A 144,179-nucleotide genomic window follows, 5' to 3' on the forward strand; every position below is an offset into this window, starting at 1 on the left:
ACAATAAACGTGGTTCAGGCTAGGGTCATGGTCAAAGCAGTCAGGCTGTATAGGCATAGGCAGTATGCAATAGGCGGATGGTCCAAGTTATGCTAATGTTCATACAATCTCCAATCCTACTCTCGTCAAGCACCTGACCCGTCATCTTTCTCTTCTTATCTAAGAATGCAGGCTACGGTCAACAAAACCAGTCCTGAAGGGTAACAGAGGGCTTCAAATGGGGTTGCAATGGTTTCTGGTTATTGTATCCTGAAACCCTATCAGGAACTCAGCCCTCGAAGCCTGGATTTGGCACAACCGTGGTACTTGAGAGAGTTCTCTGGCGGGCAGCGCAGACAGCAGTGCAGCGCTTATCCAGGCTTTGCCCAAAAAGAGGATTTTACCCCTTCCGGCCAGGTGACATAGGAAGGGAGGGGCCAGATAGAGGCGGGCCCAGCCACAGCGTTCAGCCCCGCACCAATCACCCATTGCAAGGGAATTCCCTGAATTCCAGCCAGCTGAGTGACCCGCAAGGCAGGACTGCTGTTCCGGTCTTGCGGGGCAAAGGGGACCCGTTGATGCAAATTCCTCCTCTATGGCCCCCATCCAGTTAGGACCCAAACCAGACATTACATCGAGGGTGCTTGCTGCGACCAGACCCTCCTTTCATATGACAGAAATGATTCCTGCTCCTCCACTGCCTCAGTTCGGGAGCCCAGATGAATCTCTCCCTCTCCTGAACATGTGCTTGTCTCTGCCAGGATTTCCTTTGATCGCCCTGACACCTCTCCCATTCCTGAGGCCTTTCCCAATGCTTTCACCTCCCACACTGACTCAGTTTGATGGTTCTCTGTGACCCTGGCCCAGAATTGACACACACAAAGAGCATTAGGTTCTTCCCTCCTCATTGACCATGTGGGGAACGTCTTTTTCCAGCAAGGACAAATGCAGTTTCTTCTCTAACCCTGCACCTCCCATAAGCAGAGGCGTTGCTGGGGGGGGGGGGGTAAGAGGCTGTAGCCCCTGGTATTTTGGTTGTAGCCCCGGATAGAATCTCAGGAGCTAAAACCAAAAGGCTGGCTAGCCCTCAGTCCCGACAGTTCTGGCATTAGCACAGCCCGGGTCTTTTCCAGACCTAGCAACATTCCTTCCCATAAGGCTTCTTCCTCTTCCCCTCCCCAAGTGGCTGCTGGGGCACCACTGAATTAGACACAAATGCTGAGAATTGCGTGTATCAAGTGAACCAAACCATTTTCCCCCAATGAGGTTGCTAGACTAGTCCAATCTATGAAAACCTTTTCACAATAGGTTCATCCCTGTTCCTCTAAAACCCTCAAGGACCACATTGACACCCTTGCTCCAGCCCTTGCTGACTTTTGCACCCACTCTTTTGCCTCTGGATCCTTCCCCTTCCCTCTGAAGCACTCCCTTGTGCATCCTCTTCTCAAGAAGCCCAAAGCTGATCCTTCCTGTCTGGCTAACTATCGCCCAATTTCCATTACTCCCTTTCTGGACAAACTCCTGGATAAACTAGCCATCTCTCAGTTTAACCTTCATTCTGACACTGTTGGCTGTCTCCATGACCACCAATCTGGCTTCAGAGCTGCCAGAAGCACGGAAACTGCTCTCCTGAACATCCGTGAGGATCTGCTCTCCAACCTTGACGCTAACATTTCCTCTGTCCTCATCCTACTCGATCTCTCATCTGCCTTTGCCACGGTCAACCATACCATCCTGCTCAACCGTCTCCATGATAATCTCGGTATCACTGATCAGGCTCTGGCCTGGCTGACTCTCTTTCCTCTCTGACCGACCCTCCCAGGTCAAACTTGGGTACTTCCAATCATCTATCTCCCTCTCTACGTGTGGTGTTCCCCAGGGATCTAACCTCTCACCCTGGCTTTTCAACCTATACTTGGCAACTCTCGCCCACTGCATTGCTATTTTCTGTTCAAATGTCCAGTGCTACACTGATGACACTGGTTACCCTCAGCCACCTCCTCTCCTTCTCTCATCTCTGATTGCCTTACTGCCATTCAAGATTGGTGTTCCGTCAACGATCTCTGTCTGAACGCCAGCAAGACTGAAATCCTCCTCATCGGGACACCTTCTCCATCCTTTACCTTCACTCTCTGGCTGGCCTCCCTTGCCCCTCCTCCTACCCCCACCGGCAAGGGTAAGAACCTTGGGGTCATCTTTGATTCTGCACTTTCCTTCTCTGCCCACATCTCTGAGGTCTCTAAAAAGTCAAACTTCCTACTGCACCTTCTCAGAGGTACTCTACCTTTCTTCTCTTTCCCCCAGAATCTCACTGTCTCCCAAGCTCTGGTTCTCTCAATGTCAGATTATTGTAACAGCCTCTTTCTAAATCTACCTGCCTCTGCTCTACGCCCTTTGCAACTAATCCAGAACAGGACTGCAAGACTTGTCCTTGGCCTCAAGTCCTGGGATTGCATCTTTCCAGCTCTGAAATCTCTCCATTAGCTCCCAGCGGAGACAAGGATTACATTTAAAACCCTCTGCATTGTCCACAAGGCTTTCTGGGGCCAGGGTCAAAAATGTCTTCAGCTATCCCTCCGTAAATACCTCCCCTCTCGAGCTCTTCACTCCTCCTCCTCTAACTCCCTCAGGGTCAGTCGTTTTTCAAAGAAACGAGCTGGGGGTAGATCTCTGTCTTCGGCTGGGTCCTCCCTCTGGAACAGCGTCCCTGCCACTTTAAAACTTGAGGGAAACCATCTCAGGTTCCGGAAGCACATCAAGACCTTCCTCTTTGCTTCTGCCTTCACCCCCTCTCCCCTGCTGATCTGCTCTCTTGGCACCTCGCATCGGGACACCCTCTGTCTCTGGTCCCAGGTTCCGGCTCACTCTGCCACCCTACCGCATTGCCAATGGGCCACCCCTTGCACTGGGGTTTGTATCTGTGTAAAGACTGGTAGGGGGTGTCTGTACTTCCGCTCTCTATATGGTAGAGGAGAGGCACAGAGGACCCCAGCCAAGATTCTCTATTATTGGTAACGTAGTCGAGCAATCAAGGCCTAGCTTCTTAGGAGGTGATGCAGGCTGGTTCTTAAGTACAGTGTAGTCCCCGAACCCCTACAAAGGAATGTCCACACACTGTATTACTGAAAACACAGTCTTTATATAATTAATATTCAAAGGTATGTACACGATCACAATAACGCACTTTGTACTCGGAAGTCAATAATGATAAATATATACAATTCTAAAGTGGTACCACTAATGTTATCCAATCTCATTAAAGTGCATCAACTGTACGGTTAAAATGTCACACAGATTAATAACGAGGAAACCAGCAATAGAGATAGGCAGGAACGTAAGATGGTTGAACAATAGGCAGAACACTGACCCCTACTCCTAGGCACAGTTCTGTTGTGGAGATCCCCCCACCTGGGCAACCTGTAAATAAAGATGTATCGCACAAGCCCAGTCCATATGTTCAATAGTCTCACTTCTTCCTATTAAGGTTTTACCCCCCCAATGTACCTGGTGGAGTAGAGTTCTCCGACGATACGTCGACCGATCCTTCTTGAGTGCCTCCCTTTCAGGCAGGAGCCACGGATCGTCGAGAGGTGTCGGGGAACTTGGCGTTCGGTGTCGGGGAATCGACGGGCCTTCTTGAGTGCCCTCCCTTTAAGGCGGGAGTCACGGGTCGTCGAACGTCCGACGGTGAACAGGTTGAACTACGGCCGTGAAGTGGCAGCTTCGTTCCTAGCGGTGCTCGTCGACGACAGAGCGTTGGCGTCCTGCAAGGAAGAGGCGTGCGGGGCACCTCGGTGATGATAGTTCTGGACCGCAAAGAGATGATGAAGAACTGTGGCCCAGCAAGGGCATCGAGTCGTCGGCGTCTCTGTGGTCTTTAGGTGGCAGGAAACCCACCGGTGGATGTTCCTCAGCGCGTCGACGGTTGGGCCTTCTCCAGCGGGAGACAAGCGGATGACGATGCAGACGAGACTCTCCGATGATCAATGGAAGTTCTTAGGCAAACGGGAGCACAGCGGCTGCGGTCGGCGATGGCGGTCGTCGACAGTGGCGGACAACTGTCCGAGTGCTTTTCCTTGGGGTTCCGCAGCAGTCCCCGTACCGGGTCAGCAGCCTGTAGAAGGTCTGTCTACCAGGGAGCGTTGGCAAAGATCAGCTGTGCACTATGGTCCCTCATAGCTCGGAAGAGGGCGCCTTACCAGGTCCTCTCTGGGTCAGTCCTTGGAAACACAGCAGCCTTCAGATTGCAAGGCAGAAGAAACAGCACTCTTTCTCGTCCAGCGGGATTTCAAGGTCAAGCGTCAGTTACTCCGGTTACTCGTCGTAGTGGACTTCAGCTTCTGAACACGATTCCTAGCAATGAGAGGTCCCCAGATATACTGTGGATCTCCCATTCATTCTGCTGTGTCACACTCAAGCATCCAATCATAACTACGGGCATTCATGCAGGCAGGCAGCTAATCAGGCACATGAGGTATTCAGGCCATTCACTTCTCTCCAGAAACTCACAACAGGTTATGTGTATTGGGACAAGTACCGAGCCATTCAACACTCCAGGCTGCATTCATGCCGGTTTCGGGCAGGGTTGTCTCAGTCATTGTGTCAACCACCAGATACTAGACACCCACAACACAGAATGCATATTCGTCACACACTCTATTCACCCAGGTCCCACCCACGGGAGGTACCCACAACATACATCACCGGGAAGGCTCCAGCTAGTCTGGCCGGGCCTTCACAACAACACCATATATGGCATTTCCAACCAACAGCCAGTCAGGGGGAAGGGACAGAGTCAGGGCTTCCCAGGATTTTGGGAAAACAAGGTAATGGGTAATACAAAGCAAGAGGCCACCGGGGCCATCTTGTTTTCCATCAGGAATCAACTGATCCCAATGGCAGGGCCGGGATATCCCAAAATGGAGGATACTCCGCGCATCTGTCAAATTCAGCATGGAGCTGCCACCAGCCCATACGCTGCTCTGCAGGCCACCCACAGGTGCCCAAAAACATACACTAGGGGCACAGGGTTGTACCCCCACCCATGGGTGCCATAAGGGTATCCCACGGGTCCGTTCACCAAACCAAAAGAAAGAGAGCTGCACCGCCAGGAGTCCCACATGAACTCCTGCACGGAAAACACGGCAGAACATACGATAAAAAGCAGTAAAGGACAAGGATACGGAGGCCCTGTCCCTCCGATGCATTTCCAGCATCACAATCTGTACCCATACAGCCCCCCCTTTTTTTCCTTCCTGCACTTATCAGACCCACCTGATCTGCTGCCTCACCTAACACTTGCCACTTGGCTGCACTACCACTTTGTGCTGATTTTATTATGTATTTATTTTTATTATTATTTATACTGTTTCTCCTTTGCTCTGCACTTTCCACTTTCTCCCTCCCCTCCATGCACTTTTCCCCTCCCCCTCTCCCATGCACTTGAACGTTCTCAATGTCACTGGGCCTAGTAAAATCGTTGTTTCGTTCTCCCCTGTTCCCCCACCTTGCCTTGTCGCGCTCTGACACACCTGTGTATGAGCATGATATAAATAAAATATCATATCATATCTGGAGAAACCTAAGAACCAGCAGCACAATCCGAAGCATATAAACAAGTGGATACATATGTAAACAAAAAAATAATCATACAGCTGCAACCTTCAGCTTAAACCTACAACTACAACCTGCTATCTACAATCACAATCTACAACTACAACCTACATCTACAAAATACAACTACAACAATACAATGAAATATAATAAAACATTACACGGAAGACAGGGAAAGCGTATTTATTTGTGTGTTTTGGGGGAATAAACAGATATGGGAAAACATTATTCTTAACTATTTTATAAAGGGCAAGGGCACCAAAGGAACAAATATGGGTCCACCGGCTCCAAGTAAAGGCAGCCTGCTGTAATCAAAGTCTCTGTTCCAGTTCGTATGACATATGTCCGGTTTGATTAGGATGCCTGTTTGGCTGGGGACTACTTAGCTGCTATCTGGCAGATAATGTGATTGTTCTTGTAGGTTTTCCTGAGCATTTTGCGATTGCTGGGATGCTTGCAAGACTTATCCTTGGCCTCGACCCCAGGGGGCGCATCTCTCCAGCCCTAAAATCTCTTCACTTGCTCCCTGTGACTGCCAGGATCAAATGCAAGACCATCTGCACCATCCACGAGGCTTTCTGGGGCCTGGGACACCGCTACATCCAACTTCCTCTCCCTAAATACCTCCCTGATAGAGTGCTTTGGTCCTCTAGCTCCAACTCTCTGCTGATCAGATGAGTCTTACTGGGGCCAGGCCCTCCTCACCAGACTACCCCAGCACACCAATTGCAGCATTTGCCCCTGGGCACTCTTCCCAGACTAGCCCCATCCTGGTCCATCCCTTCCCTGCATTAGCTGTCCTCCACCCCTGATTTCCCCTTGAACTTGCCTTCCTGGGGCTACCCCCCATGCGTGCCCCACCCCTCCGCCCCTCCTGCCTTTTCTTCCTGCTGCCCCCTCTCCCTTACCCCAACCCTTCCGTCTTGTCCTTAGCCCCTCCCCCTACACTTATTGTCGCTTGCACAGTCCGAATGTCACAAGGCCTAGTAGGACCTTTTTTACTGTAGTTTTCATTGTCCCACTGACCCCTGCCTTCTTTTGTCTTTTGGCACCTGGAAACACTTGTCTATAGGTGCCATATAAATGCCCAATAAATAAATTATTGGTCTGCTCTGAACACTCACCAACGCAGGATTTCTCTTGTCTTGTTGGTCCGTCTTGTGGAACATGTTTACTCTGCTGGTTGATTGAAGGGATTGCTTTAAATCACAGCAGCTCCCCACTGTCTCCCTATGGTAGGTTGGTTGTTCGTTCTTCCACCACTAGGCATTCTGATTGTTGAAGTCCTATGGGACAGAAAAGAGACTGGCCAGCATTGTGGAGTACGAGTATGAGGGAAGAAAATGTGGTACTTAATTCATGCAAACAGGCACAAGTAAAGGGAATAAGAACTGGGGCCCTCCCCAACTCCCTGAACCTGCCTCTGGGGTAGGATTGGCTATGGTGAAAACCCTGATAGGCCTCCCACCCCATGTTGAGAGGGGTCCTAATCCCCTCTTTGCAGGGTCAGATCCACGATCCTGTAAAAAGCGGGGGAACTTCCTTTAGGAGATTCATAGCCTCTGATTGACTGCACATATTCAGATACATTTGATAAATCACCTGATTGGGCCCTATTTGGCTGGACAAACCTGACAAATAAACCCATTAATTGTCACGGGATCCACCACTTCCGATTGTATGAAGAATCGCTGCGTGAGACCCGGATGCCCGCCACAAGTTTCAAATACCCATCTTGTTCTCACAAAAGGGGTGGATCTTTTCCAAAAGATGTGTCCACCAATTGGGGGCAGATTTAGAGAGGTTCACCAAGCCTGATAACTTATGAGGCACAAGAAGGCCAACATATGTCTCAGGTTGCTTATGTTTCCAGGCAGAGAGGACCTTGGCCAGCAATTTAGGTGGCAGGATCCAGACCGATTTGCATTTGGCTAGTATACATTTTAATGATGCAAACATGCCAAAAACAGTGGTATAGAAGGTGTCCAGAGGAATGCCAGTGGTTGTTATCAATTCAAAACTTTCCATCAATCAATATTTTGTTTTAATCACTATGTAGATAAGCCCACAACACCTGTTTATATGTGATGATCAGACCCCACTCATTCCAGTCTGTAGTTTGTCTCTACAGTGTGTGACATCATGCAATCATTATGCACATAATTATCCACTTGCAGTCTCATCTCTGGTTACTCTCCCCACTCTCCAATACTTTCCAGATCTTCCTACCAAAACAGTCTCAATCTCTCTTGCTCCCTTTTGACATCAGCAGGTTTTCCTTAACCTCCCATGATCCTTTAGAATTAAGTGCAAAACACACACATTGGGCCTCATTCTCCAGTCACTGGGAGCGTAATAAAATGTTTAAAAAAAAATGTTTACCCCAAATGCTCTGGGGATTTTTATGATTTCTGCAGTTGGAGTGAAGTTAGGGATGGAACAGCCTAACCTCATTCGCCTTGCTTATCCGCTCCTCCTTCCAAAAAACCTTCTTTTTATGCCTGCATGACATTTTTCACTGGAAAGCATGAGGGAGTGGCGCACAGGCAAGGAGCAGACACCCAGACCACAGCAGGTGAAACCAGTCGGAGGCGAGGAACCCCCTAGCAAGGGCACCAACCCGCATTCTCTAGCAGACCGTGAGGGCCCGGGGGTTGAGGAAGTTGTCCCAGACTGGGTGGACATTAGCACTGGGCCAGTCAACTGGTGCGGAGAAGCGAACAGAAAAACAGCTCTTGTGGCCCAGTGTTACTCAGAACATTACCACCCAAAACATGTGTCCGGAGGACCACCACAAACGAGGGAAGAAAAGGGGAACACTGACAAGAGTGGGAGAGAAGATAGGGAAGAGTCGAGATTAAAGGAAGAGCACAGAGGGGGCTGACAAAGGGACCTTGAGGTCGAGAGGAGAGAAAGTGTTCGTGGAGCACGCCAGAACTCCAGGGTCCGTACTCACACCCCATCTGTATGTAGAGGACACTCAATACTCCTAGAGGAAGGCTTTGGAAGTAGACTCCCCCCAGTGGGGGTCAGAAGCCACCGGATAGTGGTAAGGAATTCCCCGCCCTTTGGGCGAGGCAGTAGGATATCCCAGGCCGTTTCTGGGAGGTGTGGGCCCCTGCTTCATAGCTCTCAACCATTTGTGATGCAAAGGCGGATGAAATCAGCCGATTTTGTTTTTGGCGGGTGAGACGCCCATTGGAATGTATGGGCGTGCAGGGGGTTTGGCGGGTGAGTCAGCCCTTTACAAGGCGGGTGACACCCGCCAAAAGCGTATCAGTTGAGAGCTATGCCTGCTTTCAGGGCGAAAGCCTGCCTTCCAGACCACAGACAGAAGGTACGCCTCCCGACCTGAAGACACTGGGTAGCGGGAGCCAAGAAGAGGGCGCCAATGGCCAGCACTTGCTGATCACAGAGTGGTGCGCCCCACAGAAGACTTGTAGAGACAGCGGGAAGAGGCGCATGTCAGCTAGGCCGAAGTGGGCTGCCTACAAGTAAACATTGAGTGGTCCGGGAGACCGAGACGCAGCACAGCTCAGCATGGCCACAGCACCAGAAGAATCTGGCACTCTAATGGAGGAAATACAAAATATGAAAGCAACATTGGGAGCAGAGTAGATAGGATCACTCAACATAAAGACAAGATGGACGAGAGGCTTGAGGAAGTTGGGCACAATCATTCCTTTCTAGACACCCTAGAGACGCATATGGACCTGCGGATTGCCAAAATGAAAAGACGTGAGGATGAGGTTAGAATGAAGATGGACCACTTGGAAAACCGGGAGAGGCGTAACAACCTCAGACTCTTTGGTATTCCGGATTGTGAGGGGGAAACGGAATTCGATCTGAGGAGAGCGTTAGATGAGGTAACAAAACTGGTCTTTGAGAACAACACCATTTATGAATCAAAGCTCGACAGAATTCATTGTGCAGGTGGGGCGGCAGGGGGCCCGAGGTCGGTACTCGCTAAGGTCCATAACTACGCCGAAAAGGTGAAAATACTGAAAAAAGCAAGATTGAAAGGCCGGTCACATATGGCACATCTAGAGTGATGATTTTTCGGGACCTGTCCTCACTGAACTTAACTAAGCAGAGAATGTGCTCCCCCTTGACCAAATGGCTAAACAAAAAAGGAGTACGGTATCGGTGGGGGTCCCCGTTCTCCATCTGCTTCAAAGTGGACGGCCGAAAATACAGATTGATGACGGAGGCGGCCATTCAGAAAATCACTGGGTAATTACTCTGAGAAGCCGGCACCTCAGAAAATCAGGGGGACATGGTGGCAGGCGACAGGCAGTGGCAGATTAAGGGCCCAAGGAGAAGACGAATACCGGGATCCAGGATATACATGAAGATGAACAAGTTGCCTATAGCAGACGCCTGAACCAGGCTGGACAGCATTCATGACTAGGACACAGGACCAGGGTTTCCCAGGGCAGGATTTAATTGGGTGGTGTATGATTAAAAAAGGGGGAAAAGGGGTTGTGTATTGGAGATATGTGGGGGGGCTTGAGGTTCAAGGTTTGAAGTGCACGGGACCAGAGGGCCCTGGTTCCAACTGGTGGTGTGATCTTTCTCTGGTAATGTTAACTGGGGGTATATGGGCACCTGGGAGGGTAAATGAGAGGGGAAGGGGGTTATCTATGTGTGGGGTAGGGTAGGGGTCTTCTCAGAGTGCTGTTTACTGATTGATGTGGGTGGATTTATGGGCAGAGGCCGCTCGGAGCACATATGGGTCAAAGGAGAGGGATGATGGGAGGATGGCCAAAGGGTGACAGTCTCCTGACGGTGGGGAGGCTGAATGTAAAAGGGATGAACTTTCCCACAAAGAGGTCACTGGTGGCCAGGTAGAGCCGTAGAGCCGGTTTCGATGTGCTGTTCCTAAAGGAGACTTAGTACTCCGTAGGGGAAGAACGGAGGGTTCAGGGCAGGGCGCTGGGGTAGGAATACTGGGGGATGGGGCCTCTCAGACAGAAGGGCAAGGGACACTGCTGAGGGTAGAGAAGAAAGGGTTCTGGAAGCAAGAAAAAAAAAGTGAAGAATTGCGACTCCTTGAGGAAGGCCAAATAATTAGGAAATTGCAGTTTCTGAAGCAGAAGTTCTATGAAAAGGGAGACAAGGCGGATGCATTGCTAGCTGTAAGACTTAGGGGACAGCGAGCCGACAGGCGGGTTGCAGCCATAGCAGGAGTGGGGAAAACGGAGGATCAAGGGGGGGAAGGAATCCGAGAGGCTACAAAGACCTTTATAAATTGGGCGCTGACTCAGATATCGTAAGAACAACACAGTACTTAGCGGGAATTCTGATGCCCAGGCTCTCCCTCGAGGATGTCGAGGCACTGGAATCCCCAATCATGGCAGATGAAATAAAGAGGGCGGTGGCAAGGATTCCCAGGGGGAAGGCACTGGGAGAAGATGGCTTCTCACTGGGCTTTTATAAGTCCTTTCTTACCCACCTCATCCCTTTCATGAAAGAATTGTTCAATGATATTCTGCAGACGGGGGAAGCCACGGACACTTTCTCACGAGCAATGATCATGGTAATACCTAAGGAGGGCAGGGACCCCCAAAGATATGGGTCCTACCGCCCCATCTCCCTTTTGAATATTGATGTCAAAATGTATACGCAGGTTCTAGCGGCAAGGCTGGAGGCACACATGCCCCAGTTGATTCGCCCGGACCAAGTGGACTTTATAAGGGTTGCTAGGAGGCGGATACATCGTGGAAGACCTTGCATCTGATCCATGAAGGACAGGGTATGTGGGGCGACCCTGTTCTTTTATCGGTGGACGTGGAAAATGCCTTTGACAGGGTGGAGTGGGGCTTCCTCAAGGAGGTGTTGGGCAAAGTGGGTGGGTCAAAGATTTAGTCGAGGCATCAGGGTAGTCTATGTGTCCCCCCAGGCTTGCGTGGCGGTCAATGGTGGCTTTTCCCAGTGATTTTCTTTGAGTAGGGGTACGAGGCAGTGTGCACCCTCTCTCCGATCTTGTTTGTGTTCTCTCTAGAACCGCTACCACAGAAAATTAGGGATAACCCAGGAGTCGAGGGACTCACGGTGGGGGGAGTGGAATACAAGGTTGTATTATACACAGATGACATGCTACTGCACATGAGGAACCCCTGGTAATAGGTCTGATTGAAGAATACAGAGATCTCTCAGGGTTTAAGATCAACAGATTGAAATCGATCCTGCTCCCACTGTACAGGAACAGGGACAGAGGTATACAAAGGTTCACTCCCCTGCGACTAGTGGTTAGTGGGCATATTGAGATACTTGGGAATTAACCTCACGATGGACTTGGAAGACCTATTTTAGGCACACTACCCCATTCTGCTCTCAGGGTTACAGAGAGATCTTGAAAGATGGGAGAAACTATATTGGACTTAAGATGGCTCGGACACCTAAACGCCCTTAAGATGGTGTGCTTACTGGGGTTACTTTATGCGTTCCAAATGCTCCCTGTTGGGGTCTCTGAAGCATTTTTCCAGAAAGTTAAGCCCTCTGTGGTGAAAATCTTGTGGCAGGGGAAGAAGCCCAGAATATCCTGTGAGGTCCTTACCTTACCAAAAGACAGGGGGGGTGGGACTGCCCAGCATGGAATTATATTGCAAAGCTTCACAACTAAGAGTCCTTAACCCACACCTCAGGATGCAGAGATAGTAATAATGGGTGGGTCTAGACAATTTACACCTGTCCCCTGCCATGGTGGGGGAAAGGCTTTGGGTGCCTAAAAGCAGGCTCCCCTGCAGAATCCACGACCACCCTATCCTGGGCACAATACGGGAATTGTGGAGACAGGGCACGGGAATGCAAAAGGTGACGACCTGGCCTTCCCCGTTAAACCATTTGTAGGCGCCAGAAATACGGAAAAGCAATACCAAATCCACAGAGATTTGAGGCTTGGTTTGAGGCATATCTTTAAAGAGGGGGTGAATTATGGAGGAATGGTACCTTTGTCACTATAGGTGATCTGGGGAGGTGCTAGGTGTGGGTACAATTTCGGTCTTCTCCTATCTTCAGTTGAAAGGGATGCTCACGTGTGGGAAATAGAGAGATAAGATACAGAGTGACGTTACTCCTTTTGAACCGCTTTTAGATAAGAGATCGGAAATGGAAGGCAAAAAACGCCCGGATCCCAGGTGAGAGGGACTAGGTCAATGTGGCACTGAATATATGTACCATGGAAAGGATCACTGTGGCACTTCATGGGAGGGCAGCATCTCATGAGAACTTGTGGGGTGATTTAATGATGAAATATTTGAATAAAAGATGTAAAGTGGTGTTCAATTCAAGGACAAAGAAATGGGGGTGTATGTTGTGAGCATAGGATGTAATGAGGAAGTGCTACCCCTCAGGGGACACACCCATATATCGGACTAAGGCCTGAGGACTATGGAAGGCACAGTAGGCGGCCATGGACATGAGTGTAATTCATCATTTTATTTCCACCTCACGTTAGACAACCAAAGGTTTTGTTGGTTAATGTTCTATAGGAGTTAGAGAAGACTCTGTTAACATGGGGGAGGGGAACGGAAAGGGAAGGGGGAAAGGGGAAAAGGGGTTTGTCTTATTGAAATGTTTACAAATGTATGTTGTTATTATTTTGGTAAAACCTGAAAAATTAAAAAAATAGAAAATATTGGCCTCAGAGGAAAGCTGGGACTGGTCCTGGTGATTTCCGCAGACTATGCCCTAGACTTTTGGCCACTCACTTAGTGACTTAGAGTCAAAAGAGGTACACTGTGATTTTCGTCTTACCTCTATTTCGATACTCTCATTTAGCTTGCCAGGTCATACACAATTATTTTCAAATTGTCTACTATCCGCTTTATTTAGAAACCATTCTCTTCTGTTGTTATAGGAAACTTGGCTTAAGGAGCAACCAACCATTGATGGATTTGAGGTGGTGCACCAACCTGCTTGTCAGGGAAGCATAGGTCGCCCTTATGGGGGCCTATCAACTATGATTAAAATGCCCCCTTATATTAGAGTGATCTCTCGGTATGATCTGAGATTTTGAGTTTTGGCAACCCACATAAGATTTATTGGTTCTTTGCATATGGACGTGTTGGTGTTTAATATATATTGGCATGCGGGTATGGCGACATTAGCCTCAGTCATATACTCTATCTTACTTGGTGGAGCACAATGGTACAATGTCGCTGCGTTGGGTCATGTACCTGTATTTCACTGGGAATGAGAGTCTAATGTCTACCGCAAAAAAGATCAGAATGTGCTAAATGGCAAGTTATGGGAGCAGTGTTTCACTGGCATGGGTCTTCTTCCACTAAATGGTACTGTAAAGAGGGATGTACCGGCAGCCGCAACATGTTCAAACGGGAAGAGTACATCTATCACTGATTATATCTTTGTGGATAAGTGGTTGCTGGACAACTGTCCTCCTTTTGAAGTCACTAAAACGACATGCAGTGATCATTGCATCTTAACTGCTGCCTTTGACCTGTTGACAATTGGAATGTTGGTAGGAGGTCGCTCGGCCACTCTTAATACCCAGGGCAATCGTCTTAAATGGTCAACAAATATGCTTGCTAGAGTGAATCAATCACTTCTAAGTTTGATTGGGGTAAGAACTACACAGGAATTGCAATCAGATCTCATGGCAGACAATTTTGGATGTTTTATTTCCAGTGTCATTGATCCAATAATTCCCAGGAAGGGACAAGCAGCGTCTAGGCCATCATCCCACGTACATGCACACAATAGGGAGGTAGTCCTTAGACGAAGATAACGGAGAGCTGGAAGAGGGTGTATCAATAAAGACCCCTCTATCTCTTCCCCGTAAAAAACTACTCAAATTAAGAAATTTGACCAAGCCTATAAGAACTCGTTGCAAGGGTCCAAAATGTAAAGGCTCCAGTTAGATGGTGAACAAATGTTAGATGCATTGGTGGATAAATATTCCAGATCCTTTTGGTCATTGATTAACACTTCTGGTAAGGTTCAGCAGGGTAGAATGGTCAGTGCAGTCGCAGAGAAGTACTGGATTGACCAATTTGAGGCATTATATTCCCCACACCCTTTAAGAAACGTTGACTTGAGAAGAGAGGTGTCAAATGGCATTGTTTTTTGGTCTTTTCACATGAGAGACTTGTAAAATTAATTGGTGCCATTAGTAACTTGAGGGTGCCAGGTCCAAATGGATTAACAAATCAACTGTCTTGGGAGGATAGCTCAGGGGCAACATGCTTGCCTTGGAAGCAAGACGACACAGAGCAACACAGGTTCGATCCCCAGGTCCCCACTTAGAATCCTCTGGGTATTAAGCACGTTATAAATAACCTATCATATCATAACTTTTCAAGGCAAACCCGACGGTTTTGGCAGACATCCTGTCTATTCTATTTGGATATGTTATTAAGAGGGAAAAATATCCTCCCTCTTGGGAAAGGGTACACATTATTCCCATTTACAAAAATGGGGATAGGTCTCATCCAATGTACTACCATCCAATTGCCATTCTGGACGCAGATTCCAAAATGTTTCATGCTTGCTATTGGCACATTGGGAGTCTTGGGCCACTACCCACAACTTAATATCAAAATGACAGACTGGCTTTAGAAATCGGATGGGTACCAAATTGAATGGTCTATTGTTGAAATGCATCCAGGGGCAGGCTTGGGCAAAGAGGCGGAGGGGAATCAGGTCTTCTTTGCCTCAATTGATTTAGCGGCAGTATTCGATGCAGTTGACCGCTCACTGTTGTGGGCAAAACCTAAGAAATGCGATATTCCCGCGGGGCTGCTTAGTCTACTAGTAGCACTTCACACTAATTCAAGGATTCAAGTAAAAATAAACCAGGGGGGTCATCTGTGACGCCCAGTTAAAATGCACACAGGGTGTATCTTGGCCCCCTTTATTTACACTCTATATATGGAGGATTTAGAACCTTATTTACAATCCATGGAGTTGGCAAATCCCAAAGTTGCAAATATAAGGTTGTTTGGAAGGGATATGCTGATGATTTCATTGTGTTTGATGATACTCCCATTGGCATCCAAAGTCTTGTGAATGGTTTTTTGGTCTTTGTAAAGGAAAACTCTTTAACCATCAATGCAGCAAAGGCAAAGGTCATGCATTTGACAAACAGTAGGAAACAGACTGCCTTTAATTGGCATGTGGGGTCAAATCCGGTGCATAGGATTGATTCTCTTGTTTATCTAGGCTTCAAGATTTTCTCTAAACCTCTATCCGCTCTAGTGAGATCATGGCTACTTTCGAAAACAACAAAGCTACTAAATCAGCTATATGAGGTGAATTCAAAATTTGGGAAATGTTCCTTATTGCCATGCAAATGCTTCTATGAAGGCAAACTGGTTCCAAAAGTACTGTATGGGATAGAGATCTATGATCCGACTTTACTGGACAATCTCCCAAATCTTGAAGCCTTGATGTGGAGAAGAATCCTTTGCCTCCCCCCTCAAAGCCGTAGGCAATTATTCGGTATGAATTGGGTGCAACCTCCCTCAAGGCGTGAGCTTTTTGGAAATATTTATCTCTTTATGGGTAAATGGCGACACATCTGCCCAATTCATTGCGGTGTGATTTTGCAAATGCAAATGCATGCAAAGAGGGCAGTATCCATGTGGTGGCTGAAATCAAGAGAATCGCACATTTACTTTTGAGGGAATTGGGATGTACTGAGTGTGATTTGGTGGGCATCCCTGATAAAGTAAATAAAGATCTATATGCTTTAGATTGGGCACATACAGAGGATGAATTCCATGCTTATCCATCCTTAGGTCACTTAAAATATGACTATAAAAAAATGGGAATTTTGGCTCCTTATTTATCAATATATGCCAGCAGATCCACGTGTTCCATTTTTATGAGATTGCATCTGAATTTATTGTGTACAAAGAAAATTCTTTTGAGATATGGTCAGGTTGAGCTGGAAGCTGTCAACTGTAGTTTTCGGTAGCCAAATCAAAGAAACCTGTATGCATTTACTGTTGGAGTGTGTAGTTCTTGAAACAAAAAGATTTAGAGCACTTTTTAAGTTTAAGAAGATTCCGTTTTTATCAAGAAATCCATTTTGGAACTATTGTTTGTCAGATTCAACCACATCAATTGTGAACGCAGTGTGTATTTTCTTTGAATCACTTCTTCAATGTAATGAATCGTAGTAATATTTGTTGATTTATATGTGGTAGTAAGGAAGGAGATTATTTTATGTTTATTTTTCATCTGTTAGCTTAGAAATTATAGGATATAGCTGAATTCAAGTTTTCTTTTTTTTCTTTTTCCTGTTTGTTTTTATTTGAAAAGAAATGTTGTGGATGAAACCGTTTTAATATGGATTTGTTAAAGGTCATATTAAGTTTTAACTAATAAAAAAATGTATTTGTATGTGAAGAATTCTGATAAACTGTTTGGCACTAGATAATGTATGTTTCTTGTGCTGCTCCTCCGAGCAACACTCGACCATTTCCCTGAGCCGCCCTTACCTGGAACAGCAACAGCAGTTTAGAATTGTTGCCAAAGATTGAACTATGCTACAAAGAATCCCACACACGTCACAGCAGTTGCTACACACCCAATATAAAAAGGTTAACCATTTCAGAAAAGAATGTGTACTCAACACACCTTTGTTTAAGATCCTATTGCTTCATGGACCCGAGCGTCCGTGCAGTTCATGAAAAGTCTTTGGCAACACCCTTAATCCAAATGACAACACATTCGATGAACTTCAATGAAACTCTCTATGGGTTCTGGTAAATTGCAATGCAATGCATGGTCCTTAACAGCCTTTGCCTTATAAAGCAGCCTGGCGTGCAAGTGTTGTTTGCCTTTCTTGGAATTCATTACAACACTACATGTACTCCATTAATATACTAAATGACTACTAATAGTCATGTTTTGTTCTTCACCTGTTTCATGGAAACCTGCAATTTCATGGCCGATAAGGACTTCTCTACTGATTGTGCTGGTCCGCTCTGAAATTGACCTTGAAATCTCTACTAGGGGTCAAATTATAAAAACAAGCTTTGGCAAAGCCAACAGTTGTGGCTGTGTGTAACGATGGGATAGGCATTTTCCAGGCTTCACCATAATAGTACCACCTGGTCATACGATGGTAACAGCTGAAAAATGGTGCGAGTACCTGGGCATATGATATCAGTGCCTGGCTAATTTCTATACACAAGCTGAAACGGTTGGCTTTGGCAAGGCTTGCTTTTAATGCTTATACATGAAGGGTAACAGGGGTTGTGGTGGCAGTAGATTTAATTGAGGGAGAATTGGTCAAATTCTTTCTGTCACATTTTACTTTACATGTATGTGGCGGGTGTTGAGTTAGGGAAGTACTAAATGAAGGGGAGATGGAGGGTTGCGGGGGACTCTCCCCTGCATAGATTTGCAGTAAAGTGTCCTGAAAGGAAAAAGAATCGGCTCATTCTCCCTCGATTAAATAAATTAGATGAAATCGCATACCCTCGATTAAATAAATTAGATGAAATCACATAGAACCCCAATGTAGTGGCTGAAGGCACACTTGGTTAAGACATGTTTATTGCACCAGCACATCACTCACAACTAGAATCAAGCCATTCATTCAGAGAAGACTGCTTGGAAATAAATCTTGCAGGCACTTACATGACTAAGGTTCCTGTTACTTCATGGTAAAGCTAGCTCAACTAGAGCCTAGGAGGAAGTGCTATGTGGGAGAGTAGAAGTTGATAGTGAGCAGTAATGGCAAAAGGGACTAGCATGGCCATTGGCAATCAATGGGCGGGTAAATAACTAAACTACACCCACAGGTTGGGTGTCCCTCCTGATATTCCATCTCCCTCCTCTCCTTACTCCAATACAATAGTTTCGCCGTCTATATCCAGAACGAATCAGGCCACTGTTTAATGTGACGGTTCACACAGTTTCTGATTAAGACTGATGCCTTTGCTACAATTACATTAACAGATAATGGATCTTGTTACGAGTTTGGCAGTAAATCCACTGATTTACCGGCAAAATCATTTACTGTTACCACCACTTGGTCCCGTTGCATTACCATGGGATTACACGTAGTGGTACTGCGGTGTAAAACGCCATTTTTAGAGTCCATAAGACTCCATGGGGTTTTTTGGTAGATTTACAGTGAGCGGTAATACCACATGGTAAATCCAGCCATTTTTGTAAAGTGGAGAATTCACCTTCAACTTTTTGCTGGAGGCGAATCCCCCACTTTACCTCCAAAGTCGGAATTCGGTTGTGAGGTAAAAGTGGCAGTCATTCCGTCACAGTCAAAATAGTGGCAGTAACAGAATTACTGCTATTTCTTTAACGCACTGCCGCCAAACTGGTAGTGCAGACGGTTGACTTTATTGACATATAAAATGTCTCTTGCTAGCTCCCATGACCTATCATTCGGCTCATTCCTACTTCCAACTACCAGAGTAGCTGTAAAACAAACAGGGGTCATGTAGGTGCCCCCTTTTCCCACCTGCCCCGTAGAAAAGGAGAAAAGGTGGGGGTCACGGGGTTGTCTCCCGTGAAACACAGACACAGGCTTGATCCCCCACAGCCTAAACAAAAATGATAGGCAATGCCTTCCACATCATGCAAGGAAAAGGATGGGGGCACCTTGGGACCGCAATATAGGAAGGGTGAGGGACGCAAAGGGCACCAAGCCTAAACCAGCTAAATCATGGAAAAAGGAGAGAACGCTGGCAGCGACAGGACCCTGAACCCGACCAAGACCTTTTCAAAGGCATTGAATCGAATTCTAGATGACAAGACAGTCATGGCTTTCCATCAAAGGTGGGCATATTCCATCTGGCATCCTCTGTGCACCATACGGCAAGTAACTTTTCTTACCTCAATTGGTTCGAACTGGAGTCGTATTTGTGGTCACTTTTAACTCCTGGTACCTCGGCCTGAGGTTCAGCACATTTATGCATGCATGTTGCATTAGGAGCTAATGTTTAGGTTTACCAACTGCAACATGGTGGGAGTACCTGGGTACATTATATAGTAGTACCTGGAAAATGCCTAATAGTTACGTACAAGCCAAAACGGTTGGCTTTCCCAATGCTGGTTTTTAACAGGACTTCAGTGAAGGACATATATAGTGCTTATAAATCGCGTGGTTCAGACCTGGTTAAGACCTTTTTATTTCACCAGTTGTGAGTTTACAGCTCCAATTACAACCAACACATAACTAACTGCTAAAGAAAATGTTACGGTGCTATTGAACTCTGTCAAAGCAATTGTTATTTTACTGCAATACAGCACACAGAGCCTAATTACGAAGTCAGTGGTGAACCCGCCGGTGCGACGCCCTGTAACACTGGATCCGCTGTCTGGCTTCCCAGAACCACCAGGACATTACAAGTCCCGGCAGAGCGGGAAATCAGGCAGCAGATCTTTTAAGTCCCCATGAAAATGGGGACTCGCAAACAGTGGCACCATCGCTGACGGTGCCAGTGCTTCCATGGCAACTCTGCGTGCCGGGGTCGATGCCGGGGACTCATAGTGTGGCGGTCCAAAATCAAGCGTGACGGTAAGCTTACCGGCACCCTTGTTTCTGGACCGCCAAACTTGCTATGAGGCCTAGAGTCTTGCATGTAATGCTTAGATGAGGATCTACCAAATTCTCAGTCAACTCAGAATTAGTCAAAAAAGACTGGCATCGCATGGAGGGCTGCACTGCCTATAACTTTTTGCTGCCTTAGTTAATATGTCGTTGCTTCGCTATGAATTTAAGCGGGGGCTGGTGATGCCATTACTGACAGATAAAGCCCACTGCGCCAGCCATTATTGCCTTTACCCATTGGTTCAATGGCTTTTCTACTCAGGTTTCGGTATTGCACAAGGAAAGCAACGCCCCTCCAAAAAAGCAATAAAAAATGTCTGGCAGAGTAAAAAAGAAAAGCATATTCACAAAAGGAAAAGAAACTTGTTTTGTTTCTATGGTGGCACCCAGCAAAAAGGAGGATATGTGGCATGGAGTGGGACAGGAAGAAAGATGATGATGCTTTAGATAAGTCACAGAGTCCCAGGAAAGGTAAAGGTAAAGCAGGCATTCTCATGCTACTAGACTTAGGCGCAGCCTTTGACTTGGTGGATCACCAGCTCCTTCACTAGGCACTGGCTAAAATTTCAGGTTGTTCTCCCAAGGCGCCGGCTTGGTTGTTTTCCTTCCTGAAAGATCGGAGTGCCAGAGTACATTGGGGTGATAATTTCTCTAAGACCGCTCTCATTTGTTATGGAGTCCCGCAGGGAGCAAGCCTGTCACCTCTTTTGTTTAATTTATACTTGAGAAGCCTCTGCGAACTTCTGGAAGACATCGGTGTATTTTTCACGAATTACGCCGATGACACGCAGCTCATTTTAAAATTTAGGGGCAACTATATCTCACTGACAGTGCGAAAATTTCAGAGGTATACCAGGTCATAGACCAGGGATCGGCAACCTTTGGCTCCCCAGATGCTTTGGACTACAACTCCCATCATCCCTAACCACCGTAATCAATAGCCAGATAACATGGGATTTGTAGTCTGAAACATCTGGAAGTCTAGAGGTTGCAGACCCCTGTTATTGGATGCAACATCACTGGATGTGTTTAAACAATACTAAAACCAAATTGTTGATTTTTGGAACGCGACAGGCCAGATACAAGTTGGGGTTGCAATATAAGACCTTTACCATCAAAGACCCCATCATCCAGGTGATGCCGCATGTTAAAACTCTCGGGATGATGGTGGAAGCTTCGGTGGGCTCTGAGGTACAGGAAAATACCTGTACCTCAGAGTATTTACCTGCAGAAAAATAATGCCTATTACTTGCGTCTCTTGAGAGCGATAAGGCCCTTTATTAATGAAGTTAATGCTGCGACAATTGCTAGAGCTATCATTTTGTCGCGGCTTGACTATGGCAATGCTCTACTGCTAGGAGCTATGAAGAGGGAAATTCAAAATGCAAAGTCATACAAAACGACGCAGTTCGCATAGTTAAGAATATAAAAAACAGAGAACATGTGTCAACAGGGAGAAGAGCACTCCATTGGTTAAGAGTGGAGGATAGAGTTAACTTTAAGGCCATGACAATAATCCATAGATGTTTATATGGAGAGGCCCAAGCTATTTCAAAAAACATTTCTCCTTTTACACACCCGGAAGATGCCTAAGATCAGCCGACAGGGGCACATTGAATATACCCGGTGCAAAGTATGCAATCAAGCAAGGTAAATCCTTCCCGGTGAAAGCAGTAGACTACTGGAACAAGATGCCAATGGTATTACGGCTAGAAGCGAACTACCAGAGTTTCAGGAAACTGCTTAAAACCTTGCTGTTCCGATGAGTAATGCAGTCCCTTCTTTACAGCATCCAATCTAACTCAAAGATGATAGTAATGTGTTTTGATTTTCTTGGTTTCCCGCGCCCTGATGCTTGCGGGCTATTGGCGCGTAATAAGCAGGTACATAACATAACATAACAAAAGAGAGCAGGACAAATAGGAGGCCGCCAAGGTGGAGCAAGTGAGAAGCAAAGTCAGCCAGCCTGGTCAAGCCAGTATACTGAACTCACTGATTAGATGATGTACATATTGATGGTGGAAACAGGAACACCTATATCGTATAGTGCAATTGTGCATTGCTTTTGGTTTCTGTAATCCAGTAAATCAGGGTATTAGTAAGTACCGCATCAAGTCCTTTCATGTTGTTGGAACCTTACAGTGTGTGTCGTGCTGTGCATGCAGCGCCGGACTGGGCCATAAAATTGTCTCAGGCACCAATGAAAAAGTGGCCCACGGTTGCAAATGGCTATTCATTCCTTTTGTGATACTGTTTAAATAGTACCCAATGGGGAGTTTTTTGATAAAATGCATTTTAAACATTTTAAAGAATATTTATTTTGCAACACTGGTCAAAACTATTAGCCGCATGGTGCATTAACTCATCAAAAGGGCCCACACCAGCATTTTGCGGTTTTGGTTCGGCCATGAGCCTATTGCCCTATAGTACAATCCGAGCCTGTTTACAAGTATCCGCCATAACCGACCGCTGCTTACAGAGCGCTGCTGCAGGTACACCAGAAGACTTCAAGCCTTTATCTCCCATTGTGCGGGTCTCTAGAACTCCAGCACCCTCCCTGCCAGTGAAACCCGACAGCAGCCCTAGGTAACCCTGACTACAGGGCCCCAGGCAGCAGACATGCGAAGGCACCACTGTCAAGTCCTACCCATGGCCGCTGTGAGTTATACAAAACAACTCAGCGCCACGGTTTAAAATAAGTGAGTGCAAAGCAAGCTTGCTACATGGTCGTCCGAAAAAAGTGCTGTTTTTGTTTGTAGGCATCCTGGCCAGTGCCGCAAATATAACAGGCGGAGGTAGGTAACCTGTGCCTTATGGCTGCCAGAAAAGGGGGAGGGCAGGGGCAGCCTTAGCACTAGCTTACACACACAGTTGCTCCCTTTCTCTCCCCCCTCCGTTGCATGTGCCGCCCGAGGGCAGACACACTGTCGCCAGCAGAAGCAACAAGAATGAAGGGCAAGGTGTTAAACAACAACTTGCCCTTCCTGCCAAAGGGGTTTTGAAGCACCAGTGACAGGAGAGGCAAGAAGTAAGCAGGCAGCAACAGTGTTAGGCACCACAGGGTGTGATTGCCGTCAGCTGGCCGGGGGACTAGCAACACAGCCCCCCACACAGGAACAACAAAGACCCCGGGGCTGCCCCTGGGTCCAATAGAAGGAGCTGCCTTGGCAGCAGAAAACCAGAATCAGTTTGGGTCTCTGCACGGAGACCTAAGCAAAAGAGTACTTTGCGTACGCAGAGTCTCTCTTCTTTTTCCCAGAACCCTCCCACCCTAGAAAAAGGGCGAGAAGAAAGAGCAAGAAGACAGGTCACCCTACGGTGACCTCACTGTCGTGGGACAAGAAAGGCGGCACGGGCCAGAGGGTGCAACCTCAGAACCCGGTGCCCAAAAGTACAGCATATTATGGTTACTGTAATTATGATTATGTTTTGTTATGACCATAATTGTGCAATAAAAACCCACAGCCTTTTATTACCAGCACTCACCCAATGTTCTCTTGTACTACCTGGGGGGAAAGGGTATTGGGTCCTTACACTCAGGTTATGTTTACAGTCTGTCTGCACATGGGTTCAATGGTTATGACCATTGCTCGCTGTCCCAGACAGCAAGCATGGGCTGTTGACAAACAAAAGCACTGGTCGCTTGCGGCGTATACGTTTTATTTCCGGTTACCTTCAAAACATGCAGTAGCGAAAAGAAAGTAACTGGAAATAAAATGTATCTGCCATAACCAACGGCTGCTGTTGTTTGTCTGCAACCCATGCTCACCGTCCTCATAGATATGGAGCACTAGGCCAGCCAGGATACGTTATATATATTTACAACAACCAAAAAAATACATACGATTAAAAAAAAACTTCAGAGAAACAAACAGCATTACCTCTCCCTTCCAAACAAACTAAACAAAAATGCCTACCTTGTGCAAACACAGACACCCCAGACAATAAAAACATACTAGCATCACTAATACAAAATACATGGTCATTTTGGAACAAAACAGATATATACTGCTTTTTAATGTAAACGATCATTTTTGGAACAAAAGAAATTAATATTTATTACAAAACGTACGCAATACTGTATATTTTTTAAAGCACAAAACTAAAAAACTACGTTTTTATCTATTAACATATAGTGGCTGGTATTTTGTAAGTAAAAATGGCTGCCAAATTCTGCACACATACAAATACAAGCAAGAGTGCAACTGGGTGTGGTTTCTGATGGGAAGGGTGGGAAAAAAAATAGATTTCATTTACTGATGGGTGTTCATGTGTGGACACATAGCCAAGCAACACCTACAGACTATGGGGGTCATTACGAGTTTGGAGGCAGCCATGGCGCTATTAGTAAAACCAGCCGGCCGGTGCCGTTAACCCCCTACAGCCGTACTCGTAATGACCCCCTATGTTTCCATCCTCATATGTCATCTCCATTCAAAAGCTTAACAGACCCTTGTTGACTTTTTAATCTCTTAGTTTTATAACAATTATTTGGCTTAAAGGTAGCGCTTTTAGCACCACCTAATATCCAAAATAAAAATTCACAGGGAGATCACAGCTGAGTAAATGAAGAAGGGTCCGTGGTCCCTACGCCATTTCCATGGTGGCCATGAGCAGGGCAAAGGAAGAGGTAACTTTGGTGACAGCGTGAAAGTGATAGACTGGGGAAGGGGAGGGGTTTGAGCAGTGGGTGTCAAGGTGGGTAGATGAGATGGGGAAGAAGAGGGTACAAAAGCGGGTGAAAAAGGAGTGAGCAAGAAAACGTTGGCATCAGCTTCATCATGCTCACCTAGGAGCTGGAGTTTTATGTCTGTACCAAGTAGTAAGGCCTGCATTCAAAGACGCCTGATTGGCTTGGGCATCACATGGTGTCAAGGGACAGATGCTAGTGTGCTGAATAAAATATCTTGCCTTCTAAATAACAGTACTGGTCTATCACGTGCACGCTGCATGTGACATATCAACGGGCCTGCAGAAACACATAACTATAAATATGAACACCAGCCAGACACACAGAAATGTGACCAGGAAACGTTATCTTTCCTGGGGTTAAGTTTTATCTACTTGAATGGGGAAGTCACTGATTGTAGAGATGTTATCTACGAACAGGTGTGTTCAAATTTGCATTCTTAAAGCAACCGCACACCGGACGGAACACTGCAACTGGGTTAACCTGTCGGACTAGCTTTATGTTCTAAGTATAGCAATCACCTGTCTGTGAAAACACTTCTGTCTGGTGTCTAAGGGAACAAGGAAACACAAACACATTTCACCTCGGGGTCTCTATGGTATCCCTGTAAGCAGAGACATCGATTCATCCAAGTGCCGTGGCTCGAAGTGACATCAAGCATCCGATGGCATCACAGGAAGTGACCTACTTACAAGGAGAGGAAACCGGGTATACAACTGTCTAATCAGAGTTAGCAGTGTATACTTTGTCTGTATCCGGGGGGATAATACTCAATGTATAGGAAGACAAAGCTACATGGCAGGTACCAGAGGTATTTAACACTCAAAATAATCTGAGAGACTTGTCTCTGGACTCTAAACAGAGATCATAATCTATGACACATTTATCCAAACTGTGTTGGGCACTATACTATTTGTTTTACAAGTACCCTCTGTGTCTGTTTTTTCTGTAACACCATTTGAAACTGGCTATCCAAGCCTGCTATGTATTCCTCATTGTTTTTTTATACATTCGAAGCTATATTTTTGTACTGTGGACCAATTTATTTAATTGGATGTTTTAAACTTTACGATTTATCGTTATTCAAATTTGATACTTACCCTTTTTTTACCCTGACTGGTCCCTCCCTCTCAGATTATTTTGAGTGTTAAATACCTCTGGTACCTGCCATGTAGCTTTGTCTTCCTATACATTGATCACAGGAAGTGACACCATGTGGCATTTGACCCTGACTATATCACAGAATGTGCTGTCACATTACTTTGCCACTGAGGACGCCACAAGCAATTATATTTTGGATTTTAAATAGTATACCCATGCGATTGCTAAAGTATAGAATAGCTACTAAAGGATACTATTCTAACTACCATACATATTTACACATGGGTTCTGCCCTCATATGTAAGTACAGCTGTGTATGGCCTGTTACTTCCAGTTTATGGCATTTATAGCATCACATGCCACTTAGGCATACCTTTTATGCATGGTGATAGGCACCATAAGTAACGTGCAGCCTCACACGTAAAGTACCGCCGCTGCTGTCATTTGCCATTTGTAGCCTCAAATGTCTCAGTCATTTTTTTTATTTATTTATTAATTTATTAGTTGCATTTATCAAATCAATGATTTTGGCAAATGTTCTTTAATGGCATATTCCGTTCCTTCTTCCTTTCTTCTTTTCTTTCTTATTTTGAGACCTGTTGCTTTCTTTTCTTTAGTTGGTTCCTTGGGCCTTACAATTTCCTGTCTCACAAATCATGGGCATGGTAAGCTTTTGTCTGCGGCATGTTTAGAGCATTCATCCAAGGCTGCCCTTAAAATGTTTGCGGTTGCTAGAGACCATGATGTTTTAGAACCACTCAAAAGATGACTCCACCATACCTCTTCTTCAAACAGAACACTTGGTTTGAATAGGGGTCCAAGGAAGGCCCTTCTCCATTTGAAAGTCGATGGGCAGCTCAACAGGAGATGTTTCACTGATTCTTTTTCTGATTCGTCTTTGCATAGGCGGCAGTGGTTTGTTATCGATAGGCCCCCAATAGCCCGAATTTCATTTGTTGGCAGCAAGTTTAATCTTGCCCTTGGGAAGATCAGGCGACGAGCTTTGTCCGGGAACCTTCTCACGATTTTGATGGTAGAATGCAGTTTTGTAGCTTGAGAAGGTAAGTGGGACAATAGTTTGTTTTTCTCGGCTAAAGCTTGCGTTTCAATCCAATCTGCCTGGGCCATTTTGCGTCTAATTTGTGTTGGGTTTTGGATCAGGACCTCCTCTGAGCATGCGAAGTTCATCAAACAAGCTTTTTGTATCGTGACCCATGTTGTTAAAGCCTTACAGTTTCCGGACCCCATTTCCTTTTTTATCAAGTTGTACGGGGGGGGGATTCAGAAATTAATACTTTCCTGTAGAGAGCCATTTCTCCGGCGTCTTTTACTGCTTTCAAAGAGAGTAGGCCCAGTTCTCTTCGGATGGCCGAAATAGATGTCGAGTTAGGGAATTTGAGAATCTTCCACAAACAATAACCCTCCAGTTTTTGCCATATAGTTGATGGAATCGTGGGCATTGCTTCACCTCCATATACCAGACTCGGGACAACTTTTATTAGTAGAATTTTAAAACTGGAAGCAGCGAGAAAAGGCTGTATTTTCTGTCTAATACGAGGGCCTGCGTTGTTAGTTTTAGCGTCTTTTCCCACAGATGGTTTTGCATCGTTGTTTCACATTTAGTGCTGTCCACCATCACGCCCAGGTATTTAAAGTTTTTGACGACCTCAATGGTGGAATTTTCAATATGCCAGCTTGGGTTCTTCCTCTTCCTTTTCGAAGTTTTTTCCATGATCAAGATTTTCGTTTTCTCCTTGTTTATCTCCAGGTTGTTCTTTCTTATATTTAAGGCCAAGTTGTCCAGTTGTCTTTGGAGGCCAATTGCCGTTTGGTCGAGAAGGATAATGTCATCCGGGTAGAGTAGGCGTCCCAGTGTTGTTTGACCAATTTTAGGGGGAAAAGTTCTTATTTGGATGGCGCTCTCTTTAAAATCACCTAGGAATGCGATAAACAGAGCTGGGGCGAGAGGGCAGCCCTGCTTTACTCCTCTATAGGTTGGTATATCCTTAGAAAGTAGACCTTTTTGGTTCAGCTTGACTCTCATTGTAGTCCCGGTGTGTAGGGCTTTTATTGGCTCGAGTAGGGCTTTTGGACATTTCCAATGGGCCAGTTTCGACCTTAGCCTCTCCCTGTCGATTTGGTCGAACGCCTGGGTGAGGTCTATGAATGCCAGGAAGACCTTTCCTGCACCTTCCACGATTTTGTTTTTTATGATACTGAGGATCATAATATTTACTGTGGTACCGGAGCTCTTCACGAAGCCCGCTTGGAAAGGGTCGTTACACTGGGCGGTTTTTGCCCATGTTTGAAAGTTCTTTTGAAGGAATGATCCATAGATCTTTCCAATCGTGTCTAAGAGTGCAATGGGGCGGTAGTTGCCAGGCACCGCCCTGTCACCTTTTTTGTAAATTGGGGCTACCACTGAGGAGGTCCACTACTTTGGAATAGATCATGAGAGACCACAGTTTTTTGAAGACTTGACTGATAAAGGAAGCCCATTCCGCCGGATGGTTTTTCAGATGGATGTTAGTGATTCCATCGGGGCCTGGAGCTCTGGAGGATTTCAGTCTCTTTATGGCTGACTCAATGGGCCTCATTATAACTCAGGCGGTCCGGAAATAACGGTGGCGGTAAACCCGCCGCCACCGTTGTTTCCGGACTGCCTGATCCCGACTCCTGCAGGCGGGAGGTGATGTTCCCGCCAGGTCCGACCTGGCGGGTTTAACACCGCCCGCCTGCAGGCGGACGAGGAAACACCGGCAGCATTACGAGATGCTGCCGGTGTTTCCATGATCCCCATTCCCATTGAGTCCCACAGGACTCAATGCGAATGGGGATTAACACCATTCCGCCTCCGTGATTCCCAGAAAACCGGGGTTGTAATGCCCCGGTAATTCTGGGAATCACGGAGGCGGAATGGTAATACGAGTCCGGCGGTAACCAGGCGGTTTTACTGCTGCGGTTACCGCCGGACTCGTAATGAGGCCCAATGTCTTTTATGTCTGAGAAGTCTTCCCAGTTGATGTAATCGGGAGTCTCATCAAAGACTGGGCCCTTCGCGGAGGGAGGCTGGAAAATGGCAGAAAAATGGGTTTTCCAGGTGTCCTCACTGACACAATTTAATGCGATTGGGGTTTGAGCTTTACCAGTGTTTTTTTAGCAGTTGCCAGAATGCTCCAGGGCTTTTGTCTGCCAATTTTCTAAGCATTTCTTCGGCATCTTGCTGGTAGAGAGAGCACTGATGGAATCTCAACCACGATTTGTATCTCTTTTGCTCGTCCAGGTAGGTTTTCTTGGCACTGCTAGAATTTATGCTTCCCGCCTGCCTCTTTAGTTTGCTCAGGTTTCGCCGCTTCTGTACCAACTCCTTGTCGTATTCATGGAGAGGTCGAGGTGTATCCCTTCTAGTTTTCCGTGAGTTTGAGTAATATGGAAGTAAAAGTGGTTGGTAGTCCATGCAGGATGCGAGACCATCATCCTGCCTGGTGAGCTGCGTGGCATAGTTTTTTGAAAGTTCTCTTATCCTTTCCGCCGTTAGTCTGAGGTGATTTCCTTGCAATGTGGTCTCTGTTTCTTCAGGCATGTGAAGAGACGGGCGGCACTTAGTGGGCCACACGATTTTCAGGATATTGTGGTCGCTGGCCACTGTCCGTATAACCTCAAAGGATGTGATCCGGGTAAGCATTTCTTCAGATGTAAAAATGTAGTCGATTGTCCCGTTTTGTGAGCCTCTTTCCCATGTTGGAATATGGTTAGTTGGAGGGAGAGACTCCTCGATATTGTGTAGATTTCTGGAGTTCATGAGTGATTGCCATAGCTGCCCGTGGGATTCTGCCTGGAGTTTCAGGCGAGTTGGGTTGAAAGTTGGCACTCGTGTCAGACATTTGGCATTCAGGTCTCCACTTATTAATATTAGTTTATCATCTTGAGTTGCAATGATTCCGTCGATCTCTGATTCAATGGTATTTAGGAATTTCTAGTCTGAGGTGGTCTGTGGATTCCAGTACGTTGTTATTATCGCTAGGCAGGACGTCTCCATGATTTGGGGACAAACCAACGGTCTCTCCCACTTCACTAGGACTGCTAGGTGGAACTGGACGGATGCAAGGTGTTTCTGAATGGACAGACCGGACCCCAAACGAACTGCCACTAGTAGACCGGCCGATGGTCGGCTCAGTCAACCTTTGGTTGCCGAGGAGACCACTACAGAGAATCCGTCAAGTGCTGGAGTTTCGAGGAGCCACGTTTCTTGAAGTGTGATAATGTCAAAATCTCCCAGATTAACTTCCCCTGGTTTTGTTAAGTGAATGTGGCCTCTGGTGTTCCAGGACATCATTTTGAGGTCAGCAAGAGGTTGTGGCTTCCTACTGTGAATGTCGTTTAAAGCTGAGAGTACTGGACTTTTCCTTAAAGGAATGTTAGCGGGTGTTAATTGCTATTTGTCCAATAGAGTCGATGGGGCTTTTGGCAACCATGCCAAGAGTTGTTTGATTGTGGCGAATGATGACAGAGTCTTCCGGGGGAGTGAAGATTTCGAGTCTTCAAACCCTACGTATTCTTTGGCTGTCAGAGTTTCGGGTTCTCTTTTCTGCTTCTCCATATGGTACTGAGCTGAAATCTTTACTTTCTCTTTGCCGTCCTGGAGAGATTTGTGGGACTTTCTTTTAGCATGTTTAGTCTCTGATTGGATGTCTGAAGAACCAAGCGTTCGGTGGTTCATTGGTTTTTGGACTTGGGTTGATTTCCAATTATGGGTCTCTATTTTTGACCTGTGCTGGGTTTTCTGGGCCACAGAGCGGCTGATCTCGTTTCTGGTTGTTTGTTCCTTTGTTGGGCTTGTCATCTCTGTGATGTAGTAGCCTCGTTTGAGGAGGTCCCCATTGCCTTCTTTAGTCTCCCTACCTAAGGCGTTCATTCTGACGTGAAGGAAAGTCTTCACCTTGCATTATTCCCCTCGATGTTTGCTGCTTGAGGGCCCAGCTTTGCTCTTCTTTCTGTCGCAGAGTGAGAACCACCTCCTGCAAGCTCGAGAGGCCCGCCCCCATAGGGAAGCAGAGCCTCACTCTCGTTCACATGGATCAAAGCCTCCACAGTCCGTTGTCCCGATGACGTGCCCAGAACAGGAGAACCTCGCCCACTCTTTCCAGCCTCCGGAGCAGTCGACACGAGTCCTTCCGCGACCCGACCTCCGCTGGGGGAGCCAGCCTGACCAAACATCCCTGAGGACCGCGGCTCAATTTCGGAAGCCTGAATCGCAAGAATGGAGGTGGAGTCTTCTGGGTTCACAGTGGGATGTTGAAATTCTTTTTGCGGCGTAGAGGCGTCAGTGTCCCTCCGACAGGCTTGCAAATCCCTCGCAGGCCGCCCTCCGGCACGCTGCACTGGGTGCTTGTCGGCAGAGGGATGCAACGGCTCTTTCCTGCCGAAGCACGGCTGGTCCGTTGCTGAGATGGAAATCCCAGAGTTTTGATCTACTGTAGGAGCTTTCGTTAAGAGCCTGTATTTTCCAAGTTGAGATGGGCTCTGCCTCGAGTCGAGTGGAAGCTCCATTTGTATGTCCACTTGCATGTCAGATGCAGGGGCAATTGGAGGCGTGTGAAAGACCTGCTGTGAAGCCAGATCTTTACACAGCCCCGGCCCTGATGTCGGGGAGAGAACCGTGGTCTTGAGGTGGGGCATGTCGAAGGGACACGCTGTAGCTCTGGTCTAGGATGGCCTTGTCTGGAGCTTCGCAACCAGAGCTTCTCATCTTCATCACCGCCCTGAGGTGACAAAGGGTTCTTCTGAGCTTCCGGCCTCCATTGAGCGGGGGTCTGCCAGTCCTGGCCACGGACTGCCACAGACTGCAGTAACTCAGCAGCTAACTCTGCGGCCGCTCCGTGGATACTGGGGGTTTTTATGGTACCTCCCACTGGAAAGACTGGAACAGTAGAGAGACTCAGGTCTCAGCGTTGTAGAAGCGAGTAGATGCCACAGACTGCAGTAACTCAGCAGCTAACTCCGCCTCTCAGTAATGACATTCCAGGGCCTCAGATGTGATACATAATCACTGCGCTCATGTTTTCTTGTACACGGTTTCAACATTCCTAGGATCATAATGACATTGTGGCACTTGTGGGGGGATTCAACCCTATGCTGAGCGAAAGACATGCTCATGTTCTGAAACATTTTGCATGAAAAAACAAGCTCTGGGACTACTACAGTGGCAAGTTGGCACAGAGTAAAGATTTTCTAACATACCATAAAGAAAAAAAAAACAGAACCTTATGCCAAAATGAACATTGAAAATATTTCCGGGAGTCGAGAAAATGGCTGAATAGCATTTCTGACACACAACTACTCCCAGGTGTTGTTACTAAAAGGGTTTCCAGGTGTGCAAGCTCTCCCATCAACACTTCTGTTACTGAGTCCATTTTGAAGCTTCTGTTTAATGCCAATTCTCTTCACTTTGTCTAGCTGGCTGAGGGGCCATTCTGTGCTGATTTTTGGGTGCACTAATGAGGCCATTGTTGGCATTCTGCCTGAAATATTTGCTCCCTCCTCCTGCGACCAACAAAGTGGCCTTACTGTGTCATAAGGCACTGCACAAGCAACAAAACTTGTCATATCCTTATGGACAAGGCCGCAACCTGATGTTCTCCAGATGTTTTGGACTATGCCTCCCATGATTCCTCACTATTGGCTATGGCTGGCACTGACATGACTGACGTGCATCCATGCTTTCACAAAACACTATTTGCATGTTTGATCCCTACATCTCAGTGTATATATCATTTATTTCACAAATTCCATCCTCTTATCTTCCACTTCGTTTTCTTTCCCCAAGCAGACTATGATCTGGAATCCCCTGGCGGGGGTACAATACACCACTCCACGAATAAGCATAGGTCCTCTGCAACTACTACATTGGTGATTTGGTGCAGTGTAATATGATATTAACATGAAATAACATAACACATGTATGGTGTATTCTCACATGTGCAGGGACTGCCATCAAGTTCCAAGTACAGCCTCAGATGTCCCAGTAATGCTGTCCACTGCCAGTGAATACCTCACATGCAAAGTGGCTGCCATCAAATGCCAAGCTCAGCCTCAGACATGCCAGTAATGCATGTAATGTTTAGCCCCCATGTACATGTGCAGCATGAATCTGCACACACACCATCTAATGCCATTTTTTGCTGATCAGCCCAATGGCTGCCATCTTCCCACTAGTCGTGATCGTTTTCGTTTATCTACTTTCTGTGACACATTTGGACAAATTTGTTCCTTCTCCTAAGAGGGGAGCCACCCTCTTTGTGGCTAGGAAGGTGAGCCCGCTACGCAAGACCTCCCTCCCTAGAGGTCTGAGCAAGTGGAACCCCACTGGGAGTGACTCCCCCCTTGGGGACAAGGACACCCCTTCCAGGATGGAACTCCCAATCAAAAGCACCCTTTCAGTGTATATGGATGTCAGAAAGACTGTTGTATTCACTTTTACAAATATCAATCACAAAGATCCTTCTTTGACCAAACTGGCTTAAGGAATACTAACATTGTGCCAAATGGCAGAAATAGCCACCAGCATAATAAAAAGTGAACAGAGCGTAACATGCATCCGGCCCCTCTAATCCATAGAGGAAAGGGATAAAAACAATATAATACAAGGCTGGAATAGCCGACAAAGTACTACAAATTAAGAGAATGAGACAGGAATAGAACTCTTCACTGAATAAGAGTTCAAAAAGATACAGATACTGTATATCAAAGCTAAAGTAACAACCAAGAGTGTCAGGAAAGCACAGACAAAGGTCCTCTGTTGAGAACAAGTAAAGGTAAGCTGGGTACTCTAGAACACAGACAACATAATGCATAAAATCACAGGGAGCAGTCTTATTCGACTGTGCAAGAACCCTTAGTTAAAGTTTATACTGAGAGATACGAATATTTTCCAAAGAGCTACCAGACTTTTGGAATGTCCCAACGCTGCAAAAGTGGGAAAGAAAGAATCTGCAAGTCGTCCTGAGCGGATTCGAACATTTAAAGAAAAGAAACTGTTTCCTTATCAGAGGAAGAGGGAGACCCATACACAAGATATTTGTTGATTTTCTAAAAAGTGGTTACATAACCGGGAAGACAATCTACAAGTACTTTAAAACTGAGAAAAGGTTAACTTCAATGGGGCCAGGCAGAAGTCCATAACAGGGCTATTGTACAAGTCTCCCTTTTCTTTTGAATTAGGTATTTGTCTAAAGTGGTAGGGTCAGTTAGTTACTTAGGATTCGACAGAAGACTTTTTATTTGGTCTTGACAAGCACCCTTAGTTTTCATTAGGTTAGGTAGCAAACTTCCCTCATAACGATAGGATTAGCTAGGCGTTGTGCTTTTTATTAAATAGAACTCTTCAATCATGTCCTCGTCTAGTCTGAGTCCTTCTTCTGGTTTACAACACCCCCTACTGCTGCCACCCACACTCCTGTTCCCAAACGTACAGTACAGCCTCAAATGTGCAGATGCACTCCTGATGTGAAATATTACCTGGCAACAGATCTCTCCCAGAAGCACTGTGGATTGATGCTTATTCCACCCTGTCCTAAGTGAATCTCCCCCGTGTATCTGTGTACGTTGCTAACTAATCCTCTCCATGCACAATGGATGGATAAGTATGGAGCAGGACATTATCTTCACATTCTCTTGAGTGTCAGTACTATGAATTTGCTGAGTTGAGCTGTTTTTATTGCGCCCTGTTAGGCAGAATTATATGCAGTACTCTTTGGGAACACCACACACAATTAAGACTACAAGTGACAGTACAAATTCACCTTTGGTACAAGCCTGTACTACACAGTAAAGTGGTAGCGATGGCTGAGCATCCAGACTTATCTCGAGAGTAAGTGAGCAGTATCAATAGTTACACAAAGGACAGCAATTACTATTATTCAAACAAACACTGTCTCAAGGTTTCTGAGTAAAAGAATATACATTTATTTACACATCAGTTGTAAAACATTTTACTAAAGTAAAGCAGTTGAAAAATCACACTCTTAATACACCACACCACACCCAATAGATTCTGGACAAGTTAGGCTCAAAATGAAGTGTGACCAAAAGGACACTCCAGCAATTTAAAAGGGAGGGAAAGACAAAGTTAGGCAAGAATTGAACAACACCAACAAGTAAGTAAGCAGGGCAATCTAGAAAAAGGAACTACAGTGAGGAAATCAAATTCAAGGGGGCCTGGCCCAAAGTCAATGGACCGAAGTCTTTGCTCAAGATCACACAGTTCAGGGTAGTTCGCGGTTAAGTCTTTGCCAAGAGTTCAAGACGAAGTTGGTTGGCAGAAAAGTTAGTTTAAAGAATGGAGAAGGACAAGCTCTCGGATTGGCAAAAGGCTTCACACACTTCACCGTGGCTAAACGGAATGGACAACCGGATTTGAACAATACCTTTAATGGAGAAGAAGGCTGTAGCTGAGGAGGACGTTCCTGGCAGGTCCTGCAGGCTCACGGTTCCTGAAGCGACTGTCGGACTGACACGAAGTAGGAAGACTGGAGGGTCCTGCACTGCCCAAGAAACCAGCAGCAACAAATAAAAGGTGAGCTCCTTAAAACGCAAGCAGGGTCTGTTCCTCCTGGCTATCTAGTTCACTGCAGATCTGTACAGCAAACTTGACCAGAGAATGGATACCTGGCGAACAGTTTTGTAAACTGGTTGTTCCCACCAGCTCAAGGGGAGAAGATTCCTTGAAGATCTTCCCTGTCGTTGGAGTATGAAGATTTGGACCTGCAGCAGGGCTTCACTGGGCGGTTCAGTATTTGTAGGGGTCCTCTTCTGTCAGCTCCTCTTCGGTTCTTTCGTTCCAGTGGCGACTCTCCCTTTCCAGCCCCAGAGACCTGCTTTTTATGCAGTTTTCCCCCATTCACACAGCCTGGCTGTCAATCACAGAGCAGGGTGACTGTCCCACCAGACAGTCACCACAACCAATCAGATCAGAGTGCAACACGGGTCTCCAAGCAGACCCTGTGCAGGGAGTCCTAAACCCCTCCCTCACATCCTGTCCCCCCAGACATACAGGTGCCTTAGGAGGGCTTCTGTGTAGAAGCCCACGAAAGGATGGTGAACAAAGGAATCAAACCTGGTTTGGTGAGCAGAGAAAAACACGAGAAAGACTTTTACAAAAAGAAATGGCGAATAAACCCAGCCAGAACCGTATAAACACGTATATGGTCTAGTGGGTTTAAGTTCCAGGCTACCAAGATAGCCTAAAACAATACCAGGCCTATTTAAGATAAACGTGGTAGGAAAAATAGGGTAGTTACCACTGCCACCAGCCAAGTCTTAATTAAAAGGGAGCGAAACAATGCTCCAAGAGAAATAGACAAAATAGATAACTATTAACCCTTTCCAGAACTCTATTTAAGTTTGCACTGGGTCTGTGAGTTTTTTAAAAGAGACTAATAAAGTCAATGGCAACTTTACATGTTCTGGGATACAGTAGTCAGCCCCAGAAAATGGAGTCGGAGTTGGGAAGCCAAAAAGACAACCATGTGTCACTGCACTGAAGGTGCTGTGTAACACACAATAAAAAGATGATGCTTATGGAGTAGATGAGGCTCCACACTCTATGAACACAAGAAAATGTTAAACATACACAGCAAAATACATGTAAGAGTGGGGAAAAAGGCTCACACTCTTACCAGTTTAAAAAAATAAATCCTAAAAATCCAGCAAAGCTGCTGAGGGACTCAGTGGGTAAGGGAAATTATTCATTCTGGAGAATTCTCCCTAACACTCGTCCAATTTTAAACAAAGGATGTTCAAAAGTGTAGGTCATCAAGCATCTGAACTGTTTTCTTTATCTTCTCTTCTAGGAATTCAGGAACAGATCAAGAAACCAATCTGCAGTTAAGTGGTGGGTCCAGAGTAATGTTAGGACTTATACAATGTTCATCTTTCTTGATTACCTAACTTCTAAACTGTTTTCTTTCTCTCCTTTTTCTAGGAATGTGATTAAACGCCAAAAGCCAAGTCACAGGTAAGTGGATGGTCTGAGTTATGCTAATGTTCTTTCAATCGCCATTCCTACTCTGGGCAAACACCTAACCTGCTATCATTCTCTTCTCATCTAAGAATACAGGCAACTGTCAACAAAACCAGTCCTGATGGGTAATAGAGGACTTTAAATAGGGTTGGTTTTCTCAGAATCCCTCAAGAATGCAATGGTTTCTGTTTAGAAACTGTTTAGAAACAGAAAATCCATCAGGATCCCAGCCCTCAAGGTCTGGAATTGGACAACCCTGGTACAGGACAGCATTCACCCACGAAATGCTGCAGACAGCAGTGCAGTGACTTATCCTGGCTTCGCCAAGGAAGAAGATCTTACTCCTTCTAGCCAGGTGACATACGGGGAGTTAGATGGAGGCAGGTCCAGCCACAGCATTCGCATTGAGCCTTGCACCAAGCACAAGCAGGAACCGGGGCAGAGGAAACTCTTTGATGAAAATTCTTCCTTTATGGCCCACACCCAGTCAGGACCAAAACCAAACATTACATCCAGGGTGTTTTCTGCCGACCAGGCCCACCTACCACATGTCAGAAATTCTACCTGCTCCTCCACTGCCCAGAGGAATCTCTCCCTCCCATGCACCTGTGCTTGTGTCTGCCAGGACTTCCTTTGATTTCCCTCCCATTTCTCCCATTCCTGAGGCCTCCCACTATGCTTCTCCCTCCCTTACTATCTCGGTTCAGTGTTGCTCTGTGACCCTGGCCCAGAATTTACACCCACAAAGAGAATTAGGTTCTTCAATCTTCATTGGCCATGGGGAGATCCTCCTTCTCCGGCAAGCCTTCTTCCTCTTCCCCTTCCCAAGTGGCAGCTGGGGCACCACTGAAATAGGTACAAAAGCTGAGAACTGAGTGTATCATGTGAACCCAACAATGCAGAGAAACCTGAGAACCAGCAGCACAACACCAGCAGATAAACAAGTGGACAAATATGGAAACAAACAAACAAAATAATCATACAGCTGCAACCTACAACTAAAACCTACAACTACAACAATACAATTCAATTAAACATTACACGGAAAGTAGAGAGTGTATTTATATGTGTATGTTTCTGGGGGAACAAACATATGGGGAAATGTTTTTAACTATTTTATACGAAAAAAGCACCAAAGAGAAACTAACTCAAGACACTAACACACAAGGAACAAACATGGGCCCACGGACTCTGGGTAAAGACAGCCCACTGTTATGAAAGACACTGTTCCAGGTCTTGTGAGATATGTCCGGAGTGATTAGGATGCCTGTTTGGCTGGCGACTGCTCAGCAGCCATGTTGCAGGTAATGCGATTGTCCTTGTGGGTTTTGCTGAGCTTTTTGAGATTGCTCAGATGATTAGCAGTCTGATCCGTACAGTCGCCAATGCTGGATTCCTGTTGTCTATGTTGGTCCGTTTCGCTGAACATGTTTGATCTGCTGGCTGATTGAAGGGGCTGCTCTAAGCACAGAAGCTCCCCATTCTCTCTCTAGTCAGGTTGCTTGCTTTTTCTTCCACCGCTAGGCATTCTGGATGTTGAAGTCCTATGGGACAGAAATGAGACTGGCCAGCATTGTGGAGTACGGGCATGAGGCAACAAAATGTGGTACTTAATTCATACTAACAGGCACAAATAGAAGGAACAAGAACTGGGGTCCTCCCACCTCGAACAACCTGCCTCTGGGGTAGGACTGGCTGTTGGTGAAAACCCTGATAGACCTCCCACCCCATGTTGAGAGGGGTCCCAATCCATTCTTGACTGGGTCAGATCCACAACCCTGTCAAAAGGGGGGACGCTCTTTAGGAGATTTGTAGGGGGCTTGCTGTATCTGTGTGTGGATGGGTGTTCGATAGAATGTAGAGTGTATGTCTGGGTTCCGGGTTGGAAGAAGGTGAGCACGAGAGACACAGTTGGCGAGGCCGAGGAGGATGGCTGTCACGCTAACGGGCTTGTAAGGAACTTACTTGAAATTAAGATCCTTGAAACACGATCCAGAAGTCTAATGCCCCATACTTCACTCTGGCGACGAGGTCAAGCACCCGTAAGCAGAATCCCACTCACTGACTATATGATTCTTGGGTCACACATGGTAGATGAGTTTCAGTCTGCAACCTCATGCCGCTAAGAGCGCTCTGCGCTGATATTACCGGGCACAATTCTTTCAAGCACCATCACCACCATTGAGGCAGTCTTTGACTCCATTCACAGTCCTATGGCCAGTTATGTACAAGGAAGCGCACAAGCGATTTCCGTTTGCAACCGCATCAATCGAAGTCCCTGTCCTCAAAGGAAAGGACCTTGAAGTGTCAAATTGAGTGCCACCATCTTGATGGCCACAGCAACCAACATAAACAAATCGATGACTGAAGCATCGCTTCTTGTCTTATCAGTAGACACCGTAACCTGCCTAATATTGAAAAAATAAAAAAGAAAGGATGGAGTTAGTAAATGAACAATTAAAGGCGAGTGAAGAGACACTTTGCCATATGACTGTGAATTAAATTCAATGAAAAAAATAATGTTAAGCCCCACTCTAACCTCAGTCCCTTTAACATGTTTGATATTAAAGCGTCTTTTCTCCTCCAAATCTCTGCAAAATTGCCATTAGAATTGCAGGAGGTGATCAAGGAAGAGTGACCACAATGTTGCAAAACATTGCTCCTTCCCTCATTATTCTTCCTAATTCAGGAGCCCCTCCAACCACATGGAAAGGGTGCTAAAAGAGTTTTGAGCAATATGCTGCAGCAGTATGTGGAACGGATTTCAATGCTGAAAGAAATACATCTTTATTGATGCATTGCTTAGGAACTGCAGCTCAGGAAAAATCTGATGACCTACCCCACTTACAAACAGAAGAAGCTGATGGACTTAATCAGTTTGAGAAGTGCATACTAAAATTAGACAAATACTATGAAACTTAAATAAGCATAATACTTGAATGGCTAGATTTAGGAAGAGATCATAGAAGGAGGAGACATTGGAAACCTACATCACAGCACTTAGTGGATAAGCCAGAACATGCAACTCTGGCCAGTAAGCTGACGAGAGATTAAGAGAACATTTCATGTTAGAGTGTTGTTACAGTAAGATAAGAGAAAAATTGTGGGAGAAAAGTGATCCCTTCTGGATGATGTACTCAAAGTGGCCAACGAAGTGGAGCACAGCTCCAAGTGTGGAAAGGCCCTGGAAAAAAAGCTAAAGTAATAGATTTGCCCAACGATTTGCCGTCAACACCAGCAGGCCTCTGGTAAAACAAAAGACCATCTCGAACATACCTAAACAATCAAAGGGACCCTCCCAAAGACGTTGTTACAGGTGTGATGCGATTGGACACCAAATGAGTAGCACCTCATGCCCTGCCAGGGAGGACAAATGCATAAGATACAAACGGAAGACTCACCTGACTAAATGCTGCCGATCTCATTCCATCAGCATGATTGAAGAGTGGTGTGACCAAGCTGAGGAGGCCATATTGATGGCTGTGGAGGCAGTTGAAGAAGATCTGGATGCCCCTAAAGATATGGTCTGCAATGATACTTGTACGCATGATGATAGACTCTGTAGCCAAATATACCCTTATGCCAATGAACATCTGGAAGAAACAATTCCCAAATTGCACTTTGAGAGATGTTGACATAAAGGCACAAGCCTATGAAGGTGTGAACATTAAGGTGCTAGGGTGGTTCAGGACACAGTTCCAATTCAAGGGGAGGACGGCATCAGGGAAAGTGTATGTCACTGAAAAAGGGAACATTCCGTTGCTGAGCTGGTTACAACAAAAAAGATTGAGCATCAAATTGGAGCCTAATGAAGAAGAGTGTGTCCTACTCTGTGATGTTGAAGCCCTAACACCACGACTCTTCAGTGAGAAGATTGGATGCCTGGGCAATTTCGTGCACAAAATAAGTTTGATGCAAGGTGCAACACCTGTGGTCCACAAAGTAAGGTCCACACGGATCACTCTATGTAAACAAGTAAAAAGGGACCTAAAAAAGATGGAACAAGAAGGAATAATAGAGAGGGTAGAATCATCAGAGTGAGTGTCGCCCTTAGTAGTGGTGGCTAAACCCAATGGAAAATTAAGATTATGTATTGATTTGTGATCCCTCAACAGAGGTGTGATAGAAGACCGTCATCCCCTTCCTAACATAACTGAGATGCTCTCGCTATTGGGAGGAGCACGCATATTTTCGTCCTTAGATCTCACATCTGCGTATCATCAGATAAAGCTACATGATGATTCAAGACAATTGACAGCTTTCATCACTCCAGAAGGTCTCTTTCAATTCGCTAGGATACCTTTTGGTCGGGTCTCAGCAGCGTCTGTTTTCCAAAGTGTGATGCATCAAATATTCCAGGATGACGAGGGTGTCATATGCTTCCAAGATGATGTGCCCGTGTTTGGTCCAGAGCAGTCGATACATGCCAACAGACTAAGTAAGGTAATGACATAACTAGTTGAAAGACGTCTCACGCTAAGTCAAGAGAAGTGTAAATGAGGAGAAAATGGAATACTTGGGACACACAATTTCAGCTGAAAGGGTGAACGTCTAATAATTGGTGGACAATATGAAAATTATAGAAGAGCCAACATGTAAGGATCATGGATTTTACGCAAAATGTATACAAAACTTTGTGGACAAAACTATTCATATGAGATCCCTGATAAAAAAATGCACTTTAGAATTTGAAGGTATAAAGTCAGCCCTACAGAAAACATCTATGCTAAAAACAAAACTTCAAATTGGGAAGAAAGACAATCATTTCTACTGATGTGAGTAATACAGGACTGGGAGCAGTTTTCACACAACTGGATGACAAAGAAGAAAGTGTGGTTGCATTCCATAATGCCTGCTAAAAGGGGTGGAACTATTCAACGATCGAAAAAAGTTTTTAGTAATAAAGTTGGCAGTTGAAAAATTCAGAACATTTCTTTGAGGCTCATCATTCACAATCAGGACAGATTACAAACCTTCGAGAGATACAGTGAAGAAGAAAGGTTTGGATGGTGTTTCCTCAATAATAAGGAGATGGGTTATTGCCCTTCAAGAATATAGTTTCAATGTTCAGTATCTTCGACGGCAAAAGAAACATTCCTGCAGACTGTTTTTCGAGGCTCACAGCCTTTGAAGAGGAAAAGGAAGAATAACTTGATTGTGTGCTTCTTATAGTACAATTGACAATAGTCAATGATGAGTGGTATGAAAGTATGGAGAGTGACGAATGTTTGAAGAAAGTGAGGGCTAAAATTGTGGATAAACGGATGATTACTAAGAAGTTGGTGATGGGGTCGAGCTTGGAAGGAATTTGGATGGTGAGAAAGGAATTACATATGAGTGTGGAGTTTGTGATGAGAGGGGACCGGATTATTCCCCCGAATGGTGTGAGGAAGAGAATTGTAGAGATTGCCCATGAGGGGCATCAAGGTATCCCAAAAAGAGAGTTAGAGCTGAATATTGGTGGCCCGGGTGTGATCAGGCAGTAGAGTGTGTGGTGCAGAATTGTGTGCCATGCTCTTTGAGTGAAAAGAATTTGGTAACGGGAGAGAATCCCATGACATTGATGGCAGTAACTAAGATGCCCTGAAAGAATGTTGGTATGGACATCACAAGGCCGATATGGAGTGAGGGGATACAGAAGTACTGTGCTCATAGATTTACTGTAAAAGAGGGTGGAAGTAAAAATTACGAGAGTTACTGTGCCCAAGGAAGTGATTGACTTTATGGAGCAAGTGTTCAAGTTTTCAATAGGGATATCCCAGTGTGATAGTCACAGATAATGGAGTACAATTCAAATCAAAGGAGATGTCTGAGTATCTGACAGAGAGTGGGATTGACCATAGATTTACCATAGATTTACTTCAATTTATATCCCACATAGAAATGGTGTTGCCGAAAGTTTTAATAAGATCATCAAAGATTGCATTAGGTGGGCATGGGTGAATGGTGAAGATTGGGAGCATGTTGTGAGGAGTAGGATTGAAGCACATCGTTTTTCACATAGTGTTGCCTTTTGAAATGTGCGGAGGGAGACGGGTGAATTGTAAATTATGTCCTCTCTGGATGAAAAGAGCAAGAGGGGCATGGGACACTGTATTGCAAGCAAGAAGGTGTATTGACAAGAGGGAAGTGGTGAATAAATTAACTATGACAGAATGAAGAGAGGGAGAGTTGTGTGGGGACTGGAGATATGGTGAGAATAAAATTTCCTGTGCCTTTAAGAGACGGCCCTTTGAAGTGGTCTAAGCCCTGTCAAGTGATAAAAGTCTTTCACAATGCAGTCATGACGGAAAATGGAAAGACGTGGAACATGGGAAGAGAATTGCGAGTGGAAGGGCAATGGTGTGCTGAGGTGGTGAATGAAGAGAGGATGAGAACAAGTCAAGAGGGAAGACAATGGAGTCCTGAGGTGGAGAGTGAGCAGAGGACAAGAGGTGTGGTTGGTGAGAATAGGAAATCCATAAGGAAAGGGAGAATTCCAGGGAGATTTGTAGATTATGTTATGGGATGATCACCCATTAGAAATGCGTTGTGCTGTAGTCTGTGCTCTGAGTGTGTGTGTGAAGGTGTGTAGTGGGCTTGCTGTATGTGTGTGTGGATGGGTGTTCCATAGAATGTAGAGTGTATGCCTCGGTTCCAGAATAAAGGAAGTGAGCGTGAGAGTGAGGGTTGGGGAGGCCGAGGAGGATGCTGCAACGCTAGTAGGCTTGTAAGGAAATTACTTGAAATAAAGTTGCTTTAAACATGATCCAGAAGCCTGATACCCCATACTTCAAGATTCATGGCACACATTCAGATACATTTGACAAATCACCTGATTGGGCCCTATTTGGTTGGACAAACCTGACAAATAACCCCATTATTTGTCACGACATCCGCCACGTCTGATTGTATGAAGAATCCCTGTGTGAGACTTGAATGCCCGCTGCAGGTTTTATGGATTTGTCTGCACGCAAATACCCATTGTGTTCTGCAATAGGGCTGGATCTTTTCCAAAAGATTTGTCCACCACCGGGGCCACATTTTGAGAAGTTCATCCAGGCTTAATAACTTGTGAGGCACAACACAGCCAACATATTTCTGAGGTTGCTTGTGTTTCCAGGCAGAGAGGAGGACGTTTTTTTTATTTTATTTTTTCATTTATAGAGCATGCTAAACCTGTAGGCATCAAAGTGCTATTACAAGAGTTAAATCAGCATAAGAAGACCAGTAGAGTAGTTCATTAGAATATAACAGTTTCATCAAGACAAGAATTATGCAAGGGTCGACTCCTGGTCAAACAACAAAGTCTTGAGATGCTTGCGGAAGACCCAGTATGATTGTTCCCATCTTAAGGTCAGTGGTAGGGCGTTCCGGTTCTTAGTGGCTTTGACTGGGAAGCTCAACCCCCGATTTTTTTGAGCGCATTGTTCTGTATCACCTCAGCTTGCTGATGTTTTGAGAGGATGTTCCTGCAAATAATGTGTTACAGTAGTCCATTCTGCATCCAATGAGCCCTCGGCCAATGGTGAGGCAACTGTATGTGGAAAGAAAAGGTCTGAAAGCATTAATTAGCTTGGTAGAATATCGCACCAATGATGAAATGACATTAATTTGTGTCGTTAGAGACAAGGTGGAATCTAGATAGACACCTAGGGCCTCATTACGAGTTTGGAGGCAGCCATGGAGCTATTAGCTCCATGGCTGCCTCCAAACCGGGCTCCTTTTCTCGTTTCCTGCAATGGGGACTTACCGGGTCATTCCGACATAGGAGGACCCAGTAAGTCCTCCTTACAGGAACCATTCCCCATTCCCTGTTGAGTCCCCATAGGGCTCAATGGGAATGGGGATGGAGGTAACAACGGGCACATTATAAGTGTCCCGTTGTTACCTCCCTCTTCCTCTCGCGGGACCCGGAAAGGACGCATGGTTTTACCAGGCGTCCGATCCGGGTCCCACGATGGGAAGCTTGTAATCAGCCCTGACGGAATGAAGGGGCCCGGTCCCGTACTGGCCCGCTTCATTCCATCAGCGCAAGCCTCGTAATGAAGCCCCTAGAGTCTTGACCTCCCCTGAGACTGAAATGGTAAAGCTGTGAATGACAAAGGATTTGTTAGGTCCATCAAGTTTACTTAATATGGTTTGCAAGCCGATCAGAATAATTTCTGTCTCATCGTCATTGAGGCATAGCAGATGGGAGGCCATCCATGCCTGAATGGTTTGGTAGACCATGTTCAGTGTGTTCAAGTCTGTGGTGTAGTTACCCCTGATAGGTAGGAGTAGTTGTGTGTCCTCTGCGTAGTTTGTGTAAGATACGCCCCTGGCACTAGGAGGCTGAAGAGGGGTTTACTAACGATATTGTAAAAGGTAAGTGACACTCATGACCCTTGAGGGACACCACAGGTAACAGGGGCTGGGGAGGCAGTTGTGTTGACTGACAAACCTCTCATGGATCTTTTGGATAGGAAGGAGGAAATCCAAGCAGTAGCTTCAGTAGAGAAATGCCCAGCAGAGGATTTGGTGGTTCACGAGATCAAAGGCGTCAGACAAGTCCAGGAGGAGGAGGACAATCTTGCCAGTATCTTTAAATTAATCCATTTATTTTGTAAGTGTATAAGTGAAGTTTCAGTACCATAGCCAGGTCGAAATCTGGATTGGCCCAGGCCCAAGAAGTTGTTACATTTGAGGTGTGCCTGAATCTGAAGGTATACTGCATAGTCCAGGATTTTAAGGAGGATTGGGACAGTGGTGATTGCGCGGTAATTGGCAGGGATAGCTGGGTCTAGAGTAGTTTAATTTAGTAAATGGTAGAAGCCAGGCATCTTTTAAGTTAGTTGGTAACGAACCAGAGGCGAACGTAGTATTGGTGAGGGTGGAGATGAAGGGAGTAAGTACTTCAACACTGTCCTTAATGACTGTGGGTGGGCAGACATCCCGTTGACATGTAGAAGGAATAGAGTGCCCTAAAGAGTCGCAACTCAGGGTGTTTTTCTTCAGCAGTATCTTGTTTTGAAACGGAGTAATTTTGTCTAGCAAAGTGCTTTGAATGTTGGTGTACTAGGTGCTATATTTGGAGCAGATAGTTACGGGGGTGCAGGCGATTCTAACTCACGTAGAATTGCAAGGAGCTACCTGGTGCTTCAGTTAGCATTTGCAATTCTGGTATTGTAGATGGAGCTTTTAGATAGTAGTATTGGTTTTTTTTCTGAGGAAGCAAAGACGGCTTTGTTTGAGTTAGAGGGGAGATTCCTCCGGGTGGTTTTTGCCGCTCGTTTATTCGCACACAGTGCTTTCAGTTCGGGGTGAACCAGGAGTTGAAATGTGCAATAGGTTTGGATTTACGTTGCATTAAAGGGGCTACTTTGTCTATTGCCATAGTAAAGGCTTGATTGTAGGTATCAACCAGGGTAGCAGGGTCAGTACTAAGGGTTGGTGTCCTGGTGCGCATGCTCAGCAAAGGTAGGATACGGCTAGGGGTTATGTTCCGGGTGTTTCTTGTTAGTGACACTGGCAAAGGCATTAGCAGGGTAGGGTACGAGTTTCACTCTGATATGACAAAGGAGATTATGTTGTGATCTGTCCAGAGGCATGACAAATTGAAGGTGACCATGTTGTTATAGTTAGCGTCTGCGATCCAGTCCAAGATACAGGCTTTCACGTGTGTAGGACTGTGGATGTGTTGTGTAAAACCTAGACCTATGATGGAGCTGGCTATCTAAAAGGGGTGTATGTCTGTGTTGCCATTGAAGCCCAAGTTAAGATCGCCCATGAAGATAGTTTTAGATCATGGTTTAGCATTGATCAAGAGGTGTTGTTTATACAGGGCTCTTTCAGCTATGTAGCTCCAAAAAGCTGGAATGCCATCCCCCGTGATTTAAGAATATGCCCTCCGTTCCCGAAGTTTAAACAAACCTTAAAGACATTATTTCTCTGATTTTCCGTTTTTTCTTTTAACTCCAGACCTGATACTGCTATGTTAGTTTATGTTGTATTTGTCATGTCTGTGCAACTATGCCAACGTGTCGGTCCTTATGCGCAATACAAGTAAAAATAAATAAACAAATAAATAAATGTCTTCTTCAAAGGTAAGGGGAGGGCAAGGTGCCTGGTAGACCAGGTGAATAGTTACCGTGGAGGTATGGGAACAGGAGACCTTGACAGACAGGACTTCTCCTGGATGGTAGAATTACTCATTTCTATCAAAGGTAGGAAGTCTCTGGCTCTAGGGTCTGCTCTGTCTTTCCGGAAGATGATATACTTGGGGAGGACCGCTAGGAAGAGGGCTGGGCTCAAAGTGGCATGCAGCCATGACTAGCAAGTCGAGGATATTTGATATGATCAGGTCAGATATATATAGCGACTGTGCTGTAACAGACCTTGCGTTAACTAGGGCTCCCTTTAGGGCAAGGGCTGTGGGATTTGAGTGATTATGGTTGTGAGTAGTGTTTCTATTAGAGAGGACGCTGGTGCGGTGGTAATTCAGATCAAGGAGGGATAATTCTGGCAGGTGGTTAACACTTAAGCGATTTTGTAATATTCCTACAAGGTTTGATGGTGGCTTGGCCTTGGTGGTAGTAGTTATGTCTCGATTAATAACACATTTTTGGTCAAAGCTGGTAGGGTCCCATAGCTTGGTGGAGAAGTGGGCCGAAGAGGTAGCACAAGGATTAGGAAGGATGTCAATGTTTAGGCATCCGTGGGGCATTTCTGAAGGCTGGCAAGATATCAGGATTGTTGATGGTGGGCAGGCAACGTGGCGAGGAATTGCGCATTCTGGAGGTCTTGCACGTCCAAGGGGCAGAGGCACGCTCTTAAATGCTTGTTTATCGTGATGGGGGAGATAGTGTGGTGAATGGTGGTGACATGGGTTTCCAGGTACATGCCCGACTAGCATAACCAAGGAAGCGCAGTACAGGCTTTGGAATGGGTTGAGAGCTTATATGGACTGGCAGGTCGACTGCAGGGTCAGCCTTTGCGTCATAGAGTGTACAGGCTTTGTGGGTACGTGCTCTTAGGTGTTCATTTCGAGATGGAGGTGATAGTGTGGTGCCAGTGTAGGCTGCCAAGTACTTGCATGACTCGCATTACCAAGGAAGCGCATAGCAGGGTTTGAGATTGGTTGAAGACACGTGAATTCTAGCTGTTCAAGTGCAGAATAAGCCTTAGGGACACAGGGCATACAGGCTTTGTATGTGCGTGCTTTAAGGTGCTTCTTATGTAATATGGGAGATGGTGTGAAGCCTAGCAGAGGCATAGGTTCCCAGGTGCTTGTTGCCCAGCCATTTGGGCTGGCCTGCTCCTAATGGTGGCAAGATCAAGACCGATTTCCATTTGGCTAGCATGCATTTTAATGGTGCAAACATTCTAAAAAAAACTGTGGTATAGAAGCTGTCCACATGAATGCAGGCAATTCAAAACTTTACATCAGTCAATATTTGGTTTTAATCAATCCATAAATAGATCATATTGCATCTAGTCCTGGATGAGACCACAACACCTGTCTATATGTGATGATCAGACACCAGTCTTTTCAGTCTAGAGTTTGTGTTAGGGAGAATGTTCATTCTCATCTATGACTAATATCCCTCACTAGTGAGTCCCTCAGCAGCTTTGCTGGATTTCTGGGGTTTATTTTTTCCACCTGGTAAAAGTGTGAGCCTTTTTCCCACTCTTACATGTGTTTTGCCATGTGTATTTCTACTGTTTGTGTGATCTTGGGCTCTGGAGCACACCACTCCATGAGCCCCACTTTTTGTGTGTGTTACACAGCACCTGCAGTGCAGTGACACAGGGTTGTCTTTTAGACTTCCCATTGACTCTGTTTTTCTGCGGCCGACTACTGTCCCTGAGAAACATGTAAAGTTGCCATTAACTTTATATAGTCACTTTAAAACTACAGACCCAGTACACCACATCGTACATGGAGTAATGGAAAGGGATAATTCCTACCCCTTTTTGTCAGTGCCTCTCTGAGCTACAGACCCAGTACACCCCATCTTACATGGAGTAATGGAAAGGGATAATTCCTACCCCTTTTTGTCAGTGCCTCTCTGAGCTTTGTTTTGCTCTTTTAACATTTAGACTTGGCTGGTGGCAGTGGCTTCTACCCTAACTTTTCTACCGCGATTATACTATATAAACGTGGTACTGTTCCAGGCTATTGTATTAGCCTCGAACATAAACCCGCTTGCCCAAATACTTTTTATTTAGGCTCCGGTCAGGTTTAGTCGCCATTTCTTTTTGTTAAAGTCCTTCTTGTGTTTTACTTTGCGAGGCAAACCAGGTTTGCCTTCTTTGTTCACCATCTTTTGGCAGGCTTCTACGAAGAAGCCCTCCTTTGGCGCCTGGGTGTCTAGGTGGGTTGAATGTGAGGGGGGGTGTAGTCTCCCCCTGAACAGGGTCTCATTGGAGACCCAAGTCGCACTTTGTATTGATTGGCTGAGGTGGTTGTCCGGGCCGGACAACCCCCCTGCTGAGTGATTGACAGCCAGGCTGTGTGAATGGGGGATTTTCGCATAAAAGGCAGGACTCTTGGGCTGGAAGTCAGAGTCGCCACTGGAACTGCAAGAACTGAAGAGAAGCAGAGAAGAAGACGGTTGCTGCACCCCCGAGTCCCGGTGAAGCCCTCCGGCAGTCCTGAGCTATCTACCCTTCAACGACCAGAGAAGATCCAGTCCGGAGTCTTCTTCCCTTGAGCCTGGTGGGGTCAACCAACTCATCTTCCACAGCTAGAGGATCCTCTTTGTGGTCGAAATCGCTGCATACTGCTGTAGTGGTCCGGATAGCCATCTGATGAGCCTCTCCTGTTTTAAAGGAGCACACCTTTTATTCACCCTCACTGCTGCTGGCCTCATCCCTGAGAAGTGCAGATCACTCTAGACATCCTCCTTCTTGTCTCCACGACTGAAGCTCCAGGAACCGTGAGTCTGCAGGAAACTACCAGGAACAAATGCTGTGGCACCAGCGTTCTCCAACAAATAAGGTACTGTGTCCGACTTGGAGGAATTGGGGTGAACCCTTCTTCCTCACCAAAGGCTTGTCCTTTTCTTCCTTCCCTCTTATAAATTTTGCCTCCTCTTCTGACAATATCTAAGTACTCCTGGCAATCTTGAATCGTGAACTGTTCTAACTGCGATCCTCGGCAACAGGGACCCTGTTCCACTTGGCACTGGCGGAGTTCTATTGACTTTTATCTTCGTATTAGAAGATGCCCTCTGATTCTCTCTGCCTTGACAAAAGTATTGCCTATGATTTTTATCCCCAACTCTCTTGTGTTAATTCAGGTGCTAAGTGTGTTTGACTTCGGTTACATTTCTTTCCGCGGGTACGCTTATCTTTAGTAAGACCGAACTGTCATTACTGTCAAAAAGTGATTGCATATGTACTCCCGGTAATGTCTTTGTTTCATAACACTGGTCTATCAGATCCTAAGGTACTTACCTTGAATTTTTCTGCACAAGGGGAATTGGTTGTGTGTAGTGTATTTGAAGTGTGGTTCTATTTTACTAGAAGTGAAGTGTTTTGTGAACAGATGGTTTAAAAATAAATGTACTTATATATTTAACCAGAAAACTTGAGTCAATGTTTGCTTGAGTCACAGTAATTGTAGTCCTTTGTGTAATCTCTACTACTGCTCATTTGCTCTTGAGATAAGTCTGGCTGCTCAGTCACTGCTAACACTCTTTCTGTGTAGTACAGGCTTGTACCAAAGGTGAACGTGTATTACACTTGTAATCTTAACTCTGTGCAGTGGTCCCTAAGGGCACTGCATAGGATTCTGCCTAACACTGGTGTACAGCGGTAGGATTTTTAAGTATAGTGATTACACTTAGAGTGCTGCTATTACCTTGGGTCAACTAACCAAAAGGCTAAACACCACTTGAGTTTAATAACTGAAAAATCATGTCAAATATGGAAAACTACAGTGAGGAGAATCTCTTAAACTACACTGCTGAGGTTTTGAGATCCATGTTTAGAGAACAGAGACTCTCTGGTAAAGGAAATAAGTCTGAACTGGTTGCTAAGTTATTGGGAAAACAAAGTCTGGAGAGTGGGTCAGAAGGGCCCACCCCTCCAGCAAAGGTGGATAATGATGTTTCTGATTCTGAGAGTGTTGGTTTAGAAGAAGTAGAGGAATCTTTATTAGGAGATCCTACCACTCCCTTATCTGCTCGGAAACCACAACCTCTGTCCACAGGGACACCCACAGGTCCTACACTCACTCCTCAATTTATTGCCCTTGAGAAAATGAGACTTGAATTGGAAGTGAAACGTATTGAGGCACAAACTGCCATGAAACATCAAGAGTTAAGGCTCAGGGAAATGGAGATGGCTCATGCTTTAGAGATGGAGACATTGGCTTTGGAAAATGCTTCTCTCCCAGAATCTACTTGTTCTTCCAGCATGATTGGTATGTATGAGACTAAACTTGATGTTTCGGACTGGCTATCAATGTTTGAGTATAATCATGGGATTCAGGGTATCACAGGGAATCAGTTGATTCCTTGGCTTTTCTCTAGGCTTCCCCCTGTTGCAAGTGATGCTGTAATGGAGTTGGGGGAGGAGGATAAGCAGGATCATGAGTGTGTGAAGCTAGCTTTAATAGCTAGAATTGGGAAAACCCCTTAGCAGTACCTTAAGAGGTTTAGGACCCTCAAAAAGCACGATGGTACCCCTTGGGCTACTGTCACGATGCCAGGCGCCAGGCTCATATTGCCTTGTCAGGCAAATCAAGTCATCAAGTGGTGAATCCATGCACAGGCCACCTTGGGGCTGTTTGGAGGGATTACTTTATTTAAGGGACTATTTAATTGGGTGTGGTACAGGGACTACTTTACCTGGGAACTATTTCTGGGAGGCTATTTAAACCACGCCCGAGAACAGAACACGCTTCGCGTTATTCAGCACTCCGGCAGCGTAACGCTCACTGTGCCTGCAGCTCCAGTCCAGTCTTCAGCCACGCCCGTCCTGTTCTTCTCGATCCGAATCTGCAGAGGAAGGAAAGGAAAAACAGATTAGAACAAGAGCCTTACCATTCTCCATCGCAATCATCCGGGAGTCGCCGCACCTGGAAGAAAAGGAACACCAGTTACTCACGCTATACAAGATAGCATAAGCGCCGCGTGATACTCACCGATGCTCCGTTCGTCCATGCGATCCAGCGAGGCACCCTAACGTGATTGCCGCCCAGAGCAGCCGCATCTGCAAAAGACAAGAACAGATAACAGGTGAGCTGCGCCTCGCTTAAAGACATTCAATCTCATGCTGCAAGATACTTACCCGAGGCAATATTCACTCATGGTCTCACGAATCACCATCACACGTACTTCGCTCCAGGGAAGTGCCGCACCTGCAGAATTAGGAGAGGACAATTGATTAATCACGCGAATGATCAATATTGCATGCTAAACCTTTTTCTTCACTTGGTGCAAATACTGAATCTTACCTTGGCATTTACTTCGTTTCTCTCGAAGAAGAGACATCTGTCTTCTGCAATTCTGCAAGGAAACAAAACTATAAAGAAATGGTACAAGAGTGGACTATAAGACAACCAGAAGTCTAAAGCATTGCATGCTACTTCGGACTGGCATAAGACTTACCTCAGAGTCATTGTTGTCTGGAATTCTGCCATAAGATTACGGGATCAGTGAAGTTAACTGGATACCCAAGTCTCAACGCACCCCTGCATTCAGACGCAGGATGGAGAGCCCATCCTTCTTAACAATAAGGTGAGACACAGTAAAGTGAACACAAGGTGGTTACGGAAGCAGAAGTTAAACTTTCTCCTATCAGTTAGCTAATTTGCTATTTTCGCCACTCTAGGAAAATCTTCCTACATGCCAGACAGACGAAACTAAGTGGGCAGGTGCAGTCACTACGAGTCACGCTGTTGGAGACCGTTGCAGTCCAGCTTCGTTCGGCGCCCCTGTCGAATCCAGGTGAGCGTAACAGCTACCTGGGTGTGTGAATGTTTGAAAAACTTAGGTGGTTGGGTTAAGGGTTATAAAGTGAACACTTATGAAGGTTTGAGGAATCTTGTTATGTTGGAGCCTATTTATGATGCCTGCTCTCCTGAGCTTAGACAGCACTTGACTGATTCAAAGAAGATAGATCCTAAGAAGTTAGCTAAGGATGCTGACGTGTGGGTTGCCAACAGGGATACTCACAAGGATTCTGGGGCAACTCAGAAGAAGGATGAGGGAAAGCAGCCAAAGAAAGATAACAAGGAGAATTCCAATAATTCCAATCCAAAAGATCGCCCCAAACATAACCAGGGTAAGCCACAAGGGAAACCGAATCAGGCTAGTGTACCATCTGGTGCCAAAGCAGATGGAGGTCAGAACAAACCCCATTCAATAAAGCATTTGGGAAATGTTTTGTTTGTGGGCCAACTGACCATGTGAAAGGGGATCCTAGATGTAAGGGTAAACCTTCAGGGGTCCACACTGTATCCTTAGCCTTCTTCCAGGTGGAAGAAGTACCTATGGCCAGTGGAAACTTTCAGTTATTAGCTGATGAGCCCATGAAAGTCTCAGCTAGTGTTTCTTTAGTGTCCGTGGGTCTTTGGGAACAACAGAACTTAGATGTCTATAACTCAATCCCAGATAATACTAAAGAGTATTATAAAGACAGTGCCCTTGTGTATGGTCGGGAGACACCTGCCACCAGAGACACTGGAGCCAGCATAACTGTGGTTGATGAATGTTTTTTCAAGGTGGAGGATGTTGCTAAGGCACCCAAACACCCAACTAAGTTAGCTGGAGGCCCTGCGCAAATGGCTCCCCAATTACCAGCTCTCATCCTGTGTAATGACCTCATAGGTGCTGTATTTTAAATCCGAACGTAGGGCTCTGCAAGTTCAATGTCCATGCAATGTCTGCTCTGCATTACTGATGGTCAGTACATCACATTCTTTCTTTCACAGAATATTTTGCTTTTAGGGAAAGTGATGTTCCTTCATGCAACAGCACTTTTTGAATTGTTATGCTGACCTCTGAAATGGGCCCACAATGATTTGAGGACGTTGGTTTGGGATAACACTAACCTGCTATTAAAACATCTTCGAACCTGCAAGCCGTTGTCAGTAATAGAACTACATTAACACTAAATTATTATTTATGTTTAAGAATTCTGATAAACTGTTTGGCACTAGATCATTTCTGTGTCTTGTGCTGTCCCAGCACTCGCCCATTTCCCTGAGCCACCCTTACCTGGAACAGCAACAGGAGTGTAGAATTGTTGCCAAAGATTGACCTATGGTACAAACAATCGTGCACACGTCATAGCAGTTGTTACACACCCAATATAAAAATGTTATCCATTTGAGAAAAGCCTGTGTACTCAGCACACCTTTTTTTAATATCCTAATGGTTTATGGCACAGCGCGTCCGTACAGTTCATCAACAGTCTTTTTTTGGCAGCACCCTTAATCCAAATGACAACACATTTGATGAACTTCAATGGAACCCTCTATGGGTTCCGGTAAATTACAATGCAATGCTTGGTCCATAAAAGCCTTGTCCTTATAAAGCAACCTGGTTTACAAGTGTATGCCTTGCTTGGAATTTATTACAACGCTGCATGTACTCCATTAATCTACTAATTGAATATTAATAGGCATGTTTTGTTCTTCACTTGTTTCATGGAAACCTAGAACCTGCAATTGAATGGCCAATAAGAAACGCTCTATTTATTATGTGGGTCCACTCTGAAGTTGACCTTGACATCTCTACTAGGAGTCACATTATAAAAACAAGCCTTTGCAAAGCCAACAGTTTTGGCTTTATGTAAGGAAGGGATAGGCATATGCCAGGCATTGCCATAATAGTAACACCTGGTCACAAGATGATAACGATGGAAAATGGTGCGAGTACCAAGGGATAGGCATATGCCAGGCATTGCCATAAAAGTACCACCTGGTCCCAAGAAGGTAATGATAGAAAATGGTGCGAGTACCTGGTCATATGATATCAGTGCCTGCCTAACATCTATACACAAACTGAAACTGTTGGCTTTTTGCCAATGCTTGCATGTAACTGCAAGATAAGAGGGCAGGGTATGTTAGTCAGGATGGGATGATAGGATAGGTTCAGAACCAGGAGGAACTAGCGCCTGTGTGCGTTGTTTTGCATGTGGGAGTTGGTTCGATTCGAGTGACCCCGCTTGTTGTAACTGTATGGGTAGGACTCAGTGCCTCGGATGTGTGCTAGTGTTTGTGGTTGGTGTGTGGATCATATGAGGTTAGAGTGGGGTTGTTGTTGTGTGCCCTGGTTAGTTGTGTCCATAAGGGAGTCCAAAGTCGCGGATGACTGATAAGTGTTTGACTGTATTGTGCTGGTGTTCATATGTGTAGTGTCAATGGATTTATAGACTATGTGCAAGGGTGTGTTCCTCTAAGGTTACCATCAGAGTCTCACAGAGTTTATTGAGTGTGAGGATTAAATTAGTTCTTGGTCTGTCTGTGTATAGCGTGGCCAGCTCCTAGTTTTGTATAGTGGCTTGAGGAGCAGGAAGGGGAAATTGGTTAGTACATTGGTTAGTTTGACAGTGCCTTTGGAGTGCGCCTTTGGTTGCCGCTCGATGGCACCTTGCCACTTTCTTGGTCGCGGTCCAACAGTCAGCACTGCCTCCTCTCCGAGCATGGTGGCTGGCTTTCAATATGGGTTTGAGGGCATGGGTTGGTTGTAACCAGTGTGTTCCTAGTTCTCGATTAAGTCGGTGCAGTTGTGTTTTTGCCTGTTGTGCAGTTGGCTCTTAATCTTGTGCACAACTAGTATTACAACAAATTCACAGATAGACCTGAGTTCATACTAGACTTAGAGGTTCCTGGCGCACCAGACGCCTATAAAGGGGGGCATAGTTAATTGTCATGATCCATGCCTCTGACCCCCTCAGGTATAACAGCCCCCTGGCAGCAGTGGGGCTAAAGCCCTTCACACTGGCCCCAAGGGCCTTAAAACTCCATCAGAAACATACATGGAGTCAGTCCTGGCACCTTTGGCGCCAGGCACATTATCAGGAATAAAGCAATACCAGTTTTGCACCTTAATCGAAAATGGAGGCCTATTACACAGCTCAGTTCTTTAGAACCATGCCATGCGGTCTAGTGTTTTAGGTGTGGCTGGGCCTGGAAATACTTGGCCTGGAACTACTTTACCTGGGCTATTTAAACCACACCCAAACAGCAGAACACGCTTCACGTTATTCTGCACTCCTGCAGTGTAACGCTCACTGGCCCTCATTACGACCCTGGCGGAATACGAAAAACGATGGCGGAAATGTAATACCGCCATCGAATACCGCCCGTTGCGATTATGACCCGTCACCGTAAAGTACGATGCGATTAGCGACACGGTAATGAACGCCAACGCTAACTGCACCAAGTACGCGCACGCGCGCCTTGCAAAACCGCAATATCCGCCATGGCGCAACGGTACGCGAATGCCGACCCCAGCGGACATTCACCTAACGCCATCAAGCATGGCGGAAAGTACCATTCCGCCATGGCGAGAACTACGGCATCGCGAACCAACCGTAATGGCCCTACTGAGTGCCTGTACTCCACTCCCTGGCCACATTGCACAACTCCTCGTAGGCGCAATGCAGTCACACCATGCAACCAGTGAAATGTACAAGTCACCCATGCATGCCAACGAACAAATGCATGCAGGTGCCCCAAGTGCCCTGTGAGTGGCCATCCACAATTGGCAACACACCATTGCCGTACTGATGCAGCACAGGCATCTGAAGGTGCAAGTACATCAAAATGAACTGAAAATTCCATGACACAAAACAACAACAGTCCCCCATCGCTTGCCACCAGTGTAAACCAACAGTCAAAGCAGTAACCTGAGGGAGACTGCACCAGCCCTGTACGCATGGCAGTAGTCAAAACAACCATCAGCATAAGCACGTACCACACAACTGTACCCAGAAGCCGGAACCCAGTGCAGAACACCTCACTATACATCGCGCCACAAATCGGAATATGCCACATTACTAGCAAAGAATAACGCTACACGGGTAATATCTGAATATAAATTTAATGCACATCAAAATCACAAAGGCCATACAACCATTTGAGCATAAACTCACAAATGATCAGCATTACTGTGGGCTGCATCCGCAATGAATGACCAGCTTCCCCATGTGTGACGCCCTGTACCTCCATGGCACACAGGGGCTACATCCACGTCCAAAAAGGCAACATGGAAGCGCCTAGGACCACAGGCCCGTCCCATGAAGTAGGCACTAGTCCAGCTGGAAGCTAGGTATGCTGCACCTAGCCACTAGTACTGCGTAAGGGCATGTGGGCCATTGCCGATCGTCCCATAAGATCGTAATGGTGCTCCACTGATTAACTCGAAGCTGCAGGTGTCGACTGTAGAAGCCATCTGCAGGAGTGGCGTACAGATGGCAGCGGCAGAAGGGGAGGAGATACCTGTCACCCAAATGAAAAAAAATATAGTATGGGCATCCGAACTTCATATGTATTACTCACTACATCCAACACACCAAACCTACAACCATATGCACGCTAGCCCACTCATAAGGATCAATTGCACTCAAAATGCACCTGCGAATCATTACGACACAAATCGAGGTGAGTACACTATTCCAAACGAGTGTCTGTGTGCATGCGCCTGTCAGAACAGGATCCATCAGATGGGATCATCAACGTGCATAGACACAAGTGATTGAAGGCGCGCCGAGACAGGGAGGGTTCGACAAGGGCAGACAGACGATGGTCCCACTATGGCAGCCTTGCATCACATAGCGCAGGGGAAGGGGATACATTCCAAATAGCCATGTACATGGCCGACTCCCAATTAAAACATCTCCCCATGCATCCATTCATCATTCCCTCATCCCGTAAAGAAAACGCCTGAATATTCACTCACATCACATTTGAAATTTCCATTGAGTCTGTGCGTAATGCAGCCTTCAAAATCCACTGTGCTCCTGCCCGGATTCCTTGTGTAGTGAAGTCACATGTATTAGGGAACGTCCTGCCTTATCGTCCACTCCGCTATAGCGCATCCCATTCAAATCATATCATACATTGCATTCCCGTCATGGGCCCTGTCCCAAGGACATTCAACAATAGAACGTTACATTTCCAGTCAGACCTGTGGGCGTCTCCACGCCGCTACTTGAAAACCGAAGGCGCTGTCCTTCGAATTCCTAATTTGCAACATCACGTTGAAAAGGCATCTGTGAACGCTAGTAATCACAAATACATCTATGCAGTGCGTCTGTGTGTGAAAATGGTAACTGCCCTCATTCACTGATGGGACTCCCCGCCGTCGGTGAACCTCGGTACAGTGCTGCATGAGGGTCCACCGTTGATCGAGCACTACATTCCGCTGACCCTTCACAAGTCTGCTCGCGAATGCAAATATCGTATGTGCAACAATGGGACCATAGCAGAATCAACATATATACCAATATTCCACAGCCTTCGGGATTATGAACATGAATGCGAATGCAAGATGCCATGCGTCGATTTGCAGCGTCGTGTGCGGGACGTGCTCGCACGAAAGGCATTGCAGCTGACACAGGTGGAATGAATCACCACAGGTGAAGGCTATACAGCCTGAAGACACATAAATTGCACACCCAACCCCCTCCCACAACCACACCCACTCCAGAATGCTACCGGCAGGACTAGCGATGTTGGGCCTGGGGGACCTGATTGCACTGCAAGTACTCCAACTTCAAGAAGAAGACGAACGCCAACGACTGCAACAACCGGCCGCACAGAGGAGATGCAGGAGGAGGAGGAGGAGGGCAAGGCATGGCCAGCGAGCCCCACCAGCACAGCCACTACCACCACGCAGGCAGCCCGCAATCCCACGCCTCCGAGCTAATCCGTTCAACCTCACAGCTGAGCAGATCCACACCCTCTACCGTTTGGACCGGGCCACCATAACCGCCATAGTCGACATGACACACGCTGACCTTGTCAGCATGATAGATAGCTCAACCGCCATCCCACCCCTACTGAAGGTGGTGTCTGTACTACACTTCCTGGCCACAGGCACCTACCAGCACACAGTCGGACAGTTGCATGGCATTTCACAGCCCCTATTCTCACGGACACTATTGCAAGTGCTTGATGCCCTCCTGAGGCACTCAGACGACTACATCACTTTACCACGCTCGGAGCAGGAGCTTACAAACACAAAAGTGGGATTCCATGCACTTGGCGGCATACCGGGTTGCATTGGTGCCATCGACTGCACCCATGTGGAATTGGTTGTCCCACATGCCATGGAGGCCCAGTACCGCAACCGGAAACAATATCATTCTATCAATGTACAAATGGTGTGTGACTCCAACATGCTCTTTACACATTGTTCTGCCCGATTTCCAGGATCAACACATGATTCAATGGTCTTGCGGAACTCTAGAATACCACGCTACATGGAGCGACACGCAGGGCGCCGATCCTGGCTACTCGGTGAGTCTCATTTAATGCATGAGTATGTGGGGTAGGTGATGCGTGAATGACCTGGCAGGAAGGGGGGGGTGCGTACGTAGCAATGACATTCCACAAACATCCTTTCTTGTCCACATACAGGTGATTGCGGGTATCCACTGAAGAGATGGCTCCTCACACCAATCCGGAACCCACAGGACCAGCATGAGGAGGACTACAACCATGCCCACTCACGTACCCGTGTGGTCATAGAACAGGCATTCGGCCTACTGAAGGCTCGTTTCCGCTGCCTCAGCAGGTCTGGCGGGGCACTCCTGTACAGCCATGAGAAGGTGGCAAAGATGGTCATGGCATGTGTCATGCTACACAACATGTGCGTTCGTAGGAATGTGGCCATGCCCCCCGACGCAGAACTGCTAGCACCTGAAGATGGTCATGATGAGGGTGAGGATGTGGCAGCACCTGAAGGGGTCAGCGAGGCACAGGAGGCCCGTGAATTACGTCAGAATCTCATAGATGCATGCTTCTAGCACTCACGCCTGGTGGCTGTTACATGGACACGGGACTTGTGGCACTGTGTGTGTCTGGAACATGCACAATGTGGACTGTACGCATAGATAGGCCTCGTGCACAATGATCAATGTCCACACATCTCAGTGGATGATTGTGAGGAGTTGTATTGCATATGTGAAATGACATTACACACCCAATCGACCCGCCACCCAATGAAGCCCAACACACCCCCTACACCCTCCCACCTCCCCCCCGAACACCAGTGTCCGAAGACGCTCATCGTCAGTGGGCAGACGCTATTGCAAGCCCCCTCTCCGGGTATCAGGGGCACCCCTGCCTGTGGAGCGCCGGTTCCTCCCAGATCTACGTTGGGGGCTGCCCTGGACGGAACTTGCAACGGATGATGTCTCTGCCTGCTCACGTCCATGCATGTCCCTAAGGGTTTGTGAGAGCTCAGTGAGCACACGGCGCACAGCGGCAAGTTCACCACATACGTCTTTGGACGTCGCATGCAGTTCCCCCCTCAGGCTCTCGGTGCTTCTCTCCATTTGTGCCCTTAGTGTCTCTGTACTACGCTCCATTTCTGCCCTGAGTGTCTCAGTAGATGTTTCAATGGCTGCCTTAGAACCCCCACATTCATCAGCATGCTCCTTGAGGAGCGTGGCCATTTGCTGCTGTTGGACTATCATCTGCTCGAGGGACCGTTGCCTCTGCTGGGCCATGGCCATTTGCGGTGGTGTCACAGAGGGGCTGGACGCCTCATGTTGCCTTGCAACAGGCCTTGTGGGGGTTGGCCAGTCGTCGTCTTGTGGGTGCCCCTGCGTGGTGTCCTCATGGTGTATGGGATGAAACATACAGGGGGATTGGGACAGGTCATGGATGGATCCTACGTCTACAGCACCGTTTTCTGTGTCGGAGCATGCTGGCATGAAAGCAGTGTCACCTATGGTGCTGCTGCCACCAGAAGCAGTGCCTTCTGTGGCATCCATTGGGGGGACCTGTGGTGCTGCTGTTGTGGACATGCTGGCTGCTGGGGTGCCTGTTGATGTCCCCTCCAGTGTGCTGCCACTCGATTTGTGCTGCTGCCGTGTCTTGATCCGTGCAGCTGAGGTGGAGGGTCTTTGGCCGTTGGTCTTGGCCCTCTTTGCAGGTGTGCTGGTGGGGGTGTCCTGAAGCTCGTCGTTGGAATCTGACCCTGTGGTGGAGTAAAGGAGGGCGAGCGTTATTCATGGGTCTGTGGTAATTGTAATGGCAATTGTGTCACATGCATTGGGGTGGTACCTGGGGGTGATTTGGGTCAGGGCCTTGGAGGTGGTCTCATTTTTGTGTGCATTGGGGGTGCAGTTGTTTTGCAGTCTGCAGTTAGGGTGTGCATGCTGCACATGTAGAGTGTGTTTTTTGGTTTTTTTAATATTTATTTATTTATTCTGACTTTTAAGGGGCGCTGTCATGGCAATGTATGTGGTCGTTCTCCTGGACATGTGTTTCTAGTGCACTATGGGGACACATGGTACTTCACATGGTTGGTAATTGTGGGTTTGGCATGGTTTTATTTGGGCCACCTACCTGATTCTTCTGATGTCTGCACTCCTTTCTCCATCCCTCCGACTCCCTCTATGCTCTCCATTCCAATGGTGGAGGCACAGATTTCTTCCCAGGGGGTCAACTTGATGGGTGATTCCGATCCTCCCCCGGTAGCTGTGGCAATGTTCCGGTTGGCAGAGAGTATGCTCCGGACGCGTATCCGTAGGTCGTCCCATCGCTTTCTGCATTGCTGTGGGTTGCGGGGTGCGGTCCCCACCGCACTTACCCGCTGTGCCACCAGCGCCCATATGGCCTTCTTGTTCGCAAGTGCCGTCCTGGTCATTTGCGTCGAGAAGACGACGGCAGCGTTCTCTTGCAGGGTCTCTGTGAGCACGGTGAGTTCCTCGTGGGAGAAGTGGACCTGCCGCTTGCGGTCGCACGCTTTTTTAGCAACTTTTCCCATATTTATTTTTTTAACTGGGGTGGCTAACGGGTTGGGATGTGTCTCAGGGTCGGATTTTTAATGGTTGTGTTGGGATTCTGCTCTTATAGGTGTACGGCGTGCTGTTTCCCGTTCCGGCCCCATGTTTTTACTTCCGTTTCCGTATATTTACGGTGACCGTATTTAGCGCTGTCCGCTCATTACGGTGACCGCTAAGATGGGTGGCGGAATTGCACCTAGGGCGACGTACGACAGCGGTAAGGGGCGTTTTGGGGTCATTTCCGCCATCGCGGACTTTGCACTTCCGCCATGGCGTAATGCTCGTGCCCGATGGGTCAGAATTAGCCGCACTTTCCTCCATCGTGCAGTGGCGGAAACGCTATTTACGCTATGGCGGTCATGTCAGTTGATTTCCGCCAGGGTCGTAATGAGGGCCACTGTGTCCAGCTCCTGCTCGTATGCCTATCCGGCGGCCCGATCCTGAAGCCCTAGATCCGGATTCCATTAATAACCTGGAAGAACAAGAACAGCATTAGCAAGCAAGAACACTTACCTGTGAAGTAACCAGTCTTGAATCCATCCTGCGCTTCACTTACCTCGCCCATCTCCGGAATTCGCCGCAACCTGCAAAGGTAAAGAAACAAGGACAGCATTAATAACAATTCTTAGCTGAGCAAGCAGCGAGTCCTTGCAGCACCCTGCGCTTACCTCGCCCATCTCCGGGTTTCTCCGCAACCTGCAAGAGAGAAGGAACATGGTCAGCATTAACAAAGCACTTACCTGGGCAAGCAGCACTTAGATCGCTCATCACTCCGGAACATCACCGCAACCTGTACAAAGAAGAGACGAGAACACAGGTTACCAATTAACACCAATAAAGAGCGCAGCGCTCCGCGCATCAATAACTCACTGTGGTCTTCGCCATCAGCGCGGGAACTCCGAGATCGCAACCATCCCTGTGAAAACAAAAAGAGACATTGTTAGGGAACAGCGTATTGGAGCAAGACGCTGAGAAGACAGGAAAACGGAGGGTAAGAAAGAGACAGTATAAAGACAGAAAAGACATTATACCTCACCTGGAAGACAGTAAGCAGAGTCGGAGTCACAGCCGGTCTGGACCCGACATACGGGCACATGGACCAGTGAAGCAACTGGGTCCACGGAATGCCCGCACCAACCACGCGCCCCTGCACAGAGATGCAGGACGGAGAGTTCAACGCACAAAAACCTAAAATGAGCAATAACCCCAAGGGATGGGATTTGGACCGAGGGAGGTGGTAGTCCACCCATCACAGAACCAGTATCTTAACCCTCCATTCTCCTGTTATAGGTGCTACCCAACGTCTGGCACATAACCAATCAGAGAGGGGTCCGGGATAGCGCTTAGACCTACATCCAGTATCGTGTGGCACCCCTGTGGATACCAGGTGAGCGTAACATTAATTTGGTAGGCACAAGAAGGCAATCAGGGAGAGGGAGGCCTCTTCCAACCCCACGGATAATCACACATACCTCCCACCACTCTGAATCTCCTCTCAGCACATACAACACTATAAGCAGCTATCCCCCACATGTTTTTATTTTTTTTATTTAAGAATTTAGTTTATTACAAACTTTTAGTGGAACGTCTATCACAAAATAGTTTAAACAAAAAGAACAACTATTAAGTATGAGCAAAAGAAACCAGAGGCAGACCAAAGAAAAAGAAAAGAATGGTCCACACATTAAAAACCATAAAAGTAAGCTAAAAAATATCCATCATATACAGCCATTTAACAATTCTTATATAAAAGAAAAGAAAGGAAAACTTACTTTAAAATCCCTCTCTGCTTAAGGTCTTATTAATCTAAAACAATTTAAACATTCCATTTATAAATGCATTTAGTGTGAAGATCAATTTGAAATTTTTTCCCCAACACAAATGATCCCACTATTCTGATGCACTTCTGGAAGGTATTTCCTGTACAAATTCCCCCAAGAAATATGTTCTCAAATTTGTTAGCGCTGGGCAATAGAGTGCCCGATGTTTCAGTATTTCTTTGTGGTTCTTACAAAGTAAACATTCCATTGCGTTTCCCTCAGGGCTTATCATACACAACAGATTTGGCAAGTTCTCATTCATCCCGGTGTTGAAATATGCAAGTAAAATGTTATCCCCATTATAGCATATGGAGCAGACACCTCGTTATGTTTATCACGGATAATCTGTCCAAGGCTCGAAGGCTTGTTCTGGAAAAGAGTACTCCAATTACCCAGAGGGATACCAATAGCAATAATAAGACACAAGCTGGGGCTCCTTTCAATGTATGCCATAGGGGCTTGGAAGTCTCTATTGCTATATCGGAAACTAATGATTGAGAAGACCCCCCCTCAATTTAAGAAATTGAAATTCAAAAAAGAGAACAAGTGGGATGGAGTCCTAGAACTATGGCGAGAGTGTTGTGCTACATGGACAAGGACACCCCCCCTTTACGGAATTCTGGGGTTCACCAGGGAAATAGGTGTACCCAGTTACTTTAAAAGACTATCGTTTTTAAAGTAAACTGGAAATTGTGGGATCTTTCAACCCATAAGTCCAGGCCCTGCAACATTCCTGTGCGCTGCTTGCATCAGGAACATCAGAATGGCCGCCAGAAAGCATTCTGCTCGCTAAAAATCACCCAGAAGTGCACAGGAAAGATTGGAAAAATAGGCCGCCATCCACTTTTGCTTATGTCAGTGGTAACACAGGAGACCACTGCCAAAACCCATCATTTGGCTGCCCAAAGAGCAAGGCTGATTGCAAAAGAAACACAGAGCTGTGTGAAAATCCGTTTTTCTTGGTTGTCAAATTTACAAAAAACATTGCTCACAAATCACCCAAAAGACCCAACCTCCTTGCTGGGTGTTAAATATCATTCTACTTCAAGAATCTACATAAAAACAATGTCCACAGAAGTACACTTAGCAGAAGAAAATCCACATTGAAGATTGCTTGCTTGGAAAATTATGTTGAAAATGGGCGTAATACCGTTACTGACCTCTGTCAGAAGCTGGCGATTTCTAAAACCTGTCATGTTTAAAGTTTTACATTGAACTCAAAGTATGCCAAAGAAAGACTTGCTATCAGAAGCCTAAGAGGTGGATACAATTCAAAACTATATTTTAAAAAGGCTTGAATTAAGAAATTGGTTGATGTATTTGTTAAAAATGTAATTTATATTTTAGGACAAGACAATTTTAGACATTGTGTTTAAAAGTTAAGGTTTCCCATACTGAGCTTCAAACACATTCCACACCTTCTCCCTAAACAAAGGAATATTTTCTGTTCTGCTGAGTATCTGACAGGCAAGTGTGAAAGGAAATGGGAGGGGCACTCTGGCATGTTGCTCTGAGTGAAGACAAAGGACTCCCTTGAGCGGAATGAAAATGCTAATTCGGGTGTGACTGACACCAACTGCCCTGCCAGGAAGAAGCCCATGTGACTCTCTGACTCAGCCGAGCCTTGGAGGTGGGCCAGACTGAAAATGTGGATTTGAAACTAAAGCAACTGTATGTTTTGGGAAAAGACTTATAAAATAGTGTGCCGAACTGACAAAAATATGTAACATAGAGATTATTAAAATGAAAAATTCGCTCACAGTTTAAAACTAATCTGAAATCTGTGCGACATTCAGAGACTGAACCACGAAACAGTTCATATCATATTCTAGCAATTGTGATTATGTTGGAACATGGAAAATTACAGGAATATGCCCAGAGGGTATGTGCATGCATGTGTAAAAACATTATTGTACAGATCCGAAAATGTGTAACCAACCAAAAGCGTGAAAAACTGTCATTTATGAACCAAAACTCATAGGAAGAAAAGATTTGAACAGAAACGTACCTTAGGCAATCTGTGATGTGTATATGTATTATCAACAAGTTTGTGATATTGGAAATATGTTTTTTATGAAAAGTAGATTTTCTGGTTAGACACAAAGGGGAGTTTTTTTCTTTGGACCATAAACACAGTGTCACTCTGACACATGATGACACATCATGACACACTGTTCATTTCTCAAATCAGGAGAGGGAGAATTCTCTGACCTATTAGATCCTTAGAGGGTTGGGCATTGTATAATCAGCCTCCCCACCCCTTTGGAAGATGGATAAATAGGGACTGTTGAGGACCCAGAAGGACAGACACTTTCACTCATCACTGATCTACCGGAGAAGCGCTCTGCAGGAAGATTCCAGAACCAGACTCCAGAACCAGGCTTCAGAACCCTGAAGCAGAGGCCTAATCCAAAAAGCTGAACTCTTCTCAGTGGGCCTTTAAAAATATTATAACCTGATTTAACCCCTAAACTTCCAAGGGGCTCAAATCCAACAGTCGGGCTGAGCTGTTTTGCTGCTTCTGGCCAAGAACCCGTGCTAGAACCAGAGATCCAAATCGGTAGATCAGTGCTGTAACCCAGAACTCGTCAGATCCAGTCCAAGAGGATGTGCAGACCTGAGTGCCTTGCTGAGAACAGAACCAAGCGCCTGAGACCTGTCCGGTGGCGAGCGAATCCCAGCCAACCCCTGGACCAGATCTTTGACGGGCCCATTCCATTCCAAAGCCACAGTAGTGAGTATTTAGTATAGAACTGTCCATAGTCATCTCTTAGTTTAAAGTAAATCTATTCAATCCATTTCAACCCAACCAGAACTGCATTATAGAATCTTGTGTCCATCCTGAATCCTTCTCAATATATAGTCTGTGATAATTGTAGTGATAAACATCTGTGCACTGATATTTTTCTGAAGAAAGTCAAGTGTCCTGGTGGACTAAAGTCAGAGTGGAAGATGCCCTGTTCTGGTGGCTGTCCCGTTGGGTATCTTGCACTTTCATAGCCCCTTAGTATAAGTCCATCTTGGTTCCTAATCTTTGAAGCGCATCTTTAATTTTTGAAATCTTGACTCCTTTTTAAGCAAAATCGACCATCCCTAAAACCTCTGTAACTTTTGAACCATACGTCCTAGAAATTTAAATGTAATTTTGAAGCTAACATCCTCAGCTTTCAAACAAACCCAAAATGACATTCCAATTCCTTATAGTTTTTCGGTAATTGCATTTCTCGCACGTGGACAATTTGCCGCGAATTTGCATTTGGCCCAATTTCACTCCATGTAAAATAGCTATTTCTTGATTTCAATTTATGAATTTCGTTTTCCAGCTGCTAATCATTTTAAAATCATTGCTAGTGTTTACCTCACCCAATCCAAAGCAACTATCACTAGTTCTGGATCTCATTTAGCGAATTAAAATAATTTTAGCATTTTTCTCATCCAATTCAAACCACATCTAAAAGCAATTGACCTGTTTTAAAATCATTACTGTTCTCTCTAAGCTTGCTGGGGGGAATCGGGATTGACACTGCAATTGTTGATTGTTATTCCTGATACCTGTGTGTCCTCATTCCATCTCTTCATATTGCATAGTGGGGGGAGTGAGTAGTCACAGGGGAAAGAGTGATCAACTTGTCTTTGATTGAAGTCATATCAAGTTTTATTTCTGTGTTGCATTCCTTCCTATCATTGCAATTTCTTGAACCCATACAAAGTATTCTCTGCTACATTGTTCTTCCTATTCCTACTCCTAATTGATTAAATAGATTGTTGATATTGTAATATTACGCATTGCTGATCATTGCATAATTATTCATAAGTGTGATATTCAGATATTGTTCATATTCATAAAAGTTTGATATGTATATTGTTCAATCCTTCAAATAAATATTTTAATTTGCAATACAAACCTACTTCCTTGCTCAGTGAGGCCGGGGGGATTCAAAGAGAGGGGCGTTATGTAAGGGCACATCATTCAGAATTAAAAGAACGTTCGACAGAAATATATATAAATAAGGGTTTCCATTGGGCATCCCATACTAGGCATTGACTTAGTTGGAGTGCTGGGTTGAAAACGTTTACAGATTGGGGGCTCGTAGAGGGATTTCTGGATTAGACCTACACTTGTGCAGCTTAATACTGTGTGCTCAATGACAGGATACATAAATCTTGTTGGGCTACCACGCTGTGTTACACTGTAAAAGCACCCCTCAAAAGGGAACGCTCTAAGGAAACGGTCTGTTTTGCAAAAATAAAATAATAAACTTCTGTGAATCAGGAAGGAAATTAATATTTCCAAAATGGCGACATTGGTAGACATCAAGGTGGCGAGAGAACACCTTTTACATAAGTTATTTGTGAGAGGTGAATGGACCGAGCATGACCAGAATGTGTGGTTGCAGGCACAACAGGGTTAGATATCTGAAAAGACCAGGGTCCCTTAAATGTGGCACTGAGTGAACTATATATGGCCCCTAAGGCCAAGGATGAGCAAAATAAGATTGCCAAGATAGCGGCATATCTATATTTATCTATGGGGGCCATACAGGATAAATATGCTGAAGGCCAAGATCTGGTAAGTAGGCAACTGATGGCATTAGAAAAGGCCCAATCTGATCTGGACTCACTCTTCTGAGCAGAGGCTGCAGAGGAGCCAGGAGTCAGAAAATGAAAGCAGACAGTACATAGTTAAAATAAAAGAGGATATGGGTATCCTGCAACAGGAAAAGGCAGATCAGGAAACCAGAATTCTGGCCTTGCAGAAGGAGTACCAAGAAAGTGGGGACCCTCTACTGCAGAGCCAGAAAAAGCTGGAGCAACAACTGGACTTCAACAGGGCATGCGCAGAGCAGTTAGACACCCTGCAAAGCCACCTAGATAGAGAAAAGGCAGAGAGCAACAAATTAATTCTGAAAGACCTGGATACCCAGGCAGAATTTGAGGAAGAGCGCCAGAAAGCTGGTGCCCTTCAAAAACAGAGGGATGACCTGGTGGCACAGAGGCAGGCTCTTGCGCAAGAAAGGGACACCTTAGGCCAGGAAGTCTGTCACTTAAAAGGGAAACTGGAAGAAAATCACCTGGCCCTCCAGGGACTGGGTGACCTCCAGAAAGAGCACACCAGGAGGGTGGAAGATGTTCTGGCGAGGAAGGACCAGGCCAGTATGGACAGGACTCAGGAGGTAACCCTCCTGCAGCAAAGATTGGCCCAATACTCAAAGACAAACCAGGAAGCACAGAGATAAAATGAAGCTCTCTGTCAGAACAATGATAGGCTCCACAGGCAGGTAGCCATGCAAGAGAGACTGACAGAGACTAGTAAGGCCTTGATTGAGGAACAGAAAGCTCAGATTCTTGCATGGCAACAGGGAGCAGGGGCTGATAGAGATGCGGTTCGATGGGAAAGGGAAACACCTGAGCATAACCTCAGGAACCCTAGAACCAGAGGCCTTCATCTCTCCCAGTCCCTGGACTCTGCCACCCCCATGTCCACTGGTGGGCATCTGGGTATGGGTACCCAAGTACTGTGAAGTTTAGTGGAGAACTCCAGGAGGGTAGGCCCACTAAGGGCATCCTAAAAACCTCTGCCCAGCTAGGACAGTGGGGGGTACCCATCATATCCTGGGAGCATGGAGGAATCAGAAGACTCTTCGGAGTGCCCCAGGACACAGGAGACTAGGTCCCCACATTCTGCCAGCCATTCCCAGGCTCACAGAATCCGGGAGTACCTAGAAGACCAGACGGGCACCTCTGGGAGCAGTGCCTCTGAGTCAGAGGATGATTGGACCAGAGTTACCCGAACCAAGAAGGTAAATAAGGCAAAAAGGGCCTTGCTTAAGGACCCCTTAAAACACATCAAGGTAACAAGGAGCGTCATCATGCCTAATCATAAGAACGCTAAGTATTCTGTTTGGGAGCATTTACAGCTCTTTGAGCAGATGTTGGAAACTTTCCATTTGAAAGATAGTAGTAGCTGCATTCAGTATGTGAAATTGACATTCTCACCAGAATACTCCAGCTTCTTTGCGGGGCTCGAGGACCAAAATAATTCAAGATGGTCCACATATAAGGCGGCCATCTTGAAGCATTTTTCTGTTCACAGAAATCCCCAAGAGGCTTGCAAGGCAGCCTACAACTCGCAATGTGGGGAGGATCAGGCCCCGCAAGAATGTGTGCAGGAGTTAAAGCGTGCCTTTGCGCAGACTACCAGAAGGGTGCGCACGGACAGCAAAGAATGTGTTAATACTTTTTCCATGCGCTACCAAAGTATATCATGACCCAGCTAGTGAGAGATTTACATGAGAAAAGATCACTAGACTGGTTCGTTGAACAGGCCACCCAGATCTATGAGGTGCAAAAGCCCATAGACAACAAGAATACTGAAAAAAGCCCCAAAAACAACCAACCGCCCTGCTGCTGCTAAGGTGGCAGAGGTAAAGGTTGCCCCCATTTTAGATTTGGAGATGGGGGAGCCTAAAAACTTGCCTGCACAGCAGAATAATTCCAAGCCCAGAAGGCCCTCAGACCAGTCACAGACAGGGAGCCAAGGAGGTAGTCCCACAAATGGGATCCCTCACTCCCATGACTATGTAAGTCCCCGCTACAAGGGGAATAGACCCATCCTGGGTTATGTGTGGACTCCTCCAGCCAAGGGGGGGGATCCAACCAAGCAGCACCTAACCCAGGGAACTTACCTCCTCACTTCCCCCAGGAGGGCAGAAATTCCCCAAATCCTGGGCAGAACCTTTTCCCCGGGTACCCACAGAAATTCCAACCCCAGAACAATCCATCCTTCTTTCCCCACTTTCCTGAGCCCAGACAACCTAATCCCGGAAAGGGGAGACCAAGGGTAGAGGGGTACCCAAATCTTCCAAACCCGGGGTATTACCAGAGAAGGGATAGCTGCCCTTCCCGGGATCAGCCCAGGGGAGAAATAACCCCGTATCAGCCTGAGCGGGTTTCACAGTTAGAGCGCCAGGTCCAAAATATGGCACAGGATCTGGGTCGCATGCTGAGGGCTCAACAGAACCCACAGATGGGCATACGGCACAGAATGCCTCCAACTTTGGACCTGGTGCTCCAGAACATTGACGGGGGCAGCACCCCTACAACCCACCGGTTCCCAGGGAGGAGGCACAAGGGGAAGGGGGGTGTAAAGCCTTGGAGGAAGCTTCCTTCCCCACTTGTAAAGAGCCCCTGGAAACCCAGGAACCAGAAATAAAATCTCCTGCCCCTGAAAGTCTGCCCCCAAGGAGCAGAGAAGGGGTAGAAGAAACAAAGGACCCAAACAGATCCATTTTGAGGAGGAGGTACAAATCTTCCAATTTGAAGGAGAGGGATCCTCAGAGGATCCTGGGAAAAGGATCTTCTCCTTCAGAGATGGGGGAACTCCTCCCAAGGAAAAATAGGTCCCAAAGGATTCAAATCCAGACTGCGTAGATGTGGGGACTGAGCTAGCGCTGCCCATCATCCAATCCCAGAACCAACAGCATCAAAATCCCCTGTTTCAAACCCATCCTGGTGACTGCCTCCAAAAAGGGGGAGCGGACCAGAACCAGGGGAACTCAAAACATCTCCCATCTCTAGTTGCCTCCTTTTCTTTTCAGGTTCCCTAGACTCCCCAAAGAATTCTGCCCAAATCTCTTCTCTCTCAATGTCCAAAACTAAAAAATGAGCCCACCAGTTGTCCAAAAATGTGCATTATCTGTGCCCGCTTGCGGAGAAGGAGGGAAGATACCATGCCCCGGTTCAAGTACAGGGGCAGGGTACAATTTTGGCACTGGTGGACACTGGATCCCAAGCTACCTTTCTGTCCAAAAAGGCCTTTAATAAACTGAATTCAGGAAGGGGGGAGAATTACCAAATTCCTCTCACCTCTCTTCCTGTACAACTTCAGAACTTTGACGGGAAGGAAATTCCCGTCGAGGGGACTGCAGATTTGGACATTAAAATTGGGCGACACAAGGTGAAGCACCCATCATAGTTGTGACTCTAGGGGGCACCCCTTGTTTACTAGGGAATGACCTCCTGCGAAGGTTGTCACCCCTAATAGACTGTGTAAACAAGGTCCTCTGGACCCAGACTAGCCGACCAATAAAGTTAAAACAGAGTGTCAACCATGTTAGTTTAAACGGCACATGCCACATGGTTGAACAAAAATCTGACCAAGTAGAATTTCACTTCCAGAACAACCAAATTCCAGACGTAACAGTAATAGCAGTAGGACAACAAATTGGTGATGGGGGGTCCTCTCTATTTCTGAAAATCAACCTTCCTTCCAGTCTAAGGTGGTCTTCCACACTGGAAGGAAACACTCTGAAATTCTTTAACAATCCACAATCAGACATTCCCACGCCTATAGTCCAGAAAGAAGAGAAATCAGCTCAGAGTCTGGCTGATATTCAGCAAATTGGAGAGCAGTTGTTCATCCCTGTTCAGTTAAATGAAGGGAAGGACTCTGTTCTCGCCCGAGTGTGTGTGAACAACAGTAAGAGCTTCATCAGCGAAGCCATGTTCCGCCAACTCCCAAAAGATCCAGCCATTCCCACATTTAGACTGATAGACAAATGGGAAGTGTATCTGGAAACACCCAGTTCCAAACATCTCCTGCCAAGCAGGTGTATGCTCAAAATCTCCATAGGCAACAAGAGCATAGTCCATAATTGTTGGGTCGTGCGAGACGTCACTGCCGCCTTTTACTTAGGCAGTGATATTCTCAATTGCTTTGCCATTAGTTTGGACCTAATAAACTTCAAAGCTTGGTCCCAATTCAGATTGGAGAGGAAGTCACCATCCCAGAAAGGACCCGACAATTCTCCCTGGAAGTGAAAGTTAAAAGTGGACAGAAATTGAAAAACCCTGAGGCCTATATTCATCTAAATGCTTCTCTCCAACAGCAAGGTTTGGGGGTAAACCCAACACCACTAGTCAACATAGAACATGACACCATTCCAATAGAGGTGGATAACAGCGACTTAAAGAGTATCACTCTGGCCGCAGGCACTATTATTGGAATGGCGGTTGATGACCGACAATTTTCCATTGATTTAGGAAATGAACTCTTAGGACCAATCCCCAAGGACTGTTTTGACAGTGACAGTGATGACAACACAACACCAGACAGGACTTTACCCGGCATGGTGGGAACTTCCTAGTGTACACTTCCTGCCCTTATGGTAAGGAAGATGTGACTTGAGACTTCAGGAGGGATGAGGTGATTTTCCAGGTCCATGAGGGCTGCCTTTCCCACCTGAAGCCACCAGTCCAAATCAGCACTCTGACCAGGGACCTCTCCACCCAGCCGGAGGAGGCCATGGATATAGCGAAACGAGAAGTCTTTCCAGGTTTCAGGCAGATGGTTGAAGAGAGAGTCAACCTAGCTGATGCCTGTGAGACTCTGGAGCAGAAGCAAAAGTTGAAACAAGTTTTCTTGGATTTTCAAGATCTCTTTGCGGTGGACTCATATGACTGTGGTCGCACCGACATCCACACAACAACAATTCCCATGGACTGTGGCATGCCTCCAGTGTTTGTGAAGCAATATAGCTTGCCTCTCACATCAATAGAGTCCCTTACTGAAATAATTAAGAACCTTGAGTCCTGTGGGATAATTCGTCCAGTCCACAGCACCTTCAATAATCCGGTGCTTGGGATAGTATGGAGATGGAGACTCTGTGCCGACCTTAGGGAGCTCAAGAAACGGGTCCATACTTCCTGATGGCCTCTTCCCTACATTGACCAAGGGCTGGCCCAGTTCCAGGGGTCACAGGTATTCACTGCAAAAGACCTGACCAATGGATACTGGACTGTACCTGTCAGTAAGGAGGACCAATACAAGCTGGCCTTTACATTTGGGGGGCAGCAGTACACATGGACCCGGACTCCCTTCGGATACATCAACTCCGGCAATGAGTTCAACATTGTTCTACATAAGGCCATGCCCGACCTGGGTGAGGGTTGACCTGGCTTATGTAGATGATGTCCTCATCAAAATCTCAACTGTGGAGGAACACATAGTGGAGATCCGTTATGTTCTGACACAGTTGAGGGAAACATTCCTTTCAAAAGGCACAGTGGTGTAGAACCCGTGTAAATTTCTTGGGGCATGAGATTACTCCTCAGGGTCTCTGTCCCCATGAAAAGAAAGTGGAAGCACTCCAGAAATTGAAAGACCCCACAACTCTGCGGGAACTAAGGAGCCTCCTTGGACTGACTAATTACAGTAGAAAGTTCATTGAGGGCCACTCAGAGATCACAAGACCCCTGATTCATCTTTTGAAGGGGGGGTCAAGTGGGAATGGGGTCCAGAACAAGCTGAGGCAGTAAGACAACTCAAAAGAAGCCTCTCATAAGCGCCTTGCATAGCTTACTCTGTCAGAATCAAGGAGTTCTTCTTGGACACAGGGTTCTCTAAAACATACTTTACTGCAGTATTATACCAAAAGCATGACAAGGTCAATAAAGTAATCTCCTATGCGAGTAAAACTTTATCCTCTGTGGAGGAAAAATTCAACGATTGTGAGAAGGCACTCCTGGCATTGAAGAATTACCACACCAGCCTCTGCAATATCTCCAAAGTGACAGAATCCGGCCCGGAAATGTGAGTAATTCCCGAATTACTTCCTGGATTCTATCAATGCAAGGCTTTCCTGTGGAGGTCAGATATGGCCAAAACAAGATCTGGCTGACTTGCATGATTGTGCCAGAGAAAACTGTCTCGAGGACGAGAGTCTAAAAATCAAGGACAACAAGGAGGCATACCTCAATTCCCCACACAAAGCCTTTGAAAAAGACACGTGTGAAGGAATGCCCACTGTCTATGTGGATGGATGCTCTTACCATGATGACAACAACTGGGAAAAAGAACTTGTGGCCGGCGTAGGGAATGCATGGGTGAATGAGACCCCAGAACCCTCTGCTGGGTACAAGATTGGTCCCCGAAGTAGTCACGTGGCAGAGTTGGTGGCTGTGCATCAAGCCATCCTCACTGCTGTCCAACATCAACTCCACAAACTGGTCATAATCACAGATTCGGATTATGTCCGGAACGGGCTCGTGGAGCACCTGGTTAACTGGAAAACCAGAGGCATGTTGAAAATAGGCATAATACCGCTACTCGCCTCTGTCAGAAGCTGGCGATCTCTAAATCTGTCATGTTAAAACTTGTATCTCAAAATCTAAGGTTGGGAAAGAAGAGACTTCCATCAAATGCAATAGGTTGCCACAACTTCATTTTCGTGTTGAAAAAGACTGGAATTGATAATAAAGTGCTAATAACAAACCCATGAACATGTGAAGTTAATTCAAAATATTGATGATCTGGTCACCTCGAATGGGATGACCATCTACTGGAAAGAGATCAAGGGTCCTTCCAAAGTAGAGGGACCAGACAAAACAATTAGCTGACCAACTGGCCAAAACTGGAACCATCCAAGGGGATCTACTTGAGATTGAGTCCCTGTTGGGGGAGATCCAGGTCACTGCTATCACTAGGTCCCAGACAAATGCTCACAATGAACTCTCAACTGCACAATGGAGTAAGGAGACCAAGATGTTGATTTGATTATGGCTCAAAAAGGGGATCCAATAATTGGTAAGTTTTATCAACACATTGAGGACCCTGAGAACTTTCCCCTGACGGATACCGATTACATTGGGAAAGAGGACCTCAGAGTGTTGATGAAATGTCCAAAAATGTTCCAAATCCAAGACGGTTTGTTGGTAAAGAAATCCCTAGCTGGCCATGATCAGTGGGTGGGTCCTACCTCATTCTGAAGCCTTACGTTAAGTTGCGCCCATGATGCGGCCACAGCCGGTCATAGGGGGTGTCATACAACAATTGAAATCTTAAGAGGTTGCATACTAGCCACACATGGGGCAGGACCTCGACCAATACTTGAAGGGTGTCTTGTGTGTGCACAATTTCAGCCAACATCCCTCACACACCGTGTGCCTCTCCAAAAGAGGGGGGATGACACTGCCATGGTCAGATTTACAAGTCGATTTCATCGGCCCCGTGATTCGCCCCTCTAGGGGAAACAAGTAGATGTTGACGGTGACATGCTTGTTTACTAAATGGGTGGAATGTCTCCCGGCCCCAAACTGCAAGGCAGAAACAGCAGCTGTCCTGATGATCAACCACATCTTTTCGTGTTTTGGACTACCCCAAAGGATTAAGTCAGACCGAGTTAGCCATTTTACCAGCTAAGTAATGACAAAAATGTGGGAGGTACTTGGGGTTAAAAGGAAGCTACACATTGCCTCTAGTGGTGCAGTGGAGAGATACAACAAAACAATTGTGAGCATATTAAAAAAATGTGTGGCAGATTCTGGGCCAAGTTGGAATATTCGATTACCTCTTGTCCTAATGGCCATCAGATCTACCCCTTCATCTGTAACTAAAATGTCACCGTTTGATCTGATGACTGGATGCAGGATGGTGCTTAACCCAGCATCTGCTCTACAGAACCCAAGAGCAGACATTGATCAATGCCTCCACAACTCATGAGTATGTTGAAAATCTAAGAAAACACCTTCAACATGCTTTTGCCTATGCTCAGTGAAATCTAAAGAGATCTGCAGACGGCATGAAGACCCACTATGACTTAAAGACTACCAAGAAAGAATACAATGTAGGAGACCGGGTCTACTTATACAATTTCCAAAGGAACCAGGCCAAACAGCGCACATTTTTGCCTACCTGGAGGAGTCCTTTTTAAATTGTAGACAAAATCTCACCAGTCGCCTACAAAATCTGCATCCCCAAAGGCAGTTTGGCAGAGGGGGAAGATAAGTGGATCCATATTAACCAACTAAAGTGCTGCCATCCTAGGCACACTCTGCAGCAACTGGAGGAGTCTTCTGGAACCACAAAGGGGGTCACTCCAGCTACATAAAACTCCAACTATAAAATACTCCAGATATATCCATGATTACCATATAAAATGTGTCCTGATTTATCAAAATGTATGTGTCCGCCCCACTACATTAATAGTGGTGGGGAAGTGTCTACAAATGTGTTTTTGCTTTGTCATCCTAGGATTGGAAACCCTGGAGAATAACTAAGGAGGACTACCTGGGGACCGGGAGGAAAGATCCGAGGGGCCTGGAGTATCACTCAATGCTCACATCAGGACTGGCAAGGAGAACCGATCGATCCACCCCTGATGGAGGAAAAGATGATGAACTTTGCCATTTGTGGAATCAGAAGAGATGAAACTGACATCCCAGTCTTGCAAATTCCCACTGATGGACGATCAATGCCTAATCGCAAGAGAGGGGGCTTGTGGGATGATTTAACCCACTAGTCCAGGCCCTTTAACATTCCTGTGCGCTGTGTGCATCAAAGACATTAGAATGGCTGCTGGGAAGCATTATGCACGTTAAAATCACCTAGAAGTACACAAGAAAAACCTGAAAAATAGGCCGCCAATCCACTTTTGCCTATGTCAGTGGTAACACAGGAGACGACTGTCAAAACCCACCATTGGGCTACCTACAGAGAAGCCTGAAACTCCTTGAAAAAGCAATGCTGATTGCAAAAGAAACACAGAGCTGTTTGGAAATACGTTTTTCTTGGTTGTCAAATTTGCAAAAATCATGGTTCACAAACCACACAGAAGATCCAACTTCCTTGTTGGATGTTAAACATCATTCTACTTCAAGAATACACAGAAATATAATGTCAGCAGAAGTACATTTATCAGAAGAAAATCCACATTTAAAGATGCTTGTTTGGAAAAATATGTTGAAAATAGGCGCAATACCGCTACCCGCCTCTGTCAGAAACTGGCGATCTCTAATTCTGTCATGTTAAAACTTGTGTCTCAAAATCTAAGGTGGGGAAAGAAGAGACTTCCATCAAATGAAATAGGTTGCCACAACTTAATTTTCATGTTGAAAAAGACTGGAATTGAAGATATGTTTGTTTATTTTAAAATTGTAACTTCAATTTTCAAAAGGAAAAATGTCACAATTTACTGTAAAGTAACCTGATTCAGCTAAACTTCAAAGAGGTTTTTCCCCCACTGAGAACACACCACCCTTTGCCTTCCCACCAAAAGGAGAGGATATCTCATTTGGATGCTAATGAGAAGAGGAGGAGACTTACTCTGCTGCTCTGGGAAAGAAACAATGGGTTTCTTGAACTGAAAGAAAATGCTAATTCGGGTGTGACTGACACCAACTGCCCAGGAAGACAAGCCCATGTGACTCTCTGGCCCAGCCAAGACCTTGGAGGCGGAGACAGACCTTTTTGCGAATTCAGAAAGCACAGAAACTGTATGTTTAAGAAAAAGACATATAGCAAATTGCACTGAACTGGTAAAAATATGGAATTTAGAGGTTATTAAAATGAAAAGTTTGCTCACAGTTTAAAACTAATTTGGAATATGTGCGATATTCAGAGACTGAACCACAAAAATGTTCATATTCTAGCTATTGTGGTTATGCTAGGAACATGAAAATTGACAGCGATATGCCCAGATGTTATGTGCATATGTTTAAAAGAAATTGTTCAGATCCGAAAATGGGTAACCCACCAAAAGCGCGAAAAACTGTCATTTGGGAACCAAAACTCGTAGGAACATGAGGCTTTGACAGAAACGTACCTTAGTGAATCTGTAATGTAAATATGTATTATAACAAGTTGGGGATATTGGAAATATGTTTTTTATTTAAAATAAGATATACTGTACAGAAACAAAGGGGAGGTTTTCTCCTTGGGCCATGAACATGACACATCATGACACATCATGACACACTGTTCCCTTCTCAAATCAGGGGAGAGGGAATTCTCTGACCTATCCCATTCTTAGAGGGTTGGGCGTAGTATAATCAGCCTTCCCACCCACTTGGAAAATACATAAATAGGGACTGTTGAGGACCCAGAAACAGACACACATTCACCCAACACTGATCTACCGGCGAAGCGCTCTGCAGGATGAACCCATATCTAGACTCCAGAACTTAGATCCAGACTCCAGAACCCTGAAGCAGAGGCCCAACCCAAAAAGCTGAACCCTTCTCAGCCGGCCTGTAAAATCTTGCAACTTGATTTAACCCCAAACTTCCAGAGGGCCTAACCCATTCAACAGCCTGGCTGTGCTGTTTTGGCTGCTTCTGGCTAAGAACCCTTGCTAGAACCCGAGATCCAGATCAGTCCAGCAGAGCTGTACTCAGAACCACCCGTCAGATCCAGTCCAAGAGGCCGTGCAGACCAGAGTGCCTTGCTGAGAGCAGAACTAAGCACCTGAGACCTGTCCGGTGGTGAGTGAATTCCAGCCAAACCTTTGACCAGATCTTTGATGGGCCCATTCCATTCCAAAGCCATAGTAGGGAGTATTCAGCATATAACTGTCCGTAGCAAATCTCTTAGTATCAAGTAATGCAATCCAACCCATTCCAACCAATCCTAACTGCATTATAGAATCTCTTTTGTCTATCCTGAATCCTTCTCTAATCCATATACTTCTGTGATAATTGTAGTGATAAATCATCTTTGCACAATATATTTTTGAAGAAAGGCAAGCGTCTCGACAGGTCCAACCAACTGGTGGCGCCACTGGTCTGGTGGGTGCGCTATCATGTAGCTGGCAGCTTCATAGACTCTTAGTGTAAAGAACCTGTTTGTAATTCAAAAGCACAATCTCATTTGTAAAATCTTGACCCTTTACGAGAAAAATCTACCTGTACTAAAACCTCTGTAACTTTTGAACCATACATGCTAGGAACAAAATTTTGAAGCTAACACCCGCAGCTTTCAAGCGAACTAAGACCGCAATTCCTTCTGGTTTTTCTGTAATCGCGTTTTTCGTGCACTGAAAAGTTTGCCGCGATTTCGCATTTGGCTCAATTTCACCACATGTAAAAACAGCTATTTCTTGCTTTCAACTTCTGAATTTCGTTTTCCATCTGTTAATCATTCGACAATCATTGCTAGTGTCTACCTGAACCTATCCAAAGCAACTCCCACTAGTTCTGAATCAAATTTAGCAAATTAAAGTAATTTTTAGCACTTTCCCATTCATTTCAAATCACATCCAAAAGTATTAGAGCTGTTTTAAAATCATTCCTGTTCTCTCTAAGCTTGCTGGAGAATTGGGATTGAACTGTGTTGTTGATTGTTATTCCTGAAACCTGTGTGCCCTCATTCCATGTCTTCATATTGCATATTGTGGGGGGGTGAGTATTAACAGGGGGAAAGAGTGATTTCATTGTCTTTGATTGAATTCATATCAAGTTTAATTTCTGTGTTGCATTAATGTCATATCATCGCATTTCATTGAACCCACACAAAGTTTTATTCTCTGCTACATTATTCTTCCTATTCCTACTCCTAATTGATTAAAGAGATTGTTGATTATTGTCATACTACCCATTGCTGATCATGTATAGATATTAATAAGTGTGATAGTTAGATATTATTCATAAAAGTGTGATCTATATATTGTACAATCCATCAAATAAATCTTTTAATTTGCAAAACAAACCTACTTCTTGGTTCAGTGAGCCCGGGGGGATTCAAAGAGAGGGGCGTGATATAAGGGTGCATCATCTGGAAATAATACAACTTTTGACATAAAAATATATAAATAAGGGTTTCCATTGAGCATCCCATACTAGGCATTGACTTAGGTGGAGTGCTGGGTTGAAACCACTTACAGTATTTTGTCCAGATTCTCAGGTCTTGCGCATTACCTACAGATATATGTGACTTATATCAAATCTACTTCTCTTTTATTATTTCATATTTCACGGTCTGTAAATAGAGTTTACGTTTAAATACCTTCTGTTTCTTCTTTTTTATTTAGCAAATCTGCCAGACAGATTTTGTGTGTTCATTATCTTCATACCGGTTCTTAATTTTATTGTCCAACTTAATCATGTCACAGTTCTTTGGAGGTTGCTCAGGTTGTGCTCCACGTTTTCTGTTTCAAAGAAACAAAAATAATAGTTTTAGTCTGTTATTTCCTTTCTCACCAGTACAAGGTTATACAAATTGAAATTAGTTGGATGTACTGTGGGCTGTGCACTCACTTACAGCCATAGCTCCTTGCGTTAGACTATTTTTAATTACATGCTTCTACCATCCTGCTTCTGTATCTGATGGGCAGCGAAAAGAAGAGCAAAATTATTTGCCCTGTTATGGCGTTACTTAAGTGAGCGTTCTATACCTGCCGTGGGTGGCCCCTTTCGTAATCAGTCCAATTGGGTAATTTCAATTTGTCTCTTAAACTAAGGGACATCCAAAATACATATTCCTATATCAATATTAAGGGGCAGCTGTGTGTGGGCTTACCTACTAGTAATGCTGTGTGCCTCTTGTTGTCTCGCATCTGCTCTCATCTTGCGTATCCGCGTAACTTCATATATTTACTTCAGACAACTCTCCGTCTGAACATGTGATCCCGGGTCACGTGATATTGACGTTGGTAACTGGAGGCGTAGTGATACCATCTCCAGCGCTGTATATTTGTTACGCCTTTTGTAGTTTTTGATGTTTTTGTAACATACTGTGTTATAGATACATCTTTTGAAGAGTTCACCTCCCAATTGATCCACAGTGGTTTTATAAAATATTTTTAAAAGGGCCACCTCGAGGCCTGAGATGAATAATGACAAAGGCATACACCATTTTTGTTTTGTTATTATTGTATTTATATTGTTTTATTTGCCTGTGCCCCCATGTCATATCAGTTTGGTAGGGATAGTCCGATGTTTAAGAGTTAGGCTACCGACTGATCCTAAGTATTAATGTAGGACATATTGGAATCAGGCATTCTATGGACCTACAGTGACTGATAATGCCGAATGTAGATCATTTCAAAAGATCTTGCTTGTGTTAGTGTTAATTAGGTGTGGCACCTATAGAGTCATTTTGGTTGGGATACACTCCCACAATTCTATATTTTGGCACAAACTTGATATGTTCCCGAATGTAAATCCCAATGAGTAACTGTCTCCATTTCCAAGGGTCCTGACTTCTTTCATACTTTATGATCAGTGGCAGAGCTAAACAGTTTGCTTTATTGACTTATTTGAAAAGCCAACGAGTGGTTGGAAGGTTCATAATGTTTACAAAAACACATTTCACTCCACTGAAACATTCAGCGATCGTCTTACAGAGTCTGTATCATATATCAATTTTTGTTCGCATCGTAAAAAAATGAGGTCTCTATTTCCACCTCTGGGTGCTGATTTTATAACCCACAGTGTGGCCTGACCTCTATTTATATTATTCTGGACGGGATAGGTATGTACCAAATGATCTTTTAGGTTCTTTTCATCGGGTTTAGACATGTTTCCTTATTCATCCTATATGGAAAACCTACCGACAAGAACATGCTATTAAATTATGCAAGCTTCCATCCACAAAGCCTTAAGGAAGGCCTTCTTTTGACCAATTCCTGCAGATCTGCAGAAATTGCTCACAAATGGACACATACAAGACACATGGCAAAATCCTCAAGACAAGACTAAAAGACAGAGGGTATCCCAAATCTACAATACAGTGGGCTTACAAAAGAGCACAAAACAAGAATAGGGAAACATGTCTAAACCCGATGAAAAGAACACTATTGGCAAAACTTACATGTGGAAGTACATTTAGCCCCATAAGTAGCTCTCTCCATAAAGTTAAAAGGCAAAAGAACCTAAAAGGTATTTTGGTACATACCTATCCCATCCAGAAAAATGTAAATAGTGGTCAGCCACACTATGGGGCTTGCCCCCAGTGACCGACCACCATAAATGTGGAAAATGCTTGGTATGTCCACAAACAAAAGATAAAACATCATCTTAGGAGGCCGAGTGGTAAAATTGACAGAGATTACAAACTGTCTAACTACTTGGGCTGTATATGTGATCATATGCCCCTGCAATCTAATATACATCGGGAAGACCAAAAGACAAGTAAGGCAACGTATATGTGAGCATAAATCACGTATTAAGAACAAAATAGACAATAAACCTTTGGTAGCTCACTACATCAAGAAACAACATAAACCAACTGACATGCTGTGGTGTGTATTACAAGTTATACAATCAGCACCCAGAGGAGGGAATAGAGACCTCACTCTTTTACGATGCGAACAAAAATGGATATATGATACAGACTATTTAAAATGAGGGCTGAATGTTTCAGTGGAGTGGAATGGGTTTTTGTAAACATTATGAACCTTCCAACCACTCGTTGGCTTTTCAAATAAGTCAATAAAACAAACTTCTTGGCTCCGCCACTGATCATGAGCAAGCAAGATCTTTTGAAATTACCTACATTGAAATGACCTACATTCAGCGTTATCAGAACCACTATGAAGATAATGAACACACAAAATCTGTCGTCTGGCAGATTTGCTAAATACATATTTAAACTTAAACTCTACTTACAGACCGTGAAATATGAAATAATAAAAGAGAAGTAGATTTGATAAGAGTAATGTACATCTATAGGTAATGCGCAAGACCTGAGAATCTGGACGAAATACGTACCAAGTTGCCAGATGGATCTTTCTTTAGGTCTCCAAGCAAACATAGGGAACTGCAGGTCAGTAATTGTGGTGGTATATTTGACAAATACTGCAGACATTGCTCTTACAATATGAATACCTAGTATAAGTGAACTTTTTCATTAAAACAAATATTTTTGATCTGTGTTGTAGATTGAAAGTAAACAATCATTGTATTTGGGAAGAATAGAATTCTGGTACAATCAGTCTTATTGTCCTGAAGACGGCCCACACCAATTAGACTAACAGCATTCGAGAGTGCATAGTTGTCAGAACTTGATAGTCGTGAATATTATGAAAGCCTCCGTCCCCAAGTACCACACAGAGAGATACCAATTAATTCCCTGTGCAATCCTTGAAGCCACAGGTAATAGGTAATGGAACGCTGTATCCCTGGAGCGCCGGAACCCACAAGCCGCTGTAAGGTAAGCAAGCAGTTAGCACAGAACCAAGCAAGCAGTAACAGATAAGGACATAAACTAAGAATCACTAGACCGCTTACCTAGTGGTGAAAGGGAGGAGGCTTTAACCAAAACTGTGGGCTCAGGGTGAATAACATGATGGGCATTCTAGAAGTACCCTCAGTGTGTGGCAAGAGGCGGCAGCAATAGGGTGTAGATGGTTGGTCACCGCTTTTGTTGTAAAACGTGATACAAACTGAAAATACCTGTGGAGGCACTGTTGTTTCAGCCAAATTGGGTGAGGGAAGAACTTGAAGCGTGGTAGCAGAACTGGGAAAGCCAAAAACAGTATGTGCAACAGATCCATGGTCGAGTGTTCCAGAGAGGCAAAAGGTAGCAACAAATCCGAAGGGTATATTCGAAGAAGTCCAAGTACAAAAGTCAGTGGGTCGAGATACTGGAAGAGCAGGGATGTAGGCAAACAATCCAAGGAATAAGCAAGGGAAATCCGTAGTCCGTAGTCTGTAATCCAGAAAGCCGGTAGTCAAAGTTCATGAGTACACTAAACAGCGCTGATTAGAACAGCTTTGAAGCAGTGAAGGGCGCGTAATCAGAGCATTTATCCTGTTGCTATAGGAATGAAATCACGTGAGCGGGTCTTCTGTATCAAGTGATCCGTGGGAATAACACTTGAACGGGTCTTCCTTGTCAAGTGATCCGGAACTGATCGTGGTTGCCTGACAACAGGACGCTTAGTCCCGCCTGTACCAAGGCACCAGGGAAGCTGCCAGTGAAGGAACAGACGTAAGCGTCCCGGGTGATGGTATCTGACGCCAGTCCTTGAGCAATGCCAACGGGCACCGAACCGCTGCCGCCCTATTTGAGAACCAGGGGTAGGAGTGGGTATGTGTGCGGGAGGGACAGCGGAAGAAGGGGAATCAGAATGCATGACAATAGTATGAGTCTAGACGGCCGAAATATACGTCTACAAAGCAAAGGAAATATTAATTGAATTTTCCTTGTTTTCTTTTCAGAATTACATTGTGTGGCTTGTTCTATATGAGTCATAATATTGAACTATACCTACTAATATGTTACAAATAATGATAGAGAGGCTGTATAAAGCATACTAAGGAAGAAACAGCGTCTCTGGTGTAAAGAGATGTATTGATTTATGAAGGAGAGACCAAAGACACTGACGGTTGATCTCCATTTCCAAAATTCCAGAAAGTATTTGTCGCAAAAAATAATTGCTTTGGTTTTTATCATTGTCTTTTCATTGATGTTTACTGATTTTAGTTTGAAAATACAAGGAAATGGATGTAGTAATTGTGTATTAAGATGATTTTTTTTAGAAATGTACAGTATTTTGTAATGTTTTTTAAGGTTTCTTTTAGAAATGTATTAAATTGAATACAATTTGGATATGTATATGTAAGAGCGATGTACTAAAAGATCTATTACATGAGTAGATTGTCAATTGACTGACCTGTAGACACTTAGGGACACAAAGAAAGGGGTAGTCAATCTGTCTGTTCTCTTTTTTTTGCCTCATTAGTCTCCCATTGTGCAGAGTCGACCCCCCAAGAACAGAAAATAGGGAGTACCCAATTATAAGCATCCGTTGATGTGGACAGGGTTAAGTTCCAGGATTGAAACTCCATGGATAATTGTATCTTGCATTTTGGTTCAAGATTGGTACTCAATTTGGTACTGTCTGAAGGAGAGAAACTTAACAATCTTGATTTTTGATATTATAAGATTTGAAGAACAAGCCATTGACCTCAAAGGTGGGGTTGACAAGAATGATTATAAAATCATCCTGAATTTAGTGGGACAGCGCCCTAGGAAGTTACATTACTGGGACCCAATAACAATGAATACCAATTGGGCCACAGTTACATCCGCACTTTGGGAAAGATTGGCTCCCTGATGCATGCTCTGATGGTACAATTTTAAGCAGTAAATCAGACTTGAAAATTATTCAGTGGAACTCAAGGGGGAACTGACATTTGTTCACTAATGCTCAGCTTTTGAAGCATTTGGCAGATTGTAAATGTTTAATGCTGCAAGAAACGTGGTTATTAGATCTACCAGTAATTGACGGTGTCCAGGTTTTTTGTAAATCAGTAAAGCCTAGTAGGGGTGGTAGACTCGCAGGTGGTCTTATAACAGCATTAAAATCAATGAGGGCCTTCCCCTTTGAGATGTTACCGAACCTCCCTTTTGGTGCCTTAGTTATATTTCAATGTATTCACAGTTGGCAATATAACGCTGAAATGGGGAATATTATTCTTGCTGGGGACTTGAAGGCAAATTGATTTAGCCCACAAATTGAGGATGAACCGTGGAAAATAACAAAATATATGGTCAGACATCATGCGAAAAAAAAGGCCGGTAGAAAGTGGCCTGTCACTATGCTCTTCCTAGGGCTAACAGCTCTGAATGGTAATGTCCCTCGGGATGAGCTATCTAACTCACCTTGACAAAGGGGAGATAGTAAGTCCACTCTTGATTATATGTTTGTTGGCTCAGACTTGTTTGACAACTGTTTGAATCTATTGATTGAATGTAATGAGCGGAGTGACAACTCGTTTGTAACAGCTAACTTTAATGTTTTATGGAGTTCCACATCTCTGCGCAATCCAGTAGCGCTGAGTACAATTTCGGGTTTGCCTCAGATCTGTTGGTCTCCTGGGAATATTAAGATATTAAATCAGGCCTTTTCCGATGTGATGAACAATAGCAATTTGGAGTGGAAAATGGAAGTCTTTAATGCACAAATATTTGATTCCTTTACCTATGAATTGAAAAAAACAGCTTTTTGGAATCTGGTCCCCAAATTGAACAGGAAAACCGTATGCCGCCATCATTTGTATGATACTGCCCTGGCTGAGGAAAAGCGTAGAATGAGGAAATCCATTAGGGTACCTAATAATTGCTTGGGTGTTACCATATCTAAGCTGTTTGCAGCAAATAAAAGTAAAGCAACGGTAAAACATTTTTTGTAAATCCCACTGGTGGCACTCTTGCAAAAAGATGCAGAACTCATTTTACAAACCCTGCTAAAAAGGGAGGATGCTTGGGCATTTTGGGTGGTGGTTAATTCCCAGGAAATTAATTTTTCAATCATGCAGTTAAATGCGCTTTCAGAGCCACAATGGGTGGAATTCTTTGAACAGCTGTATACCTGTGCAGGAAATGAACCTGCTGAGAAATTTAACATCAGTGTCCACACAATAAACACGGACTGAGATATGCCAATTGAGACAGAAACCATGTTGGACATTGTGAACAAAAATTAAATTTCAAGATCACCAGGTCCTAAGGGACTGAGTATATACCCTTTAAAGACGGATGCACGTAACTGGGCAAAGATCCTGTCTCTTTTATTTAAGAACATAATTACTACAGGTTTATTTACTGAGTACTGGCAATTGGCGAACGTGGTCCCTATTTAGAAGCATGGACTTAGATCAGAGCCGAAGAACTGCCAGCCTATTTCGCTGATCGATGCTGACTGCAAGGTTTTTTTCTCTGTGGTTCTCCTTCATCTAGAAGAAAGGGTGGTCGCCACACAGAAAACTTAACCAATTACAAACTGGTCTTAGGAAATGCCATTCAACAAATCTACATGGTCTTAAGGTAATTCAGGAACAGGGGTCGCAGCTGTCGGGCCAAACTTTTGTAGCCTCGGTGGCCCTCACAGCAGCATTTGACAGTGTGATCTGTGATAGACTTTGGTCTAAATAGTCTAAGTGGGGATTGCTAAGAGGTCTACTGAGTCTGGTAATAGGTTTGCACTCTAACATTATTGTCAGAGTGAGACTTAAAGAAGGAGTTCTGTCACGTTGGATTGAGGGTCATGTGGGGCTCAGGCAGGGGTGCGTTTTGGCCCTATACCTGTTCAATATTTACATTTCTGAAGTTGATGGGCATCTGAATGACTTGGCCTTTGTCTATACAAAACTGGGCAATGTTGGGGTACCGTTGATTGCATACGCTGATGATTTCTTCCTCTTCAACAACACCCGGATTGGTCTACATAAACTTCTGGATGTCTTTACGACCTATGCCAGTGTTAATGAATTAAATATTAAACCCAGTAAAACCAAGATCCTCGTGTTGTCGAGGCAGAGGAAGCAAATGCTTTGACGATGGCTCTTTCAGAAGACCTTAAATGAGTGTTCCCGTAGACTATCTTTCTGGGATTTCATGTAACGGCACAGCCTGTCTTGAAAAATGTTTGTGAAATTTTAAAGAAAAGTCCTCTGCTTTGTCTAACCAATTGGTTAAGATCCATTGGAAATTTGGTCAATTTTCAATTAAACCAGCAGTCGAATTCTACAAAGGCAGAATTGTGCCTAAACTTAATTATGGTTTGGAATTACAGCCTGATGTGATTTTGAAATGTCTGGATGTAATTGAAACTACACTATGTAGAAGGGTTTTAAATATTTCAATTTCTATTCCAGTCTCTGGTATTAGATTTGAGTTAGGCTTGCTTTCACTTAGTGTTCGTGTTCGTTGGAGACTGCTAGCATTATTTCAGAAACTGATTGATTCTATCGGGAGGATTCTGTCTCGGGAGGATTACTCAGGGGCAATGTGCTTGCCTTGGAAGCAAGACGACACGGAGCAACACAGGTTCGATCCCTGGGTCCGCGCCAAGAAACCTCTGGGTATTAAGGGCGTTATAAATAACATATCATATCATAACATCATATCATATCCCGGATTCAATGTATAAAGTTTTGGGGGTACATTTGGTTAATAGGACTCAATCAGGTAAAATTGTAATGTGGCCAAATGTATTGTAACAATTTGTGATACCATTTTGAGTCAGTTCTCAACGGATCGGCCTCATTCAATATTAAACACAAACAAAGTTAAGAACACCTTATAGGATAGAGATTGGTCTGTGACAGTTGATCGATTTCATCAGTATCCTTCGCTGTGCCATCTCTCACATGAACTTAAAAAGCGAGGCACAATCTCTAAAATTTTAAACCAATTTCCAAATCGATTTTTACCGAACATTGATGCTAAGGTTACATTGGAACTTGTTATTAATCAAGGAGGCTTTGTTGAAAAGAAGAATTATTTTCCCAACAGATGTTGCATGTCGCTTTTGTGGAGTGAAAGACACTTTAGAAACCAGTAAACACCCATTGAACTGTGATGCTTTAAAGGCACAGAGGGCAGTCCTGTTGGGAAGTTATTGTACTCCATTGACTAGGGTGACAATGTATTAGTATGCATAATATTTCAGATGGAAATGGAATTGCAGTTGCATCATTTCTGAAGTCTTTGAATTTGGGTTAAAATGATGCAGCCATAGTTGTCTGTGATCTTTTTTATGGGATAGCAGTGTATGGGGAATCATGTTTTATTACTGAATGTAGGTCATTTACCTCACTTAGCAATTTGGTGGGAAAATATGATGCTGCTAATTTGGTGGAAGTTTTGAATGAATTATATGTTTATGAATTGTATTTGATCTTTTTAAAGTGAATCAGTGCCAATTATTCTGTTTTCATAATGTTATGCACTGTGTAATTATCTATGTTGTTCATTTCCCTTTTTTGTTAAGGTTTTTTTGTAAACCAAGCAAAGAAAAAAAAAGTATTTTTACCACAAAGCTACCAGACGTTTGGGATGTCCCAAAGCTGTGAATGTGGGAAAGAAAGAGGCCTATTTTGAAGGCGTCCTGGAGGGATTGGAACATTTAGAAAATATAAACTGTTTCCTTATCAGAAGGAGTGGAAACCCCATACAGAAGATATTTGTTGATTTTCCAAACGGTGGTTACAAAAACTGTGAAGACAATCTACAAGAGCGTTAAGACTGAGAACAAGTCAACTACAATTGGGCCAGGCAGAAGTCCATACCATTGCTATTGTACAAGTCTCCCCTTTGGTTTGGGTCAGGTATTTGTCTAAAGTTGTAGTACCAGTTAGTTACTTAGTATTCGACAGAACAATTTTGAATTTGGACTTGACGAGCGCCCTTAGTTTTCATTTGGTTAGGTAGGGAACTTCCCTCATAGCCGTAGGATTAGTTAGGCCTTCTGCTCTTTATTTAAATAAAATTCTTGATTCATAACCTCATGTTGTCTGAGTCCTTCTTCTGGTTCACAGCACTTCCCCTACTGCTGCCACCCACACTCCTGTACCCAAATGTTCAGTACAGACTCAAATGTGCAGGTGCAATCCTGATGTCACATGTTCCCTGGCAACAGATTTCTCCCATAAACACTGTGGATTAATGCTTATTCCACTCTATCCTAGGTAGTTCTCCTCTGTATACATGTGCACTTTGCTAGCTGATGGATTACAAAATTCCAAATCCCACTTTTTTGCATTTTGTAATTTGAGCTTTTTGTATTCCAATCATGTGTCCCCCACTGGGCATCCAATGTATGCAGGGGGACCCCTGCCACTCCCGCAGCCTCTTATTCGGTATTATGGGATTCAATCTATTATAACAGGGCATATGCACACTAATTGTGCATGCAGTCTCTTTTCTCCAAAATGTTGGGGTCAAACCCTAGCGGGTCTCTGCAGGGATCCCTGTGTATAAGGAACACGCTCTGATGCCTGCGGGCTGCAGCGCTATACAAATAAATAAATAAATAAAATAAATAAATAAATAGGAGCAGTCTGTTCACCATTTTAACTTTGGAGGCGGAGCGGCTTAAAAACTCTTTCTATCGCAGAGTGCCACAGAGTCGCTCCAGAGTCCAGCAGTTACTGGCAGTTGGTGGCTGGAGTGGCATGTGACCATCGAAGGTACGTGTGCACTTTAACTAAACCTGGGTGCCTTCTGTGCAGCTCCGGCCCACTGTAATATGTGCGCTTGTGCCGCTTTGAGTTTTGACAATACTTTTTCTTTCACCATCACTTGCGATTAAACCTACGATCTCTGCATCCCCACCATCGCACACACACTGTCCAGCTCCTCTGGCTCCTGCACTTTACCTGTGCTGAAAAATCAGCCGACACCCTCTTGCATTTTAACTCCGGTTGGCGATTTAGGCAACTCCACACCTGAGCCGGAACTTTAACCAGTAGTGGAAAGAACCACCTTGACTTTGGAGGTGGAACAAATGAACCCTTCTGTCATTTTGGATATACATTTGCCGATCACAGAGAAGGTCGGGCTGGGGGCTGTTGGAATTCTTCCCACCCCCCCCAACAGTTGCAGAAACAGTTTTTTGACTCAGTTCCCCTGTTCTCTTCTCCTGTTTTGAAGCAAGTCTGTTTTCATGCCTCTCCCCAAGTATCTACCCCAAAACTCAACATCACTACAATAGGACCCCCAAAATCAGCACCTCGAAGCGTCCCTGTGGTGAATCCAGATGCTTTAGTATTTCACTTTGGGAAATCTCACTGTCAATCCTTTTCTTTTCAGAATGACACTAATTATGGACCTTTTCCACCCGCAGGATGATCTAAAAAGGACACCAATATAATATCCGGACTAGTCATTGAGGGGAATTTAATGGAGAATGACTCTTTTTTGGCCCTTGTCATTAAGGAAATCCATAAAGAAATTACAGACCTGGAACTTGGTTATTTCCTTAATGAAGAGAGCATCTGGTCTCCCATTCCTTTGTATAAAACTATTGTGGCAGAGAATCACATGGGTCCTATTACGAACGTTTCCTCTGTGGACCCCTTTGACAACAGCCTAGATGAAGCTGGCTGTCTTAACTCTAAGCTATTGTCTCTATCTCCAATCCCAGTGAAACTGCTCCTTAGTAATTCAGAGGTTTTCCATTCAGCTCTTGTGCTTTTGTCGCCCTTGAATACTGATTCCATTACTAAGGTCCAACCCAGTAAGGTGCCACAAGACAAAGGGGCCTTCTCCCCCCACAAATCAGTTGGCCTCTGAAACCTCTGTTTGGGCTTGCAGATGGCCCTTAAGGTGCTAAATGACCAGCAGTAGCTGGTCTCAGTGGCTGTCCGAGCTAACGGCCAACTGCTATCTGTTCTAAATGATAAACTGTCATTTGTAGAATCTTTTTTAAAGGGTCCTCAGTGGAATCAGTTGTTTGACTTTGTAAATCGGCCTTTCTCTACTCCAACAATGGTGGTGCAAGGCCTATCTACAGGGGCGTTAATCCATCAACCTTGTGCAGTCATTGAAAGTGAAAAAGCGGGAGGTTGCTGTTTGCAGCCACTAGCAGACGCCACAGCCAGCTTCTTTGAAGATTTTGAAGGGATCATGGTGGAGTTGTTGGTCCATATTGACTCTGCCGTTATGCAAACAGTCGAGGCCCTTCTGATAGAAGGGAAGGAGGACATGATCTGCTGTGATCCCGCTGTTGCAGTTTCAATGATTGAAACCCTAGAGTGCTTTGTGATTTTTGGTGTCTGTGGTGCTGGGGCTAAGAAGGTAAATAAGCCACCTGGAGTAAAACTGAGGGAGCAGAGGGTGGATAGCACAGCACTGGTCCTGGCCACTAAGAAACCCAAGAACAGGAATGGGCTCCATAAGAATGTGGGTAGGGGCTTGAGAAATATTTTGCATAATTTAACACTCCCAGGCCTTCCATTTGAGCCCCATTGACTGAGGGCACAGCAATTACAGCCTCAGAAACAACTTACGACAGGGGGCAGCATACACCGAAAACGGTCATCAACAAAAAGTACTGTAACTTCGAGCATGCCTCTGAGTGAAGTTAGGGGTCATGGTGATTACATAGGTGGTTCAAATAATGACGACAATGGTGGACATCCTGGAGCAGCTAGCCTAGATGGGGCTGATCTGGTGCAGTGGAGCCCCTGCCATCTTCCGGGACCCGATAGAGGGCCCGCCCTCTATGCAAGAAGTTACCTCTCTGTGTCCTGGACTCCTTGATGCCACTCAGAGCCCCCCTAGAATGTGTGAAGAACGGGGCCATGGCGTTGAGAAGCTTGACCATCATTATGAGTGTGACAGGAGTTCGTCCCAGTTTACAACCATGGAAAAGCGCTGTGTTCACCTTCCAAATGCTCATTGGTTGATATAAGAGTCAAGTAGAGGTACTGTTACCCCTCAAGTCGGTATCTTTGAATCTGTTATTACTTTTGTCTTGGGAGTTTAAAGACTGTATTCAACTGACATTAAATAGGTCGGTGGTTTTGAAGCTGCTAACTAAAGGGCCTATGTTATCACACCTTGTGTCAACTGACATCAAGCAGGTGGAGGCTTGCAACAACCTGAGACTGGACAAGGGCAGTTTCATTTTGGTTTTCCTCTGGTTTTGGACCAGGTTCTATCTGCCATGGCACATTTGAGATCATGGGGCTTTTCTATTATTGCTTACTCTGGTAATCAGCTAACATCTAGTTTGTCTATTTCTGCTGATAAGCATGACACTCATTGTACTGATCAGGAGGCAAAGGTGTTGCAATGCCCTCCCATTTTAACAATAACATGCTCAAGGGATGACTCTGTTGGCAGACAAACTACTAGCCATTTAATGGAAAATGTGGAATCTCATGATGGCATGGACTTGAATTGGGTAGCAGCCTGTGCGAATTTGCGTAGTCACTAGCAACCCAAAGCGAGTAGGGCTTTAGCTATTAAATAATTCAATCATGTTTCATGTAACTCAAGGGGTCATATAAACCTGCTCTCCCCTTTGGTCTCGCCTGTCTTTGAAGCAGACTTGTTTTGTGTCCTGGAGCCCCCAAGTGTGGATGGATATCATTGCTTGTTGAACCCAGTGTACAATGGTGACAAACGGAGAGCGGATTCTGGGCTATTGTTTGGGATTCAGAACGACAATGGAGTAATAGCCACTCCTTACGCAACTCCGAATTCGTTTGTACAAGCAGTGGAGTTAAATTGGGACAAGGACATGTACGCAGAGATGTCTTCTACTCTGATAGTTAATCTCTATTGGAACCCCAATGTGATTAGACAAGATGCTTTATTTGATGTAGTTGAAGATTTGATTTATGTCTGGCAGACTGAAAAAAATTGTAATTTGATTTTGTTGTGTGGTGACCTTAATTTGTTTTGTTTGGAGCACATTGGCTTGAGTACGTCTGGCCATAGCCTGATTGCAAGAAAGCGTGGAAGTGCATGGATGGAGCTTATGAATGCATGGGAACTGAATATGGGGAATTCAGTCAAAGGAAAGGGATTTGAGGCGTGCTTTACGCCTCTGTTCAATTTCAGATGCTGAACAAGGAAGGTCCTTTAAGATTATATATAGACAATGGTTCTGTTTTCATAAATATGACATACTGTTGAATGATGCATCTAAGATGTTGCAGCTGGTTAATTCTAAGGATATCACCTACTTTTGGCAAATGATCAACACCCTTGCTCATCTGCTTTCCTGTGCCCTGGTTAACCCTATTGGGGAACACGGGTGGATTGATCATTTCACTAAAGTGTATAAGGGGGACCCTGTGGAGAACTATTGCCATTTGGAACCTCCACCTAGTTCATGGTGCTTGGTTTGCATATTTCCTCAATAATTACTCGACGTAAGAACTCTCAAGCATTATTTATAGTCAAATAACCTCACCAGACAGTATGCCAAAATTGTGGGCACATTCCATGATTGTCCTGATTTACAAAAACGGGTCAACGATCACTCCAGTCTAACTACAGGCCCAGAGTGCTTTTAGATGTCCCTGCAAAAATGTATGCTATCAGCATCTTCAGGGAGCTGACTGACTGGGCTTGTGGTGTGGGATGATAAGACTCGCTGCAGACAAGATTCAGGAAGGGAACATGCACTAATGCCAATATTTTCATTCTGGGCATGCTGAAAAAGGAAGCCATGGTGAGTTTGAAACCATTATATATATATATATATATTTTTATTTGTTTTTGGCTCAATAAGCCTTTACAAAACCATTATATATGGCGTTTATCGACTTCTCCATGGCATTTGACAGCATAGATAGTACCCGTTTATTGGCCAAACTCGGACAGTGGGGGTGCCCAGAACACCTGCTTGGAATCCTTGTAGCTTTACACTCTACTACTTTTATTAGAGTGCGTCTTAATGTCCATGGTAAATTGTCATCGTCTATTGCTACCATGCATGGTCTTAAGCAGGGCTGTGTCCTGGCCCTGTTACATTTTAGTCTTTTTCTCTCTGATCTTGCCAAGATCTTTCAGAACATTCTCAGTTTCTCACCAACTTTGGCTAATCTTAGCTTGGATTATTTGTTGTATGCAGATGGTCTAGTTTTGTCTGATTACACCCCAAGAGGCCTACAGTTTAAGCTGGATGCCTTGGCAGCCTATACAGAATTAAATCACTTAAGTATCAACATAGAAAAATCTCAGATACTTAAATTCAGACCAGGGATGAAACAAACAAAAGTCCTGGAAAGAGTGTTGAATTTCTGCTATCTGGGTTGCAGATTGTTTGAACTACAGAACACAACTGAGCTCCAAAATCTTTATGCTTGCCACCCAAGCTTGTGCTGTGAATCGCACATTTTGCCAATTTTTCTTGTGTCCAGTACTTAAATTCTACAAGATGAAGGTCCTACCAACTATAACTTATTGGGGTGAACATTCGAGTCTTCCTGAATCCCTTTATTGTGATGCCTTGGAGAAAAGTCTTGCAATTACCCAACAGAGTTCCATCAGCTGTTATATGCTATGATCTAGGTCTATCCTCCATTCAATTTCATCTCAACTGGAAGAATCTTTCATTATTGGGGAACATTGTGTGAAGGCAGGCTCAATTTGGTGGTTATTAAAGCAGTTGCTCCATAAGAAATCTTGGAATGCCTTAAAAACTTGGGAGACCGAGTGTTACATCATCTTTGAGAGGTACAGTATCTCCGGGGATATAGCTTTGCACCAGCCAACTCTTCTCAAAAGGAGACTTAAGGAATGGGATTGGATAGACACAATTGGCAGAGTTAGAAGATATCATTTATACACAGGTCTGCTGCTCAACCTGTACTGCCTCTTGCAGCTGCCCCTTTTGCCCCACGCAACGCGTTGGTAATCTTCTGCTGCGGTGGTGAAGCTAGGGGAAAGAGTTGCATCCCCCCCCACCCTCTCAGCTGTCATCCCTAACCTCTCAGCTGTCATTATGAATATTCTGTGGAGCTAGAAAAGCAACACAGGTTGGGACCTGATGCAAGTAAGGAGGGGGTCTCTTAAGAACCCTCTTTATTTTCGGGTTGGCAGTGACCCTTTAACCCCTGAGGGAGGAGTCACAAGAGCAGTGCAATGAGTACCAAGGAAGACTCCTGTTGTAATAGCTAATGCTTCTGGTAACACCCAAATGACATCTCTGCCTATGAGTGAATGAATGCCTTTGGCTGAACTCTATCATGAGGAGAGATGATTTTAAATGAGCAGCCTGCCAATATGAATTTTAATTATATTCCTCCAGTTTATTCAAGAAATACATCGTGCAGCTGGTGGAATAGGAACAAAGCAAAGTTCAGCAATGATTGGCATCATGGTCCATCCTGTCGAGCAGTCTGATTTTAGTGTACATGAGGGCAACACATTTAGTATAAATCTATGGGATACCCTATTTTGTAGAAGATGAATATCGCGCAAATCTAGCTAGCAAGCACTATACAAAAGAGGGGAAGAATACAGGCAGAGGAGTAGAGATCTATTGGAGGGGATGTGTGAGAGTAGGTGAGGTATTATCAGCTGGTCAAACGGCAGTGAACTGTTCGTAGAGGAACGGGGTGTTTAGTTCCTCCTGAAGTGTAGGAGATATGGGGACAATCTGATTTGCTTTGAGATATCATTCCAGAGTTTGACTCTACTTTCTCCCTTGCTTACCTTTAAAAAAAACCTGGCAGTCACTTTGAGACCAAAGTTTGATTTTAACGGTTGATAAAGTTAGCTCAAAGAGATCCCAGGAGCGTGTGTTTTGGGCAGGGTAGGGCAGGAAGTGGGTGGAAATTGCCACAGGGATTAGCACGGTTATGGGCAGTCAATAGTTGGGTATGTAACAAAACAACACCTACACATATTGTGTCCCTCCTTCGATGCCATATGTCCCTTGCTGTACTCCAATGCATTCGTTTTGGCCTATAGGTGGTGTAAAGGTGCCACTTATAGCAAAAATACAAACAAGGGTCAAGATGCAACCCAAGCTCTCTTTCCCTTCTGAGGGACATATAACTATCCTCTCAAGCTATGAACTCTCTCCTGTGTCCATTTTGGGACACAGATCATTGCACTAGCGGGTCTCACACTGCCAACTGGTTTGGCAGCACCAGCTCCTCTTGGGGCCTCTGGATGGGAGTGCTTGGAGTGAGAAAGTGGCAGAGATCAAAGGAAAAGTCGGGGTTTATCTTCTCCCTATGTCACACTAGCTCAGGGGACTTCATTAACTGAGTTTTATTTGTGATGCAGGGCATCTACTCATGCCTAACATTCCACAGGCAATTCCCTGAATCAAAGCATTTATGGAGTAACATACATCGCACCCATCACAAAATAATCGCTTTTCAAGGATCATTTGAGTGCATCAACACAGCTTTATTATTGCTCACACTTTAAATGTCAGTCCAGTGTACCTGAATTTTAGGTGGTTAGAGCATTCTATCCTTTTTTCTTCATAGCCCTTTTCTTTCTCTCTTTAATTGTAGATGTGCACATTTTCTTTTCCACCATCTGTTTCTATCAATTGGCCTTCGCTAGCTTCCTCTTCTTTTTATTTTTCAATGAAGATTCAGCTCCCAGACATTTGATGAAGATGGTTGCCACCTCCTGTTACCTACTCAATGCGCCAGACCTTAGTCGAGTCCCCTTGTTCACAGCTTAATGATATCCAATAGGCCATCATCAAGCACACTACCAGGTTATGAGTTTTAGAACATCAGTGTGTAAACACCCACCCATTTCAGCTTGGGAGTTGTATTTATATTACATGAAGGGGGATTCATATGTGAATGCTTTCAGTCCTGTTTTTATGTCTGCAGGTATTGGTTTCCTCTCAGGACCCAGGTGACTTGGTACGGCCCGTGCAGGGGGGAAATAAAGTGTGCATGAGGTGATTTTTACTAAAATCCTGTCACCGGTCTCCCGCCCCGGGGACAGCTGGATAGGACCATGATTAGGACCATGATTAGATATAGCAGCGGCAAGCTGCATAGCGGGAGAGTGAACGTCGTCTTGAAGAGCGCGTAGGACATCCCCGCCCTCTGTGCTGATGAGGTTCCCCAGAGCATGACTGACCGGCTTGCGCTCTCCCCTCCTCAGGGTAGATGAAGTGCCTGGCGTGGTAGTGAGACAGCTCAGCTCAGGCTGGCAGCTCCTGTGAGTGTGTGCCTGTTTTTGTAGCTGACAGACGGTAACAGGCGCGAGTCTGCATTTCCCCATTCTCCTGGGACAGGAGGTAGGAGTGGAGAACAAGCCTCCGGAGCTGGCAACATAGTGCGGCCCATGAGAAGTAGAAAAGTATATTGCCTGGCCTTCACAATCTGTTCGGCTCATGTTGTATTTCCTGTCACTGTGTTACTTAAGAGAACATTGGAGTGAAAAGGGGAATATTCAGGTTAACTGGTTATATCGTATACTATAGTTAAATGGCCTGTTAGAGAAGGAGAGCGAGAGAGAGAGAGAGAGAGAGAGAGAGAGAGAGAGAGAGAGAGAGAGAGAGAATCTCTCCCAGATAGGGGTCCTTCATAGGAGTTCTCTTACATTTAATACGGTACGTTGGGAGAGAAAGTGGTCTGGCAGCCTCTGTCAGAACTCTGAGCTTGCGTCAGGGTCCTCTTGCCGGACATTGTATATTAGTTCTGCTTTGCCCCTCCCGTGTTGTTTTTTTTTCTCTCTCCGAAGTGGGGGCGTGGCCAATCGAGAGGGGCTCCGTATGGTGCCGAGGGATCGACTGGAGGGGAGTGTGAGGGCGTAAATGTTAGCCGGCCGTCGCTGGGAAGGGCCCAAACAGTGAACGAGTATTTATTTACCTAATGGGTCCACCCACGTTCGCCAATGCACCTCATGAAATGAAAGGGGGCTTAACTATCTAATGTGTCAACCCAGGTTCACCTATGTGCCTCATGAAGTGAAAGAGGGTTTAATTGTCTAATGTGTAAAACCATGCTCGCCAATGTCTCCCATGAAGTGAAAGGGTGGTTATCTAGGTGACAAGTCTTTCTAGCAAGTACCTTGCAGTTGGTAAACGAGTCTGCTATGAGCATAATCCCTCTTACCATTGCCACAGTGAGGTGAAAGAGTTGTGGGGTTATCATAAGTGATATATAGCGCTCGCAATACAAGGCTCCCAGTGAATGTAAAGTGTTAGTTATCTAACTCATGTGATCATTCTTACTGGCATAAGTTATTATTAGCTGCAAAGCAGTTGATTATGTACCTTATGTGCTACAGAATGTGCTAGGGTGCTCCCACCTAAGGGAAACCAGTTAGGTGTTTATTCAAATGAGACTGTAGTTAAGTCATAAGTGATCCCACTGTAAACAGTTTTGCAGTGTGATTCCATCTTGAAGGGTACTGCTATCCTCCAGTGTTATACTGGGGTAAATGAGAATGATAACTATAGGAGGCAAATGTAAGAATGAAAGAATATAAGACTGTTCCTCAATTGTACTACACGAGAAGGTAACTGCCATATAACTTGGGAACCCTGAGTTATATATATTGTTCTTTTAACTGATTATATAAAGAAGGAGTTGTACTCTATCCACATCTTATGAGGCTGTGACTGTTTATTTGATCAGGTACAAACATAGGGCTGCTGGCCAGCAGGGCTGGACTGCCCATAGGGCAAGTATAGACCATTCCCCTTGGGTTCTCATTCGTACATGCGTGCAGTAAGGTGTAGTATCCCTCGCCCAGGACTCTTACATGTAGCTACTCTTTCCACTCCCCCCACCCCACTTTTTCCTTGGGAGAACCACCTTACAAGTGTACCAGCATTTGAGTCCGGAAGCAAGTCAGCTTCTCTGTCTGAAGCAGCCTCAGTGTCTTTCTGCAGCCACTTGTATTTCCTTCTGTTTGCGGGAATGAGTTCTCCAAAAATTCTCATTGATTTCTTTTGATTGCATCAGCCAACAGAATGTTCCATCTCCGTTCACTCTGTTTAATGGTCATAGGGTTCTAATCGAGGATGAGAACGTCGTGAAAGTCACTGGTGCTAAACATCCTCATTTCCCATCCACAATTCCCACCGAATTGAAGGTGCCAGTGAGCAGTGATATTTGCCAAGCAGAAGATTGACACCAAATAGTGTGTCAGAAAGCGTGACAATAAGAGTTTGTGCGCAAAGAGAATTAAGTAATTTAGCAGTCAATACAACATCTCTCATAGTGCATGTGTCATAAGAAGAATTACATCAGAGTTGCTGCACAGAATATGATGATACGAATTCTAGAGCAACTGCTTACTATCAACATTCCATTGCTCTGTGATCAGTGCAGTGGCAGCTCTTACTCAGAACCAACCCTACTGGTAAGTGCAGAACCATTAAGAACCATGAGGGTTCATTCATTGCAAGATGGTCGCCGTTGTCGCCTCAAACGGATTCCCCACCTGCTGCAATGAGAATCCAACTATACAGCTGATTGACTAAGAGTTACTCAAGAGCCAATTGGAATTCGCCAGCAGGCCTCGCGACGAAGGCCCGTAACAAAGGGTAACCCCTGTCCGAGCCTTTCGGAGCCAGGAGGGCTGGAGGCCTGCCAGTATTGACCCCCTACGACACCACACATATTGTCTCCTAAAGTGACCTCAAGCTACAACACACTCCTGACCCGACCCTGATTTTGTGGTAAGACTATCTACCTGAGCTGAACCCTGTAGTACTTACCTTGGAACTTACCTTGAAACCCATTCACAATCTCCGCCCACCCCATACCGTATACCGATTGCTTACCATATGAGTTGGTCATCAATACAATGACATGACTCTAATTTAACGCATGGTGCGCATGCCAACCTGTTTTTCGAGTATCCAGTGTAATCCACTCGACCACCCGCATATCCTATGCTATCCCACTCGGATTCAAACTAGACCACTGTTTGTGCTCGGCTCTGAACACTTGGCTACGTATGTATATGAATTCCCTCTGACATTCTGATTTATCTGTGACTCATGCTGGTTATTCAAATCTGAGCATCCATATTATTATATAATCTAGTCCAGTCCACCTGTGCACTCGTCCTGTAACTGGAAATCAGTGCCTGCATGCTACCTGATTTAGAGATGCCCACACACGCCCATATACCGCCATTAGTTTCTAGAGTATTACTACCCGAAATGCCAGGTTCATCTACTTATGTCCATGCTTTGTAAACTGTATCCAGTGCAGATGATCTGTAGCTACCTAAACCAAGTCTGTCTACCCATGCCCTATGCCGTAAAGATAATTCAGTGCCCATATGCTATTTGATCTACTTATGCCCATCTATGCCTCTGTACTATTTTCTTAAACCTAGGATATGCATTGGCATCTAACTGAGATACAACTTGCCACTTAGGCAGTTGCATTTTTACACTTACCTGTACACCTTAGGCCCTGAATTACTGTACTTTGCCTAGTGATTCTCACCACTTCCCATACCTCTGTGTACTGACTGTGTTTGACATATCTAGTTGGCTTTGTATAGAGAATACGCATCACATCTAGTACCTCCACACGGAAATTGCTGTACCTATTGTTCTCTGAACCTACTGCATGATGTCTGTGAATACTGTATCCTTGTGCACATGCAGATTGCACCCTGTTTAACTAGATTGACCTCCAATGTAAATGCAAACTGCACCCTGTTTAACTAGATTGACCTCCAATGTATCACCTATCTACATGGACAATATCGCTATATCTGCCTAATTGACTGTCCAAGTGGATCACTATACATACCACTCAAGTAACACATTTAAACTGCGACAGCCTGCCTCCCACATGACCATATCTAGATTTCTTCCAATATTAATCATGACTTCCCTCATTCCAAAAGATTCGCCTTGCTCACTTGGATAATTCACTTATGTAGGGTACGGCCTCGCACGAATATTCTGGACACGACTCGACCCATTCCCCTGCCCAACTCCTTTTCTCCCTACAACTAACCCATTCTCTACATCCACACCACACCCGCCTACTGAAATTACTAATTCCACACATACCAGTGAGACATTAGGCCACATAGCTCTAACCAAAGTTCAGCCTACACAACCTATAACTGGTCATACAATAAAATGTAGGCTATCATCCAGAACAGCCTACAGCTACTCTTATAAGAAAAGAACTGTCCATACTCTGTCCACCAGACCTCCTACTCAGCATATTTCACCTAAACACCCAAAAACTATAGAATCCCCAGCATTGGTGCAGCATACCCCATTCAACAATACCTATCCTCCAACAAAACTAACCCACTTAGCCCCTACAACTCGACAACTACCCAACTCTCCCACAAAAAAATGCAAAACATTATATCCTCTAACTCCCACAACTCAAAACATTAAGACATCGACTCCACCGTAAATCTGAAAGGAGCCCTTATCAACGCTAGTTCTATCACTGCCCATGCCTCAACATAGCAGACCTCATGAAAGTCCACGACCTTGACCTACTGGAAATCGCGGAAACCTGGTTCCACTCAGCTTCAGACCCTGCTTTGTCACTAGCCATCCCTGAGGGACAAACAATATACAGGAACGACAGGACCATCTCCATAGAAGGTGGAGTGGCTCTTATATCCGAAAACACCCTCAACGTTAGAATCACAGGTGAACTGGCCATTACAGCCGCCAAAGTCATTACACTGATAATAAAACTCACCCACTCATGTACATGCACTCTGCACATTGTATACAGACCCCCAGGTCCACCATTGTACTTTGAAGACAACATCACCTCCCTACTTGCCTACAATATGAAACCTCAATCTAAAGCCATCATCCTAGGTGATTTTAACCTTGGCCTGAATGATCCCTCTGACACACACGCAGGTTCACTTGCTGACTCGATGAAAGCCCACGGTTTCTCCCTTTGCATTAACACACCCACACATGAAAAAGGTCAGACCTTAGATTGGCTTGCGGATATCAATTGTGCCACAAATATCATATTAAACACACCATCACCTTGGTCTGATCACAATACCATAATATTCTCCACTACCATAAACGCCAAACGCACCAAAGTATCGTATCTATCAAGACGCTCCAAAAATATCAATCGTGACAACATGCTCCCACTCCTAACACCACTAACAAATGCCACATATGCAGAAGATGACCCATCTCTACTAGTAAATCTATAAGCAAAACTATACTAACAGCCATGGCCACAAATGATCCAATGAAGTCTAAGAAAATGAAACCAAAAACTCATATCAACACTTGGTTCACTTCCGACCTGCAAACGTTGCGTGTGACCAAAAGATCTGCAGAATGCAACTGGTGGAAATCGCCAACACACTCAAACAAAGCTATCTTCCAGACTCTTGCCAAAAACTACAAGGAAGCAATCACTATAGCTAAAAGTAATCTTTACAATACTTGAATCGAAAATGCTCAATCACGCCCTAGAGAACTATTTGCCATACTCCGAGAGCTTGAGTCACCTGCCCCTGCACCAGACAATACTACCAAAGATCAGCTATGGTGCACCAATGTTCAAAAAGCTCTAGCAGACAAAATCACCCTCTTACAAAATAAAATTGAAGCTAAAGAATCTATACTCAACATTAATTTAGACCACCAGCCTACACCGGCAACCCGAGAACCACGTTTGCTCAACAAATTTGCATTTAGACCAATAACCATAATAGACACTATTAATATCATCAATGGTCTTAAACCTTCTAGATGCTAAGGTGATACCTGCCCAGCTACACTGATAAAGGAATGTGAACAAGAACTAGCTCCTCTCGTCACGACTATCATCAACACATCATTCGCCTCTAGCTCCAAACCTGATGACCTAAAAGAAGCCTGGGTGTTACCCTTGTTAAAAAAAACTACCTTAGACACCAATATCCCTACCAATTTCTGACCCATCACAACAGTACCATTCCTTCTAAAAATCCTTGACCGTGCAGCTTATCTGCAGATCCAGCAATTCTTAGAAACTAACAAACTACTAGGACTAAGAAGGTCAGGATTCAGACCTGGCCACGGTACAGAGACAGCCTTATTAGATCTAAAAATACTGATGGACCAATTCAAAGACAGAGGAGATCTCTGTATCCTTCTTTTACTAGACCTCTCAGCTGCCTTTGACCTGGTCAACCACAACATTCTATGCCGCCACCTCAAAATGGCAGTCCAGTTCTCAAATGAATCTATCAATTGGATCAAATCCTTTCTGCCCAATCGAACAACGAGTGTCTTCTCAACTACAGCAGCAGCCTCCCCCCATCCCAGTAACCTGCAGTGTCCCACAAAGGTCATGCGTATCACAAACTCTTTATAATGCTTTTACTAAGCTCCTCTTTGACAAACTAGACAACATGGGTATCACATACACTAATTATGCAGTTGATACACAAATACTAATCCCAATAACAGGTTGTCATGACACTAACACCCACAACCTGAACAAAATGTACCTAGCCATCCAGGCCTGGATGGCCCAAAACAAATGATTACTTAACAATGATAAAACAGAGCTCATCCTCATAGGTAATAAATCCAAAGTTGACAACCGGCCCAATCAATATGAATGCTTCAATATCAATGGGAATAAGATCCAGGTCACCAAAGAAATAAAAACTTTAGGTGTCTACATTGACTCAGCCCTCCCCCTCACCAGACAGGTCAACACTGTTGTCTCATCTGCAGCCTATACTTCCAAACCTATCAGATCCAGTAGACCTTTTCTCTCAACTGACAACAGGGACACACTAGCAAGAGCCTTGATCCTCTCCAAGATAGACTATTGTAACTCACTATTTGTAGGCACCAGCATGAGTAACATCAAAAAACTTCAAGTTGTGCAAAATAACGCGATCAGAGCAGCCTTAAACATACCCAAAAATTAGCACACTTCCTCTACCAGACGACTCATACATTGGCTACCCGTCCATTACCAGATCAAATTTAAAAAACGTACCCTTACCCACAAATGCCTAGCCAACAAGGCACCGACATATCTCAGCAACCAAATCACCAGAACCCAACCCATCAGGGCTACCGGCTCTTCTTACTCTAACCGTATCACCACCCCAAGATTCAAGAGAGTAAAAGCAGGAGGATCCAGCTTCCCAGTAATCCCAGCTTATCTGTGGAATTCCTTACCACCACAATTAAGAAATGACCCATCACTGTGGTCATTCCGTAAAAGTCTCAAAACTAGACTATTCAGATTAGATTTACAACAATGACACCACTGGGTTAGATGGTTGATGACATACTGATAATGCCCTCCCAAAGGTCATTTGCTAAATCAAAGTGTCAGCATTATCAAGTTTGTTCCCCGCCCTGTACCAGACCATGAATGTAAATATAAACTGTAATAAGTACCAAATACGTACCTGTCATGAATGTAACTACAACATGTAAGATTAACCGAATTTCCATTGTAACCATGTTCTTAAGTTCTAGCGTCTTGATGCCCCTGGGGTTAAGCGCGCGATACAAATGCAAAAATAAATAAATAAATAGAACCAGGCACGTTTACTTCCTGAAACTGGCAAATACCCCACAAAAGATAGGGAGTAATAATACTTCAATCACAAATTATGAACCAATGCATACACAGAAGTCTAGTAACATATTCTAGCCACATAGTTCCACTGATATTTTCAGATCAGTGGCGCTAGCAGAGCAGTGGCACAGGAAGAAGCACTACGTTTATTAATGGCTCATCTAAGGGAAAATGTAATCTTTCAATTTGCATGAACTACTAGATTGAAAGAAGCATGGATTACACAAATGTGTTGGTTCTACAGTTGAAATATATGCTCACTAATTTTAAACGGACCGCTTTGGCAATGCAAATTACTCTTTAATACATAAAAATACATTTGACCCCCAAACCTCCAAAAAGGTGCAAAATCCTGTCTAGAGCCTAGTTTGTAATCCTGTCATAGAAAGTGGAATGAAGGGGCAGAGCATGTAGCCTACGGTTGTTTTCCCTACCCTTCCTCATCCCTGCCTAAGCAAAATTAAACAAATAAAAGACCCACAGAGGTCGTATGGGGGTCTGGTAACAAGGTGACATAGTTTTGCCTTGTATATTAATAGCAGAACTGTTCAAAGGTATAACTAATGTGCTACCTTGTCATGTAACTTGGGGTCCCTTTCCTGTAATTCACTGTCAACAGTTCAACAAGATGAAGGAAGTGTTAGATACATTGTTTAAAAGCCCTCACCCAATGTATAGCATTGATTCCATCTTCAATGCAATTGATCACTGTGTATGACGCGGTTTCAGGGCATGAAGTAAATAGTGATAGAATTAGTTGCTGCTACGTAACCCAGCGTGCCTCCATCAAACAGATGACTGACTCTGTTACATGAGAAACCCAGGCCATTGCATATCTTGGCGTTATGTTTGCTCCAATTTTAGAACAGACTATTAGCTGAAATACTAACACTTTAATGACAGAACTACAGAATTATATAAACAAATGGTCCCCCTTTTTTTCTATCTTGGTGAGGTACAGCACAATCTATCAAAATGGCGCTGCTCCAGAAACATTGCATTTCATCTCAAATTTACCCATACTCCCTTTTCCAGAAACGTGGACAAACTGCTTTGCAGCCTTTAATGGGCATTCAGGAACGCTTGGATAATCTGTGACGAAATTACTACTGCACTGCAGGAGTACAAGGAGGAGTAGTGGCTAAAACGCCTACTCAGCCCTCACACTACCACATGCCAACAGTGATCCCAATCCTTTGCCTTTAGTGGTAACGTGGGACGAGGTCAGGCTGTACTCTTGAAAGGGACATTAATATAGTACCAGTAGCAACCCAAACAGCAATAGTACAAGCATCCAAAATAAATGAATGTCAAATCAAGGTTCTATAAAGATTAAACACACCAATATGTAGGAATAACTGACTATAAAAACATGGAGGTAATTCTGGCACCCCAAATTAAAAAGTTCCTGGTAACACTGGCACTGCCTGTAATACCAGCAACTCCCCCCATGGAACTCTATGTAATGGGAAATAAATGCCCTTACTGGCACTTGGAATTTACCAGTAATTCAAGCAGTCCAAGTGCCAGTAACGGTAATTCCGTTTGGTGGTATACCACCGGATTTACCAATGGGATACCACCGAACCTGTAATGAGGCCGATATGAGTTGGTGAAAAAGATGAAAATGGCTGGCTTAGAAGTCATTAGGGTGTTAAAAGTGGACCAAGAGGACTGGACCTCACAAAGTACCATAATCTGTTCTTGGGTGGTTCGACAATGTCAAACCAGGTTTCGGGATGCTGTCTTCGAGGGTTGAACTGGGTTAAAAGGCATCGAGTTGTGCTTGTCCAGGTGACAAGTTGCCATTGATCCGTGTTTGAAGTGGAGCTCCATGCGGTTCAAATGTAGCATTCGAGTGATGAAGTTGAATGAGCCCACCAGGGTCAGTTTGAAGTTCGAGATGATGTTACCGCTGGGTCAAGACATTGTTTGACATCATACTTCCAGCAGTTTGAGTCGAGATCCAGAGAAGTTCAATTTGGTGAACCCAATGGTTGATGCATTTTTTGAAGATGCAGCGGTTCAAAGTTGTCCACATGGTGAGCTGGTGTTTGTGCCAAACAAATGGTATGCTGTGTTGGTGCGATGCGGCATCAAGCTAGTTGATGAATTCAAAACAGCAGTTTGAATAAGTTTGAAGAAGTTCCAATGGCAGCACTGCACATCCTGATGGGTCAAAAGCATTTGAACATGGTTGACTCGGTTCGAGGATGATTGAAAGTGGCAGAATACTGGAATCCAGCTTGTTTGGCTTCTTCTGGTGCTGTGAGTACCAGTGGCTCAGGGACAAGGGTGGTCCTTTTCCTGGCACCTGCAGGAGGCCTTCACCTCCAATGAGGAGCCTTGGTAAAGGTTCAAGTGGCAGAGAGTGCAGGGCTTGATGCAAAAAATTCTCCTTCAAAGTTCCCTGGGAATAGGTGGGGGCCAAAGCTTGCCTCTGCCTTGGAAAACACACCTTCCCCTCTGGCAGAGGGCTTTGGAAAGGACTGCTCCTCCAAGCAGGTCCAAATGAGTTCTTCTGTCCTAACAAGCCTATGATGAATCAAATAAGGAGTGTGCGATCCCTTCCAAATAAAGGTAAATGGTCACAGGGGGTTGGATAAAAGCAAGCCTGGTCTAGGGGTACAATTCCTGTCTAGGTAACTGTGTGTTTTGCCTTGTATTTGCAGTATACCCGAACTGCTCTTCAGGAAGTGGAGGTGACAGGAAGGATAGAATCCCCCACAGAAAACCAAGAAGGAGGAACCATTTCTCCATTCCCTTTGGTTCTTTTTGACTGTACCAACTCTGTCCCCTTCCCAAGCTTGCAGCTTCAAAGTTCCTTCGGTGTGCAACACTCTAATATAAGGCTGCCTCTTTTTCTGGGGGTGTGCCGCTTTGAAGCATGGTTCCCAGGAGTCCTCCGGCTGAGAGTTGCCTGGGCTGAAGGGGTGTTACTCAACATCCTAAGGGATCAAAGAGAGAAAGCTTTCTCTCTGGCTGCAGCAGAGACAGGCCATTTTGCTAGAATCCACAAAACCTTTCTATAGCTGGCCTGACTTTACAGGGTTGACATGAGTATGATTCAAATCCAATGTGGCTTTAATAATTGTGTGAAATATCAGTCGCAATACAAAAACACAGGTATGGCTTATTAATTGAGATTGCCCTGCCACCAGACAGATAGTTCTTCATAATTATTATGGTTTTGGATCACAGGTGCAGATTTAAGTGCAACCCCTGTCTTAGGTGTCATTACCATGATACCTTAAAAGTGCATAAGGCATGTAGGATTAGACATGTTTCAAACTGGTTAATGGGCATGGGCGTAGGACTTGTGGTGGTTGGGGGGACAGATCCCCCCCACAATTTTAAGTGGTGGGTGTTAATTTCATTTATCCCCCCCAGAATATGTGTTTGGTTTGTCGTGCAGGGATCTGTTTTTGAAGTGGGGGGAGGTGCTGCTTACTATGTAAGCTGCCCTCTCCCCTCCTGGCCCCCAAAGCATGGGGGCAATACCCTGGGGGCAGATGGGTGATCATCTGCCCCCAAGGAAGGGGGCTAACAAAAAAAAAAGATTATTTTTTTTAAATGTAGTTTTGGATGGGGTGGGTGCGGGTGGGACCACTAGCCACCAGGGATTTTTGCAAGGGGGTGGCCCTCTCCCCCCACCCTAAGTGCATGGGGGGCACATTATGCAGCCCTCCATGGCGGCAGATTTCTGCCCCTAGGGAGGGGTACATGAGATGCCCCCATCCATTTGGGGTGAGGGGAAAGGCCACTGTAAATATTGGCAGAGCCAGCTCCCAAGCCTGGGGTAGTACGGTTTGCCCACCCAGGGGCAGATAGCCACACACATGTGCCCATCTGCCCATAGGAAAGGGACAAAACAAAAATAAAAAAATGATAACTTGTTTTGGGTCGGTGTGGGGGGCCACTGAACCACCATTGATGTTTTTAGTGAAAAGGGGGGTAACCCTTCCCCCACCCCAAATGAATGGGGGGCATCTCATGTAGCCCTCCCTGGGGGCAGATTGCTAGCACAATCTGCCCTTAGGAAAGAGGCAAAACAAAAACAAAAAAAATGATAACTTGTTTTGGGTGGGTGTGGGGGTCACTAAACCACCATGGATGTTTTTAGTGGAAAGGGGGGTGCCCACGGGTGTCTTCTTTTCGGAAATGCATGGGGTTCCCTGATTTCCTTCGTTGCTTCGACATCCAAGGCCCAAATCTGTAGGTTGTCCACATGAGCAAAATTCTTGAAAATCTGCTGTGCGAACAGACTTGGGGTTACCAGTGTTTTAGGCTTTTCCCTTTGCACCCAGGTAGGTGCACCCACACATGTGATGTACCGTTTTCGTCGGGAAACCTATGGGAACGCGGGACGGTAGGCCATGTGTTGTTGGGTGACCAGAGTGAAATGTGTGGAAATTGTGTATTTTTTTCTCTGATTTTCCCGATATCCCCCAAACTATGGAATCTTTCCCTACATAGTTGTTGCCTGATCTTTGCAAATCACCACTTCCTAAACTTGGAATATTGTCTACTTTTCAGAAATGTATTTATCAAAATATGTTATTTTGCTTTGCACTCAATCTGTTCTTGAAAGCCTGGAAAACGGTGAATCCAGCACAGCAAACCATTTGTTCCTAGCTCTTAAAAGGAAAACACCACAGGCTTCTTTGTACAACATTTTATTGGCATTTTCTGAAAAAAACCCAAATGTTCTCCTTTTTGGTTATTTTCTCTCACCCCACTACATCAAACTAGTATTCCTGGGTGGCGTTACAGCTGCCTACATGTGGGGAAAAAAGGGGCCAACTTTGGCCGAGATATCTCATGTAACAAAGAAGTTACAAGGGATTGAATAGCAACGTACCGAAATCACCAAAAAAGGCCTTGGCACTGGGGGGAAATACCCATGGCAGTTAAGGGGTTAAGACGGTAAAGCCCCAGAGGAGATGTCATTTGTAAGGTAGCTCAGTTAGTTAATGCTCCAAATGCAGATTTTGCAAAGGAATATGTAATACCTGTGTTCAGCACCTGGCTTAATCTTCCGGTGGGATAATAGATAATAGGCAGAGTGAATGCATTCAGCTTCCGATGCAACACAGCATTATCCAGGTCAATTGGTTCAGAAAAAGTGGTGGAAAACACTATTATTGTCGCTTTTTCTAATTGGCCAGATTTTCGTGCATTTTCTGGGTGGAGTTCGGTAGCCGAGTGGACACACCAGGACCCCCTGTATTTCCCGCTCCACCAAACAAATGCAGCCTTACTGCCAGCATGGATTCTCATGCTGGAAAGAAGGAAAGGGATTCCTCTGGGATCTGCTTGGAAATGAAACCTGGTAAAAGCGTGCAGAGTCCAGAGGAAGCCATTGTCAATTTAGCTAGCAATCGCTAATTGCGCAAGGTATTTACACTCTTCTAAAGTGGAAAAGCAATGTGATTTCACCTGCCTTTTACGCTAAAATCTTCCATTTTGTGGCGGAAAAGTAAAAACGTGTGTTAATGGAAGTGGTCCACTCCATGCAGTTTACTTTGCGCCTTGATGCTTGGGGGTTTTGCGTGATTCTACACATGTAATAAATAAATACATTTAGCATGACCCCAGATAAATGGCAATTCGTGATCAGAATGAGTGAGCATGGCATGTCGCTGGTAAGAGGGTGTCCTGTGCTTCTTGAGTGCGTTGGCAAATGCCCTTAATTGCCATCTCGCGTTAAGCAGTCGACAGAGGTATTTCAAATGGCCAGTTTTGAAATCGCTTTTTGGGTGACAATGTCAAAGTGGGAGAATGTTGCCCAGCATGTGTCACTTTCTCTGCGGAGTGAATTGTGCCCACCCCAAGGAAGAAGTGTAAAAAACTCACAAGGGCAATGTGCCTTGCTCTTTCTGTGTGTGTCTTCCCCACAGGGCGACAGATGCCGACTCAGACATGGGTAAGTCTCAGGTGGCAAGCCTGTACCCTAGTTGATGTGGCAAAGTATTCCAGACTTCTGAAGCTGATCACATTAGTAGCATTGAGTTACATGCCACCTGACAGGTATGTGTGATAAAGTTGCAAAGCAGAGCTGTTAGTGGGCTAAAGCAGGAGGCAATGTCTGCCCACCCTCAAAGGGTACGTACAACCAAAAGTAACAGGCCCCTCCCCCATCATGGCTGTAGGGACCAGGCTCCAACCAGGGCAAGAATGCCCTCCAATCATCCATGCCCACGAGTAGGGTACCCCTCGTGCTCCAGGAACCCTGTTCAGCAACCTCTGTGCTTTCCAGGTGATACTAATGTTATTTAAAGCCAGAAGTCTAAAAGGTAATCACTTAATTACAGCTGGAAATTAGCCCCTGGCGTGATCAAAATGTCTTAACCAAGTGTGACACCATCCCCTTCATTTTTAAGCAATATGTGTGTTCTCGCGTTTCTTCATCCACTGAATTACTGTTAGAAACAAAGGCAAGAGTTGTGTCCCTTGTGTAGCATTAGGAAGGCAGTTGCCAGCCTCTGGCATAATATGCCCATGTTCTTCCAGTATTGGCTAGCTGTTTCCCTCTTATGGCCAGATAGAGCCATCATGGCAGTGACTGGCAAATGCCTTTCCCCTGCAGACAGAAAAGCGGAAATAAGAGGCCAATTCAAGACATGGAACAAATAGAAGTTAAGACAGACTGCAGCTGCCATTGCTGTGTTAGGGAGAATATGTTGAGTGTTCAAGCAAGGAGGTATGTATTAAGAAAGCAAGCAGTGAGACAAGGGAGGGAAAAAGAAATGCCAGAGGGGCTCTTTGAATAATGTAACAGGGCAGAGGACCCATGCTCTGCCGTCCTAGCAATATATGAGAGAATCAAGTAGATCAGGCTTTGCAGCAAATGTTAAACGAGAACGGAACAGAGTCCAGCTCTGCATTCAGAATAACAAAGGCAAAGAAAGGCTCTGAAGCCAGCATGAGATGGAATAAGAGGGACCAGACTCATCGTGAGAGGCTGGCCTGGCCCTCGCAGGGTCGCTAGAGGGATAGCCGACATAGCGGACTGCCCCTCTGGCTACCCCCCTGGGTCCACATACATCCCACCTACTAGGCATCCCCTGGGTCCGACACATCCGGCCGTGGACCTGGGGAGTGCTTATAAGGGGGTGGGCTTGCGATCGCTCGTCCTTGTTTGCTGTACCCCCCACTAGGTCCCCCGGAGGACAGTCAAAACAGCAACATCACACACCTGGTCCCTCTACTCCCATTACAGGGCTTACTCAGAGGTACAAACAAGATTTCCTCTTTCTTTGAAACCCCCATCCTTCCATTCCAAGAGACACACACATCCCCTTGCCCCACACAAAAATCTAGCAAATTGCAGTTGGTAGAAAAGGCTTCAACTCCTTTAATTGGCAGGAGTCCACTACAGGTGATCTGCCTCTTAACGAGCTGGCGTCCTAGCTGTGGCCCACTGGGAGTAATTGTTATTTCCTCTCTCTTACCATGCGCTCATAGTCAGATGAAAAATCCAGAAATATACAAAGACATGTTCTTTGCTGCTGCATCCTTTAATTTTCTTCTGTTTTCTTTTCTTTTTTTCTCTTGTTTTATACAGTGATATTCGTAATTTAATACGTACTGCTATTTTAATTCTAATTTTATGAAAAGTCGAGTTCTTTGACTAAAACACAATAACTAACTAAAGGAAAGTCCCCAAGATGTCCTCTGTGCCCCCCCAGATTTTATGCGTCTCCTACGCCCCTGTTAAAGGGCATGGAAAGAGCCCAGGTTTTTCAAATCAACTTATTCCTGTAAGCTACTTTTTACTCCTTCCCCCAAACATCTCACTGATAACTCAGTGCTCATTTTCTCAACCCAAACCATCAGGGCTCTTGGTGAGTGAGAACCTGCCCCACAAGGTAAATCTTGCCAGTCCTCTTTATGGGGCATTCAGGTTGGGTGCCACCCTATTAGATGGATCCCTCGGATCAAGAAAGGGATCCTATCTGCCTCCTAAAGTAAAAAGAAATGTGTTTGGGTGGAGGAATTTGTTTTGGCTAAAGGAATAGCTTTAAATTACTGGCAGCTGATAACGGCTTTAGAATGTGAGTTCAGTTGTGGGCTATTTATTGCAGCCATCATAGGAGCCACCAGACAGATACTTTAGCCAAAAAGTAGTTGGAATCAGATGTAAGTCTCTTAGTACTGTCAACATCTCTGTTCATTGAAGACACACAGGACCTCGAAAACCAATTCTTGTTGGGAACAAGAATGGGGTATAAGACTTGAGCCTTTGCAATGGAATCACATTCGGATGGGAGGGCTAACTGCCATCAACCTCACCACCATAAAAAAATTAATATTTTGGGTGCGATTCAACATCCTTTGGGCACTACAAAAACGTTTGATCTCAAAGGTTGCGAGTGAGCAACCTTTGCTGGTTCTGCGACATGGAGGTGGGTACCCCAACACATATGTTGTTTCAGTGTGATGAGCTTCAAATGTACTGGAACTCTGTTTGATCAAGGTCATTTGTTCCAAATTAATACTGCCACCCTACTCTGTTGATTCAATTATGTAGATGGTAATGTTGCTTTATCACAATTACAGGGACAGAATAGGAAAAATGTGATAAACCCTCTCTCCCTCACCGGTCAAGATCAAGGTCAAGCACATACAAGGGATAAATAATACAGCATAGTGAGTTTCCTATATCAAAGGAGTGGAATGAGCTGCTCCTAGCAATGACTCCTGTTTCTAAAAGCTGACATGTGCAGTCTGGAAAGCAGTGCTCGATAAAGAAATAACTTTAAACAATGTTTTGTTTTGTTTAGAGTTTTAAAAGGTTGGAGCCTAAGCTAGCTGAAAAAAGAAGACTCACAAACTGTTCGTCTCATATTGTGCCCCGGCCATGTTGGATGCAATCCCGGCATAGGCTCGAAATACCCCCACCATCCTATAGTACCGTAAAATGTGCCTCTTTTCAACAATACCTGCCAGACTACTGAAAGTTCTTCTCTGCATCCACCAACAGTACTGCGCTACTCTATAAAATGCCAAGCTCAATGCTGGCACCTTCTGTTGTAACACGCTCTGCTGCTCTTGAGCTAGGTTCGTGCTATAAGCAATCAAATAAAAACAAATAAAATAGTGCTGGAGCTGGTTTAGAATCTTGATCAAGTGCCCACACCCTGCATAACGGCTGCGCGTTGGTGAACATGGTCGGCTTTCTGACGAACGTTATGCACCTTTCTCTCTAGCTTTGAACACTTCTGTTACCAGGTCATATATCACTGTATAAGTCTATACTGTGTTTATATGTTTGCTGTAATTACAACATTAAAATTTGGCACTAAATAGGACTGTCTCCCCTCAGCGCCTACCTTCCCCATTCTCCTGTTACTGTCTGTTGTTGCACCGGCCCTCCTCAATGACCCTCCCCCTCTCTCATGACCAATACTACAGCTGTTCCCAACTTCCCTTTCATAGTCTGTACTGTAGGCCTTGCCACTGAATGAATGTTCAAACTTGTTTAAGTAGTGCTTCATGTTTTGGTTGCAGTCTGATATTGATGGTTTCCTCCACTTGCTTCAGATGCATTTCTCGTGACCCCTCACAATTAATCAAGTGGGGCAATGTCTGTTTTTTTCTTTTTCTTTGTCTTCAATATATGGATTTGTTATGTCTCAGGTACTTTCATTGTCCTGGGGTGTGTATGTAATTCCTTCCCCATCGCCGCTAACAAAAAATTAAATAGATAACAAATGGAACAGATACAAATATGTAAGAAACAGAAGGTGAACAGATAGGAAACAGAAGGCGAAGTATCCTAGCGGTTGCGGTCCTTCAATGCAAATAAGCGCATGCCCTTCACTGTACTGTTCTGCTGAAACATCTGAATTGGATTTTTAAAGTTGTTAATTTTCTCCTCACCCCCCAAGAAATATACTCCAGCCCCTCCCCACTTCCAAACTCCTCCCTTGGCCTCCAATACCAGTTAACATAGCTCAGTAAAGCTTGAGAATGTAGCAGGAAAACTCTGTGATATTTGCATGCCCAGAACACTTTGCATGAAAGTCCAGTAGTGACAACATTAATGCTAAGGTGGAGGCCTGAAAAGTAGATCAGTTACACGTTCATGTGGATACTGGTGGTCATAGGTTTGATTAAGTTAGGGAACATTTTTCTTCTGTCGCCAAACCCAAGATAAAGAGGATCATGACAACTGTTAAAATCCTGGGGATTGGGGGCACTGTTGAGCAGCCTCAAAATGGCTGCTTAGCCTCTGAGCTCTGTGCATACCCGACACGAAATCCGGCAGCAACGGTGTATATCTCGCCTATACTCTCGTAAATCTCATCACCTGGTGTGACTGCTGGCTCGGGATACGTCCTCCTGCAATCCCGGATGAAATCGGACCTGTGTAACCCCAAAACTGCCTCTTGCAGATCTGGAGGCACATGCAGCCTAATCGCTGGCCGGGTCGGGCCGTGGTGGTGCTGCCTGGGAGGCCCTTTGCCCCGTCCTGCTCTATGGCCAGCCGCAACTGTGCCCTGGGCGGGTGGCGTAGAGGTGACTCCCGCCTGTATTGTTGGCCGGGAGACTTGCTGTGGCGGCTGGCTCCCCAGCACCGGCCCGACTCACTCATCATGCGGGGCCGGTGCTGTGTGCGGGGTGCTGGAGGAGGGGCTCGCCATCCGCTGGCCGCCACCTATCTGCGGAAACATCAGACTGGTTGCCTGAGGTGAGCCACGACCCCCCCTCTGTGGCTGCTGTGGCAGTGGGGGCCGTGGCTGCTGCGGCTGGCCATCGGGCACCAGGGGCCCAACTAACACTGTCTGTGCCGGGTGCGCGGTGTGGGAACCGCATCCCCGGGCGCCAACATTCACCAATTGCTCCATCTCTTCGGGTTCCCGGACCGGCCAGCTCTGTGCTTCCTGGTCCCCTTTGTCTGTGACCGCTGCCCCTCCGGGCATGCCATCCGCTCCTGGGTGCCTTGTGAGCTGGGCCATGGTCCCCATCGCGGCGGCGTGGCCGGATCCTGATGGAATCCTGAAAAGCCACAGACTCAGGTACGGGCTGTGGATACCCCGCACATTGTGGCCCGGGCTCCGGGCAGCGCTGAGCCTAATAGATCTCTGTTCCTCTCCTCTGAGCTGGATGTCGCTTATGTCAGGGCCCACCCCAATTCCTATGTCATACTGGGGGCCTTGCACCCGAGCCGCGGTGTTGCTCCCGCCGCCTAAGCCAGCCTGCATTTGACAAGCCCATACTGTCCCAGGGAGCACAGGCCCTGCTGCACCTATGGCCCAGTGTACAACCTTCTGCTAGAGCTACTAACTTGCGCACCCATCAACACTACCGCCACCACTCCTAATCATACTGGTGGGTCCTGCATTACTCATTGGGTGACCAGCGCTCATATACTGGGGCCCCCTCCGTGTCCGCTTGATCCCTGGCTGCTGGCTCCTGCATTACATTCTCTGGCTCAGCCGACCTGCCACCTAGTGACCTGTCTGCCTCATATTTGACCATCACACTCCCCGCCAGGACCACGCTCCTGACGTACTGAGGCTGCAGGTCACCACTGACTAAACTGCAATGTCAAACAGGGCCCACAGTGGCAATAAAGTGGGGGTCATGGACAAATATGCAAAGGGCACTCCATGGGCGGAGCTTGGGCATACATCTGCTGATCAGGATGAGACTGACTCGCGCCCAGGCACACCGACCCCAGACCTTGCCACAAAGATGGAAACCATGGCCAAAAACTTTGCCTCTTTTCATGAAAAATTGGATGACATCAATGCCAACGTCACATCTCTTAAAACTCAGATTGACTATGCTGGTACCAGGATCACTGAGGCAGAATCCAGGATTGGGACCAATGAGGATACATACACTCCAAGACACTGTCGCTACACTTACACGTGACATGAAGTCGGTCAGAGCGAAATGCAACGATTTGGAGTCCAGATCACGTCATAACAATGTTCAAATTATCGGGGTCCCTGAAAATGCCCTCAAGGGGCGCATGGAGCTGGCAGTGGAAAACTTGCTCAAGGAACTACTTGATAACCCTGACCTGTCACCCTTCTTTACGATCGAACGCGCCCACTGGGCCCTCTCATCGCAACATCATCCTGGTAACTTCCCCAGACCTATCATCGCCAGGATCCTCAATTATCGGGATAGAGATCACATCCTGCGCCTGTCGCGAGAGAAGGGTGAGCTTTGACTCGGCTCGCAGATCATACGTATCTTCCCAGACTTCTCTGTAGGAGTCCAACAGGAGCGGCGTCACTTTCTGGGCGTGAAAAAGCTCTTAAGAGAAAGCAACATCCCATCCGCTATGCTGTTCCCAGCTCGCCTCAAATTCACCTTCAGGCAGAACTGTACTTTTTCACGGTCCCGGATGAAGCCGTAAAGTTCATCGAAATGCAGATCCCTCTCTACAACCCAGCTGAAGAACGCATGGACAATGACTTAGCTGGGCCGGCCTTCTTTTTTGTGATCATGGTCTGTACATTGATGCCCCACTGTTCCTTAACTCTGTGGGGGTGTGAAATGCTGACTTGATGGGCTCAGGATCAGGGTAAGGACAGTTCCTGAGTTGTCTTCTGGGCGGGGTTCATGGATATGGGATTGTGGCTCACAGTAGGGCCGACTATCCAGGTATGATGGTTGTTCTATCATCTGACCATCCTCAGACCCCCGAACACTCAGTCACCCTGACTCCTTGGAAGTGCGTAAGGACATTGGGGCGAGAACAATGCCTCCCCTTCACTAGTATTGATAGTGTCTCGATCACTACTTGCTCTGACACCTGCACTGTCATTAGAAGCTCTCACCCCATGATATGCCAGCCATGGTATAGCTCATCATGCTCTGGTACACAATTATCACTGGCAATTCCCATGGGACTTGAATATGGCTGCTCCGGCCTGGGGCTGCTCTAAGTCTACTCCGTAGTCACCGCTCAGCCGGTGCGTTGGTAAACATGTTTGCGTTGTAATACTGCCTATCAGTAGTACCACTTTTGGTACCTCATTACTATTATTTTAGGCGGATGTACGGCAACAGCACTCCCCACTGCAGTTGCAACAGTTATCAAGGGGAAAGTTCTAGCTCCTGGCCCACGTTGGGCCCACTGCAGTTGAAAAACTATGTTGGAAGTTTTGCTTGACACTAGCCCCTGTTGGGCAAGAAACACGGGTGGTCCACGTTGGGATCGGCCCAATGGCGCCCATCTTAGTGCTATTGTTAGAGGTGGGAGGGAAAGGGAGGGTAAGGGTGGGCAATGGTGCCACTGGTTGTTACTGGTCAGTGAGGGTGGTGGGTGGTAGTGGTTGGGTAAGTTATATTGGAAAAGGCGGATGCAGACCGGCAGATCGCGCTATGTTGAAGTGTCTTAAAAGTGACAGCACAGGCTATATGTGCACACCACGATGGGTGAGCTGGGATGTGCTCTAGGCGACTGAGATGCCCACTACCATAATGTCCTGGAATATCCAGGGATTGAGCAATCACACTAAGAGCCGTAAAATAATGGCCTATGCCAATAGATACAGTTGCAAAATCCTGTTTCTGCAAGAAACGCACTCCGCAGGCCGCCTGGCTGGGAGCATGGCACCATCTTGGGGATGTAACAGATATTTCACCTCCTATTCGACACAGGCCAGGGGGGTGCTGACACTCATTCACAAAACCATCAAATTTACTCTACATAAAAGCTACGTAGATACCGATGGTAGATATGTCATATTACATTGCACCATGGTAAACAGGGAATACCTTCTGGTGAAAACCTACAGTCCCAACATCGACGCCCCTGAATTGGTGGACACTGTAGCGGCCATACTGCTAGGATACGAGGGAATTCAGATCAAGGGGTGGGGGGCATGAACTTTATAATGGACATCCATCTAGACAGGACCGGGACTGCGCACAGGCTCCTGTCCAGTGCTGCACGCAGACTACATAATTACTGCACAACACTCAACATCCAAGACGCCTGGAGGACATTGGACCCCCTAAATCGCAAATATACCTACTATTCCTCCGTCCATGACCGCTCCTCCAGAATTGATCTATTTCTGGTGTCAAGTGGGGTGTTGGGTAGGGAGGAGGGTGCACAGATACTACCACACACATTATCGGACCACACTCCAATGACCCTCTCTGTGGAGCTGGGGATACTTACCGCAACATTCAGCACATGGCACTTCAAATCTGCTGCCCTTAAGGACATTGTATTCAAGGCTGAAATCTTAGCTGATATTGAGTCCATTTTTGAGCATAACTCCCCCCATGCCACTTCCTTCAGCATCCAATGGGATGCCTTTAAAGCATACAGCAGGGGGATGTCCATGTCCAGAGAAACGGGAGTGTTAAAAACAATAAGAGCCGCTCTTAGTCGCTCGGAAGCCAAATTGCGTGAACTGAAGCAGGAGTGTACGTCAGTGTCTGACCCCGCTAAACTTGCTTCAATTAGCAAAGAACTCCATACATTCAATTCATTTGCCACCAGAGAGGTCCAGTATTATAGCCGCCCACAGGTTGCTCGGAAATACAGGGAAGGGGATAGACACTAGCTACTCTAATCAGGGGGAGTGGGGTCAGACCCCGATCACCTCTATTAAGGATGACCGGGGCATTACACAGTGGTTGGACCCACAGATACTGGATATATTCACTGAATTCTATACTACCCTATATTCCTGGTTCCATGTAATTTCATCGCGGGATGTTTTTTCGCATGGTTTTTACCGCAGATTTACCCCCCAACCCTCCCAAACCCCCATCCCCTTTAATTTTTTTATATTCCCGTACACCCACACCCAATTTATATAATTATTTTAACATCCCCCCCCAAAATATTGCTGAGTTTTTTCGAAAATAAATCCGCGGTAAAAAAACCCACGAAAAAACATCCCACGATGAAATGACATCGTACCATATTTCCAACCCCCAGAACATACTGAACAACATATCCGAGATTTCCTTGATCAAACACCCACAATGTGCATCTCCTCCTCAACTAGAGACCAGCTGGAATCCCAAATCGTCCTCAACAAGATTGTCAGGGCCATCTCGGACCTGCCTAAAGGTAAAGCGCCGGGTCCCGACGGGCTGACGGCCGAATTCTATCAGGAACACATAACCATACTAACCCCCAAATTAATGGAAGTCTGGGATGAATCGCTCTGCATGGCTATCCTTCCCCTAACCCTGTGTCAAGCTGTTATTACGGTGTTGCTCAAGCCAGGCAAACCCGGCGATGAGTGTGGATCATATAGGCCCTCTACCTCATGAACTTAGACACCAAGATCTTCGCCAAGGTGATAGCAAACTGTTTTCTCCCGATAATGACACATCTGGTCCACGAAGATCAAGCAGGCTTTGCTCCCGGGAGGTCCACCTCACATAACATCAGGCGGCTATTCAATATGATGGCCCGGATTCATCAGGATGCACACGCAGTTGCGGTCACTCTCGATGCTCAAAAAGCATTTGATATGGTGTCATGGAAGTGTATTTTTTTGCTGGTGCTAAAGACGATGGGTATTGGCCCCAACATGATTGGTTATATCAAATTATTTATACACCTCTCTGGTGGCTAGGGTTCGGGTTAACTCTCTGACATCCACTCTGTTCACACTCTACAGGGGAACCCGACAGGGTTGCCCATTCTCCCCGATCCTTTTCACCCTAGCGATAGAACCTATGGCGGATTACATCAGAGCATGCCTTACCCCAAAAGGGATAAGGCTGAAAGACACTCCGGAAATCATATCCCTGTACGCTGATGATGTACTCCTACACATCAAGGACCCATCCACTCATCTTGACCCCATACTACGCGACATCACACGCACAGGCACCCTCTCAGGGTTTACAATTAATTATTCTAAATCCGAGGTCCTCCCGCTCACAAGCTCTACTCAACGACCTGTCACTGAATAACCCCTCTGCTGGTCTCCTGGCGGAATCAGATATCTGGGAGTTCAGGTGTCATTGAGTAGGACCGCCTTGCTCACAGACAACTATTTGGCGGCAGCACAGATGGCCGAATTAAAAATGGCATGATGGCGTCCTCTTCCACTGTTATTTGCCGGGAGACTCTCTCTCATCAAGATGGTCCTACTTCCCAAACTATTATACATTTTCAACAACATACCCATATGGCCCAGGAGGAAATACTTCATGCGCCTACATAAATCATGCGCACAGTTCTTGTGGCATTCCGGTGCGGTCCACAAGAAATGGGACGATATGACACTCCCATACGAGAAAGGGGGCTTTACTGCCCCAGACCTAAGATCCTACTGGACTGCGGCACAGGCCCAGTATGCCACTCACTGGTACCCCGGCTCTCCGACCCACCCGCATGTAAAGCTGGAGATCCTCGGAGCAGATGGTATTAACATAATGTCCCTCATTATGCACCAACACTATGCACCTGACTCCCCCATTAATCCAATTGGAACCACCATACGTGCGTGGATTCAACTGCTATGCCCAACAACGGAATCTCCCCCATACTATAAATGGCTCCCTGTGTGGGCCTTCCCTAGTCTGGAGCCTACACACGACACTGCTCTGGCTCGACATTGGGGGACAATAGGCTACCAAGCACTGACAGACTTCTACCCTGATGGCAAGTTCATCGACCCTCGAACATGGAAGCCAGGCCACACCGGGTCCGCATTAGAGACCCTGCAATATTATATGCTCCCGGCAGCATTCCGCACTACATGGCCCACTTTCCCAAATGAACCCCCCGACACACCGGCGATAGCAAATATTGCCAACTCGGGCGGTGCCCGCAGAGGCGTTTCCTCTCTATATAAGATTCTGGTAGAGGGCGCCCCAATCCAGATGCTCAGAGCACACGACAAATGGGCAGAGGACTGGGCATTGAGATCTTTGACCAAATGTGGGGGGAAATGTGTCTGCATACAAAAAGAGTCTCCCTCAACTTCCGCTTTCGTGCCAGGCAGTACAAACTGCTAAAGAGGCTTTACTGTACCCCTCTCAGGATTTCTAAGTTTGCCCACGCTACCACAAACTCCTGTCCCTGCTACAAGGCAGAGAAACCTGATCATTTGCATATGTTCTGGACTTGCAGAGAATTAGGAAATGTTTGGGGAAGTATCCTAGAAACACTAGCTGAGGTAATTGACACTGCTATTGACCCTGACCCACTGGGCATATTGTTTGGTATGTGGAAAACCAATGGTGTTAAACGCATGGCTAGATTTCTCAACATAAGCTGCATAGTGGCCAAAAAATGTTTACTCCAAAGCTGGAAGAGTCCCTCTCCACCGACGTTTCAGAAGTGGCTAAACTTGCTCACATGGTCCCGTAACTGTGAATATATCACTATGCCCCCTGCTAACTCCCGCCCCAAGAACATATGGATGGCATTTAATAGCTACCTCAACAAACAACAAAGAGGCCGAAACATCTGAGAGTGGCTCATCTCCGGCCCCACTGGGTAATATCTGATCGCCATGGAACATTGTGCTTTGCTAATTCCCCACGAGTTGTGCCTTGTTTATGCGGTTACTACAAAACCGTTCATGTGTATATTATTGCACTGTTCACTTTAACATGCGTGTTTGTTATAAACCTCTGCCACAAAAAAATAAACGTTTAAAAAAATAAATAAACAAAAAGTCCTGGGGATGAAAGAGGAATCCCTTGAAGGGCCCCCATGTAGAAATAACATCTGGATCTCTGTGGTAACGAGTCGTACCTCAATATAAATATGGTCCTTTTAACCGAAAATCTTTTCAAGGATGGCATGCCAGATGTCACTGTTTCTTCTGTGTTTATAGTTCAGAGGGTGCATAAATCGCTTATTACAAAACCTGTGCCAGGAGCACCCTCTCGTCCTTCTATTGCCAGACTCTTGAATTCCAGGGACAGGAACCTAATCCTAAGTAAAGCCAAAGATGTGTGAAAACAACAGTATAATTATTCAAGATCTCCACATTCCAGGACTTTAAAAAATCTGTTCTGGGTGCTTTCAACTCCTTCATAGATGTTGTAAGATGATCTATGACAAACAGATCCGATACTCCATGTTATTTCCAGAAAAACCAACATTAATACACGGGGCAAGTCTCCATTTTCTACCTCCTATGAGCAAACCAACAACATCATAGATTCTCTACCCAGGAGGTCATTGGGTGGTGTATGTACTTCCCCTAAGATTGGAAGTACACAATTATGAGGTGATGAATGACATTGGATTAAACGCTACAGCAAAGTCCACCTTAATGTCTGTCTAAATGTAATCATTTTGTTTAGAAGTGACAATCTGTCATGTTTGTAGGTGTTTTTCCTTTTTCAGTATGCCTCATCATTGAATGGTTTGGTCCCATTCCGGTATTGTGTTTGTGTTTAAATGTTGGATAGTAGTGTTGTTATGTAAATAAGGCTGGGCACACTATATCACTTTGTCTTCTTTCATTGAGCTCCAAATGACACCCAGCAGAACCTGGAACCTCTTACACTCCACGCACTCCGCCAGAGGTTCCAGAATACATGGCTGCTCACAGCCCCATGAGAGGGCCATCTCTAACACCTCCCTTCCTTCCACCACACACATCCAACATTCCCTTTTTTAACCACAGCCATTATTTCCTTGCTCTAGATGCCACCACCTTTGACAATAACAAACACTCCCAAGTCCTTGACCACTTCCAACTCCTTTCCTCACCTTTCCCAGCAATTTAAGTTTGATCAAATCCCCCAGCTACACATACACCCATTTTAGCATCAAATTTCCCCTTCTCCTCACTCTACAGAATCATTTCCCGCACCTTGCCCAAATTGGCACACTCAAATCTTGACTGCCCGAACCAGCCTGGACACAAATGAGAGTAAGGCATCCTGCTCCTCAACAATTCAAATGGGGACACACCGGTCAAAGTGTGTGGAGCCAACTTGTATTGGAAAATAATTTCCATCACTACTCAAATCCAATCACCACCAGTGGCCACTGCGATCCTTATAACACCCATGAGAGTATAATTGAATAATTCTACACACCCATTCCCTTGTAGGGCATTATTCAGCAGTTATATTCCATATCTCTCAAAAACAGCTTAAACTCCTGGACACCAACAGTGGTCCATTGTTCAATAAACATCTTTGTGGGAAGCCTTCCATCCAAATAACGGCTCACGGCACATAATAATACTGCCAAAACTCACATCTATCAGTGTGTAAACTTCCAGCCACTTAGATAGCATATCCATCACAACCAAAAGATATATATCTTTCGTGCCCCTAATATTAACCGGACCCAGTAAATCCAATGCTATTTTATCCCATGGAACCATGGCACCTTGGGCACTTCCCGAATCTTCATGGGTGGGCTACATACCCGCAGCCCTTTGTAACCTCCCACACACTACGCACACTCCTTCAACATGTTTTCCACTTTGCCATCCACTCTGGGCCTCCAGAAATCAGCCCTAATCAACGCCTGTGTCCTACCAACACCTAGATGGTCCAAACTCATCACCATATCTCTCATATCATATGGGGCCACCAGCTGGTGCCCCCTGCACAATAGCCAACCTGCACACACAGTTTATCATGTACCAACCGGTAGGTTTAAACTTTTTATTTTATTTTCCACACTCCCACGCCAATTCACCTGCAACATCTTCACCACTGCTTGATAGACTCCATCGGGGGCACACTCCTCATCCCATTCCACTTGCTTCCTACTTTCCTGAACCTGGAATATGCCCTCCACCGCCTCATCAGTTTCTTCTTCTTCGTCACCATCCACCAAGGACGCTACTGCTATCCACGATAACTCATCCACCATCACGTTATCCTTCCCTTGAACATGCTCCACTGTGAATTGCAAGCAATTACTCACCCACTTCATAATTCTTTGAGAAAGACCTTCCAAATCACCTTTAATTAAAATGCTCACCAAAGGTCTATGATACTTCCAGACCTTAAATTCTCTTCCCCACAGGTACATCTTAAACTTATTGACCACATAGACACACGCAAGCGCTTCACACTCAACCACAGAATACCTCTTCTCAGCTTCCTTGAGCATCCTGGAGGCAAAACCAATTGTATGCAAATCCTCTCCTTCTTGCTACATAAGCACCACCCTCAGCCCAAAATCACTCGCATCCGTAAATACCACTGTTCTCCTCCCTTCAGCAAAACCAGCCAGAAAGGGAGCCTGGACTACACTCCTTTTCACACACAAACTCCTTGGCACCCACCTCATCCCAACAAAATATGACACCCTTCTTCAAGAGTATCCTCATGTTTCTTGTCTTGGCCGCAAGACCACTGACAAACTTACTGTAGAACTCAACCAAACCAAGAAAGGCTGCCACATGACTTTTACTCTTCCGATTAGGCATGCTCCTAATTGCCTCAACTGTATTATGTTTCGGTCTGATCCCCTGCCCTGGGATGTCATGACCCAAATACGCAACCTTATCTGACCTAAACGTACATTTCTCCAATGCAATAGTCAGGCCTTCTTCCTTTAAAATTCACAGGACCCTCCTCAGCCTCACATCATGCTCCAACATAGATACCCCACATATCAATACAACATCCTGGTAAAGTATCACTCCAACCTCCTCACCCAACAGTTTATGCATCACTTTTTGGAGGACGCTGGCCGCTGACACAATCCAAAAAGCATTCTCCTACATCTGAAACAAACCAATTGGTGGGATAAAAGCTGTTAAGTCCATTGAATCTTCATGGAGTTCAACTTGATGATATGCCGCTCTCAAATCTAGGATGGAAAACACTTGTGCTCGTGACACTCTTGACAGCAAATCATCGATCCTTGGAAGTGGACATTTCTCGGCCACTACATTCCCATTCAGATTCCTGCGTCAATACATAACCTCACGGCCCCACTGGGTTTCCGTATTACCACAATCAGGCTTACTCATTCGGACGCTTTGATCTTCTCGATAATCCCTTCTTCCTTCATCTTCTCAAGTTCTGCCTCAACCGCCTTCCTCAGAGTCAGTGGTACTATCCTCACCTTTGCAGACACTGAGACTGCCCCATGCTTCAACTTTATCCAATGAACAACATCCTTAAGGCAGCCTACCCTTTTTTCAAATACCTCAGGAAACCAAGATGAAACATCCACTTTCTTCCAATCTTCCCAACCAGGTTCGTCAACACCATCAAGTACTGTCAAGACTTGATCCAGATGGCACAGATCCAACCTGATGGTGAGCTCAGCTTGATCATCCCATGAGAGCAGTTCACCACCCTTCCTTGCGACATACACCACTACACTTGTTCTTCTCCCCCTAAATTGCAAAACAGCTTCAAATTGACCTGCAATGTCAATTGGGACATCTCCATGTGTATTAGCTTTCATTTGTGGCTCCTCTAGGGTGCAACAGTCAAATCTGTCCTTCCAAACCTGTACACTTATCAGTGTATAGTCTGCTCCACTGTCAATTAGCATGGGTAACTGAACATCGTTCACAGACACGACAGCATGCGGTTTCTTCCTCCACAATTTTCCTGACACCGCCTGAACAGATGTAACAACTTCTCTTCCCAGTTCCTCCATAGCATCCAACTCCTCCTCAAACACCTCACGTATCTGCCCATAGGATCCTCTGAAGTTCCTGCAACAATAGGCAAGGTTCCTCTTACAGTCAGATTCATGACACACTATGCATATTGCAACACATTCTTTATCGTTCGCAAAGTGGCTACCACTCCCACATCGGTAACACTTCTTGCTTAGAGGATTTCTGTCTTCACACTTGGAAGGCCTACCCCATGCTTGCGTGTTTCCTCTAACACTGAAAGACATTACTCCACCCTCCTTTAAGTTGACCCTGCCTCTCTGATCATTTTTCTTCCCACTGCCAGACCACTCTTTGTGCACCAGCTGTTTAGAAGTCTTTTTAACAGCACCTTTTTCCACCAGCGTTTTGTGTCCATCACCACCTTTCTCTGAATGCAATTATTTAATACATAACTCGGTATGTTCAATGTTCTTTGAAATTTCTACAGCCCTGTCAAGAGTGGGGTTACTCTCCACATATCCTCTCTGATTTTATTGTTGATGCACTTAATCATAAGCTGATCTCTTATGTGTTCATCTTGGCAATGTTTCAACCAACACTTTATTTCCAAGCCTCTCAGCACTCAATAGATTTGCCAGTTTTTCACTCCCTAGTGGCAATGTGGTAGCAATCTAATAGCTTATTTTCCTGAATGTTTTTTCCAGTTTCGCTATGCTCACTTCAAACTGTCCTGCATCACGGAAACCTACTGGATCAGGCAGTCCTTTTAACACCTCATGACTTGCAGCCCCTTTACGCAATGAAACAAGAGAGCCTCCTTGCTCTCATTGGAATAATTGGCCCCAAACACTGCAAGGGCATATTTCACACATCCGTCCTTTCAATCTGCCCATCTCACCTTGGGCTTTCCAGGCAAAGGCAAGAACAACGCAGGGCCCAGCTCATTGGTCATGATCCCTGCTTTCCCAGGTGTTTAACAAAAAACAAGTGTCACTCTATGATGTTCACTGCCCCGACACAATTCCTTTGAAAATCACTGGGATGAAGAAGAGGACGACCACGTAATCCTCATATTCAAGCACAACAGATCAATCCTCGTGAACCAGAAAACAAATATGGCTGCATGGTCCTCCATGTCGTGAGGTCCTCTTTTCTAACATACTACTGTACTGAAAGACGCAGGGCGACCCTACGCTCTGGACCAGGGTATTATCTTACCAATACATGCTGAAAGATTTCCTGAGGACTCAAAATACATTTCTATGGATGTATGTTTTGTATATATGAGAATGAATGTTGATGAATGATTGAATTGTTCATTGCAGTAATGTGTCTGGTTATCTGCAATGTTTTAAATTCTGTTCTTTCTGCAACCTTTATGTGATTTATAGTGTTAATTAATACATGATTGAATCATTTTTGTACATTTTGTATCAAGGTTAATAAATAATATGTTTGATATACAACACCAGAATAGAGTCCTTTGGACATTTTTTCAGCATAACCTCTATTCTAACATGACATCAGTCGTCGGAGCTATACTCCGGCATGACAGGGCTGTGGGCAGTGATCAAACCCAATGATGTGATGGGCGTGGTGGTCATCCAACGGTTCACCGCTCCGTACACAGACTTGCCTTCAGGTCACCAGGACTGTCAAAATCAAACAGGGGAGAACTCCTCTGCCAGGCACCGCACCACCAAGTGGGAATAATTCCCAGGGATCTGTTATCCAGGTGGCCAGGGAAGGGCCATCGCTCTTGAATCCCAACCCTGGGGGCGGACAAGCGAGGGAGGATCACCTGGATAGGGAACCCTTGGGAAGTGCATATGGAGGACTGACAGGTGAGACACTGTATTCTGCTTCTTTCAGACAAGGGGTCAAGGCTGGATAGGGAACGTTTATGGGATATTCTAATACCCAGCCCGTAGAATTTAATCTTAAAAACAAGAAAGGAATACTAAGAAACTCTCCAGGTTTAATCAGAGAAACAGTTGGTTCCAAGATCAATCTGGATCTATCCTCCTCTCCCTCAGCCTCTCCAAACTGTTGTGGAAACTCATAATTTCATTCTCTAATAGCTCCGTCCAAGAAAGAAAAATCAAAGGAAGAGATCACAATCTCATACTATTTTCCTTCCTACCAGTGTTATAAGGAGGGGACCAGGCGAGAGAAATCAAATAGATCATCAGGTCGCCCATGGTGATTTGCCCATCCCCCTTTCCAAACATCCCCTAACCGACATTCTCTCAGCCTACATGGTGTATTGTGTGCCCAACACCTATTTTCCCTTGTATTCTCCTTGTTCAAAACATCATAACAACATCAGATAGAAGAATATACATCCAAAAAGCTCTACCATGTTAATGAATGTCCTTTTAACAAGATCAGGCAAAGTCATGCAATTAATGAAAGAGCAAGACACCTGAAACCTGTTACTACTCCTCAGGTGTATGATAGGAGTAGCCGTGTGAGACAAGACAATGAGTTGGAACCCGAGAAGGAACCAGAGGCAGAAATCAAGCAAGCAGGCAGCTGGAAAGGCCTAAACACACCAAATTCTACTATCAGAGAATGTAGCGCTGAGATGCTGAGGGCTCGTGGCTGGAGGGTGCGAGAGAAAATGTGGCTTCAATTGTCTGTTGTGTTGTAATGTGTGAAATACAGATTGAGAGACTCTGTTAAAGTGACACTCTCCGAAAGTGCAGGGGAGCTGTGCGAGGTACGAAGTGAGAGCTAACGGAAAGTATGAGAGTTGTGCTACGTGAGACAGGAACAGTGAACTAAAGCCCAAAACAACAAGAAATAAAGAAGTCAAATAGTGCCTGGGGCACAAATCTGGTGATAAACTGTGATAGGAGATGTGAAAGAGTGCTGGGGAAATGCTCCCAGAAAGGCCAAGGTGTCGGAGTGGTCATGCAAAGAGTTAACTAAACTTTGCGCATTCGAAGGTCTCTGATACAAAGAATTGGCAAAGTGTTAAAGTTGTGGAATTGTTGGGGAAGGGATCCCCTGTTGAGCCAAGAGCAAGAGTATCTCGTGCAACTGTGGTCAAATGGAATTGTGGTCCACAATGGAAAGCATTGGAGATGTGCTATAAAAGTGTGAACTTTGTAAAAGTCGGGGAAAGGAAACCCAAGTGAAAAGTGATACCTGTTTTGTGATTGTGTTTGTATAACATTGTGACAGGATGTACTTTGATGGCCTGATGGCCGAATAAAGTTATTATGATGATGATGAAAAGGCTGTGTGACAATTAAATAGACCCACTCTAGCAATAGCTATCGAGACAGCCCAAAACTATTCTGGCGCAAATCGTGATTTTCATTTTTACATCACAATGAGGAGAGAAAAGATCATAAGCCTCCTGCTCAACCGAATAATCTTACGAAACACCAGTCGAGCTAAGGAATGGACAAATAGAGAAAGGGAGAAACCAGAGAAAAGATCAGTCCCTAGAAATAGAGATGAAGGAAAGAAGGAAGAAGCCGAAATGGTCAGACCCCAAATCATTTACATGCTTTTCTTGTAAAGAGCAAGGCAACCTAGCAAGAAATTGCCTGATAAATCAAAAAGAAGAACCAATGGAAATTGGATACCTAGTGGGAGATGAAGGGTGAGAATCAGAAGAAGAGATCGAGACTTTGATTGTTTATTTTTGTAGTACCCCAACCAAGTGTTCTCATGAAACAGCTATCGTAAATGGGAGCTCTTTAAAAGCTTTCATAAACTCTGGAAGCCAGCAGACAGCTGTACCAGCTGACCTTGTGTACCCTGAAGAACTAAGGGGAGGGAAGCTAGTCCGCATAATCTGTGTCCATGGAGATCAGGCAGTCTACCCCAAACTCATGGTATCCATTCAAGTAAAAGGTATTAATACAGTCATACCTTCTGCCAGTATACCAGGTCTTCCTGAAGATATGAATATTGGAAGAGACTTCCCCAGATTTCTGTCATTAGTCAGAAAGGTTTCATCCCATGCGTAGGAGTTTTCCCACTAGAAAACTTGCAAGATGAACCCTTTCTTCCTGAGGCCCATATCTGGGATTGGTTCACCTCAAAATTCGAAGAAAAATTAGAGAACCCCATTACTCTCAATAGCCCTTCAGCAGATAGGGAGGTGTACCAGGAGCGGGTGTACATATCAGAATAGGGATAGTAACACAATATTGGGAATTTACACTAATACACCACTAAAGGGGAATGTGATGCCACAAACCATGAATTTGAATGTATTATCAGATGCAACGTCATGGTGCAATGTCACTGGTGCACCAGCACAAAGCACCTGCCCGAAGCACGATGCACCTGGCCAATAACAGACTTCCCAGCGAGAAACAAACAATGTTCAAATTGTAGATTTGGTAATTTCGCAGATGTCTGCACGTGGAAGGGAAAAAACGTCAGGAGTGTAGAGGGCGAAAGGTCCACAAGCGAGGATGAATTGGATGCCAACAGGCTGACCATCATCATGGTGAACTCCACCTGCACCAGAAGGGAGAAACCCCATGGCACGATAAAAATGGATGGCAATGAGACCCGTGGGATGGCAGATTCTGGTTCAGATCTGACGATCATCCCCATCCAGACATACAAAAGCATGGTGGGCCAGTAGATGGTGGAAGTCAGAAGTACCAAGCCGACAGTCTTCTGGGATGCGTCAGTAGATCTGCTGGGTTACATCATGGCCAAATTAGAATTTAAGGGCAGACAAACTGTGTCTAAAGTATGTTCCTCGGAAGAAGACCCAGCAGTGTTGGGGTGGGATGATCAACACAACTTGAGCATCCGCCTGGACCCCAGCACCGAATAGCAGGTATTGTTAGTTGCAGGACAAGGAGCATCATGCCTATGTGAGGAATTCCCTGCATCATTTTCAGAAAAACTGGGAAGAACAAAGGACTATGGGGCTCATTATGGGTCCGGCGGTAACCTTGCCGGGTTGCCGCCGGACCTGTAAATAATTACCGCCACCAGACCTCCCGGTGCCACTGGGCTATTCCAAGTCCAGCGGCCGGGAGGTCAGGCGCCGGTAATTTCGTTAATCCCCATTCCCATAGAGTCCGATAGGACTCCATGGGAGTGGGGACACGGAAGCACTGGCACCGTTGTTATTGGTGCTGGTGCTTGCGTGACAGTTTTTCCTACAGTGACCGCTGTGTCCAGACCTGTTGGGCAAGGTGGCTCTGGCAGGCAAACTCGTAGTTTGCCGGTCCAGAAACAAGGGTGCCGATGAGCAGACCGGCAAACTCAGCATGAGGCCCTATGTCCACAAAACCCAGCTGAAGCCCGATGCTGTGCCTGTTATGCACAAGGTGAGACCCATGCCTTCAAAAGCAAGACATGCCTTGGAGTCTCAACTGTCTAAAATGATCAAGGATGGCATCATTGAAATAGTAGAATCCTCAGAATAGATGATCACTATGGTCCTTATAAAAAAAGTCAGACCAATGACATAAGGGTATGCATGGACCTACGCAATCTCAATATGGTGGTAATAACGGACAGCTACCAACTACCCAGCATTAACAACTTGTCCTCTTGATGAAAGAAGCCACTGTCTTCTCGAAGTTGGACATGTACGGTGCATATCACTAGATCAGTCTACATAAAGAATCTCGTCTGCTCACGGCATTCATCACACCTTTTGGTATGTACCAATTTATGGGCATTGCATTTGGTCTGTCCTCAGCTGCCTCCACTTTCCAGAGGACGATGGATTCCCTCTGACCCAGAATCGGAAACGTGTCATACTTCCCATTTATGCCAAAGCACTGAAGACAGTGTTGAGTAAACTACAGGAGGCAGGGGCTCGGTTGAGATTCGAAAAATGCGTACTGAAAGCCCAAGATGTTGAGCACCTCGGGTACTGAATCTCGAAGGAAGAAGTAAGCCCAAAGAAGGATCTCCTACAGGCTATTGTAACAGCCCCTGCTCCAACATCAAGAGATGAACTGTGATCATTCCTCAGACTTGCAGAGCATTATGTCAAATTCGTACCAAAGTTCTCCAAAACAACACTTCCCCTGAGGGAGCTTCTGAAGAAGTGAGTGGAGTTCGACTGTGGTCAATCTCAAACAACCGCTTATGACGAAGTCAAGGAAAGGATTATCCATGCCCCATTCCTCAAACCATTCAATCCAATGTGGGACACGTATATCACCACAGATGCAACTGCCTATGGGCTAGGAGCCAGGCTCACATAAAAGAAGGTGACATAGAGCAGATAGTAGGATTGGCGTCCAAAGCACTCTCTGACTCGGAAAATAACTACTCCACTGTCAAGAAAAAGATGCTGGCATGCGCCTGGCCACTTTAAGACATATGTATGGCATACCATGTTCATACTGGTCATCGACCACAAACCGTTGATTCAGATCTTGATCAGGCAGACTGCATGTCAAGGCTAGTAGACTGCATAAACTCAAGCTTCACGTTCCTCCAGAACGAATGTGTAGTGGCATCAGTTAAGGATTTAAGAAGCCAAGAATTCTTGGAGATGAGTGAAGCCCACTGGAAGAAAGAACTAGAAAAAGAAGAGTCCTTGAGCAAAGTGGCAAATTGAGCCCACAATCTCTCGCCCAATGGGAGGACAGTTCCAGAAGGTCTGCGCCCGTATTAGAAAGTCAATGACGAAATATTCGAAGTGGACGGTCTTGTAATGAGAGGAGATCAAATAATACTGCCCAGGGGAATGCGCAAAGTGACACTATGCACGGCACACGCAGGACTCCTCAGCGGCAACATGACTAGTCAGAGGGTGCAGGAAGCAAATTGGTGGCCAGGCATGGATGAAGATGTCAGGATCATGATTGAAAGGTGCCACAAGTGCATGAACAGTGACAAAAGGCTCAACGTGAGAAAAGCACCCATGATCCCCACTGAGATCCCCTCCAGAGTGTGGCACAAAATAGTTCTGGATTTCGTTGGTCCATTGGACAACCTGTTGCCGGACCTCAAGCACGGAGTAGTCCAAGTAGACTATTTGTCCAAATGGGTCAAGGTAGAATTTGTGCCAAACATCACCACGACTACTGTGATTGAAGTGTTGACTTCCATGTTCCAGAGTGAAGATTTACCCAAGGAGATAGTCACAGATATTGGCATGCAAGTGATTTCAAGGAGCACGGAAGGATTTCTCAAGAAAGTATATAAGGGCTCCTGGTTGGGACCCTGTTCTGCCCAGGAGGGCTCTAAAGTAAGTAAACACATGAAAATGGTTAATCTTGCCTAATTGAGCATCCCAAGAGAATCATTGACATAACATCATAGACAAACCTTTTTTTCCAATAGATGTTTATATTCAAAAGGAAGAGACCACCTGGTCTAGTAACACACAAAATACACAGAACATCTCATTAATGACTGAACATGAACCAAATGCACGGCGTTGTACAGAATAAATATTCGAGAAATTTGACTCAAATGTTCTTGGTTCATATTTTGGTACATATTAACACTGAATGTTTGAACACCTACTGTTATAAAGAACAGGGGTTACGACAAATAGTGTAATTTCAAAACAAGGGGTTAGGACAATGGTAAAACAGTGTGGACAAATGACACACAGGGGGTAAAGTGGTCTACGCAGGTGTGTTTCGGCCCTTGCAGGCTATTGAATGGGCCTATCTTACACGGGCCTTCATCAGGACGAAAGAGACTTGTAGAAAAAGCCTGTTCAGTGAATGTGCTGCCAAAATACGAGAGACAAGGAATAACTTCAGTGTTTTTAAAAAGTGTCAAGAAGGCAAGAGAATATCTTTGTTTTTTATTTCTAATCTATTAATGTTTGATTTGTCTACCATGCTATGGTGGATTGCTCTGCTCGGTTCAAAGATTAAAATTGGATGGAGATCTATAACGTATTAGACGTCCTCTTCGCTGGACTTCATGCTTTCAAATGTTGGGATCCAATCTATAAATCAATAACTTATGTCAGAAAGTGTCTAACATGTTCGATGGTGTCATAATATTGCCACGTCGTATCATACACCAAAGGGAGGGCTTACCTGTACAGACCACGAAGTAGTAATTAATCTATGGTGGTTGAACAGTGAGTCCGCATTGATTAGTGCCGCTGATGGTCGAGGACCTGTAGATGATCGGCAGGTACCTGGTTGAGGTGCCTGTAAGTTTTTGAGACAAAAGGAATTTTGATGTCTAGAAAAACATCAGGGGGATTGCATGTATCCCTGTGCATGTGTACATTGCTTCATTTAAATAAGATTTTTTTGATCAAATAGATATGTTTGGCAAAAAATATCTTATATTTTCAGATTGGGAACAGGCACATTTTGTGACAGAAAATTGTTCGTCATTAGGTAAAAAAAGTCTCTTCTATTCTCAAATAGGGTACATATATCATAATTATATCGTACTTAGCTGTAGGTGTCGTGCATAGATATGGAGCAGTGTAGTTACTTTTGTAAGGCTTGTCTGTTATTACGAGCGGCGAGCAACGTGTACTCGGGTTACGGGCAGGAAAATCCTGTGGCCGCATGGGGATCCCGTCTCGTGGGTGTCTGAAAAAGACAGTCCACAGTAAGATACTATATTAGGGGGATCATACAATAGCCCCATTCAACGCCCTCTGAGCGATCGCTTACTTTGAGCATTCTAAGACTGGAAAAGCAGCCGCACGGCAGTCTGACTGTGGAGAACAAGTTGGTCGTCATGGTGACCACTTGTTTATATACCGGTCCGCCATTTTAGGACGCGTACAGGATATAATTCTAGTTTTTGTGGCTAATTTGCTTAAATATGCCTTGACAATCGTTTCCACCTAATTTAGGGAGGTGTGTAAAAGATTTTGAGCAAAATCATGGTGACAACAGAACATTGTTGGATGAATGGTTACCATGGTAACCGTGCATAGATTAGTTTCAATGCTGATTGAGGGCTGCCGATGAGCCTTTTGGTTCAGAACGGTGACATCTGCCTATACAAATTACCAAAATGTGTAGATCGTGGCACAAGATCCGAACAAGAGCGCGTAATGATAACATGCTGGAGATTTCATCACATTTAGTAGCGTAATTCAAAAAAGATATCATATGTGTTTGCTGCGTCTGTGTTTCCCTCTGTGCCCTCCCTGAGTTTGGCCAAATAATGTGCACACACTGCCCCAAGGATAATTGTTGATTACAAAGTGTTACTGAATGATGTTCTGCAGTCAAGGCTCATTTTGTTTGACAAAGTATATACAAATTAGAAATTAGAAGTAGAGATCGAAAGATTGAAAAACATCACCATAGATCAAAAAGTACAGAAATTCAGGAAGGACCTCCAAAATTATACAGAAGAAAGAATCTACCCGTACCTTCGTCCAACGTTTTATACAGTTCAACAATAAGGACAAGGTCCAAATAGGAAGAACAGGGGGGTGACTTTCTCAGGCTCCTCAACAAGCAGTGGAAGAGGAAGTGACCCTAACCTACTGGGTACATCGGGATCCCTCCAACAACATCCTTTTTTCCAGCGCAGTGGACAACAGGGATGACCGAGAAGGACACGGTCGCCCCCAGGCCTGCAGAGGAGAACCCGCCAGTGGCTCCAACTTCAAAACCAGGGCCAAACGAGCGGAGGCCAGTCTTCAACTTATCCCAACACCTTATCACCTTATCCGAGCTGAAACTATTGGAAAAAGGCCTGTCTTTTGTTCCAGCTACCAAGGCAAGACAGTTCAAAACGGAACTAGAACTACGAATATTCTTTAGAAACATTCGACTAAAATATTTCTTCGAAATATACTTACCGGAACAACGGAAAACTGACCCAATGGGAACAAGAGAGGATCCACAGAAAGGAGAAAAAAACACTACTGGCTTAAAATTAAAATCCACCTTCTGTCTGCCACAACACACTATACCATGCGAGATAGAGGCTTTCGAACGACTTGTCGCCAAGAAAGTGATGGCCGGTTTTAAGACATGCAATTACTTCCCAGATAATCTCGATCGAGATGAGAGAGAGGCGCTCAAAACACTCCAGATGGACAACTCCATCATCATAAAACCAGTGGACAAAGGCGGAGGCATCGTCATAATGGACATAATTGATTATGACACTGAATGTCTCCGCTTGCTTGGCGACCTGGAAGCATACAGAAAATAGAGCTACGACCCCACTGGAGACCTACAGGAAGAAATCAAGAGTCTCACAGAGCATGCACTTAACTGCGGTTGGATATGTGACGATGAACATAAATTCTTGAACAAGGCATATTAACGTACACCGGCATTTTACATACTACCCAAAGAGCATAGACATTCTACAAAACCACCTGGGAGGCCCATAGTATCGGCCTGCAAGTCTCTTTTGGAACCTTTGTCGCTTTATACTGACACCTTTCTCAAACCTTTTGTGAATAAAATGCCGTCCTACCTCAAGGACACCACGAGCACCATCTTACTTCTGAATGACATCAGGATACATGATGATTTAATCCTAGCCATAATGGATGTTGAGGCACTAGATACCTCCATTCCCCAACAAGAGGTTCTTGAAGCCTTAAAAATTTTCCTGGATCAGAGAGATGGCATCCAGTCCACACCAACAAATTTCATCCTTGAATGTGTCCGACTGGCAATGTCTGAGAATTTCTTTCTCTACAAAAACCAGATATATAAGCAGACAAAAGGGGTCAGTATGGGGGCAACATTTGTCCCAGATGTTGCCAATTTATATATGGCCAAATACTAGATCGATAACATCTACTCCGCTGAGAACCCATACCTAGAGAACATCTCCTCATGGAAAAGGTACATTGATGACATCCTCCTTATATGGAAAGGTACACCAACAAGACTATTACAATTCCATCAATGGCTAAATGAACGAAACAGACACAACAACCTGACCCTGGAATCGAACCATCATTATGTCAATTTCCAAATCAGGCAACAGACTAGCAACAGAACTCTATAGAAAAAGTACGAACAGAAACACGTAACTGCACTTTGGCAGCTATCATCCAGATGGACCAAAATATAACTTGCCTTACGGGAGGTTCTTGCACCTACGGCAGAACTGCACAGAACCGGAAAAATTCCAATCACATGCGTTGGAGATAAAAAGCAGACTCACGCACAGAGTTTACCCCAGAAAAGCAATTAAAGATGCCAAGAAGCGTCCCCACCCCACGAGAAATATGCCTAGAAACCAAAACTAAAGCAAACATGAATCATGTTGTATGTGTAACCACTTCTAGTCCTCTGAGCATCCTAATACAAAAGACTGTGAAAAAACACTGGCACCTAGTGAAACACCCAGGGACACTGGACACAATTCCCTGTTGCGCCTTTAAAAAGAATAAGAACTTGAAAGTCTCTGGTGCATACCTTCACAGAACTGGAGGTCTTAACCAATACCCTCTGGGGTCTACCTCCAGTTCAGTGTCACTTTAAATGTGGCCATTGCATCACCTTGAAACAACACATCGATACAGACATAAAATGGTTTGTCCTACAAAAATTGAAACCCACAATAAGAGGGGGCGATATCAACAAAGCCCAAACACAACTCGAGCAAAGATGGGCTCACAAGCTAAACACTGTAAATGAGGGATTGAATCTCTGTGTTGAATGGAAGTCTTTCCTTTGACCTATAAGCCACATGAACAATAGTTACATACAATGTTGTCTTTTGCTTCCCTGTGCCCCTGACTATGCCCACTTTGGCTGTTTGTTGGTGTCTTTTGATTAATCTGTATGATCAATGTATATATACATATATATATATATATATGTATTTACATCTGACGTGGTCACCAATCAGTGTGTCCAGCCAATTGCTTTTCTGTATCCAATTGACATATTAATGTTCAATTTGACCAATTCGGATTTATGTGATCCTGTGATAATTCAAACAACTTGTTCCAACATGAAAGTTGCATATTCTATACCCTTTGTCAAACAAGATGAGCCTTGACTGCAGAACATCATTCAGTAACACTTCGTAATCAACAATTATCCTCCGGGCAGTACAATGTGTGCTCATTATCTGGCCAAACTCAGGGAGGGCACAGAAAGAAACACATACGCAGCAAACACATACAGTATTAAATGTGATGAAATTTCCAGCACTTTATCATTACGCGCTCTTGTTCGGATCTTGTGCCACGATCTACACATTTCGGCACTTTGTATAGGCAGATGTCATCGTGCCGAACCAATAGGCTCGTCGGCAGTCCTCAATCAGCATTGAAACTAAACTATCCACGCTTACCACGGTAACCGTGTATCCAACAATGTTCTGTTGTCACCATGATATTGCTCAAAATCTTTTACACACCTCCCTAAATTAGGCGGAAACAATTGTCAAGGCATATTTAAGCAATGTAGCCTCAAAAACTAGAATTATATCCGTTACGTGTCTGAAAATGGCGGACCGGTATATAAAGAAGTGGTCGCCATGACGACCAACATTTTCTCCACAGTCAGACCGCCGCACGGCTGCTTTTCCAGTCTTAGAACGCTCAAGGTAAGCGATCGCCCGGAGGGCACCGAGTGGGGCTATTTTACGATCCCCTAATATAGTATATTACTGTGCACTGTCTTTTTCAGACACCCACGAGACGGGATCCCCATGTGGCCATAGGATTTCCCTGAACCCGAGTACACGTTGCTCGCCGCTCGTAATCACAGACGAGCCTTACAAAGGTAACTATGCCACTCCATATCTATGCACGACACCTACAGCTAAATAAGTACGATGCCATTATATAGAAGAGACTTTTTTACTTAATGACAATTTTCTGTCACAAAATGTGCCTGTTCCCAATCTGAAAATATCTGTTTGATCAACAAAAATCTTCTTTAAATAAAGCAATGTACACATACACAGGGATACTTCACATGCAAACCCCCTGAGGTTTTTCTAGACATCAAAATCCCTTTTGTCTCAAAAACTTACAGGCACCTCAACCAGGTACCTGCCGATCATCTACAGATCCTCGACCGCCAGTGGCACTAATCAATGCAGACTTGCTGTTCAACCACCATAGATTCATTACTACTTTGTGGTCTGTACAGGTAAGGCCTCCGTTTGGTGTATGATAAGACGTGGCAATATTATGACACCATCGAACATGTTAGACACTTTCTGACATAAGTTATTGATTTATAGATTGGACTCCAACATTTGAAAGCATGAAGTCCAGCCAAGAGGATGTCTAATACGTTATAGACCTCCATCCAATTTTAATCTTTGATCCGTGCAGAGCAATCCGCCATAGCACGGTAAAACAAATCAAACATTAATAGATTAGAAATAAAAAACAAAGATATTCTCTTGCCTTCTTGACAATTTTTAAAAACACTGAAGTTATCCCTTGTCTCTCGTTTTGTAGGCAACACATTCACTGGGCAGGCTTTTACTACAAGTCTCTTTCGGCCTGATGAAGGCCTGTGTAAAATAGGCCCATTCAATAGCCTGCGAGGGCCGAAACACACCTGTGTAGACCACTTCACCCCTTGTGTGTCATTTGTCCACACATGTTTTACCATTGTCCTAACTCCTTGTTTTGAAATTACACTATACGGTGTAACCCCTGTTCTTTATAACAGTAGGTGTTCAACCATTCAATGTTAATATGTACCCAAAACAAATTGGCCCTCATTACGACCCTGGCGGAAAGGGGAAAACGATGGCGGAAATGCAATACCGCCATCGAATAGCGCTCGGTGCGACTATGACCCGTCACCGCAAAGTACGAAGCCATTAGCGACACCGTAGTGAACGCCAACGCTAACTGCACCAAGCACGCGCGCGCGCGCCATGCCAAACCGCAAACACCACCATGGCGCAAGGGTACGCCAATTCCGACCCTAGCGGACATGTACCTAATGCCATCAGGCATGGCGTAATGTACCATTCCGCCATGGCGAGAAGTACGGCATCGCGAATCAACCGTAAACGGCCCCACTGAGTGCCTGTACACCGCTCCCTGCCCACAAAGTACAACTCCCCGTAGGTGCAATGAAGTCACAATGCAACCAGTGAAATGTACAAGTCACCCATGCATGGCAACGAACAAAAGAAACACAAGAGGGGCCAATGGGAGCTGCAGGGCACAGATGGCACGAATACAGAAGCCATCCCAATGGACATGACCACAGTCCCCCACCAAGAAACGCACGCAAACACAGGCACCTGTGACCAGCAATATTCCGAAAATCACATCATTCCACCAGTCCACCTGGCTGACCGGCATCTGTTACACAAAACCCAATCCCCCGCCCCTGAGCATGACAACATTCAAACAGTCATATTGGCAGCCCCCATCCCTGACCTCACTGGGCCTCGTAGGCAAACGCGCCCAGCACAGTACCACGCAACAAAACCCCGAAGCTGGAACCCAATGCAGATCTCCTCACAATACATCGCCCCCCAAATAGGCATATGCCACATCACTTGCAAAGAAAAACGCTACACGGGCCAAATCAGAATAGAAATTTTATGCACATCAAAGTCACCAAGCCCATACAGCCATCAGGCCATGAACTCCAAAACACTAATCACCATTGTGGGCTGCATCCGCAAGAAATGACCAGCCACTACCTGTGTGTCGCCCTGTTCCCCCATGGTACACAGAGCCACATTCACGTACGAAAAGGCAACATGGAAGCGCACACAACCGCAGGGCCGACCCAATGGGGAGGCACTAGTCCAGCTGAAAGGCCGAAATGTTGCTCCGAGCCACCAGTACTGCGTAAGGGCATGTGGGCCATTGGCGATCGTCCCATAAGATCGTAATGCTGCTCCACTGATTAACACGAAGCAGCAGGTGTCGGGAGTAAAATCCATCTGCAGGAGTGGCATACAGATGGCAGTGGCAAAAGGGGAGGAGATACCTGTCAACCAAAAGAAAAGAACAAGAACAGAATGTCCATCAGAACTACATTCGAACAACTCACTTCAATGATCACACGAAACCCACAGCCATATGCATGCTAGCCCACTCAAAAGGATCATCACCACCCCAAAACCACTTGCGACTCATAACCATCTATATCGAGGTGCAAACACCATCACAAACGAGTGTACCTGTGCATGCGTCTGTCAAAACAGAATCCATCAGATGGGAATGTTAACGTGCATGGACACAAGTGTCTGAGGGCGCGTCGAGACAGGGAGGGCTCAACAAGGCCAGATAGACGATGGTCCCACTATGGCAGCCCTGCATCACATAGCGTAGGGGAAGCGGATAGATCCCAAGAAGCCCTGTACATGGCAAACTCTGTATCAAATCACCTGCCCATGCATCCATTCATCATTCCCTCATCCCGGGATCAAAACGCCTGAATAATTACTCACATAACATTAGAAACATCCATTGAGCCTGTGCGTTATGCAGCCTGCTAAATCCACAGTGCCCCAGCCCGTAATTCCAGTGTTGTGAAGTAACATGTATTTGGGAACGGCCGGCCTCATCGCCCACGTAGCTATTGCGCATCCCAAACTATTCATATCAATCATTGCTCCCTCGCCATGGGCCCTGTCTCAAGGACATTGAACAATAGAACGTTACATTTGCAGTCAGACCTGTGGGCATCTCCTCGCCGCTAGCTGGAAACCGAAAGCGCCGCCCTTCGAATTCCTCATTTGCAACATCACGTCGAAAAGGCATCTGTGGCCGTTTGAAATCACTAATTATTCCATCGAGTGCGGCTGTGTGTGAAAATGGCAACTGCCTTCACCCACAAATGGGATGCCCCGCCCGTAGTTGCAACTCGGTACAGTGATGCATGAGGGCCCACCGTTACTCGAGTACTACGTTCCACTGACCCTTCACAAGTCTGTTCGCGACTGCACAGATAGTATGGGAAACAATGGGACCACAGCAGAATGAACATATCAACCAATCTTACACGGCCATCGGGTACAAATACATGATTGCAATAGCAAGATACCATTCCCCGATTTGCAGCGTTGTGCGCGGGACGTGCTCGGCCAAAGGGGAGAGCAGTTTGCACAGGTGGAATTAATCACCACAGGTGGAGGCCATACAGCCTGGAAACACATAAATTGCACAGCCAGTCTCCTCCCACAACCACACCGAAATGCTACCGGCAGGACTCGCGATGTTGGCCCTGGGGGACCTGATAGCACTGCAAGTGCTCCGACTCCAAGAAGAAGACGAACACCAACTACAACCAGCCGCACGGAGGAGACGCAGGAGGAGGAGGAGGCCAAGGCAGGGCCAGCAAGGCCCACCAGCACAGCCACTACCACCACGCAGGCAGCCCGCAATACCACGCCTCCGAGCACATCCGTTCAACCTCACTGATGAGCAGATCCACACCCTCTACCGTCTGGACCGGGACACCATAGCCGCCATTGTGGACATGACACAGGCTGACCTTGTCAGCATGATAGATGGCCCAACCGCCATCCCACCCCTACTGAAGGTGGTGTCTGTACTACACTTCCTGGCCACAGGCACCTACCAGCACACAGTCGGACAGTTGCATGGCATTTCTCAGCCACTGTTCTCACGGACACTATTGCAAGTGCTCGATGCCCTCCTGCAGCACGCAGACGACTACATCTCTCTACCACGCTCGGAGCAGGAAATTACCAACACAAAAGTGGGATTCCATGCACTTGCCGGCATACCGGGTTGCGTTGGTGCCATCGACTGCACCCATGTTGAATTGGTCGTCCCACATGCCATGGAGGCCCAGTACCGCAACCGAAAACAATTTCATTCCCTGAATGTACAAATGGTGTGTGACTCCAGCAGGATCATTACACATTGTTGTGCCCGATTCCCTGGATCAACCCATGATTCTATGGTCTTGAGGAACTCTACAATACCACGCTACATGGAGCGACACGCAGGGAACAGATCCTGGCTACTCGGTGAGTCTCATTACATGCATGATGATGTGGGGTATGTGAATTGGCAATGACCTGGCAGGAAGGGGGGGGGGGGTGTGCGTACGTATCAATGGCATTCCACATCATACGTTTCTCGTCCACATACAGGTGATGCTGGATATCCACTGAAGAGATGGCTCCTCACACCAGTCCGGAACCCACGGGACCAGCATGAGGAGGACTACAACCATGCCCACACACGTACCCGTGTAGTCATAGAACAGGCATTCGGCCTACTGAAGGGCCGTTTCCGCTGCCTCAGCAGGTCTGGCGGGGCACTCCTGTACCGCCATGAGAAGGTTGCAAAGATGGTGATGGCATGTGTCATGCTCCACAACATGTGCGTACGTAGAAATGTGCCCATGCCCCCTGACGCAGAACTGCAAGCACCTGATGATGGTCATGATGAGGGTGGGGATGTGGCAGCACCTCATGGAGTCTGCGAGGCACCGGAGGCCCATGACATTCGTCAGCATCTCATTGATGTATGCTTCTAGCACTCATGCCTGGTGGCTGATACATGGACACGGGACTCGTGGCACTG

Source organism: Ambystoma mexicanum, chromosome 3q (genome assembly GCF_040938575.1).
Source record: "Ambystoma mexicanum isolate Mex_15411 chromosome 3q, UKY_AmexF1_1, whole genome shotgun sequence".
Taxonomy (NCBI): Eukaryota; Metazoa; Chordata; class Amphibia; order Caudata; family Ambystomatidae; genus Ambystoma; species Ambystoma mexicanum.